At 39.2% G+C, this 144,179-nt stretch overlaps 3 protein-coding genes across 3 annotated transcripts; 2 read left to right on the top strand and 1 right to left on the bottom strand.

Moving 5' to 3' along the window:
• Positions 1–17,250: 17,250 nt before the first annotated feature.
• Positions 17,251–19,004, bottom strand: LOC128735412 (pickpocket protein 28-like). Its single transcript, XM_053829897.1, has 3 exons — positions 18,628–19,004; positions 17,582–18,571; positions 17,251–17,524 (listed from the first exon to the last, which is right to left on the bottom strand). Exons 1-3 carry the CDS (start codon positions 19,002–19,004, stop codon positions 17,251–17,253), a joined length of 1,641 nt encoding a protein of 546 aa, XP_053685872.1.
• Positions 19,005–33,408: 14,404 nt separating this feature from the next.
• Positions 33,409–38,844, top strand: LOC128735413 (uncharacterized). Its single transcript, XM_053829900.1, has one exon. The coding sequence runs from the start codon at positions 33,409–33,411 to the stop codon at positions 38,842–38,844; it is 5,436 nt and encodes a 1,811-aa protein (XP_053685875.1).
• Positions 38,845–40,361: 1,517 nt separating this feature from the next.
• Positions 40,362–101,227, top strand: LOC128734455 (tubulin beta-3 chain). The gene is made up of 4 exons (XM_053828664.1): positions 40,362–40,884; positions 92,504–92,612; positions 99,068–99,312; positions 99,374–101,227. The coding sequence occupies exons 1-4, from the start codon at positions 40,828–40,830 to the stop codon at positions 100,325–100,327; spliced, it is 1,365 nt and encodes a 454-aa protein (XP_053684639.1). The 5' UTR covers positions 40,362–40,827; the 3' UTR covers positions 100,328–101,227.
• Positions 101,228–144,179: the final 42,952 nt, after the last annotated feature.

A 144,179-nucleotide genomic window follows, 5' to 3' on the forward strand; every position in this document is an offset into this window, starting at 1 on the left:
TTTAGTTTCTAATATTCGTGTTGTAGAAGGTTAAATACGCCTATATATGTGTATACAGACATAAGTAGTTCTAAATCAATTCCACTTAAGGCCCGTTGTTTTAGTTCACGGTACTGTGGTTTCGAAAAAAAAAACGGTTGTAGGTACCTTTCCGCTCCGTCCTGCTCCCATATGGCAGGTCTCTTTCACAGCTTGATTGCCGCGGCCGGCGATGGAACCGGTAAAATGTGAGTGGCGCCTCCCTTTCTCCCATTCACATTTGCTGGACGGTATCTCGAGACACGGACGACTGAAGAGCTATTTCTTCTTACGTAGCTTAATGAGTGATAAATAATCGAATCGGTGCTGTGTCGTGATCAAGGGGTCACGCGGACAGATTTATACGTCGAGTTCGTTTTGGGCTTCGACAAGATGTTTAGATCGGTCGTCGAACCGAACCGAACGAAAGAGGGTTTTCGAAAGAAAACAAAACTTATTAAATGAGGTCACTGTCATACAATTTTTCGTACTCTGAATTGAAATAAATATCAACCATGACGATTCGAATAGGATAGACGAAAAATGAGACGAATACCTTATTCGTTTCCCTTCTTTCGTATTATGTATCGCAGAGCATTGAATTAATCGATATGTTGTTTACTTAAACGTTAACATAATAGGCCATGCTAGAGTAAAGAATATTAATGTATAACCACGTGCTAATCGTTTTTGTCAATTGGTTGCGTCATTAACCAGCAAGGCATGAAAATTGACAAGAATATAAATATTGGAAAAAAGCAGATTGTAACATCTTAATTTAGAGAACAGAGAAGACACATTTAGATAGGCGCGTATAAAAAGACTGTACCCGAAAAAAATGCAACATTTTCTTTTATATAAGGTACCCCGGGGCAAGTGGGAATACGGGGTAAGTGGGAACGGAGCTCATAACTCTCTTCAACCTCATTTTCTCCAACCGAACCTTTCTAGAAATGAAAGATACAACTCAAACGCATGTATAAAATTATAGATTATTTATAACAGGCAGTCCAAACATCAAAATTGGACTTTAAATTTGAGCGTTATTTTCAATTTGCGTTGTAAGTTTGACGTACCTTTCTATAAATGATATTTTGGCCACAGGCTTTACGTAAAAGTACATGTTTTTCTGACAGTAGGTAAACATAATAAGTGTATTAACAAATTACACCCGAAAACTAGTTGTTTAATTTGACAAACGGCATTAAAAAAATGGGTCGAAATAAGGTCGGCATTTCAAAGTACTCGGGGCAAGTGGGACCTATTAAAAATAAAGTGTTTCAGCCCAAAACTTCCTGTCTTAATACATTTTTTAGATGAACTACCGAACATTTTCAGTTTAATTACATAATATTTATACCAGTAAAGTAGGAATCCTTTATTGTGGCTGTGATGGTATTAATAAGAATAAGAATAAGAATAATATTTATACCAGTAAAGTTTTAAAATAAAACCGAAAAGGACTAAACCAAGGGGCACCAAAAAAAAAGCCCAGGTTCACAGCTTGTGAGGGAACAAACAGTTTGGTCACATTTTGGTTACACCTAAACGATGTTAATTGAATTTGGAAAGGCAAATTTGATATAATTAAGCAAATCTGCAACTGGAATTGAAACAATAAAGTGTTGTGGTTATTATAGCGTAACTATCACTTATGAGTAGCTCTACCGAATTGGGCATGGTAGAACAAACAGATCATAATCGTATTTTCGAGCTATTAAACAATGGTTAATCCTAAATTACGTCTTGCACGAATTAGATACAACGACATATTCAACTACATTTCATTACAATAATGCTTTACAGCGTAATTGCTCACGATCTGTGTTTTATATAAATTATAAAGTCGCCCGTTGTGATCTGATTTTGTTACGCTATATTGGAATAAACCCTTCGTACAAATATTGTTTTTGATTGCTTCTTGCAGTGCTTTAACATTGCTGTACAGTAGACTCTCGGAAAAGTTAACTCTCTGAAAAGTTAATTGTTCAGAAAAGTTAAGCGAATATCAGCTCTCATGCAACGCTCTAAAAAGTTAATTTTTGCCTTAACTTTTTTGAGAGTTTGAATTTATTGGTTGTCCAAGCGTTCGTCCACACACGTGAGTTTACCTTCTATCTTTATTTCTCATTTTTCAGTTTATTGTCGCATTTCCACAGTTTCATACAGAGTCGCATTATAACTGATATTAAATTAAACTTTTGTACCGGACAGTCGCAACAATAGTTCAATACGAGCACATAGTTACTTCAGAATTACTGATGACATACTCGCAAACTCACATACGGAAAACTCTGATGACATACTCGCAAACTCTGATGACATACGGAAAAGCGCAAACTCAGATGAATTTTAAATGCAAAAGAAGGAACAGCAAGGAACTAAAAATAAGCGCGAACATTATCAAAACGTATTCGCAGAAAAAACGAAAGTAAACTAGTGTAACCGATTATTTTAAACTTACTGAAAGGAACTAAGTATTATTTCATAAAGATCTTGTTACATTATTTTTTTCCATTACAACTTCCAAATACATAAAAATGTGTATCTTATATCCCGGAATGCATTTTTCACCCTTGTGTTTATCATTTTTAATGATTTTTAGGACTACTCGGAAAAGTTAATCGACCCATTCCCCAATCGATTAACTTTTCCGAGAGTCTACTGTATATTAACTTACACAATTTACTATTATTTTTTGCTTTTTAATCAAATTTGAATATAGGTCCCACTTGCCCTGGTAAATGGGGCAAGTGGGACCTATCGCCATAATTTTGAAAATTCTCCTCCAGATTCATTTCATGTAAATTGATAGGCCTTTTTCGTAATTAACCCTTCGAAGTGATACCACTGAAGAGTTTCTGTGCTGAAAGAATTTTGAAATAATCTTAGGTATAGAAAACACAGTGGAATAAACCCAAACTATGCATTTTTTGGGTCCCACTTGCCCCGGTGTACCTTACAACATTTTATTGGATGGTTAAAAATTGGAGAATTTTTTGTCAAGTATTTATTGAGATGGCTTCCAAGCAAGAAGTGATTTAAAAAAAAATTATGGGCGCGGGTCCTTTGTCGAAGAAAGCCCAGACATGTGGGCTCGTAAAACAGTTGGGAATTGACCATTCGACCGTGTCACGTGTGGTAAAAGCGTTCAAGGAGACCCAGACGACCCGGCAGCAAGTTGGCAACGGAAGAAAAGCGAAAAGATCGACCCCGTCAAGGCAAGGAAGGTGAGGGATTGCTTCAAGCACAATCTGAACTTTTTTATTCGTGACGTGGCCATCGTGCTTGCAACAGACAATGAAGCGGACCGGACTTCATGTCTTCAAGGTAAGGAAGGCACCTAATTGGACCGATAAACAGAATACGGTGGCTAAATCCCGCGCCAGAAAGTGGTTGGTGCAGCCGAAATGCATCGTAACGGACTACGAGACGTACATTAAAGCGGACGCCGAGCAGATCTCCGGCCTGGAGGTTTTCGTCAGCAAATCCCGCTTGGATGTTCCGGAGAATTTCCGGAAAAAGATCGACAAATCTGCCAAGAAGTACTTAGTGTGGCAGGCGATCTGTGGGTGCAGCAAATATATGCTGCCCTTCCTCCGACCCCACGAAGTTGACACTCTGTTTTGACCGGATCTGGCATCGTGTCATTGCACGAAACCGATGATGGAGTGGTACGAAGCCAACGGTGATGTTTTTGTGCCGAAGGAGGCAAATTCACCAAACTCACCAGAACTTCGCCCAATAGAAAAATTCTGATCGATTATGAAGGGCAAGCTCCGGAAAACAGGGAAGGTCTTAAAATCAACCAGAATTTCGAGAAAAGTGGATGAAGGTGTGTAAGGAAGACGGCGCAAGTGTTGCACAGGATATGATGGGTAGCATTAAGTCCAAGGTGCGGACAAAAATAATTAATTGGAGGAGCACCAGGTAAGAAGGAGTCTTTTTTTCGTTTTTCATGTCTAACGCTCTACACAGTATTTTTTTTTCAATTTTTATATATGTATTATAAAATTGAAATAAAGCATGTAAATTACTTATAGAAAATTTTGAGATTAATCATTTTGTTCCTAATGTTCATTACCACCAAAAGTAAAAAAGGGAACATTCGCGTCATCGTAATTTTCCTGAATTCTTGGTTTTGAAAGATGATAACTCTTGAATGCATGATATTGCTCCAAAGCCGAAGGCTGTCTACAGACTGACTTACTCGTTAGAGAATTAAGTCTCAACGCTACGCTAACCACGTAAAAATAGACTCTGCAATCGAAAAATAACGGTGACTTAGAATGCAAATTCGTAATTTAGTGTGAAAATTTAGATTTTTAAAATCATTAAAAACCGTTAAATGGTCCAAATTACCTCAGAGATCTGAAAGGAAGTAGGATTATTTCCTTGCAATCGCTTTTAAAAAAGGTTAAAAGTCTTTTCTTATATTCACATTATCGACATGCCGGTTGTTTGGCAACTATGCGAAGCTTCACTTTAATTCCAACAAAGCTCTTGCAGTTGTTCGCAAGCTTGCGGCTATTCGAGATATATTGAACACTTGAATGCCATTCTCTGCATTGCGTACAAGTTAGTATGCAATATTGGAAAAGGAAAATGCTCGTTGCTACCTAGCGGTAGGTAGATGAACTTATCCTGCTTTATGGGATGTGAATTATTTGTTCACCAATGCACAGAGCTGCCATAAATACAGATAGGGGCATTAGGGGCATAATGAGCACCCTAACTTGTTGGTTGATTTAAGCACCCAAAATGACTGAATTTTTAAAGTCTCGCCATTGCAAAACATACATTCACTATCGATAATCAAAGGTATACGGTTAACAAATTGAAAAATAATTGACATGATGACGAAAATTGCAATTTAAATTCATGCTTCCAAAACTAAAAATCGGGCAGTGTGTGGGGCATAATGAGCACCTTTATAAACACATGCTTGAAGGGTGTATGTGAGTACAACAACCACACACACATACACACACACTCACACACATGAATAATCACATACATACACACATACATGCACATATACACATACACATACACACCCATACATACACAAACATAAAACGTGTAAAAACGTCGAAAGTTTTATTGACCGCAAGCCGCGTAAAGCCAATTGAGCCGCGGAGGTTGCCTCTAGAGCACACAAGCAATGTTTCGGATGACGCTTAAGCTAGCTGTGTTTTAGTGTTGAAGACATGCTTTTTCGTTTCCCTCTGCCAGGTGGTATACGAGGGTTCTGATTTCACGGGTAGTAATACCGTACCATCGAATCTCCGTATACAAAATATGGACCACCAGCTCTTATTCTACAGCGGGAATGAAAACAGTTTTGAAGGTTTTGAATCAATTTGGTCCACCTCCTGCCCCGAAATTGCCCTTTCGTATGGCCCCACATACCGAGCTAACGTCTGTCTAAAGCTAAGAATGCCTTGGTACTTGGCGACTTGTTTTGTGGATATTGCGTCTCACCTTATAGTGGTCAAGGCCGCTTGCAAGGCCTTTTTTGACCAATTATGTCTTCCGGATTCCCTTGGCATATTCATACTATCACTGTAAACAAGCATTGAAGCGATAAACAAAGAAACTGTCAGGTTAGTTAATGCGACATAGTGCTCGTTTCACCCCACCTAAGGGTGCCCATTTCACCCCCAGTCAAGTAGTTAAAGTAAAAATGGGTTTTTACACTAATTATAGTATAAAATCAAAACTTCAATGAAGGTGAAATTTGAGATACAATGTATAAATCATGTTGCAGTGTGCACTTGATAGATTAAGATATTTATATGATCGTAAAAGCTTATATGGTAGTGCACCAAAATTATAATTTTTTCATCGTCTGAGAACCTAGTTAAGTTTTTTAATATAACTCCGTGTTTTAAAAGTAGAGATCACTCATTTTTTGATAAATTGACACTGTAGTACCTACAGCAGTGTTTCGCCTGCCATATGATGTTACAAAATGCGTGCTTTCGTAGAAAAGAGGGGTGCCCATTTCGCCCCGTGTGCCCATTATGCCCCTAATCCCCCTATTTGTGCATGCATAAATGTGGGATCCTACCGTTCTCTCCAGAGTGTTTTATTTTCTCTGTCTAATCTTTTACCTTTGTTATACTATAACAAAGGTTTAAAAATTGGTCGAAAAACACGAAATTGATCCGAGGCCCGGAGGGCCAAGTCACATATACCAATCGATAGGGTTCGACGATTTGAGCAATGTCTGTGTGTGTGTGTGTGTGTGTGTGTGTGTGTGTGTGTGTGTGTGTGTGTGTGTGTGTGTGTGTGTGTGTGTGTGTGTGTGTGTGTGTGTGTGTGTGTGTGTGTGTGTGTGTGTGTGTGTGTGTGTGTGTGTGTGTGTGTGTGTGTGTGTGTGTGTGTGTGTGTGTGTGTGTGTGTGTGTGTGTGTGTGTGTGTGTGTGTGTGTGTGTGTGTGTATGTATGTAATGATTTTTTCTATCGCCTGTTTCTCAGAGATGGCTGAACCGAATCGTTCGCTATTACTTTTGTTTGAAAGGTATTATTGTCTAGTAGATCACTATTGAGTTGTTTCGTGATACGACGTTTCGTTTAAAAGTTATAAGCAAAAATGTGAAAAATACGTGACACGGGTTTCTCCGGAACTACATGACCGATTTCAACGATCTTAGTATTAAATGAAAGCCCTTATTAAAGCTAAATTGTTCAGGATTTTTTTTATTGAAAACAAACAAGTAGTTTAGAAGTTAGCCTTAAAAAACCTGTTTTGACAAGGTAATAATTATCGCCTGTTTCTTAGAGATGGCCAAACCGATTTATGCGCTATTAGTCTCATTTGGAAGATAATATATCCTAATAGATCACCATTGAATGATTTTTTGATTGGACGTTTAATTTGAAAGTTATGAGCAACCGTATACACCACACCAAAATTAACAATAATTTAGAATGATTTTAACGAAGAAAATTTACCTAATTTCAATTATTTTAATATCAAACGAGAGGTTTTCACACTACGAATATATATGCAAAATTTCATAAGAATTGGTTTTACCGGTCAAAAGATATCAGCCCTCGAACACTCGCGCCAACTTTTGTAATACAGTTACTCGCGCGCAAAATAGTCCCAAACCAAAGAAAACGTGTGCAAGGGAGTTTTGACTGGGAAAACTTGGTTTTAAGTTTATTAAACCATTGTAAGAGTTTCTTGAAATTGAAAGCTCTATCGTCTGGTAGAATTTAAATTTTGATTAATCCCCCTAAAAGTGAAATAAAAAATTTATTTTTCTTCAGTGTCAATATAACACATTCATGTGTTCTGCAAAGTTATAGAACATATTATTACAAGAAATTTTGTTGAAGACTGTAACCTTCTATCTCTGCAGCGAAGATAGAAAAATCTTATTTATTGTATATGAATTTGTAAAATCAGTTTTTCTATTTTTGCTCTTTTTGTAATTGTTGTATAACTTTTATATGTACTACAAAATTGTACAAATAATAAAAATACACAACTTTGCTGAAAATAATATACCTGTATGTTTGCTTGTTTAGGAACTGTAGAACTTTGATTATAAAGAATGCCCCAATTTTGACTCCGAATTACTCGACTACCAGCAGACGGATACATTTTAAACATTTTACATTTGCTGATAGTTTTGCTGCATACATTTTCCCAACAGTTTAAATTATTAATGCATTGAATAATTATGACATTTTGCGCACAATAAGTTTGTTGAAGAATATACGTTAGTTAAACAACGTTTTGTAACTTTATAACAATATGGCGTTGGAAAACCTACACGTGTTGTATCAAATACAACAGCGTGAGTAACCGAAGGTTAATAAAAATTGATGAAAATTATACGAGAAAACTCTACTGATGTGATTCAAATAGAATAGCCACAGAGAACAGACATCCAAGAAAAAGGTCCCCACTTGGATAAAACTTTTGTCAAATTAGTTGGGAAACTATAGTGATGATGTCGCTGAAGGCGCATAAAATTCTACACTAAACTCACAACAGCTAGCTTCTGGCGCTAGCATAACGCTTATAGTCCATATAAACTAGCGCCAGAGGAGCCAAAGGTTGTCAGTGTGCAAATCAAAAGAATCATTTAGTTGGGAAACTATAGTGGTGGTGACGCTAGCATATTAGGTGATTTTAATTTGAAATTTTATCCAACAATTCCCAAAAAATTTGTTCGTGAATGGATGTCTGTTCTCTGTGGAATAGCATTACAGGAAACTATGCATAGTTCAAAAACCTATAAACTAGACCTTTACTAAACAATGTATATGTTAAAAAATAAGATTTCCTCTTACAACTTACTTTTATTTGCACTTACTCAGATTAATAATAACTTATTTATTCTTACTCAGCAATTTCATGAAAAAAGGATCTATCAAAATTTAAAAGTATTCTTATTTTGATCAAATTTTGTAAACTTATTCAATTTTCAAAAATTTTATGTAAACCAACGCACTGCGTAACGATAACCAATAGATGAATTATGTTCCGAAGCCGTGTCGATTTCTATCTCAAATAACAAGTAAGACCGTATAACAAAGGTTGCTTTCACCACTAGGTGGATTAAATCGGGTTTTTAATAAGATAAATAGTTCATGGAATACTTTAAAATTCAGAAACGTTAGAAGAGCCCGAAATCACGGCATCTAAAATAATTGATGGGTCCCAGATTTATGCATGTACAAATACAGTAAAGATTTGTATAACGCGGTGTAAAGATTTGTATAACGCGATGTAAAGATTTGTATAACGCAGTGGGTGCACTCAAAATATTCTGCACATAACTAATGGTAAATTTCCATATGAAATCCCAGATGATTATCATGTGCCGCATATAAGCACAATTTGCCTAGAAATACACATAAAAATTATACGGATATAAATAGTATGTGCAATTATTCACATAAAAAATATACGCATATGAATAGTATGTGCAAAAGTTTCGCGTACCCATAAATTATAACTGTTTGGCATATAAAATTCATTGACTGGGCACATTGCAAAAATCTATGTGTGGTACACATAGAAACTATACGAAAAGTTTTCTCAGTGTGGTGCTGTACGGCCATCGCGATATGTCAGCTGTCCATTAACCAATTTTTGGAACATTGTTAGCATGTGGTATAACCTAGTCAACTACCAAAAATCAACTTTACAGCACCACCCACCGCGTTGTACAAATCTTTACACCGCGTTATACAAATCTTTACTGTATCTGTATTTGTGGCAGCTCTGCCAATTAGTGATGCCAGGTTTTACTGAAGAAAAATCCGTAGTTATACCATCTGTGTTTTAATCACAGAAGAAAGGGCTATAAATTATAAAACTAAATCTAAACTTAAATCAAACTTTTGATTTAAATGGAAGTTTGACCGACATTTGTTCTTCATATAAAGTGTTTCTCAGTTTTGCTAAAAAGTGACATTTTTTATCGTATAGGTATTCTTGATTGTATTTGTAACAAATTAATACTTTTTTGAAATCAGTTTATGATACAATTACAATTTCCTCTATATTATTCAAGAACGCATAATCTTGACTTTCGTCATTCGCCTTTAGCCTTTATTTTTCCGAATTCCTTCATTTTTCGTCGTTTGGTTGTTTTGTATTTTGTCTTTAATTTTTCGTTTTTTTTTTGCTAAGTGTACTCCGTCAACATTTCCGCCTTTATTGTTATCTTCTTGTCGTTTTTGTTTGGTTTAATGTGATTATAATGACTTCAACAGCTTGGGTCATTCGTGGTTTTTGTGAGACTGGAATTTGAACCCGAGTCCTCGACGCCAGAGATGTGTATGCTAATCACTACACCGTGTTGGCCTCTCATTTTTTGTTGTCTTTTATCGTTTGTTGGTCGTTTTTCGTTATTTTTAACATCTGGTTGGTATTCTATCATCGTCATTTTTTATTGCTTTTTACGGTGTTTTTGGTTTAATGGCATCGTCAATAGTGACTTTTTTGGCATAGCCTGTCACCGTTTTTCTGACTTTTGATTGTTTCTCTAATACCTTTAGCCAAAGACTACATCTATTTACAGTCTTTTGGTCGTTTGGTATGGATTTTCTGGCAATTTTGTCGCTGTTTGTAACGTTTTTGGCGTCATTTAACCGTATTTTTGTCGTCTTTTAACTTTTCACCTACTTGTCTTTACGTCTCCGTCATATCTTTTCGCAGGGATTTCACTGCCTGTTCGTCGATTATTTGCTGTCGTTTCATGGTTCTTTCATCGTCTTTTCGCTACCTTGCATTGTCTGTTCGTCATATTATCGTTGCTTATTCGGAACCATTTATCCGTCTTTTTGTAATCTCCTTATTGCCTTTTCTCCGTATTCGTTATCTCATTGTCATTTTTCTGTAATATTTTTATCGTCTATTCATGTTTTTGCATTCTTTCCGTCGTATTTTCGTTTTATTACATTTTGCCGCCTTTTCTTCGTTTTCATTGTCATCTTTTTATCATCTCTCGTTCTGCTTGTTGCCAAGACAAAAATATTGTTGTATTTTTCTTGTCTTTTCGTTGTTCTTCCGGCGTCTTTTTGATGACGTACATTCGTCATCTTTTTGTAGTCTTTTTTGTATGTTTTATCGACTGTTTGACAGTTTTTAAATATCCTTTTCTCATTTTTTCCATTGTTCACAGTTCCATTGACTTCTATTCACATTTCCGTCAACATTCCGCTGTCTTTTGCCGACTCTTCGTTGTCTTTTCTATTTATTTTAGTCATCTTTTCATCGCTTTCTGAAGGTCCAAGAGTTTTTATTGATCGAAAAAGAGGACATTGAACATTAATGCATATTGAACAAGGATTCCATCTACTTGATTAAAAAAACAACCTTGTTCGTTTGAAGTTCTATCGCACTACAGAAATCAAATTACGGAGCTGCCAAAATGTGGGAAAAAATAAAATGAAAATATTTAGCCATTTTGCCGCACTTCAAGCAGGAAAATATCAGTATTATTATAAATATGTGAATGCACTGCACAGTGGACAAAATTGACCGAAAAAACGGAACTTTTTGTTGCCGCTGTTTTTAAGGGGTAAAAAGTGACTTTTCTTATGTAAAAAACACGAGCAGCCGATTGGTTATGGTTTCAACGCGCGGAAATGACGGGAAGTAGCATATATTGCCCCATTCACCCCTATTTTCTAACAGTCTTGAAAGAATCGTGTACAAACTCGCTCTAATTTGAGATTCTATTGTAAGAAAAGAAGAAGAATGTTAGGAAAAAGGTATATGAACAATTTTATTTTATTACAACATAATCTGTTTTGCCCCATTTTACTCAAGGTTTTTGTACTACAGGCAAAATGCCAATTCGATACTTTTACCAGAGATTTTCAAGAAGGCATGCTTGATGGAGAGGTTGAAAAAGTCAGAAGATCGAACAATGATCAAGCTTTTCACAAAAATGTCGTGTAAAGGACCCTACAAATTGTACTGAAATATTAGAAAGTATTGATAGGAAAACGAGCAACAATGAAACAATGAAGTAAAGAGTAAAGAGTAAAGAGTAAAGAGTAAAGAGTAAAGAGTAAAGAGTAAAGAGTAAAGAGTAAAGAGTAAAGAGTAAAGAGTAAAGAGTAAAGAGTAAAGAGTAAAGAGTAAAGAGTAAAGAGTAAAGAGTAAAGAGTAAAGAGTAAAGAGTAAAGAGTAAAGAGTAAAGAGTAAAGAGTAAAGAGTAAAGAGTAAAGAGTAAAGAGTAAAGAGTAAAGAGTAAAGAGTAAAGAGTAAAGAGTAAAGAGTAAAGAGTAAAGAGTAAAGAGTAAAGAGTAAAGAGTAAAGAGTAAAGAGTAAAGAGTAAAGAGTAAAGAGTAAAGAGTAAAGAGTAAAGAGTAAAGAGTAAAGAGTAAAGAGTAAAGAGTAAAGAGTAAAGAGTAAAGAGTAAAGAGTAAAGAGTAAAGAGTAAAGAGTAAAGAGTAAAGAGTAAAGAGTAAAGAGTAAAGAGTAAAGAGTAAAGAGTAAAGAGTAAAGAGTAAAGAGTAAAGAGTAAAGAGTAAAGAGTAAAGAGTAAAGAGTAAAGAGTAAAGAGTAAAGAGTAAAGAGTAAAGAGTAAAGAGTAAAGAGTAAAGAGTAAAGAGTAAAGAGTAAAGAGTAAAGAGTAAAGAGTAAAGAGTAAAGAGTAAAGAGTAAAGAGTAAAGAGTAAAGAGTAAAGAGTAAAGAGTAAAGAGTAAAGAGTAAAGAGTAAAGAGTAAAGAGTAAAGAGTAAAGAGTAAAGAATAAAGAGTAAAGAATAAAGAGTAAAGAGTAAAGAGTAAAGAGTAAAGAGTAATGAAAATAATAACAGAACACTGAATACAATAATGTTTCTTTCCATTATTGCATCATTTTCATCAAAAATTCGTTGAATATTTTCATTTGAACATTTATTTTGTTCAAGATTGTAGACAAGTGATTCAAATTGATTCACATTCATGTTTTTGCAATTAACGCACCAATAACATTGAATTGCAAGGTACAAGGTGCAGGTATGAAAAGAAAACTTTTTTTATAGTCTCAGTTTTGGGTTGTGGTTCATATCAAATTCTAACGGCTTTTTCATTAAGTCAGTAAACAATTTTATTAATTATAGCAGCATTCCAGGCAACATTATTTTCTGATTTTCCTCCCTCAATAACAATTCATAAATGAATAAAACAATAAAACGAAAAAGATTTTTGCAATGTGCCATAAAACCATGTACAATAAACAGACTGTAGAAATAGAAGATAAAGAAAGACTAGATAGTGATCGTCCACTTGCTGCAAAAAATAAAACACACAGATCTCATTTTATTGAATTGTTACAAAAAATTTAGACGCATCTTAAGTACGAACTTGGTTGCGAAGAACGGTAGCAATGGCACCCGGCCGGGTGACCACAAGGTATCCTCAGCAACAGCAGCTCATTGCGGAAGACAGGAAACGGTTCATCGCGTTGCTCCTCAACGGTTCGCTACTCGCTACCAAAAATCGTTTTAATTGGAAAGCACATGCACCTTTCATATCAGGCACCGGCTTGGCGTGCGCGCACCATATAGCAGGCAGCACGAGCAGCAGGAGCAGAATCGCCGTTATGACGGCCGGGCGGTGGTAGGCGTGCAGGTAGCCAACGCAGCCAACGCCAACGGCCGGTCCGGTCGAGGTGGTGATGGTGGTGGGCAGTAAATAAAAGGAGGAAAATAGTTTGCACTCATAGCTGGAATATTGTTTCGCTTCCAGCCAGTGTTTATTTATACGTTGGTGCTTTGTAATTAAATTAATTGATAATAGATATAGCAGTAACGCCGGTAAGCGGAAAGTGCAGGATTTGAAGATGAAGCAGAGCTAAGGAAAACTATTCCGGGGCAGTCAACCGAAAGAAATAAACTGTATGGAATGTGTTTAAGTGAAATACTTCATGGAAAAAATAGGTTACGAAGGATCGTAGATCAAAGATCAAGAGGCCAAAAAACCAAAAAAATTAACAATTTGAAAATTTATTTATTTATTTGCGTTTTAATGGTGCTTTCAATCGGCAGTTGGTTTACCCCATGAAAATTATGAAAATATGATAAAATTTAAAAATAGATTTAAAATGAAAAGTCTTCATAATCGCAACATGAAGCAAACTATGTACTAAATACTAAAAAACAACAAAACACAAAATATTGAATAAGTTAAAAATGGAAAAACTAAGATCTATTTGAATTTAAAGCCTAAATAAATTAAATTGAATAATTATTAAATAAAGAATAAAAAGTTAATTCAAATCACCCCCCCCCCCCTTAGAAATTGGCTTAAAAAATCGGGGGACAATAAAATAATTTGTAGGATATGAGTCAAATTTCTTTTTATAAAATCAATTGTCTGTGGGCTCTACAGTCTGAAAAACTCGAAAAATGAGACTCCGAGGTGAATTAACGCTTCTAGCATGAAAAAGAAAAATTCAAACAATGGAATTTCCGAAAATCAAAAAAAATTTCCTTCGTTTTTGTCTTTTTTCGTATATTTTTGCATAGAAAATAATAACGGATATATTATAAGCAATAATAGATTCGGTTTTCACGTTTAAACCTTAAATAAAAATTCTTAAAATCCATGTTTTTTTCGCTCGATTAAAAAATTCACTTTGTTTTTTTTTTCGCCTCCCCCCCCCTTCATCAGTGGCCGAACACCGGAAGGACAAAAACTATAAAATATTTATAATGTCCCAAATAAATAAATAAATAAATAAATAAATAAATAAATAAAAGATTGACAAATTAAAAGACCTGCACTATCAAAAGAATAAGAAAAGCAAAAAAATAAAGAAGATGTAAGGTGAAGATGTAGAGGTGCAAATAACGAAAAATAAAAAGGATGCATAAAACAAAAGAAATTTTAAATTGAAACAACAAGAGGTTTATAAATTAAAAAATGCAGAAGAGGTCAAAAGAGAGAAAAGATAGAAAGACAGAAAAAGTCGAAATACAAATAAGGTTGAACCAAAAATCAAAGAACAAAAAATCAAAAGTTCAAAAAATTCGAAGATAAAAGATCCAAAAATCCAAAAATTAAAAAAAAGATCATTAATAAAACATCAATTGATCCTCAAAAGATCAACAAAGCATTGTTGAAAGATCGTCATAAGACCAGCAAACGATGAACGAAAGATCATCAAGAGATGGTCAAATGCTCATCAGAGGATCATCAAAAGGTCATCAAGAGATCATCAAAAGATCATTAAAGGAGCAACAAAAGATCATAATAAGTCATCAATAGGCCATTAATTGCTCATCAGAAGATCGTTACAAGCTCATTAAAAGATCATCAAAAGATAATCAAAAGATCATAAAAAGATCATCAATAGATGATCAATATATTATCAAAAGATCTTCAAAAGATCAAAAGAGAATGATCGAAAGATCATCAAAAGATCATCATAAGATCATTAAAAAATCATCAAAACATCATCAAAACATCGTAAAAAGATCATCACAAGATCATCAAAAGATCATCCAATGGTCATCAAAAGAGCATCAAAATATCATCAAAAGATGATCAAAACATCATCAAAAGAACATTAAAAAATCATCAAAAGATCATTAAATGGTCATCACAAGATCATCAATTGATCCTCAAAAGATCACCGAAAGATTATCGAAAGATCACCGAAAGGTCATCAAATGATCATCAAAAGATCATGAATGATCATCAAAGATCATTTAAAAATAATCAAAAGATCATCAAAAGATCATCAAACATCTCCAAAGGTCATCAAAAAGTCATCAAAAGATCAACAAATGCTCGTCAGAAGATCGTTATAAGCTTATTAAAAGATCATCGAAAGACCATCAAAAGATGATCAAAACATCATCAAAACATTATAAAACGATCCTCAAAAGATTAACAGAAGCATCATAAAATTATCACAAGATCATCACAAGATCATCAAATACTCATCAGAGGATTATCAAAATCTCATTAAAAGACAATCGAAAGATCAGTAAATTATTATTAAGAGATAATCAATAGATCCTCAAAAGATCATCAAACGATCATCAAAAAACGATCAAAAGTTGATCAAAAGTTGATCAAATGATCATCAAAAGACCATCAAAAGATCACCAAGAGATCATCAAAAGATCAATAAAAGATCGTCAGTTGATTCCACCAGATCATCAAAGATCATTAAAAGAACACCACAAGATCACCAAAAGATTATTAATTGATCCTCAAAAGATCAACAACAGATCGTCGAAAGATAATCAAATGTTCATCAGAGGATCATCAAGAGATCATCAAATGATCATTAAAGGATCATCACCGGATCATCAAAAGATCAATATTGTTTGAAACGAAGGAAGGGACGGTAGGGAAAAAAATTAAAATTTTTTGGTGAAGGTGGGGAAGAGTGGAAAGGAAAGGAGGGGGGGGGGGATATTGGTAGCTACGCTTAACAAGTAGTTATTTTGACTCCTACCTTTTGTCCAATGCTGGAAGATGCATGCGTCGAACCAAGCTATAGATTATTACCCGATTCGAACCCACAACACCCGCCAAGGCAGGTGGTTCGCTGGTACTTGCACCTTTGAATCATAGAGGCGCTGGACAGAAGGAGACTGCAAAACCCACTAATTAAGATAGCAACGCGTCTGGTTGGGTTTTAGACACAAATTGTGCCTTTTCCTTCGTCTACTGTAGATAACCACCGACCGAGAAGTTTAAATCTAACTTGTTTTTACTTGCAGGACGACGACACTATACAGGCCCTTACGACTTGCAAGGTACTATACGTGACGTTGTTCGTCTGTCAGCGTGTTAGCCGCGATTCTCAGCGCGGGTTTTCGGGGAAAGGTCCCGTTCCTATGAAATAGACTAATCTCATGTTTTTGGTCTTGACCTTGAAATGCGGTCATACATATATATTAATATTTTTTGGAACGGTGGTTCTACCATTGATATTAATATAAAAAAATATTAATATATATGTATGACCGCATTTCAAGGTCAAGATCAAGACTAAAAGCATTAGTCTATCAAAAGACCATTAAATGATTATCAAAAATCATCGAAAGATCATCAAAATATCTTCACAATATCATCAAGAGATCATCAAAAGACCATCAAATGATCGAATTACCGTTTATGTTTTGCGTGTTTTTTTAGATTTTGGTTTGATTTGGTTTCTTACTTCTGTTTGTTTTCCAGTTGTGTCTCGGTTTCTCATCGGATTTTACTTTCAAATATAATTGAGCCGGATAATTTAAATTAGGAAACAAAGTATGGAATACCAGTACCTTTCAAACTTCAACTTTCTGTTCCAGCATTTATGAGTAACTTCTTACTACCTGCTTTCACACATCGTTATCTTTCTAGAAAATAAAAGCGAGATTAAATTCTTCTTCGATTTGTATCACACGTCTCTTACTTATCAGTGATATCACCGGAAGTATTAAAATGCACGCTTGCAGTACTACAAACGGTAAGGTGCGTCATGATTTGAATATTATTTAGAAAGAAAGAAACATATTGCATGTTATATCATAATATTACCATCAACAAACATGTTTGATATGTGCTTTTATTGTTTAATTTTGCGTGCGAAATTTTGACATACTTAATATTTTCAAAATAAACTAAAAATCATGGGTTGCACTTTTGCAAAAATTTCTTACAAGGTTTCCTAGCTAGTGTGAATAATTTATGTCATGATGCCATAAGCATCCTCATATTATATGTGAAAATCTTCAACATGTTGTGAAAATTTTGCTACCTTAGTCACGTTTAGCAGCCATCGACAGCAAATTTATCGTCGGAAGAGCATCAACATCTTGCTTTCTGCAGGGTTTAGCATTTCTCCACAACATAAAGGGTCGAAGTGAACAGAAATAGAACAGCTCGACCAGGCTTAGCAAACTGACGCCCATGCAAAGACCGAGCAGACCTCCACAGTTCGCCAGGAAGTCCGTCAAACCGTACAGTTCACTGCGCTTCGAGGTCATAAACTGAGCTTCCTTGAAGTAGATCGATAGTCGGGCAACCTGCATGCTGCAATAGGTTATGACATTTATGACAAAAATTAAATTATCAACCAAATCGAATTACCCTTCTGTCTCATTCGGTGGCAACTTGAAGGCTTTCAACCAGTTGACCCAATCGAAGTCGGTTTGAGTAATTTCTGCGTCGTACTGTGTTGAAGTACACGCCACTAGACAGTTGCAGTTTGCACGAAAGTTCATCGATTCATTACTGTTGTTCCTGACGACATCCATTTCGAGAAGTTCCGTTTCGGCACTGAGCATACAATAGGTATTACTGGATTCACAAACGGCAGTACGGCTAATCCGGGGCATGGAGAAACGAACACAACCACAACGCTGCAAAGTGTAATTGGCTAAGCATTCCAGCTCACAGTTGTCCTGAGTGTAAACACGAAAGAACTTCAGATGTCGCTCGCGATTGAAGAAACATTGCCGTCGCTCCGGAGTGTAGCTTCGCAGACCAGCGGTGGTAGTTGTCATCTGAGGTTTTACAGCAATAGTCACATCCTGGTTCATCGGTACGCGTACGAATTTTTTCGAGACCTGAGGATAGTCAGCTGGTGAATGTAGCACAACCTTAAAACCCTGCACTGGTCCACCACAAATATATTCTAAATCTGCCTCCTCAAGCAATAAGTTCAACGATATTCCGGCCGAGTATCCGGGTCCAACCGATCGTCGCGGGTAGGACAGAAGTTCAGCTTTCGCAGAGTATCCCTGTTCCAGAGTCCAGTAAGGTGATTCCCGATACTCGAAAAGGTATGGGTCGTCTTGCTGGATGACCTCCGCACGGAGTAGGTCATCGGCTGCTAAACCATTAAAGGTAGCACAAACACCTTCCTCCGTCATGGAGACGGAAAACAGCTGACTACATGGTTTGAGGGTGCTGCGAATAGTGCAGAATGTCATGTAGTCGATCATTTGCAATGACATATTGCTAATCAATTCTCCGTAACTGAACGGGCCACTCTTATTTGGTAAGCGAGTTGGTCCCAAGAAGGATTGGTAAAACGTCCGTTCGCATAACTGAACCATCGCTAGAAAATTATCCGTACTGGAAAATAGTGAAATGTAAAAATGACCAGTAGGATAGTTCTATTAATTACTTACGCGTTGATCTCAAACTGGCCTTGAATAAAGAGTTCAACGTGCTTCTCGAATTCTTTTGAAAAGTTCAGATCACGGACATGCACTTTGGTTTGCGGGCAAACGGTAACCGCCGGGAATGGAATTTGCCATACGGGCGTAGTTTTTTCGGCGAAGCTCACAATCACTGGTGTTTCGTCCCACTTCCGATATATTTTGTGGATCAAAAATGTGCAACTCACAATCGACAGTACAAACACGATGATCCACCAAATTTTCTCAGACCAGGTGCGTTCACGGCAACCAAAGTAGCGAACACCGTGAACGGAACTGTTCGAGCAATATTCCAGTAACAGTGCTTTGGTTCCACTCCGGATGGAGCTAGCTCGGCAGCGCTTCATCCTGCCCGGTGTGAAAGCCAACCACGATTGATGGTGACAGGGAAAGGATTGTACCTACTAGTGAACGTTTCAAGTTTTGCATTCATGTCCTAGCAGTAATGAATATTCAACAGGTGGGGCAAATTGCTGGAAAGGTATTATTAGCACTTACCTTCCTTGTTTCCTGTATTTTGCGTGCAATATGTTTCCTTAAGTAATTGCATGACATTGTAAATGCGTTTAATGCAAGAAAAATGCGTTTTTGTTAGATTCCTATAAAATATAAAGTAGCCTCGTCAAACTGTATTGAAAAATCATTCTAATTACGTTACATGACTTTAAAACATATGATAACTGAAACATGAAAATCAATTTTCAAGTTATAAACTGCTTCAGACTTGTTTAATTTTTTTTGGACAGGGCAACCTTTCTATTTTTGATACACAGATTTGACACAATCCTTGTAATTGAGTTATTTTGTCCGAAATGTTAATACCTAATTGATTTGACACTCCGTTTTGAAAGTCAACATCTTACTGGTGTAAGTCGTGTCGCAACTCGTAAATTTTCACAGGCCTCAATCATTGCCGAACAATTGCCGGTTATTCAATGCTCATGAATATTGACAATGAAATCATAATTCAACATATCACCATCAACGACCAAAATATGCAGTGTTGAGTTGCTATGTAGGTACCGCTCAGAAGTGCATCATTGCCGACTGCATGGCATACGGAGCGAAACCGAAAAAGCAACAAAACAGCATAAAGTGGATCGTTCGTGGCAAATTTATGGATGTTTGGAATTAAATCCGTATAACGTAAATAAACGCAACGCAATGTAAACAATTTATGTTTACGCAGACTAAGCCGTTTGCCGTTACCACTAGCATCCTGCCATGGTTAGAACTAATGTGATTAATGTGAATATTTAGTTTTGATACAATTGACGGTAAAGAAGCAATGTTTTGTTTGTAACAATCTATCTAAAACAACTCATCCGAGGTATAATGAAAACTTGCAGAAAACACTTTGCTTCGCTGCTTATCAGGTTTCCGATAATTCAAGTGTCAGTAATACAAATGGTCGGTGTTAAATCAGACCGGACCAAGTCGCAAAATTAAAAAAAAATGAGTTAATGACAACAAACGATCTACAGTTTTCTAAGCACACATTTTGCTCTAATCAGACTACATAAATGTTGCAAACAGCCAGAGTTATGTAAAGATTTCGAACGATTGATAGGTATAAACCATAGAGAAGTGAACTTTGATGTAATGATCAGAGTTTTGAACTGCGCCATTTCGTTTAGTTGTTCGTAATGTTCAGTTAGGAGCGAAAAATATTCTTTAAATTATTTATATTATGAGTATGAGTGACTCTATTGCATCAGGAAATGATTAGAAGAAAGTAAAGGGTATTTTTTATCGTACAATTTCGAGCCCATGGGTTTTAGAATTTTATAAAATTTTCTACGTGGACATAGTTTCTGGAGTTAAAACCCGATTTAATCCACCAATTGGTGAAAGGAACCTTTGTTATACCATTTTATTTGTCATTTGAGATAGAATTTGACATGTCTTCAAACATAATTTACCTGTTTAAAAGTGCTAGTCTTCATCAATATGCATGTGTCTTTAATACACTGAATAAATTTGCAGAACATTTCAAAGCAATTATAAAATGATGCTAAAATTATTGACTAAAGTTTTTGAAGCGTGTATCATACTAAAATTGTTGAAGTCGGTTGAGCGGTTCCGGAGAAAATCATGTCACGTAATTTTTAAGTTACGTAAGCGTAATAGCGAACGAATCAATGCAGCCATCTCCGAGAAACAGACTAAAGTCAAGCGTCACACACACACACACACACACACACACACACACACACACACACACACACACACACACAGACACACACAGACACACAGACACACAGACACACACAGACACACACACACACACACACACACACACACACACACACACACACACACACACACACACACACACACACACACACACACGCACACACACACACACACACACACACACACACACACACACACACACACACACAGACACGCACAGACACACACAGACACACACAGACACACACAGACACACACAGACACACACAGACACACACAGACACACACAGACACACACAGACACACACAGACACACACAGACACACACAGACACACACAGACACACACAGACACACACAGACACACACAGACACACACACACACACAGACACACACACACACACACACACACACACACACACACACACACACACACACACACACACACACACACACACACACACACACACACACACACACACACACACACACACACACACACACACACACATACATACATACATACATACAGAGACATTGCTCAATGAATGACCAAATTCAAAACCTTTGGTAAAAACGAAGACAATACCTATTTAAAAATTGATAAATCTGCTATTTCCCTAAAAAGCTCCAGAACTGAAAGTTTTCCGATTTTTATTGACGTCGTTTAATCCAAATTTACGACACTTAAACTAGTATCGTAGAATAGCAGAACAAATTCCTTTTTTCTGAATATACAAGCAATTTTGATGTCTTGCTTGTTTACCGTTTCACGACTGACTGACTCTCAGCCCATTTACGCGGGAAGCTGTCAACCGACTCCGACACTTTCTCTCTATGTCGTTTACACGCTACCGGCAACTACTTAAATCATGTGTCATTAACACACATTATACATTCCAGGCAAACCCTCTAATATCCAATAAATGCCAGGATACCACATCCTCCCCATGCGTAAAATGAACAATTTAATATCTATTTATTTCAGGTCAATTATAGATACTTTATATTGCTGCTGTAGTCGTTAAATTATTCTTGTTAGTTTATCTTGAAATTCGTTAACTCTCAACATAGGCCGTAAAGAATATTCGTTTTGTAATGTGAAGAACTTAAATAGAAAATGCTGCTTGTCTTAATTCTTTGTTAGGACACGCATAATAGTCCCAGATCTTGTCATTGATATTTTACGTTTATCAACCTGAAGTCAATGGTCATGATGTTCTACCTATCCAACCCGGTTTCAAACTATAGGCTCAACTCAATCTTCATAAGATGTTTGCTATGGTCTTCTCGCCGGCTCCACTTTAATACGAATTGCCCAATTCCACTCCATAAAAAAGAAAAATAAGAATAAAATTTGAATTTATGACACTTTTGCAATAAGTATACCAGAAATTTTAATGTCCATAATAAAAAAAACTATTGAAGAGGCATTGTTTATACTACAAAATTTAATGTAAATTTTTTTCCAGGTTGGCTATGGCCTTTCGCCAGCTTAACTTTATAATGAGTTTGCCAAACTGTTTTACCATTTATTTTGTTGTGCACCAAACATATTGAACACGTACAATTTGTACGATGATAAATATGACAAAAACTTACAAATGTGACCAAAAATCCGTTACCCAACATTCAAAAATATTGCTAAACTGCTCATAAATCTACATACTATCCGTCGATAATAAAAGATAAAGGACTCTTTTGTTGTAACAGTAAATCAATTTTTGTATTTGAATTTTTGTATCAATTTTTGTATTAAAATTGTATTTGAAAATGAAATTTGTTGTCATCTTTTTTGCTAACCCTGAAGTATTGTACCATGCGGCGGGAAGCTGTCAACTGACTCCGATACTTTCTCTCTATACCGGTTACACGCTACCGGCAACTACAAAATAATATGTCATTAACGCACATTACACATTTCAGGCAAACCTTCTAATATGGTATAAAAACCAGGATATCACAATTCAGTACTAGTTTTTCATGGTGATGGAAAGCTCCAAAGATAGATTGTAAAAACTGTGTTTAATTTCTAATCTCGAATGATTTTACGATAGGGATATTTTTCATAATTAAATTATGACCGAAAAATTAACCACCGTGCGCGGACGAAAATAACCACATTTGTTTTGTATTGGACTTTTTGAATTATGCAGTAAGGCCATTGCAAATTATTTTTAAATTTTTTGTCACCCCCACCCCCCTCCCCCCCTTGGAAATTTGCTTGAAAAATCGGGAGGCAAAAAAATAATGAGTTCTACAGCCTGAAAAACTGGAAAAATGAGTGTACAAGTTGGGTTAATGCTTCTATTCTTCTTTTTGCTCGATTAAATTCACTTTGTTTTTTACGTACCCCCTCCTCTTCAGTGGCCCAACACCGGGAGAACAAAAACTTTTTAAAATATTTGTAATGGCCTTACTAGGTAGATACTGCTTACCTTGAATATGCTGTCAAGAAAGCAACTTCAGCCATTTGGGCATGCAGTTCACTGTTTGGCAAAACCTAGAGACTGAAACCTCAACTAGCCCTTTGGTCATACACTACTATTGCACGTCCTAGGCTAGCATATACCGCTGGCCCAATGCAGATAATAGTATCAATTTTTAATTTTCAAATTGTGCGTGGTATGATTCATAATTAATCATCATCATCATCAAATTTATCATCATCCTCAACAAAATCATCATCATCACCAAAACCATCATCATCATGATCTTCATTTTAAACATCATCCTATTCATTTTGATCATTATAAAAAAACCATCGTCATCATCACGCTCAACATGATTATCATCAAAATAATAATCATCATCATCATCATCATCAGTAATGAGTCCACACATGAAAAAAATCATCAGTGAAAAAATTAAAGAAAGGAATTTTCTCACTTTAGGGTAAATTATTCAATAATAGAAAAAAATGATACCTAAAAGAAAAAAATATGGCATACAAAAAAAAATTTGTTCCAAAAATAAAATTCATCAGTGAAAAAAATCGTGAGAAAGGAATTTTATAACTTTAGGGGAGATTAATCAATACTAAAAATAGATTTATGACACCTACAAGTCAAAGAACATGACACTTAAAAAATTTTTTTGAACCAAAAATATGATTAGATTATCCGGGTGATTCGATTATCCGGGCTGAAAATAAAAGTGATCACCCGGATAATCGAGTCCGGGCTGTGTATGGAACAACTCGGGCACAACTTTAAGAGAACTCTGCCGTTAGAACTAAGTTTTATTATTCTGGGTGCCTGGACACTGCGGAATCGAGGGTAATAAGCTTATTGACAGCCAAGCGAGATCAAAGGCGAATTACAGACCTGGGAAAGCTAGAAATAGCATCCAGTTGATATCAAGCGCAGGGCTGTAGACAAGCTAAACAGTTGATCTATCCAGACCCTGCAGTAGTTACGAAACTACTTACCTCAATGCGTAGGGAACTGCGCACAATCACGGGACTCTGCGCCCTCTCTTTGCCATTTAAAGAAAATTGGCAACGTCTTCACCGCTTTTGCGACTTAAAACTAGAAAGTCCAGTGTACTTGCTCTGTCCCAGTGGAGCTCTCGCGTTTTCCAGATAACTCCATACTCTGTATAAAAACTCAATCTCAACAAGGTTATAGATTTTATTAACCATGTAATACCTGATTGGGGAGACAATTGACGATCTAGGCGTTCATATTCCATATGACGATCCTGTTGTCCCGTGGCGAGCAGATGTCGAACGTTGCCTCCAGCTGCGCATAGAACGCTTCCTCTCCGCTTCCGCATCGTCGAGTCTACCTTCGTGTGGACAATGCACGTCTATGATGGTGTAGTGCAAGAAACGGCCTTTTTTCCTCAGTTTGCATATCACTTTTCCCAGTTCTTCCTGTACGTTATCTTATTCTTATTTTTATTAATACCATCACAGGCACAATAAAGTTCTTCCTGTTCGTTTTTCACAAAAACTCATTTACTCCCTAGTAAGAAGTACAAATTAACTTAACCTGTATAAGTCAATATAAAAAAATGATAACAAAAAGTTGTGTCATCCCATTGAGTCTTCCATTTTCTCCCATTTTCGAACATACGACGACTGGTTTATTAGACCAGTTTCGTACCTCGAGACCAGCAGGGAGGCTTCCTGCACTATTAATGACAAAAACTTCATGACAGCATTTAGTATTGTTCCTGAGTTATGGCCGAATATATAACGAACGCCATTTTAATATTTTCAGTTTTCCTGGACATTTACCTGCTTTTTACGTAGCATCGTAGAGAAAACATACTTTATAAAAATGTTAGTAAGTTTACTCGGCAAATGGAAAATTTCCCATAAAGTTTTCTAAGGCGGTGAAAAACACAATAGAAATGGGCGGAGTGGAAAGCTGATTTTAAAGCTGCAAAAGTAACAGATTCTTTGACCCTGGAGATTATATACAGCTGGAAAAGAAGACACGTTTTTTACTTCCTGCTTATATTTGGTAAAAAGCTTCTTATCAATATTTAAGGAAAACAACTGATCTTTTTGGTTGGAGTTTAAGATTGCCAAAGAGGACTTTAAAAATTAACTTTGAACCAGTATCCGATTTCTGTCGTGGCAGTCCAACTTTTGGTAGGCCGGCACTTGTACAAAAATAAAACCACGTTGAACTGACAACTGTGAAGCGAACCATAAGCTGCCCACGCTGCGCTGTGATGCGTTGCAATGCAATGGTAGCAAAGGTGGAGAATGTCATCGGCCGTTTTCATTTTTGAAGTCACCTCGTATACGATGTTAGATTGCATTTCCCGCAGCAGAAGCGTATATCCAATCACACCTCCGTGCATGCCAGTTTTATGTTTGAAAAGTGCGAGAAAAAATTATTTCTTAATTCAAGCGACAGACGTAGTAGCAACAACGCCGAAAAGAGAACGGTAGCGAACGGTTTTCCTTCTGAATCATAAATTTAGATTAGATGCACCGCGGTGGAAAGTGTTTTTTGTTGCTTTTTCGTTTGGGTCTTATGTAGTAAGTGTGTAAGGGTACCATATAAGAGAACGGCATATGTATCAGCGCGTTCACATTCGCGGTACACCAGCCAGGGCTTGTATGCCGCTACCGCTATATGAGCTAGGCGGAGAAGAAAGCGCAGCGCATGCCGGCCGGCACTTTTTCTGACTCATCAGCCGGCTCGGCGTGCGGTACCTTCTTCATTTGGCGAAGCACGCACCGCGGGAAAGACTGCCGATGCACGTGGCGAAGCGCAAAAGGATGAACCGTCTTGTATGTGATGAATTTGGCAGGTGCAAAAGCAATACGTTCCGTTATTGACCGTTTGAAACATGGTAGCAGTCTATCGCGGTTGTCGATCATAGCGAAAGATGATCGGTATCTGTGCGAAAACAAACTCCACGTCGTTAGGTACAGCAGCTGCAGGAAAAGTCATTTCTTGGAATGTTAGTTAGTTAGTCGGAAAATGCATAGGTTTTAGTGAACTATGTGAATTCGTTCGGTAGTTGGTGAGAGAGAAAACTGTTGGATTCTACAGTTCGCCGAAGTATCGGAGAACTAGCGCTGAAAATAGCAAACGGTTGAAACCAGTCTGCGCTGATATCGGTGGAGCGTGACGAAAAGAAGCAGAAGGAACTGAAATCTATGTAAAAATATAATTACAACGCAACGTTTTCTCTACATGCCTTTTTCGAGTTTTTGTGATTTGTTTATTGCTTGTAGAATTCGTCCGTTCAAGTTATTTCTTTGAATCGGTTGCTGTTTTGAACGCTTATGATTTGATGAACACTGGATGAATTATAGATTTTCAAATCATCAAAAACTTGTTTCTATCAACCTTCCTAAGCTGGATTTTTTTTTCTTTTGAAATAATTTTTGATGCCATTTTTTTACTTTAGCACTTTTTTACCTTTAGCACTTTAGCAGTATTATAGAGCCGCGGTTGTTAATACAGTTTCAAGAATTTCTCTCCTCTATATTCGGTCTTACCCTATTCATCACCAGTTCATTGTGCGTGTTGACACAAAGCAAAACCATGGGTATAACCGTCTCAAGACATTACTCTTCTTTATCGACAGACTTCGCAACTGGTTATTAGAGTACAGGACAGTGCAGTGCAACGATCCTACTGACTCTAGTAGCACCGCTCAGCCGAGATTCGAACATACGACGTCTGGTTTACTAGACCAATACCGTACTTTAAAGCTAACCTGGAAGTTAACTATTGATAGGGTAATTTGCCAATGATCGCACAGCTAAGCCCCTGAGTTTTGAGTTTTAATGATATTTCCTAAGAAATTAATTACAAATAGACATAAGCATAAAAATCTGAATCAGATGAGCAATATGTTCACATTACATTGCCATTTTCACGAAATAAATAAGCTTTTCGTGGAAAAATATGCGATTTGTTGACAACGCTTAAATGCCCGTTGAGTCGTTGAACATTTCTGAAACCGTATTGTCCTATAGTTGGGCACTTCTTGTCCAATGGTTGGACATGTAATATATTGCACCCATCTCAAAGTTAACTTGATAGTTTACTACTAAGAATGAAAACATTTTAAGATATATTCATTAAAAATAATCAGCAATTAGTTAATTCTATTAGTCCCCTTCTAATTTTTGATGCTCTTCTCCTTCATTTCTGTTACTTTCTCGCAAATTTTTCTCTCTTTTCGGTCCTCTCGAAGCACACATTTCCCTATTCTTCTATTTCCTGCGGCCTAATTGCAAGGTCTGTTTTTTACAAGGCAAACCAACTCGTTTTATTGTTACTGATTTTTTCGCGGTCAAACGTCAACTCTATTTTGATTAAAGTAGAGGAGTGTTTGGTGCGAAAAATGTTAGACTGATAACTGGGAAAATTTCGATCTGCGGCTAAAAACATTGGGTAGTTTGTGGTAGTGGGACTCCAACCCACAATTTCTCGGTTGGTACCCGAGTGCTTTAGGCATTTAAACTATACCACATCCATGTATTAATTAGTCTCAGATCTAGTACTAATTAATCTGAGGCTAATTAATACATGGGTGTGGTATAGTTTAAATGCCTTAAGCACTCGGGTACCAACCGAGAAATTGTGAGTTGGAGTCCCACTACCACAAACTACCCATAATTTTTAGCCGCAGATCGAAATTTTCTCAGTATCCAGTCTAACATTTTTCGCACCAAACGCTTCTCTGCTCTGCTACACATAGTTTAAACCAATCTGGAGTAGCTTTAATTTGCAATAGGACTGTTTTTCGTGGAATTGTTGTACCTATTGAAACAAAAAAAAAAAGAAAAACCAAAAGCATGTATATAAAATAAAAAAATTATCACCATTACATAAATTTTCATCGGACAATTTTTGCATACAACTGCAAATGAAAACCAATTTTAAACAGTCCCATAAACATAAAAACTGTCAAATACACATGCAGAATGAGAAGTAGTGCGGTTTCTTGTACAAGCTTAGGACAATCGTTGCTTTATTGTCCAATGATTATACAGCCAAATTTTAATACTTTAAAAACTACAAATAAATTTTTATTTTGCTTGAAATTGTTAACATATACTTACTTACTTACTTACTTAGGTGGCTTGCTGTCCTAAGACAAAGCCTGTTGAACAAAGTTTCTCCATGTAACTCGGTTGAGGGCTATCGCTCTCCAATTCCTCGGACACCGAGTACTCTCCGCCAGATATCGCTCCACCTGGTCTAACCATCTTGCTCGCTGCGCTCCTGATCGTCTTGTTCCTACCGGATTTGAGGCGCACCATCTTTGCAGGGTAGTTGTCCGGAATTCTTGCAACATGCCCTGCCCATCGTATCCGTCCAGCTTTAGCCACCTTCTGGATACTGGGTTCGCCATAATGCTGTGCGAGTTCATAGTTCATCCTCTGCCTCCATACTCCGTTCTCCTGTACGCCGCCGAAGATCGTTCTTAGCACTCGTTGTTCGAAAACTCCGAGCACTCGCAGATCCTCCTCGAGCATTGTCCATGTTTCACGGCTAGTATCATTGTCCGCCGTTACCAGTGAGCCAAGGTAAACAAATTCGTCGACTACTTCAAACTCATCGCCGTCGATCAACATACTACTGCCCAAGCGGCATTGTTCGGCCTCGGTTCCGCTGGCCAGCATGTACTTTGTTTTAGACGTATTTACCTTCAACCCCATCTTTTCTGCTTCGCGCTTTAGTCTGGTGCACTGTTCAGCTACCGCCACAGATGTTCTGCCGATAATATCCATGTCATCGGCAAAGCAGACGAATTGACTAGATTTGTTGAATATCGTGCCCCATGTGTTGATATCCGCTCGATTCATAACACCTTGTAGCGCTATGTTGAACAGCAGGCATGAAAGATCATCACCTTGACGAAGCCCTCTGTGTGATTCGAATGAACTTGACAATCCACCCGAGATCCGAACACAGCACTGGAACCATCCATCGTAGATTTAATCAGTTTGATGAGCTTCCTGGGGAAGCTGTTCTCGTCCATGATTTTCCATAGCTCTTTCCGGTCGATGGTATCATATGCGGCTTTGAAGTCAACGAACAAATGATGCGTGGGAACTCTGTATTAACGGCCCTTTTGGAGGATTTCCCGCAGTGTAAATATTTGCTCCGTTGTAGACCGACCTTCGACGAAGCCGGCTTGATAAGTTCCCAGAAATCTATTCGCAATTGGTGATAGACGGCGGAAAATGATTTGGGACAGCACTTTATAGGCGGCATTGAGAGCGGTGATCGCTCGATAGTTCTCACAGTCCAACTTTTTGCCCTTTTTATAGATCGGGCAGATAACCCCATCTTTCCACTCCTCCGGTAGCTGTTCCGTATCCCAAATTCTAACAATTAGTCGGTGTAGACAAACGGTCAGCTTTTCTGGTCCCATTTTAATAAGCTCTGCTCCGATGCCGATGATCTTTTCCAGCTGACTTGTTGTTCTTTAGCTGCATGATGGCCTCCTTAACTTCGCCTATCGTTGGGGCTGGCACCTCTTCCCCGTTTGTTGCACCGTCGAAATCGCTTTCTCCGCCGCCATGGTTCTCCGCCTGGGCGTCATTCAGGTGTTCGTCGAAGTGCTGCTTCCACCTATCGGTCACCTCACGATCGTCCGTCAGAATACTGCCAGTCTTATCCCGACACATTTAGGCTCGCGGCCAAAGCCTTTGCGGGATCCGTTCAGTTTCTGACAGTTTCTGTTAACACATAGTGCATAGATGAATATCATTAGCTATGTACAGCATGATGTAGTAATATAATTATTTTAAACGTTAATTAGTGAGACATGTTTCTTATCTGGAATGCCAACAAAATTCAGGGTTATAGCCAATATTGTATATGACAATGTTTAACTTAAATTTTGGTTTTTAAAACTTACCTTATGTAACGATATTGTTACAAGAAATAATCCACAACTGATCAAAGTGAGTAATTCGTGCACTTTGATAGGGTTTGAGCGTCTATGTATTCTAGAATTAGCGTTTTAGTGGACGCTGTCCAATCATTAGAATCGTTCAAATACCCTACATGCAAGTCGGTTTCAATCTGGCCGAACTATCTAGCACATTAGGCTTCTCTTCTTCTTGGTGGGGGTCTTGAATAGAATTGATTTCATCGCACAGTCGTCCGGCATCTTTGCGATGTGGCCGACCCACGGTAGTATCCTGAATTTCGCCAGATGTATGATCGAAATCTCACCAAGAAGTGCGTACAGCTTGTGGTTCATACGCTTGCGCCACTCTCCGCTTTTTGGTCATGTCTCCGACCCCCATCCCAGGGACCATCCGCCTCTCATTTGGTAACCCTGCTGCATTGCATTCAAACGGATAAAACTGGAACTTTCTTCCTTGCGTCTTTCGCCTTCTTTTCAATAATACTGTTTGTATGAATGTTCATATTAATTTGTCAAAGGTTAGTCATGGCTTACTAGACTGAACATAAAAAAAATATTTTTATTGTGTTAGGTGGTAGAGAATCAATTTCTTCGGCAAAGGTTTACAAAATATAAAAATAAGGAATTTTGCAGATGAAATACAATTTCTATATCCATTGGGAACCGAGTTATAGAGCATCACTACATTTTATAGAATGGCTGAGTTTCTATTTAAGCGATCGAACACTTCGCGGACAGCTCAATTCATGCCTGTCCTCCCCATTCTGAAACAGATCGGGTGTACCACAAGGCAGCAATATGGGGCCATTGCTGTACTCGTTGTACTTTAACGACGTGGCATTACTCCTGGGTGATGGATGTAAGTTGGTGTACGCGGACGATCTGAAATTATTACTAGCTGTACGATCCATTGGAGACGTATTGTCAGTCCAATGCTGTTTGAATATAACATTGATGGCCTGGTTGTCAAAAGAGTCGAGCATGCCAACGATCTGGATGTTGTTCTTGATGCAAAGCCTAATTTCAACATGAATCGCTCGTGTATCATCTCGAAGGCAATCCGACAACTAGGTTTTATCTCCAAGATTGGATGGGATTTAGGGATCCATTCTGTCTAAAAGCACTGTACTTAGGCCACTGTTAGAAAATACATGTCTGATTTGGACTCCTTACCAACATGCCTAAACGAGTGCAGAAGAGATTTATTCGATTGGCATTACGTTATCTACCCTGGCGTGATCCAGCGAACTTACCACCTTATCCTGATCGGTGTAGGCTTATGGGCCTTAATACACTTGAACGTCGGAGGAAAACCAAAAAGTCATGTTTGTTGCCAAGACGCTGAATGGAGAAATCGATTCGCCGAGTATTCTTTCGTGCTCTACAACGTTCGCTTCGTTCTGCTGGATTACTTCGGTTTTAACGGACCTATCGCTGCCTGTATTCGTGCGTTCACTTCAATTGAGCACCTGTTAGAATGGGGTGAACATCATTACCAGAAAGCTTGGGATGGCGGAGGTAATCGCCAGACTAAAAACGGAGGCTAGAAGGATAGGGTTACAAATCAATTCGTCGAAAACCAAATATAAGGTTGGAAGAGCCACCAGAAAAAACAACGTTTGCCTCCCACAGACATTGACTATTGACGGCGATGAACTGGAAGTTGTTGATGAGTTTGTATATTTGGGATTTCTGGACATCCACCAAAATATGAGTAAGGACATTCAACGACTCACTCCAGCTGGAAATCGAGTCTACTTTTCCCTTCGCAAGACGCTTTGATCAAGGAGTTAATCAGACCGCTAGTCCTCTACGGACTTGAGACAGTAATTTTGCTTACGGAAGGCATTCGTAAATTTGTCGTATTTGAACAGAATGGTGTTGCGGACCATTTTTGGCGGAGCACAAACGGATAGCGGAGTGTGGCGTAGGCGTTTGAATCACGAATTGCAGACGCTACTTGGAGAGATTCCCATCGTGCACCTGGCGAAAGTTGGGAGACTACGGAGGGCCGGTTACGTCACACGGATGTCGGAAGACTGTGCAGTGAAATCTTATAACTTCAAGAACCCCACCGGCAACAGGAATAGAGGGGCCCAACGTGCTAGATAGCTCGACCAGGTTGAAGCCGACTTGCGTGTGTCGAGACACGCAACGAATTGGCGACTTGTAGTTTTTCATTTGTTTTATTTTTCGCTTATTTTTAGCATCAGTTTTGTATCATTATTGTATATTTTTGTATCATTTTTGCGTTATATTTGAGTGATTATTGTGTCCTTTTGTATGTTTATGTTTATAAAAGTATTATTTTATGTCAAATTTGATTTATTTTTTTGCCATTGGTGGTGTCATTTTTGTATCATCTTGGTGACATGCATTGCAGTTTAGTATCGCTTTTGTGTCATTTTGGTTATCAAATTACGATGTTTTATAGCATTTTTTAAGCCAAAGCCTGATTCAAAGTGGTTAACAAATTTTTGTGCTATTTTTGTGTCATTTCTGTATCAGTTTTAGAATTATTTTTATGCCTCAGTTTGTTTTGTTGATGATTAGAATAGACTTTGCTCAAAAAATGTGTGTTGGGTTATGTCGACCAACTCTGAATAGCGACACGTGTTTCTATTCAGAGTTGGTCGACATAACCCAACATTTCTTTAAGAAATTTGTTCGGGTATCGGAAGTATGGCGGATAAAAATGATTCCCCGCACAATTGCCAGTCGTGTAAACGGACGGACTCCGCGGAAAGTGAGATGGTCGAATGCGAAGTTTGTCAACGGTGGGAGCACTTCGGATGTGCCGGTGTCGGTGAGGAAATCCGGCAGCAGGATGCCAGGTATATCTGTCGACGATGCTCACAGCAAGATAAACCGAACAAAGACGATCGACTGAAGGTTCCCGCTGCTGAACCACAAACATCTAAAGGTTCTAAGGCGAATTCCCGGGTGAGTTCAAGAAGGACGAAAAAGAATCCCGACCCACCGGCTAGTGCGACATCGAGCACACGAGCTGCTTTGCTGGCGGAACAGCTGAAGCTCGTCGAAGAACAACAAAAGCTGGACGAGCAAACCCTGCTAGAAGAAGGGAAAATTAAAAAGCGATTGTTGGAGGAGGAATTAGATTTGAAGCGGAAGCAACAGTAGCTACGGAAGGAATCCCTAGAAAAGCGACAGAGCCTTCTTCGGCAAATGGCGGAAGCTAGCAATGCGAGTGGCTCGGTCGTCAACTCTAACGAGAAGGTGAACAATTGGCTAGACGGACAGGCCGCTGGAAGATCAGATGGAGGTCGATCAGTGCGAGCAAATGATCTTTGCGCGAATCAGATTTCCGGAGACCCAGCGGAGCAACCTACTTCCCCGCTTCCATTCGTACCGCAGAATTCCGAGCAGCAGAATTTCCCGGTTCATCCACTGCCACCGGTGGCGGTGCAGAATACCAACGGTTCCCGTTTACACGAATTTCCACCGCGATTTCCAAGCGGTACAGTACCAGTAATCGGATCACATTCTTCAAGGCCAGCTCAAGTACCACAACCTGCACCGACTGCCCCCATTTTCTCTGGTGCAACCCTGTCGCAAGCGCAAATTGCTGCGAGACAGGTTTTGGGCAAAGATTTACCTGTTTTCAGCGGGAGCCTCGAAGAGTGGCCCATCTTCATTAGTAACTTCGAGCAGTCTACGGCCACCTGCGGTTACTCAGATGCGGAAAACTTGGTACGCCTACAACGGTCGCTAAAGGGAAATGCCCTCGAATCGGTGAGAAGCCGATTGCTCTTACCAGCAAGTGTACCGCACGTCGTCCAGACCCTGCGTACTCTCTTCGGAAGACCGGAACTCCTGATCCGGTCCTTGCTGAGTAAAATTCATCAAATCCCACAGCCGAGGTTCGACCGGCTGGAAACGGTTATGCAATTTGGTCTAGCAGTGCAGAATCTAGTCGACCACCTGAAAGCGGCGCAGCAGTGTAACCATTTGGCGAATCCGGTTCTCTTACAAGAGCTGGTGGAGAAACTTCCGGGTTCAATGCGGTTGGACTGGGCAGTATTCAAGAACCGGCATCATCCGGTGACACTCGATACGTTCGGCGAGTTCATGTCCGGGTTGGTCACGGCGGCCAGTGAGGTTTCCTTCAACATTCCGGGACCGACCACCACAAAATTCTTCACGCAGACCGAAATCAGGAGCAACAAGCAGAAAGGTGGAAATACGGGTGTCGTTCAAACTCACTCCGCAGACGAAAATCCTCCCGTTCCCACAACTCCCACACCGAGCAGCACCCCTACAAGCACCAAACCAGGCAAGCAATGCCTGTCGTGTGGTCGAGTAGGACACCGAGTAGCCGAATGTCAGCAATTCAACGGTGCCAGCGTCGATGAGCGATGGAAGTTAGTGCAGCAGAAAAGTCTTTGCCGGACGTGCCTCAACAGTCACGGCAAATGGCCGTGCCGGTCCTGGAACGGTTGCGGTGTCAGCGGATGTCGTCAGAAACATCACACTCTTCTGCACTCTGCTACGATTTCCGAGCGAACGAATATTTCTTCCAGCCATGTAACTTCCGGGGACTTGCAGTGGCCACTTTTCCGTGTCCTTCCGGTCATCCTACATGGTATCAATGAATCCAAAACTATCTACGCCTTCATCGATGAAGGGTCATCCTACACCCTGCTTGATGAATCCATTGCGAAATCGGTTGGTGTTAGTGGCAAACCGGAAGCGCTGACCCTTAAGTGGACCGGAAATGTGACACGGGTTGAGCCGAATTCCCAATGCGTACGGCTCGATGTTTCCGGCAAATGTAGCAATTCCCGCTACACTCTGTCCAATGCGCGTACGGTTAGTCGTCTTGTATTGCCCATGCAAAGTTTGAATTACCGGGATCTTGCAAATTGTTTCCCTCATTTGCGCGGTCTCCCACTCGAAGACTACGAGTCAATCGAACCCAAGCTGCTCATAGGTTTAGATAATCTTCGTTTGTGCGTTCCTCTGAAGCTACGAGAAGGGCCGCCATCACATCCTATCGGTGCGAAATGTCGGTTGGGTTGGAGCATCTATGGGTATATTCCAAAACACTCGAATCAGTCCGCAATCGTCGGTTTCCATATCGGGACAGTTTCCGATCCTGATCGTGAACTAAATGAACAGCTTCGTGACTACTTCACCCTCGAAGATGCCGGAGTCGTCGAACCACGCCATGGGTCACCCGACGAGAAACGTGCAATCGAGCTGCTACAGGAAACTACTCGACGAACACCTACCGGTACGAACTTCGAAACCGGTCTTCTATGGAAAATGGACAACCCCAACTTCCCCGACAGCTATCCGATGGCGGTTCGACGTTTAGAGTCGCTAGAGCGTCGTCTTCAACGAGAGCCAGAATTGCAACGTCGTGTACATGAGCAGATTAGAGACTACGAACGGAAGGGTTATGCACACCGTGCGAGCTTGGCTGAATTGACCTCTGTAGAAGCCGGCCGCGTATGGTACCTTCCCCTTGGTGTGGTTACTAGCCCGAAAAAGCCCGGGAAAGTTCGGCTAATCTGGGATGCGGCGGCCAAGGTGGGTGACGTGTCATTTAACTCGAAAATCCTTAAGGGGCCAGATCTTCTCACTCCACTTCCGATGGTTCTATACCAATTCCGCCAATATCCGGTGGCGGTGACTGGCGACGTAATGGAAATGTTCCATCAGTTAAAAATACGTTCGCCTGATTGCCAATCGCAGCGCTTCGTGTTCCGTGATCGTCCAACAGACCTTCCTCGAATTTACGTCATGGACGTCGCCACCTTCGGGTCGTCCTGTTCCCCAGCGTCGGCGCAGCACATCAAAAACCTCAATGCGGATGAGTTTGCCAGCGAATATCCGAGAGCTGCAGCAGCCATCAAGAACAAACATTACGTTGATGACTACTTGGACAGCTTTCAGACGAACGAGGAGGCGATTCAAGTGGTGAACGAAGTCAAGCTGGTACACTCCAAAGGGGGCTTCACTCTCCGGCGATTCCTATCAAATGAGCCCGAAGTCCTGCATGGAATTGGCGAGAAAGCAGAGGGAGGATCGAAAAACCTACAGCTGGAGCGCGGTTGTAAGTCTGAGTCAGTGTTAGGAATGAAATGGATCCCGGATGAGGACGTATTTACCTATGCCTTCGGTATGCGGGACGATCTGCTGCTCATTTTGAAGAACGATTACATTCCCACCAAACGAGAAGTTGCCAGAGTGGTCATGAGTCTGTTCGACCCACTCGGTCTCATCGCCTTCTTCCTGGTGCACGGCAAAGTGTTGATCCAGGAGCTCTGGGCGTCGGGCGTAGAATGGGACCAAGAAATACCGCACGATATCAACGAACACTGGCGACTTTGGGCAGATTCTCTTCAGCAACTGGACCAACTTCGCATTCCAAGATGCTATTTCCGCTCCTCAAATGACCTCACTCGTCTACAAATTCACCTGTTCGTGGATGCCAGCGAGACCGCCTACGCTGCTGTAGTTTTCTTCCGCTTGGAAACCGATCGTGGTATCGAGGTGGCACTTGTCGGGGCGAAAACCAAGGTGGCGCCGCTGAAGACGCTCTCGATCCCTCGACTTGAACTGAAGGCAGCGGTTCTGGGCATCCGCCTGATGGAGACCGTCCAGAAGTATCACTCGTACACAGTCAATCAGCGCTACTGTTGGAGCGATGCAAGCACTGTACTCGCGTGGGTACGTTCAACCGATCATCGCCGCTACCACAAGTTTGTTGCCGTTCGGATCGGCGAGATCTTGTCATCAACACAGCAGTCGGAGTGGAGGTGGGTACCGTCTGCACTGAACGTGGCCGATCAGGCAACCAAATGGAACAACAACCCGCAAGTAACCTCAAGCGACCCCTGGCTCCGGGGACCGGACTTCCTCTACGAGTCTGAAGATCGGTGGCCTAAGCAGCGCACTGTCACACCGACTGAGGAAGAGCTTCGTCCTATTCATCTTCACGCCGCCCACTTTGCTCCCAACATGGTATTCGCAAGATTTGATCAGTGGACCAAAATGCACCGTGTGGCTGCGTATGTTCTTCGCGGCATCGATAATTTCCGCCGGCGTAGAACCAACGACAAGGTGGAACTGGGCCACCTCACTAGCGATGAACTCCGACGGGCAGAAGAAGCGTTGCTGAAGACCGCTCAAAGTGAGTGCTTCGCCGACGAAATCAACATCCTCGTCAAAACTCAAGGGCCGCCCGAGAATCGACATGCTACCGTGAACAAATCTAGCACCATCTACACAAAATGTCCGTTCCTGGATGAGAAGGGTATCCTGCGCAGTCGTGGCCGAATCGGTGCCGCTCCGTATGCACCGACCGAAGCTAAGTTTCCCATAATCCTTCCCAACCAACATCTAATTACATTCCTCCTTGTAGACTGGTACCATCGCCGTTTCCGTCATGCCAACCGCGAGACCATCTTCAACGAGATTCGCCAGCGCTTCGAAATCTCATCATTACGACGACTGCTGGAGAAAGTAGAGCGCGCCTGTGCCTTCTGCCGCCTAACGAAAGCGATCCCCAGACCACCAGTCATGGCTCCGCTACCTGAGATGCGCCTGACAGCTTTCATTCAACCCTTTACCTTCACCGGGTTGGACTACTTCGGGCCAGTACTCGTGAAGGTGGGCAGAGGCAACGTGAAACGGTGGGTTGCCCTCTTCACCTGCCTTACTATCAGAGCGGTGCACATGGAGCTAGTGCACTCACTGAGCACCGAATCTTGCATCATGGCAGTTCAACGTTTCGTGGCACGCAGAGGCATGCCAAGAGAGTTCTGGACAGACAACGCCACCTGTTTCCAAGGTACCAGTAACGAGTTGAAGACTCAAAGGGACGCCTCAAACAAAGCACTCTCGGAAAAGTTCACGTCGGCAGACACCGCCTGGAAATTCATCCCACCAGCGGCGCCGCACATGGGGGGCGCGTGGGAGAGGCTCGTGCGATCGGTGAAAGTGGCGATTGGAGCAATCCTGCACTGTCCACGCAAACCGGATGATGAAACCTTAGAGACCGTCCTTCTGGAAGCGGAGGGAATGATCAACTCTAGACCGCTTACCGTTGTCCCTCTCGAGTCCGCGGATCGGGAGGCTCTAACCCCCAACCACTTCTTGCTGGGTAGCTCCTCTGGGTCGAAGTTCCTACCGACCGAACAGCTGGACGTACGCTCTACCCTTCGAAGTAGCTGGAAGCTAGCCAGGTACATAGTCGACGATTTCTGGAACCGATGGCTCAAGGAGTATCTACCCGTAATTACGCGGAGATGCAAATGGTTTCAGGACGTGAAGGATCTGGCGGAAGGCGACTTGGTTCTCGTGGTTGACGGAACGGCGAGGAACCAGTGGATACGAGGACGAATCGAACAAGTGTTTCCTGGACGCGACGGCAGAGTACGGCAGGCGCTGGTTCGGACATCCTCAGGGATCCTGCGTAGACCAGCAGTAAAGATCGCTGTATTAGACGTCGAGGAGAAAGGTAAACCTGGTTCCGGTGTATCTGGAGAATCGGACTCTCACCAAGGTTTACGGGCGGGAGTATGTCACGACGGGACCCTTCGGTGCGGTAACGCTCCTAACGGCAGCATACCGTCGGCTGTCAGCGAAGAGTGACATCGAGACTGACGAACGTCAGATACAGTTGGAACGTCAAAACGGACAAAGCGAGAAGAAACATAGTTGTTCGGTACACGCATCGATTCACAGTTAAAATTCTTATTTCTAATTATTTCGCTAAATTTGTTATCCTATTCATGCAAATTAGTTACCCTATTGTTAAATCTAAATACTAAAACAAGTTTACATGCAGTTACAACTTACTCTAAACAAAAGTGTAAAACTAAAATATGTAAGTACTGATCGATAGAAAGGTGAACCTAGTTAAACTTAATACTAGTGATAAAATTTATATACAGATAAAAGTTGATGCAGTAGAAAGTGGGAATCAGGCCACACCACTTCCAGAAAGTGTACACCAAATTTGTAAGACTGAATTAATTGAAACCTTATAAAATTTACTTAAAATAAATACATTTTTAGCTTAAAGCTTCACACAATAAAAACACGTGTCGCTATTCAGAGTTGGTCGACATAACCCAACAATGTGTTCTATTGAAGTGATATGTCGTAGCGGAAGAAAGCTTTCTTGTAATTTCACTGCACACCGCATAAATTTTAAGTTGTAAAATATTAATTTGTTCTAGTGAAGGAAAGCCCATAATGAATTAATAATTCGCAAAAATAATAAAAAAAAATCGCGTGGTACTTAGGGGAAATGAGTCATCATTAACATTTTGACTAGGCACAAAATAAAAATTCTGTTTGTAAAACTATTCTTAACATTTTTCTTGCCAATCTGAGCACGGAGAATACATTTTCATGAACCGAAATTTTATTCCAATTAAAAAACCTGCTTTAGAATTGCACAGAATCAGTGCTGACTCATGTCTTCTGAATGATTTCTTTATTATTTTCTAGAATAAAATAGAACATGTCTTTGCGAGGTGTATAATAACGATTTTGAATAGATTGCAGGTGATCTTTCTAAATCGTTAAGCCGAAGTTTTCCTCAACTGTGAAGCAGCACATGCTCACACAATGCAGAGCCATTCGAAGCGGAGTAAAACGGACAGCGACTGTTAAACTTGCCACCATAAACGTTTCGATGAATCACGTGTATCACAATGCTGTCTGTCTGGCTGGTTGTCTGCTGTCGCCAGACTGGGCCTGGTACAAGAGTTGAGCCATGCTGGCATAAAAACACACCGCTGCTCTCTGCATGGGGTGGCTGTGAGTGAGAAGCGGGAGCGATTCCGCTGATGGGTGGTGTATGTTGATTGCGATAAGTATGTAGTACGTAGTAGTGTTGCCTTGCCTTGCCGGCCGGCTTAGCATTGGCAGTGGAAATGAACTTCATGAGCTGGACGAGAGTGCGAGAGAGCTCTGTTTGCTCTGCTTATTTCTGTTGGACTATTATTCGTGCAACATATACTTTCATTTCACCACTTCTTGCTGTTCATCTTGGCATTGCTCAATGTTCTAAGCCACGTTCATGGTTGCAGCATGATAAAATTTCATTTGAATTTGAATTTGGAATCAGTTGCTGCTTGCACGTTGCTGTGAACGGTTGTGCCTTGCGAAATATCGCTTTCGGATTTATACCACATTAGTTTGTGTGCTGCGGGAAAATCGCATCTATTTTCCACCGGTTATACGTGGTCATCTTTACACCATCTAGCTTCTCCGTTGGTTCGCGCAGCCAGCCATCAGTAGGACAGACCGACCGAAGCCTGGCCCAGGGGGAAAGAGAGAAAGCAAAACTAAGCTGCTAAGTAGTCAAGTTGGCCACACGAGTGCCGAACGCCGAATCGAACGGATTGCCTCCCGAGTTTTCTTCTGTGAAGAAAGTTGAACCGTTTGTGAGCTGTTGAGTTTTTTTTTGCGTGTCGGAGTTTAAGGGAAATTTCGAGTGCCTTACCGGGAACTGTAGCCAAAACTCCTCAGTCAGTAAAGTGCAGTGCGCGTGTTGACACGGAAAATCCGCGAAGAGAAATTTATCTGGTTTAGGAAGGTTTAGCCCGAGTTCTACCGTTCAAAATGAGAGAAATTGTTCACCTGCAGGCCGGTCAGTGCGGAAACCAGATTGGTGCTAAGGTAAGCAAATGTTTGATCTACCAGATTTGCACATACGATGATTAATCGGGCCAGTTGTCGGTGCCTGTAATCTTTGGTGGTGTAAAAAATTCTGCGTTATCAGTTGGCAAGCTGTGTGTTGTACGAGGATGATTGATATTTGCTAAAGTTTTAAATGACTAAACAGAATGGATTATAAAAACAATGAAGTGAATCACAACTAGCCATTGCAAATTTCACTGGAAATCCTCAGTGACCACGTTGCTCGAATATGTGCGACTGTCGGGTCGAGTGCAGCAGAAGAGAGTGAATGTTTTAGCTGTTTCTTGCGATAACAGCTAATAGAGCGAGACGAATGCCCGCAAAGGTCTGCAGCCAGCTGCAACGATTTCTGATAACACTCTACTGCTACAAGATGCCCGAGAAAACGGAAAAATGTTATAAACCCTGATAACGGAGCTCCGTTCGATACATGCTAGCGGAAGCGAATGAAATCGGTCCGACAACGTATTGCTTGATAGCTGATGATGTACGTATCTACAAGCGGAGCAACATTTATCAGTAGTTCACGCTGGATCATCAGGCATATAAAAATCTTTTGCTATACATACAGTAGTGCACTGATTGAACTTCCTTCAGTGGGGTAAATGACCCGCAATTGGACACGTCCACTGGTCTGTACTGGAAAGGAGATAGACAGTGGTCTGGAATGGAAATTTAGGACAGGAGCAATCTTCATTATTCGTTCAAACTAATTCTATAGCTTTCATCGCAGTAATTTTAAAATTAATTTCGGTAATTTTTTTCTCAATTGGGTTATGAATTGTTTTGACATTTGCTTAAATTTTTCAATGTTACTTTAATTTTGTTCGAATTCTAGCTTTAACATATTTATTTCCTATGTTTTATCCAGTTTTTGGAAAAATTTTCGAATTTTAACATTCAGTTAGTCCTTCAGCATGCTCGATAGCCTGGCAGACCCTTTTAGGTATACATCCAACCGAGTACTATAATGTCTGTTTCAATCATTAATCCTTGAACGCTTCCGAAATTTATACTTTCAGCCCATCTAATCTATTGCGTTACTGCTTGTTACCATAGATCCGTGGCACAGTGATTCCCCAGCTGTTCCCCACGGAACTTATACTGTGAGCTGTTCACCACATTAGTAAAATTTTCTGGGCTACCTGGCTATATGAACGCGCCCTTTCTGGCTCTAACAAGCGGCAATCAGCGACTCTGAAGCACGGATGATAAACAGATCGGTTGCTCAAAAGCGATACTGTAAAAGAATGAAGTGCGGAATACAGAAAAACACCACGCCGAATGGTACTATAATGAATTAAAATACTGGTTGCAGTGATAATGCCCATACAGAAACATGAAAAACGTATGTTGCACATGTTATGCCATGGCTAGGCCGTAATCTCAGTCATTTTTAATTTTCCATCACAGCATAGCACCGCCAATTACCTGTAGAAACGAAAATTCGGCAGATTGCTACATTTATGCTGTATGTTATAGCTGTAAAAATACTTTTATTTTCCAAAGAAGTTTAGACAACTACAAAGCATGCTACTGCATGCCATCTTTTATTGTGGGTATAATCGAATCAGATATTATACCGAACGAAAATGTGGTATTTCAACTCAATTGCAGGTAAAGCTATAATGAACCATCTGATTCTGAAATATTTTCTGAGTAATGCGTACTGCACTAGTTGAGGAGTCGTTAAAGAAATTCATTTCTTGGCCAATCTTTTGACCCATTTCTTTTCAAATGCGTGCCCCATTTAAAAGAAATTTTATGAGAAGAGTAAAAACGATACTTTCTGTACGTAATATGTTTCTATGCTAACAGTTGCTAATTACACCAATTCATTCTTACAAGCAAACTACCAGTTTGCCATTTCAAAATTTTCAGAATTTTCTATGGTCGTACAATATAATGGTAGCATAAACACTCAATGTAGATAATGGCAGGATCTGGCTTTCATGATTTCTGCCAATCGACTCTATTGATTTGGCGAGCCTTTGTAAGTTGTTTGCAAGTAGGTTTGCCGGTGAAATGTTTGCCATTGAACCAGTTCACATCAGTGCAGCTCAGTGAAAGGATCGACTCAGAGTCGCTGCTCGTTTAATGAACCACATTTTGCCCTTCTCTACGGTTAACCGTCTAACAGGCAATGCCACGTCGTAAAATCGATGCGGTCAAGCCAGTGCTTATTTTTTCACGAAAGCACACTTAAAAGATGTTCAAGTTCAAGCAAAAGGAATAGTTCAAAATTGGAACTCGAAAAACTGGACATGGGCACATTTGTACCCGGTTGATCAATTAAGGGTTTAATCTTTATTTTTCTTTGGGATTGTTCATTTTATTAAACGCATACTTTCAATGATACCACAATAGTTCCAAGTAATGGACGCAGTGGTAAGAGTACCCATAAGAAGAGGAATGATATTTTTATTATTTTCCAAGCAATTTGTACTGGTTTTGTTTTTGCAAAATGGAGGTTTATTCCTCTACAAAATGTATAAAATGAAAAACCTGACCAAGTTGATCTAAATTCTCGCATTTCTTTCATACGTCTGTTGATAGTTAGCGGCTAAACATTTCGTTCAAAAGCTGACTGTGCTCTCTACCTTCCTTGTGAAGATAGCTGGTGATTTTCGGAATACCTTTGTACTCAACTATGTTCTTTTGCCTTTAACCATATTTATCTTAGTATCAGCTATCATGACTGATTTGATTTTCGAGCATTCGTAGAATAGCTTCCTTCAGCGTTTATGCTTCATGACTTTGAAAATCCTCCAGGAGGATTAAAGTGCGATGCAACACTAGTTTAGTGAGAGATTAAAAATAACATGACTTCAGCTGCAATTCGTCGTTTGACTTCGTATCTCTCATCGTTGTAACTTGTCACCTGCTTATCAAGATATATGAATTCCTCCATCGCTTCAAATCGTTCCCTATTCAGCTCCTTCTAAGTACCATCACCACTTAGACCCTTATGTTTTTTTTGCCAGCTACCATTCACTTTATTTTGACAGAGTTGATGATGAGCCCCAATTTTTTAAAGCCAAAAACTTGTTATAATAATACTGAAGTTGACTCGACGGTTTTTTTGTAGATAGCGCAAATGAGACCTTCCAACCGGTGTATTAATCAGTAATTCAGAATTGTGTTCTCATTGGCTAAGCTGAAGAAAAATCCGTTGTCTGACGTTCTGTGCTTCTATCGCCGAAGAAAGGGTTATAATTTTGTTTGAAAATTAAGAAAGAACCAAAATGTAATCAAATTTTAGTGCTTTATGTGAAGGTTTGTTAGTATTAACAGTTTGTTAGTTTTGCTTCTTATTACACGAATGAGCTCTGCTGCATTCCACCTAGATGTGTGATCATTATTTATCGTATTATTCATAGGCACTTCATTGTATTTGAAGGGAATTAATACTTTTTTCAATGTTAATGATATATTTGAGACAAATTATTCAAGAACACTTACTCTCGACTTTCGTTCTTGATCTTTCATCATTCATTGCATTTCTGTCTGTTTTGCGTCGTTTCGTTTTTTCGTCTTTTTTGTAATATGTATTCTGTTGCCTTTGCCGTCATCTTCTTATCGTTTTTTGCTGTCTTTTAAACATCTGCTGATCGTTTTTCGTTCTTTTTTTCATGTGACTTTCTATCATCTTCGCTTTTTTCGGTTAATTTTTGTTATTTATTATCGCTTTTGAGAAAGTTTTAGCTGAATTGCGTGTTTTTGGAGTCATTAGTAATCATTTGTGGTATTTCTTCTAGCCAATTAATAAGAATAACGTTTATTCGCACGCTTCTCGAAAGTTAATGAATGATTTTACAACAAACGTCATCTTTTTACACACCTCTGTTCTACACTCTGCCTACTATATCTCCTACACTTCATACGTCTTAAGAATGTTTTTTCATCGTTTTCTATTGTCTGCTTTGGCTTCTTTGGCGTCTCTTCGTTTTATTTTGGTCATCCTTCGTCTTTTTTGTTTGATTTTCAGATTACTTCTGAGTAGTTTTTCGTTATCGTTATTTCGTACTTTTTTGATTGTTTTTTCACCGCTTCTTCGTCGTCGAAGCCTTTTTGCCGTCGTTTTTGTCATCTCTTTGTTGTTTTTCTATTTAATGTCCTTTTGTTTTATCAGTTGAATTTTGTCGTCTTTTCATGGTCTTTATGTTATGTTATTGTATTTTTGCAGTTTGCTCGTCGTTTTTGCATTCTATTTTATGTATTTTTTGCCGCTTTTTTCGGCGGCCTTTTGTCATCTTTATTAACTTTTTAGTTGCTGTTTTGGCTTCTTTTCGTCGGATCTAGTCCATTGTAGTTCAAAGGTTCACCAATATCTGCGATCCACAAAGCCTGGGGGAAAAGTTGGGCTTGCATCCGGTTATTATTGGCTGCGTAAGCTTCTTAGTTCTCTAACTTGATCCAATCCGCGGATTCCCCAGCATCGGTAAAGTAGAACGTTATACAAACTTAACAAGCGTTGCTGACCCACCGTTATCTGCGTTTCTTTGTCTTTGTCACTCCCCTTCACGTCTTATCTCGCTGTGAAGACACTATCAGCACCTTCGTTTCATTACTTTCTTCTACCGTTCCCTCCGTTTATTTTGAAGATTCCCATTATAAAAAGTTCTGTTTGTTGACGAAACAACAAAAACTAGTCAGCAGGCTTTTCGTCGTTCTTTTGTCATCTTTCTATCGTACATTTGCAATCCTTTTGCGCCGTTTTGCCGTCTTTTTATCGTCTCTTCGTCACCTTATCAGCATCGTTTTCAATGGCCATTTCGTGTTTTTTATTGTTTTAAGGTGTCTTTTGTCGCTTTTTTGATATTTTTCGGCATCCATGTTTGTCGTCGACGTATTGTTTTTCGTCCATCGTCTTTTTTTCATCGTCTTTTTGTTGTCTTTTCTTTAAATTCGTCGTTTTTTTGTAATATCTCTTTCGTATTTTGGTGGTTATAGTGTTTTTGTCCCCTCTTCATGATATTCTCGTTGTTGGTTCTTCGTTTTTGCCATCAGTTTTCGGTAGCTTTGTCGGCTTTTTTGTTCCAGTTTAGGTTCTTTTCGTTGTCTTTTCACTGTTTTCTTCAATTTTGGCCATTTCTCGTCGTCCTATTTGTTATGTTTTGATAACAAAAATACTGTCATTTCTTCGTTCTTTCATCGACTTTCTGGTGTACATTTGCAATCTATTTGGACTGTTTTACCGATTTTTTCATTCCATAGTGTTTATGTCATTTTGTCGTTCTTTGAATTTGTTTTTTGCATTTTTTGTCGTTTTTATCGGCGCTTTTTTGCCGTTTTGTTGTCTTTTTAGTTGTTGATTTGGCATCTTTTTGTTGTCTTCTCTGTTTTCTTTTGTCTTTTGTCCTCGTTTTATCGACTTTTGTCGTCCTTTTTGTTGTCAAAACAATATGTTGGTTTATTACTTTTTCGTTTTTACTTCGTTCTTTTGTCGTTGCTCTGTCGTATTTTGTTATGTATATGTTTGTCATCTTTTTTGCATATTTTACAGCAATTTCTAGCGCCTTTTCAACGTTTTTTTGCCATGTATGCACTGTTTTGGCGTGTTGTCATCATGTTTTCATATTATTTCCGTCGAACTTTTGTTAGAATTCGACACCTTCTTGCCAACTTATCATTGTACCCTGTCTTTTTTCCGGTCATTCGTTGTCTCTTCGTGATACATTTGCAATCTTTTTGGGCTGTCTTGTCTTCGCTACATAAACTTTTTGTGCATTTATTTTTGGTTTTTTGTCGCCTTTAACTGTCTTTTAGGCATTTCTTGTTACTTTTTTCTCATTTTCCTGCGTCTTTTCGTTGTATTTGTGTAGTTAATCTTCTTTTTTGATCATTTTTTCGCCTACTTGTCATCACTTTCAGGTTATCTTACCATCGTCTGTTCGCTCTTTTTTGCCGTCTCTTCATCGTTTTTTGTCGTCTATTCACTGTATGTTTCTTGTTTATTTGTTGCTTTTTTTGCCATTAGGCTATTGTAAATTATTTTTAAAGTTTTTGTCACCCCCCTTTGAAATTGGAATGAAAATTCGAGGGGCAAAAAAATAATTCGAAAAATGAGTATTACGCTTCTAGCAAATGGAAATTTCAAACAACGGAATTTCCGAAAATCGGCAAAAAAAAAATTTTATTCGATTTTGTCTTTCTTTTCGTATATTTTTGCATGGAAAATAATAACGGATCTGTAAAAAGCAAGAATACATTTAGTTTTCACGTTTAAAGTTTAAGTAAAAATGCTAAAACCGCAGTTATATTGCTCGATTAAAAAAAACTCTTTGTTTATTCGCCCCCCCCCCCCTTCAGTTGGCCAACACCGGAAGGACAAAAACTTTTTCAACTATTTGTAATGGCCTTATTGTTGTCTTTTCGGCGCCTTTTTGTTATCTTCCCTTCAAATTCACCATCTTGTGTATTTGAGTAGTTTTTTCACGGTCTTAATACCACCTTTTCATCATTTGTTCGTCGTTTTTTGACGTATGATTTTTGGTATTTGTCGCTTTTTTCGGTGGCTTTATGCTGCCAATTTTTTCCGGTTTGGGGCCATATCGTCGTTTTTTCATCATCTTTTGTCGTCATTGCGTCGTTTTTTGTTGTCTTTTCATCATTTTTTGCCATTTCTTTTTGTCCTGTTTTTTGTCAAGGCTATAAAAATATTGTCTTTCTACTGTTTTTGTCGAATATTCGTCATCTTTTTGGTACTACATGTCAATGTTTTTTGTGTATGTTTTGTCGCTTTTTTGAAGTTTTCAACCACTTCTTTTTGTCATTATTTTGTTGAAAAAAAAAACTTATCATTACTTTCCCCTACCGTCCTATCATCAATTGTAGAACCACCGTTTCAAAAAAAAAAAAGATTTTGTTTTTTTTGTTATAGTTTTGGAGTATTTTCGTCGATTTTCATTTTATTTCCGTTGTATTTTTCGTTTTTTCATCAACTTTTCATTGTATCTTCGTCATCTTTTCATCACTTTTCTATTTTCGTTTTGCTGCATCAACATCGTCTGTTTTTGCATTTTTTATCGCCTTTTTGAAGCTTTTTAACCGTATTTTTTATGTTACTTCTGTCTTATTTTTTCGTTTCTTCTCCAATTTTTCATCGCTTTTTCGTCATCTTTTTGTTGTCTTTTTGTTTTATCTCTCATCTATTTATCGCCTTTTTTGAGGTATTTTTTTGAATGCTTAACTTTTCAAAAGTTTGAATTTATCGCGTAAAAAAGTAAAGCTAATTAGGACAAGGGTTCCAGCTACTTGGGTATAAAGAACAAGCTTATTCGCTTGATAGTAGCAAAGTAGTTTGAAAGTTCTATCACACTACAGGAATGATTTTAGATGTGGGAACAAATAGAGATATTTAGTCTTTTTCCGTACACCAACCAGGAAAATATTAGTTTTACTGTCAATGGAAATAAATTACGATAAGAGAGCGAAAGCCTGAAACAAAAGAATATCGTGCTTTCAACACATATAATGGCGAAGAGTTCTATCTGCCATCAAAGTGAAAATAATATTATAAGTTATATAAGTTCGTAAGATATATTATAGTAATATATAAGTTCGCATTGAGAGCGTGGTAGCGAAAATCTTTCTTTTTAATGAACTTTATTATTCTGTTCATTTCGTTTCATCTCTTTCAGTGTTTTATTCAAAAATCGTATAATGTAGTTTATCATCGATTATAATAATATCATTTTAGAAATAGTCAGAGGCCCTTCTTGATTGTTTGTAAATAATAAGATTCATTTTAATATGGTATTATAATCAAAATGATGGTTGCTATTCTAACTTACTACTTGTAAGTGCACATAATGGTTTTGCCAATTATTAGTTTACAAAGCAATTGTAATCATAGAAGTCATATAATAAATTTTGCACTTTTGAGGCAAGAAACTCCTTTGTTAAATATGTAGAATGAACAATGTACACATTAGCGGTCATAATTCCGCTTTATAACTGTGATAACCGCTTGATTTTCGTTCCGATTGTTGAAGTTTAAAATTGACATTTTTTATGGGTTTAATTTTGTAAAGATAAAATACATTTGTAAACGAAATTACTTTCAAGCGCACACTGCATCGTCCGTATAGGAGTTTGTTGGTGGAATTTTATGGAACCAGCCAACGTCATTCGTCGCTATCAACAACCAACAAGAAGGTGCCAAACCTTAATTAACGTTCGCACGAACGTGAAAGGAGCCACCGTTTCCTGTCTGTGGCGTGGCGTGGCACACCCCGCTGAAGACGAACGAACATGCTATCATATCGCCATCCACTGTCGGCCGTTTTATGTCATCCAAAGGCGAATTAAGTTTCGAAAATCGTTGATGAATGTGGTTATTTGTTTGTTTGTTTGTCTTATTATTTTTTCGCGAAGGGAACTTTGCATGGCTTAGGTGGACCACACAGCGAATCTCGTCGACCCGAGATCATCTGTTCCCATTTCGCTTCGTATGCAGCTTTGTGCATTTTCCGACTGAGGGTCTCTCTGTGTACGAGGGGCGACCATGAGAAAAAAACTTCTATGTACTTTTCCTTAGTGTTGATGCCATGCATGCTATTATAAACAAAGAATGCAAATCGCAGACAAACCTGCTGACCGGGTAGGAACCCGGATGTTTCCTCCCGGCGAGGCCGGATGGTGGTGGCGAAAGAAATGCACTAAAGTGGACCAACGATCAAGTGCATTTGTGCGGAGTTTTTATATGGTAGAAGATAAAAATGCAAAAGCAGGGCAACGCTGAACGAGGAAGCTGTTCCTATTATCGCAACTGCGAAAGTGCAAAACTGCTTTTCTAAAGCATGCTTAAATTACTGTGGAGTGTTGATGCACCTATAGTCTGTGGCATACAATGGGTCATTAGCCATTAGATATATGTGGTCGTTTCATTGCTGATTGCTTCATTACTGGACGGACTTGACTTGGCAGCCTGGCAGGGAAACTTCCGACGACTGTGTGCGAACGATGAAAAGTCTGGTCGTAGTGTGACGCACAGATGGTCATTTTTTTCAACACACATTTGGTGATACATTTAATGAGCTGATGAACACCAATGAATGGTGTGCCCAAGCGTGGAAGCAATTTGCAAATTATTTTCTTCCAAATGGAACGCTATTTGCTAATTAAATTATCAAATCACGTGTGGTGTTATCGTGTTGATTAGGACGTTAACTGTTCGTGCTGTGTTTAGTGAAAAAATAGATGAAAAAGTGTAATTAATAACAGTGACGAGAGTGATTTACTCTGTGTTACTCTAATCCTATTTTGATGTGATGGTTCAACCTTATTTGCTACATTTCACAAGTACTCCTTTAGTTTGATGAATCAATAAAAAGTGGAAATAAACTAACATTTATTTATTTATTTATTCGCGTTGAAATGACGCATTATAAATTAAGCCAAGTGTGTGCTGCATTTTGATTCGAATCTTTTTCCACCTCCAGAAGTTTACCAGTTGCCCGATATCTATGAATCGCTCCGTCGTTACCACTTCTGTGCACGATATTCCTTTTGTGCGCTTTTCTATTAGCGAACCTTCCTGCTGGCTGAAGAACAATAATCCACGGTCGATTCGACTCGAAGGCAGACCAGCAAAGCGCGCTAGATTTAATTTCAGGCTTCATAAAATATCCGCTATTATATCCGCAGCAGCAACAGCAGCAGGAGAAATAGCAACAACAGCTGACTGATCATGATCTACTGGTTTATTACTGCACACTACCGAGCAAGTTTAATGACTTTTCCAACCGACAACAACAGATGCGTCCGACCATGCTTGTTGCTGCTGCTGCTGTTCGAAGAAAGAGGCTCAAATTGGTTTCTGTCTTGTTCATCAGCACGAAGAACCGACTGAATTGTGGCTAGGTTCAAGATTCGTTCCATCATGAATTAAAATCTAGAGAAATTTGTCACACCAATGAAAACTCCCATATTCCAGTCGGGAATCTCCAACAATCTAAATCTGTTTCGAATGGCAGATTATTTCCTGTATATAATGATAAGTAACAGACTACTGCTAAGCTTTTTGCCACACATCAAAAGTGGCCGACCATCGTTCAAACGAATTCAAGCACTTTCTTGCTTACCTTATTTTTCTTCCTGTAACGTAACCCGTAAAGTCGTGACCTGTCATCGGCTTGATCTATCATCTAAGAGGCTCCAACCGGCGAAAGAGATCATCCCTTCACTCGAGATGAGACGGACGGATGTGAGGACGAGAAAGGTTGCACAGATTTGCAACCGTATCTTTGCCGTAGTTTTATTTTGCGCATTTTTTATATCTAATGAAGAAACTACCATTAGACCAGCATTACAGAGCGCGGGCCATCCGGTTCGCGGAGCGCTCAGGAGTTCAGCACCTTTCGCGCTGAGCACGGTCGAACGGTAGTCGATTCGGTGGCTGCCGTGGTGAATGTCCGAATGCTGTGTGCTCAGGTGCATGTTTGATTTTTTTTGCTATGCAAAAGTGAATCGCAAATTTCGGGGCGTGAAGGGAGAAAGTGTGGAAAATACTGAGCTAAATGGAAAGCCCTTACAGTTTTTAGTATTCCGGTCTAGTGGCGAAGAGAATGCCAATTTTATTTTGCACATCCATTTGTTGGAGACTGTGTTTGAAATATGCATTCGTAAAATCACTCGCTAGGTTATGAGCATGATCTCGTTTTTTTAACTACTTTTCTTGTTTGTGTTCAATTGGTACGGGATGATTGATGCACGAGTCAATACAAGGTGCATTTTTATAGAGAAATACTGCGAAGTACAGTTATCAGTGATGCCTGAGACTGATTACGGTGGAATTCCATCACTAGGTGCACCGTTTACATGAAAATGCCGAGAACGATAAAACCATCGTTAGAAATAATCAAGATTGATTTGGGGCTTATGATAACCGAAACGTAATCAGTAAATACATAAATCATGCTTGGGTTTATTTTGATTTACAAACATGGAAACACTGGGTATAAGTTAAATAGTGTTATTGACTGATTACAGACTAGCTTAATCATTTGTGAACTCTCAGACATCATTCCAAGCCGATGGTAAAACAATAATTAAAAGCAGGGCAGGAGCCTCATAGGGTCTAGAGTGTAAGTATTGTTTGTTAGAAACCTAGTCAGTTTTGCCAGCAGAAATGTATTTCAATTGCTTACTGGGTAGACGCAAAAAGTTTTATATTACACTAGTTGAGGCTGAATCTTACGATGCAGAAAATATAAATGTCTGTCAAGAAAACTGCGGATCCATTTCATTTGCGAAGATCTTTAATCTTTGTATTAGTTCTTTGAGCTTTATATTAAACTAGTTGAGCCCGAATCTTACGATCTGGAAAATATAAATGTCTGTTCAGAATTCAGAAAACTGCGGATACATTCCATTGGCCAGTGTTTGCGAAGATGTTTTTTTTCTATGTGGACTCATCACTGCGACCAGAAGTTGATCTATTGTGATATCGTCTGGGTGTTTGCGAAGATGTTTACATAAAAGAGTCGGCCGGAAATTGAAACCAATAGTTTTAATGTTCGCATTGGATTTTATTTATATGAATAAAAACATTATCTCCATTGTGCTGATTCTATAGGAGGGCAAAATGGCTTTTTTGTGTGAGTGGCTCTGAACCGTCCATTGTATGCCGCGAACCGATTCATATGGTCGGTATCAAGTCACACAGAACCGAGTGACAAAAATTGTTCCAATTTACAAATCAGGTAATCGTAGCTATGTGTCCAACTAGCGTGGTTTCTCGCTACTTTGTTGCATTAGTAAGGTACCGTCATCCGGGGTGAGATTGTGCCAAAAAAGCATATGTTTTGTTCTTTAGCTCAGTATACACGCAATTTAGGAACTAAGTTGATTTCAAACCTGTCAAATTATACTAAATTGTTCAATTAACAACTACCGTAGAGATGGTTTAGTTACAATGAAACCTTATTTTACTGGAAGTGCATGAACTTTGGCACAATCTCACCCCTTCTAGGGGGTGACATTGTGCCAAAAAGATAAAGTTAGGCTAAAAATCTAAACAGTGAACATTAGCATGTTTATAAACAATACACATAAATATCAGTATAAAATAGTTCATATGGGGCTGTCCATGAACTAAGTGGACTATTAGGGGCAGGGGATCGGCCAAAAACAACGCATCATACAAAAAGTATGAACGAAAATAACCCGAAGAGGTCTGAAATAACTAAAAATGAGTTCGTAGTCAATGGACAGCCTTTATATAGCAAGTAGCGTTTCTAGGGTTAACAAGGGGGAGATATATGAAGGGGTGTATCCCAAGGGGGCATACCTATTTGATCATTTAACAATAGTAACCATTACTTCGTTCGAGAACCCGCAGCCGCAGACCATCCCACGCCCCTCCCCATCCTTAAAACTTGCAGTTTATACACGGTATAATATATTCGTCTTATATTACAGTGTTTATTCAAAGTATCTGAAATTTCCAGAGAAAAAGTAAAAATTAGTATAAATTATTCAGCAAACATATGATGCTGTTTGCTCTAAAATGGATGATGCAATCTAATCTGTCAAAATATTGTGCTCAATAGTAAGGAATGTGGGTGTACTGGTGTATGCAGACGTATTTTTGTTGTGTATGTGAAATCCACAAATAGGATCGATCATTATGGCTTGGCACAATCTCACCCCCATGAAACTCGAAAAGTACAAAGTTTCGAAAAATATTATTTTCGTAATCAAAACTTATCCAACGCATAATAACCTTTCAATACAATGTAAATGATTAGTTTATATACCTTCAAAATAGCAAGTTGATGCGATTTCTTGTTTGGGTTGGTTTATGGGTGACATTTTTTACAAGCGTTATTTCCGAGTATTTTTGATCGCGAACTTTGAAGCCCTGTTTGGGCTAAATAGTTTGCTAATATTATCTGTGTTCCACTCTAAGTTATGAATAAATATGTTATGTTCATCATCAGTTTGAATTTAGGTCACCAGTTCCTAAAGATATAATAAATTTTCACAAATAAACATTTTTGGTTTTTGGCCCAATCTCACCCCCGTGGCACAATGTCACCCCGGATGGCGGTATTAGAAAAGCTTGTCCACACCGCGTTATATAACGCAGTTGCACCGGTCATCACTGAAAATCAGCAAGGCTTCATGATTTGAGGAACCGGTCAACTACCACTAATCTGATGTGCTACATTACTACTTTATCCAAAGAAGTCGAAGCAAGACGACAAGTGGACTCGGTATACATCGACTTTGCAAAAGCTTTTGATACTGTTCCACACATTCTGGTTATCGCCAAGTTAAAGCACATGGGTCTTCCGGATTGGATTACAGAATGGCTCAGTTCATACCTGACGGACCGCATGGCATACGTTGTAATGAATTCTGCTCGCTCTCGAACGTTTCTTATTTCCTCCGGCGTACCCCAAGGAAACGTACTCGGACCATTGCCATTGTCGGTTTTGGACTGCATGGCACTGCAAGACGACTTAAACAAACTATTAATTTGGTACGACAACAAGGGCATGCGCATCAGCTACAAAAATGCAACAGACAGACGTAACACTGAAGCCTCATTCCATCGCCAATAAAAACGATCATTTCAAATGCTCACTTAAGCCAAGACTCAAACAACAGTCGCTGCGCCAGAACGCCGCTCGCTTGCACTGGCGCTGTTGTCAGATAATATACGAGTAAATTTAGCACCATTGCATTGCACCATCCATACTCATTGGGGTTAGACATTGTAGATCGCGTTTACTCAATATGCGACTTAGGCATCACAATTGACTCGAAAGTCAGATTCAACGAGCACTTCGGGACTATCACCGCGAAGGCATTCAGTACACTAGGATTCAGTCGTCGTCATGCTTCCAACTTTAGCGACGTTTATGCACTCAAAACGCTGTTTTGCCCGTTGGTGCGTAGCATCTTGGAGTACGCTTCTATCGTTTGGGGCCCGCATCAGGTTACGATCTGGAACGATCCGAACAATCTTCCACATTATCAAGCTCGGTGTCAGCTGATCAAACTCGATCTACTGTCGGGTAGGCGAACCAATCAACAAAGAATGTTCGTGTTTGACCTAATGCAGGGAAACATTGACTGCCCAGCATTATTAGAACAGGTGCCAATCAACGTACCTGCTCGCCCCCAACAAACATTTTTTTGAATAGTAGTTTATTCAACCATTATACAGCTAATTATCGAGTAACAAGCGCTTGATAAGCTGTTATTCAACAAAAATGTTTGTTGAGGCCGGTTTCGCGATACGCAGTTACTTGCAATACCTTTCCACCGGACGCACTTTAGCCAGAACAACGCATTAAACTCATGTCTTCAGGCCTTCAACGCTGGTGACATTTTTGACTTCGACATACCAAAGACTGTTTTAAAAAAACGAATCAGCGAAATCACGCAGTGAAACATAGTTTATAAGCATATTCAGTCTGTACGATTTTTTGTCGAAGGCGGTGTTAAATAAACAAAAAAAAATTCTGACTTCGAGAAAAACGCATTCAAAGTTTGCTGCATTCGAAATCATCTTTTAACTCCGGTTGTTTGCAACATTTATGTAGTCTAATTAGAGTAAAATAATGCTTAGAAAATTCTTGATCGTTCGCTGTCATTAACTCATTTTTTAAAATTTTACGACTTGGTGCGGTCTGATTTAACACCGACCATATGATATCGCGACAAGCAATCTAGTTGAGCAGGTGAGTCGAGCAGTCGAATCAAGCAATCGTGTCAAGCAGTTATGTCGAGCAGTCGAGTCGAAAAGTTGAGTCGAGCAGTCAAATCGAGCAGTTAAATCAAGCAATCTAGTCGAGCGGTTCAGTCGAGCAGTTGAGTCGAGCAGTTGAGTCGAGCAGTTGAGTCGAGCAGTTGAGTCGAGTAGTTGAGTCGAGCAGTTGAATCCAGCAGTCGAGCCAAGTAGTTGAAACGAGCAGTCCAGTCAAGCAGTCGAGTGGAGCAGTCGAGTCGAGCAGTCGAGTCGAGCAGTTGAATCGAGAAGTCCAGTCGAACTGTTTAATCGAGCAGTTGAGTCGAGCGGTTCAGTCGAGCAGTTGAGTCGAGCAGTCGAGTCGAGTAGTCCAGTCGAGCAATTGAGCAGTTGAATCGAGCAGTTAAGTCGAGCTGTCGAATCAAATAGAAGTCAAGTAGTTGAGTCGAGCAATCTAGTTGAGCAGTTGAATCAAGTTGTTTAGTAAAGCGGTCCAGTCGAGCAGTTGAGTCGAGCAGTTAAATCATGCTATTCAGTCGTCAGTTGAGTCGTGCTGTCAGGTCGAGCAGTTAAATCGAGTAGTTTAGTCGAGTAGTTGAATCGAGCAATCGGGTTGAGCAGTTGAGTCGAGCAGCCGATTCGAATAGTCCAATCGAGTAGTTGAGTCAAGCAATCGAGTCGAGTAGTCAAGTCGAGTCGAGCAGTTGAGTCGAGTAGTCCAGTCGAGCAGTGGAATCAAGCAGTTTAATCGAGCAGTTGAGTCGAGCGTCGAATCGAACAGTTAAGTCAAGTAGTTGAGTCAAGCAGTCCAGTTGAGCAGTCGAATCGAACAGTCCAGTGACTGGACTCCAGTCTAGTAGTTCAATCGCGCAATTAAGTCGAGCAGTTGGGTTGAGTAGTAAGTCGAGCAAATGTGTCAAGTAGTCAAATCAAGTAGTTATGTCGAGCAGTTCAGTTGAGCAGTTCAGTCGACCAATCAAATCGAGCAGTCTAACTGACCGAATTCAAATTTTGGGTAAAAATTCAACCAATTTTGGCTACTTGCTACCGATAATTGAATTATTCTCTGTGACAAATAACGCATTTTCAAGTTCCGACTACCAATTTTTTGGTTGAAAAATTACTCAAAATCTGAGTTTGTACACTTTAAGGGCATTTTGAGTAGTTTTAACCAAGTTTTAGCTAAATTCAACCAATTTACGGGTAAACTCATTTAAGAGTGTAGATTTAACCGTCGCGTCGTAAAGCATTTTCGACTTGCTGGGATTTGTCACTGTTTCTGGCACTCTTCTCTAGCACAGACATAAAATTGGTCTAGATTTAATCGCGGTTGTAAGAAATCTTGTTGGGACAATGATACTTCGTCACTTTTTCTGCCGTACTTCCCAAGCAGAGACATCAGATTGGTCTAGGTTAAATCATTGTCTATTAGCAGCCTTAAGCAGGGATGCCACATATAATTCTGTGTTTTTTGTTGGAAAAATCTGACAATCTGTACGGCGAGGAAAAAAATCTGTGCAAAAATCTGTCCAATGCAAAACAATGAGAGTGAAAGAGATAGAGAGTCAGCTTGCTGACTATTTCCGTCTTTTTCACTCTCATGTAAAAGCTCAAATATCTGTTTAATCTGTGTAATTTGGCGAAAATCTGTATTCTATGCATACAGATTCTGTACAGGCGATTTCTTTCAAATATCTGTTAAACACAGAATAATCTGTGCATGTGGCAACCCTGGCCTTAAGGGCCTACGAAAGCAGAGAGGATTTCCAGAGAAATTAATCTGTACCATTAGAAAATAGTATGACAAGTTTTTATGCAGAATATCAGATGTACAGGTTAAAATGCGACCCTCTTTTGGATGAACATAATGCATAATTTTAATAAGTTGGTGAAATAATATGTTATCTAGGGTATTGTTATTGGAAATTAATGGCTACAAATGCATTCAACCTTGTTTGGCTCAGAAATGAAGTGTATTCCAGTAAGGGCAATCGAAGAAAATAAATGGTAGTTGGATAGTGCAATTATTCTCTACCCGCTTCCACTCCGGTTGTTCCATTTTTTAGACTAAACGGCCGGTTTTCCATTGGCATGCAAGCGGTTCGTTACGGGCTGAAAATAAGGTGACAATTGAGACGTCCCACTATATAGTCGAAAAAGTAAAAATTCAAGACAAAAATCAATATCTCGAAAATTATTTGCTCTACAGATTTCAAGTGTTCACAAAATTTCGTTTATAAAATGGTGGTGGTATAATTAGTCACTAGGGGCGTTCACTTTTGCTCGTTATAAAAATTTTAACTTTTTATTCTTCTGATATAGAGCAATATTTCCTATAACAAACTTGTAGACAATCTATTTTGCAGAAACTTTGCTGAAGAAATGAAAATTGTGTCTCGTCTATGTATCGATGTATAATGATTTTTCTAGATTGTGTCAGGACGGGTCTTAAAAAATTAGTTTTTTTGCGCTAACATTTTTATTTGTAAACCAATTTGGAAATTATGTTCGGATGACTTTTTGGGCATAAAATGATGCATTTTTTGAAGCCACTAGGTAGCTGCTATCTATTGTCTGAAGAAAGTTATAGAAGTTTTTGTTCCTAAACATTATAGTTTTCAACACGACATCTCACACTTCCGTTAGCACATGCTTTCGAAATCAGAATGCATGGTCTAAAAGTACGTACCGGAGTCTACAAAACCCATGTAATGTTAATGACATTTTTTCATACTTCTCCTGTTCTGTAGAAAAACGCATTGAAAAGTAAGTATTTTTACATTTATATGGGGAATTTCACGCCAACTCGTCTATGGGGTTGGCTGCACCCTCTCAGAATTCAATGACATTTTGTGTGTGTAAAGAAGAGCTCATGTAAGTAAGCAACTTTGCATACTTAGTTTTTCCAAAATTAAAAATGATCTAGACTAACTGATTTTGGTTAAAAAAACACTTCAAAATTCGGAGCTACACCATTAAGACGTTTTCTCATGAATTTTTAAAGAGAAAACGGAAAGTGTGTTCCAGTCTGGATTCACCCGGCAAATTTGAGCTGGACCAGTATTGGAAGTCACTTAAACATGTAATTGGACTGTGAGTGGAACATAAATTGCAGTTAAATTAGATTATAAATTGGACTTGTTGTTGAACTCAAGTTGAACTTGATTTGATTGAACTTGATAGGATTTCAAATCAGACTTAAGATTAGAAATAGATTTGACTTAAAATTAGATTTAATATCGGACGTAAAAATAGATTTCAAATTAGACTTTAAATCAGAGTTGTAAATGGAAACAAATTTGGTTTGGAATTTGCTTTAAATTGGGATATAAAATTGAACATGAAAATGCACCTCAATTGAACGTCGTATTGAATTTAACCCTTTAGCTGGCAACATCGTAAAAGCGATGTGATCGAGCCAATGACTATTTTTGATTTGAGTACACTCAGAAAAGCACCAGTTTTGATTTCTATGCAAAGATAATCATCTGGAGGAATGCCAGTCAGAAATAGTCCAATTACTCTTTTTCGTTTTTCATGTTTAAAGCTCTACGTAGATATTTTTTCATTTCAAATGTATTACAAAATTGCAATAAAGCAGGTAATCATTTGGTTCTAGCTGTTTTTTTCTTCAAAAGTATTAATATCAAATTGTCAAGAAATCTGCCCTGAACACACTTTTTATATTGTCAATTCTAAATAAACATCGTATGTAGCTCTGAAGCCCTAAGGCTGTCTACAGACGGCCTTAGCCGTTAGAGGGTTAAAATTGCGCCTGAAATTCCACTACGAAATTAGACACGACATTAAAAATAAATCAGACATTAATGGGCCACTAAAATTAGATTTTAATTGAACTTGAGATCGGAGATGAAATTGGAATTAAAATAGATGAATGGAATTGGACCCAAAATTGGGTTTATATTGGACTTGAAGCTTGATCTCAATGGGACTCGAATTTGCACTTGAAGTCGGTGGGGAAATTGAAATTAAATCAGACTAGAAGTTGGCTTTAAAATAGGATATTGAAATTGTACCTCAATTGGATTTCAAATTGTATTTGGAATTTTTTGTCGGAAGATTTGACCACTGCGACCATTATTTTGATCTATTGTGGTAGTATTTGGAATTAGAATTGTAGGTAATTGACCGTGAAATCAGACATTAAGTTGCATTTGAAATTTGATTTGAAATCGGAGGTAAAATTCAAATTGAAACTAAATTAGATTCAGAATTTAACTTTAAATGGGACATTAAATTGGATTGACTTTGAAATTAGACATGGAATTTGACATAAAATCGGACTTTAAATTAGATCTCAACAAAACTTCAAATTACATTTGAAATTGAACTTGGAATCGGTGGTGAAGTTAATATTAAATTAGACTAGAAATTGGTTTCAACATGGGACACTTAAATTGGTCCTCAATTGTTGAAGTGTTGCGGTTAAAACTTGACTTGAAATTTGTCTTAAAATCTGACAATTGGGCCTTAAATCGGGGGTGAAATTGGAACTAAATGAGATTTTAAATTGAACCTAAAATGGGACATTAAGTTGAATTTGAATTCGGAGGCGAAATTGGAATTAAACTGAACTTGAAAATGGCTTTGAAATGGGATGTTGAAATTGAACCTCAATTGGACTTGAGATTGCATTTGAGCTTAGTTGAAGTCTAAGCCCTAAAATCGGACATTAAATTGCACTTGAAATGCGACCTAAAACCGAAGGTGAAATTAGAATTTATTTTAATTTGAGGTTGGACTTGAAATGGGATATTAAATTGAACTTATTAGAAACCAATTAGAAACTGAATTTTTTGAAGTTGCCTTGAAGGTTTATTCGAATGAACCAGGGATTTAAAATAGCTTTATAGAGTCTGTCCTAATGAGGTCAATTAGAAAAATTTCGATGGTCAATGGTGCGGTCCATTTTGGGAAATTATCGAGTCATCATATGGATCACGCATCCTTTTCTGTGGCATGTTGAGTCTTCTTGATGAAAGAAAAAACTACCAACGTAAATGGCATCAATATTTGGAAACAGCAGATTTTTCATTAAAAAAGCAAGGTCCAGAATATCTGCTAAATAGCTGAAAAATCTTATAAAATTCATCGACCAGATTTGGTGACAAGACCGTAAATACTGTATAAAAAATATCAATTCAGCAGTCACTTCATGCAGCTTTGTATACTTTATTACCCACTGTTTCGTGGAAAATCGTCAATATCCATTGACTCATTTTTTTACAGTTTTCTCTAACATTCTGTGTGTTCTCTGTGGTATGCATACAAAATCTTTTTTTTTTGTTCATATTTCATGAAGTCGCCTGATTTGTTTGTGTCTCGTTAGTAGGGGACCGTTCAGTAGCGTTAGCAATATGGAACATAAATTAGAAATGTCGTCTGTCGGGCTACTGCTGACTGACTAATAGTACTTTTCACGCTCAGGAAACGATAATGATTAACACCATGGCCGGCTTTCTGGCGCCGGGTTGAATTCAGCCGCTACTCATCGCCCAGCTACAGGGAATACTTTTAGTGTATCTACCTATATGTATATCAGAAAAAATAGCATAAGCATTACAAGTTCGGCCAGATAGGTTGCAATAAAGATAGGATTGTTACGACGCGTTCGATCAACGGAGCAGTGAATAGTGATTCTTAATTTCATGCTTGAATTGTATGCTCTCGAGGATTCTGTTTAAATGCTCTGTTCTAATGTATTCTTGATTGTTCTATTCTTTTCTTTTATAGGTACGTACGAATTCGACGCATTTAGTCAGCCAGCAACGATTTCGGATCAAATTGCTATTTTTGGCCACTTTTGTCGCTTGACACAGTTCAAGCAGGTTCTGTGTGCCTTCTCGTTCTGGTCTGGATGGCCAACTTTAAGTGAGTAATTAATTAAGGAGTTTAATTCAATGAATTCATCTGTACGGTTTAAGAAATTTCCTTATCATACCGGCAGTCATAAACGTTTAAATGTTGCTTGGCCGTCTGATTCAGAGTTATTGACCAATTCGCTCAGTTCGAAACAATTAAGTTCACTTTAATCATTCTGTGAGGCGGTCGGCATCACGGATAAGCGGTGCATGAGTCAGTGGCCAATGAACGTTTTCGCTCGGTTCCAGCTCTCGCTGGTTCTTGCTGGCCTGCTACTAAAGTAATGATTCCAATGAGCCAATCTTTCACACTTTCGAGTGTCATATAGGGTTTGTTACACTCGAAAAACGCGAAGCAACTCCCGTTGGAAGTGTCACTGGTTGCAGCGCGCCAGTGTCTATAATTAGCATTGCGAACCGTTGCAGAGCGTTCGAGTCTCGGGAGCAGACGGGCACAAAAGGAAAACTTCAACGAGTGCATCGGGATCTGACTAAATCGAGATGCGTTTCGGCTGATAAGTTGTCAGTTCGTTTGAAATGAAAGTTCTGGCACTTACCGAAAGAAACGCTTAGGTAGGCCCTTGTTTGGCGGCGTGAAGAGAAAACATTGACGGCAAACGTGAAAATTGACATGGTATGCGTTTACTACTGCAGTTCGGAGATATTTTTAGATCTCCTGAAATTGCCGTTGTTGGATGAGTTAACATGGGTTCTTGAAATTTTCCTAGAACGTTGACAAAGTTTCGTGTGCACACGAGTTGCCGTATTTAGACCTTGATAAATTTGTTGGATATCTTGTTTCTTAATTTATTTTTTGGTTGAATATAATTATTACAGATTTCCCTAGTACCTTAAATCGAAATATCGTATCGGAAAAATAAGTCAATCAGTGACCCAATCTCTAGCCTTCGGCCGTTCCCTGAATGGACAAAGCAAACAACTTGTTAGCCGGGCGTTTTCACGTCAGTTCCCCGCATAATGATGTACCTATCACCGTATGGAATGGAACTGCTGGCCGGTTTTTTTTGTTGCTTTTTGTTCTCCGGTTTGTGCTCGCGGCGGCTGTGAGACAATCATCGTCAATTAGAATGTCGCCGTGCTTCAGAACCAATATCGCGTCGCGAGAACGCCAAAGTTTAATGCTTGCGTGTGTAGCAATGTTCCGTTTTTGACATTACTAAGAATCGGTAATTATTTTGAATTCTGACGCTTTTTCTTTTCACATCGTTCGGAATGATAAATCATGCTCTATCAGGTCACAGTTTATACACAGTTTAATAGTAGGTGACATCACGACAAATAGACACAAACGGTAGCCAGCAGTTTCGCCTATTAAATACGGCAGCTCTACGGGAAGTTCACAGAACTTATCGCTGTCGATTCGAATGACAAAAATGAGCAAGCAAGAGTAGCACAATGAAGAGGAAAGCGAAATGCCACCAAACGAACATTGGAAAACGAACGTCTACAAGTTGCCCTTGAGTTGACATTAGTTTAATTATTATTTTTACTCATACTATCTTGAGTTTTCTTATTTAAGCTTGCATGCAGTTACTCGTAAACTTTCCAACCACGTGATAAGTTACGATGGAAGTGGAGCTCGCTACTAAAATAGGAATACCAGTTCTATAATTATATGGTGTTCTCACTGACTCTCTCTAGAGCTACCAGTAGGTTCGGAGCCTACAGGCACTAAATTATATGTTGAAACAAGGGTTAGGTAGATGGAATGCTTCAGAGTCACTAGTCTGTGCTCTGTTTATAATAGTCTCGAACAGCTTGAAAATGCTGAAATGCGTTGATTCCGAAAATTATAGATCCATATTGGATAGTAAACCGTATTATTTCATTAATCAAATAAAGGTTGAAAACGAAAAACAATTTACAGTCCGGGGCAATTTGCCGACTGCTTGATAATCATAGTGACGCCATTGTCATTGTACCATTAACTGGTCGAGTTAGTTGAATAGTAACCGCTTGACAGGTTGAGCTAAAAAAGCAAACAACGTCATGCTATGTTAGAAAAGGCAGCAACTCTTTCTGTAGGCACAACTTTTGATGAATTTTCCAATTTTGTAATTCCAAAAGCTACGAAATCATCTCTTTTCATTCCTTAGCTGCAGATTGCTTGTCAAATGAGGAACTTTTTCTAACATTTCGATCTCTTTTTTTGTTTTGCATTCCTCCCGGGCAATTTGCGGATTAAACGGGGTATAAAATTCGCGTCTAGAAACTCGCCTTGCAGTACATTTTCTCACCAAATCGAATTTCGTCGGAAAATTATCGTGCTTGAGTGTTTCTCAAATTAATCACATTCACTGCAAAGCATCCGGGCGCACGTGTCCCACCTTTTGCTTATGCCTGGTGATTAGCTTCTTTTTTTTAAGGCTACGAACTGGACACTATTTTTCAAAATTATATTACTGTTTGGATCGAAGGATTTAACAATTTTATGATATTTTGTACGCGGCCATAGTTTTTGGAGTTATACTAAGAAGAAATATTTAACAAATTCACGGTTAATTAAATTTTCCAGAAAACTATAGTTTCCTCAGACGTTGTTTATTTGCAAAATTTATAATTCTTGAGCAAATCTTGTTGAACAGACATTTTTAGGAAATGCAAAAAAGATTTCACTGCTACAAATAAAATAGATTGAAATAGTTTTTCAGGTGTTATTTTTTCAAATACAGAAAAACGAAAATTTTCATAAAGAGATGTGTCTGTTTCACGCTTAATGAACCAAGTTGGAGAAATACATATCTGTTAAAATAAGGCCATTGCAAATTATTTTTAAAGTTTTTGTTAACCCCCCTCCTCCCCCCTGGAAATTAGCTTGAAAAATCGGGGGGCAAAAAAATAATTTATTGGATATGAGTTAATTTTTTTTTATAAAATCAATTGTCTGTGAGCTCTATAGTCTCTATAGTCAGAAAAACTCGAAAAGTGACTGTATGAGTTGAGTTAACGCTTCTAGTACGAAATAAAAGTGAAAATTTAAACAGTGGAAAATATTTTCTTGCGTTTTTTTTTTTGTTTTCGTAGATTTGTGAATGGAAAATAATAACGTATATTAAAAGTAAGAACAGATTTGGGTTTCAAGTTTAAACTTTAAATAAAAATGCCTAAAATCCATTTTTTGCTCGATTAAAAAGTTCTCTTTGTTTTTTTCGCGCACCCTTCATTGGCCCAACACCGGAGGGACAAAAACTTATTTAATAAATAGTTGTAATGGCCTCACGTATAAATAGTACATATATTGAAAATGAAACGTGTCATATTTCTCAACCTATGCATTCTAAAACGCTCATAGAAGAAGCATTTGGAAAAATAACATAGAATAACTTTCATCAAATAGCACAAAAATATCATAACACTGACACAAAAAATACATAAAAATAATAAAATACGCAAATGACATACAAATCATAAATGCAATAATGAAATAAAAAGTGACATGTATAGAGTAAAAAATAGCAGAAAAATGTTAAATAAAGAATTCTAAAATGGTAAAAAAATGACATGATACGGTAGTTCTTTCGCCATTTTTCAGCGTCGTCTTTTTTCATCTTCTGTCGTATTTTTTGCTGTCTTTTCATGATCGTTTTGCCATCTTTTTATCGTATGTTCGTCGTCTTTTGACGTCTGGCTTTGGCATTTTTTTCTCGTTTTTATGGGGACTTTTTGTCAATTTTGTCACCATTTTTGTTGCCGTCTTGTTTTTCATTTTCTCTTCGTATTTTTGTCATCTTTTCATAGTCTTTTGTTGTCATTTCGCCGTTTTTGTTGACTGAAGTTTTTGGAGCGTCTTAGTAGAATACGAAACCTGGAATTAAATAAAAAGAAACTTATCCAATCCAATTCCACTATGTATATTTATTCTTGACAGATACGTATTTCGCCTACGGCTTGTAGGCTTCCTCAGTGTCTATTTTGGAACTTCGGTTCGGTTCGAAAACAGACACTGAAGAAGCCTGCAAGTCATAGGCGAAATACGTATCTGTCAAGATTAAATATACGTAGTAGAATTATTGGATAAGTTTCGTTTTATTTAATTCCACGTTTTTGTTGTCTTTTCAGATTTTTAATTTTTTTTAAACCGTAGTTAGGCCATTACAAATATTTTAAAAAGTTTTTGTCCCTCCGGTGTTGGGCCACTGAAGGGGGGGGTCCGAAAAAAAACAAAGAGAATTTTCAAATCTACGAAAAAAAAACGAAAAAAAAAATTTTTTTGATCGATTTTCGGAAATTCCGCTGTTTGAATTTCTATTTCATGCTAGAAGCGTTAACTCAACTCGTACACACATTTTTCAAGTTTTTCAGGCTGTACAGCCCACAGACAATGGATTTAAAAAAAATTTAACTCATATCCTACAAATTATTTTTTTGCCCCCCCCCCCCGATTTTTCAAGCCAATTTTCAAGGGGGGGGGGTGACAAGAACTATTAATATGATTTGCAATGGCCTTATTACAGTCGACGGAGCTCAAGCAGCAGCTTAAGTTTTATAACAGTCATCCACTAGTTTTATTATGAGCTCCACTAGAATTTTCTGATGATCGCTGGAAGAATTTCTTCCAACCAAAACGCGCACTCTTCACAAGGTTTTTATGACCTCTTGATGAGTCAGGTCATAAGCTCAAATAAGTATATTACGCTCTGCTGAAAGCAGCAATTAAACCGATTATGCTGCTGCTTGTGCTGCTGTGTGAACTGCTTGGCGGCAGCTGCCATAATCTAATGAAGCTTGCTGCATTAGAAGCTAAATCACCCAGGCAGGCATGAAAATGTACAACCGTGAGCAGAAAAGGTAAAGTTTTACTGACAGTTCACCCTGATCGATTTAATTAACGGCGGTCGTAACAAAATAGCCAAAGAATATATAATAAATTTTCAGCAGTTGCCGTAGTTGTCCAGCATATGCGCCTTAAATTTTATCGTGCATATTGGAATAATAAGTGTCTAAAATTAACGCGCCATCAAAATTTTGCAATTTTTGTAACCCAGTTATGTAGACAAAATAAATAGATTCAATTAGTCAATTTTAGTTTCTAGCAAAATTATACTACAATAATGTTCCGATTTTGTCAGCCCCATGTTGAATTTTGGGCTGACAAAATGGGGAAACTGACGAAATCGGGAAATTTTTTTTCGAATTTTTTTTTCAAAATTCAAGACTCAAGACCTTGCAATATCGAAAACTTTTACTAAAAATTAAATTTTAACCCTCAATTGGTCAACCGAAAGCTCAATGAACCGGGCACAGCACACTGATTCAGAACCTTTTTTGGTGCGCATTAGCTTTAAGCGGGAAAACGTTGTTTTAGGTAGATGAAAACTTTGGAAAACTATCTTAAAATTAAAAGTTCTATCGTCCAGCGGAATTCAAATTTTTGATTAATCCCCCTAAAAGCGAAATTAAAAATTATTTTTCTTCAGTTTCAATATAACACATTGATGTGTTCTGCAAAGTTTTTCGGCATATTATTACAAGAAATTTTGCTGAACACAGTTACCTTCTATCTCTTCACCAAAGATAAAAATCCTATTTCTCATGAATGAAAAATCGTTAAAATCAGTTTTTCTATGTTAGCTGCTTTTATAGTAGTTGTATGACTTTTTCATGTTTCACAAAGTTATACAAATAGTAAAAATACACAACTTTGTTGAATATAGTACACCTCTATCTTTGCTTGTTTAGGAACTGTAGTACTTTTACTATAAAAATACCCTAATTTTAACCCCGAATTACTCGCAAAAAGTCATTATTTTATTCAAAAATTCTCACCAGAGAATCAAAATAGTTTCAAGCAGGCTGAAATTTTTTATAAATTATGTTTAAAAGCACAAAAGTTAAACAAAATTTATAGGCTGACAAAATCGGAACATTACTGTAGTTGCAGTCTGACATGAGAACCGATTAATACCTAACAACTTTCTTTCTGCAACTCACAGTTCGCTTTGATGAATTGTTGGTCGACCAAAAAAAATACTAGAAAATGGCAATATGGTATCGCAAAAAAAAAATGATTTCGGTGTTCAACTCTAATATTATTTACTAGTTGAGACAGAATCTGACGATCCGGAAAATATAAATTTCTGTTCCGAAAACTGTGGATACATTTCATTGGCCAGTATTTGCAAAGATGTTTAATCTTTGCATTTGTTCTTTAAGCTTTATTTTAAATTTATTTGCATCCATGCATAAGGACGTAACGTAAGAACGTTTACAAGAATACAGCTCTACGATGTTGTATAACTACAAAAGAATCATACTCATTTAACTAAATAAAAACATTATCTCCACTGTACCGATTCTATAGGTATGCAAAATGGTTCTTTTGTGTGAGTAGCTCTGAGCCGTCCATTTCCTGCCGCGAATTGATTCAAATGAGCAGCACGATATCGATATTGACATCGCGACGAGCAATCGAGTCGAGCAGGCGAGTCGAGCAGTCAAATCAAGCAGTCCAGTCGAGTTGTCCAGTCAAGCAGTTGAGTCGAGTTGTCAGGTCGAGCAGTCGGGTCGTGTAGTAAGTCGGGCAAATTAGTTAAGTAGTTGAATCGAGCAGTTAAGTCAAGTAGTTCAGTCGAGCAGTCAAATCGAGTTGTTCAGCAGTGGATCTGTCCAATCGAGCAGTTGAGTCGGACAGTTGAATCGAACAATCCAGTCGAGCAGTTCAGTTGAGCAGTCCAGTCGAGCAATCAAATCGAGCAGCAGTCAAGCGTGTGAACGTGTTGCTACGAAGGCTTTGTAGCCGCAAGGTTACCGAGTCTGCTTTGACAAGCGAGTGGTCGTGGGTTCGAATCTTAGTAGAATCAAGCCATTCGATGTCAAGTGACTTTAGCATGGGTTTATTCTCAGGCCCCCACTTCATTTACTTTTCCTTCATGCTGAATTCTAAATTTACCCACTCTTGACAGTGCAAAAGTCCCCTCCTATAGTTAAGTGTACTGGTGAGAGGAACGAATGAGTCCTCGGATGGCTATAATATGGGATAGTACTGGCAGTGAGGAATAAGTGGATAAAGTAAATCAAGCTTTGAAGGAAGGGTAAACCCCAATACACACAAGCACGCCTAAAATTTAATAAGCATATCACTCATTCAAAAGCGATTATAGCAAAAAGAAATGCAGTGCAGGTCATACAGCAAACACCCGGGTGATATCAACTGTACTGGTCGCAGTGATGAGTTCACAAAGGAAAAAAATTACGTCTTGTAAGGGGCCTGTTTTTAGTAAGCCTCTTATGATACCCTGTCAGAACTCTGGTTTTGGCTACAGACAAGACTCTTATATATATATATATATATATATATATATATATATATATATATATATATATATATAGAAGAAAAAGATAATAGATGAAGATGATAAAAAACAGGAGCAAAGAACCTGTTTGGTCAGGGTGTGACCATATCAACCGTAAAACTAACAGATTTATTGCGGTTGTCAAACTAATGAGCATTTCGTCATATTTTGTGTTTTCTGTTGTTTCCATCGTATTATTGACGTTTTTCGTTGTCTTTTCGTCAACTTTTCATTACATTTTTATGTTTACAACTTAAACAAAACTGATTCAGAATTATACAAGAAATCGAAAATTGCACAAAATTATACAAGAAACAGAACCGCGAAAACCAACAAAAGCGACATAAAATATTATACATAAAATGGTGCTAAAAATACAGCAAAAATGACACAAAACGAAACCTCAGATGGCACAGAATGACAAGAAAACGTACACAGAAATGAAGAATGGTACGGAAATAATGCAAAACAAGCACAACAATTCACAATTTCATACTAATGCTGTTACAGAAGGGCCAAAAGGGATTGGGCGGACCTACAAGCAGAGGCACTTGTGCGCATTCCGGGTTTATAAGAGTCGCCTTCCATTGGGAAGTCGCATTAGGATCCTTCCATGTAATAATCAATTTCGCTGCACCAACTTTAACCCACGCGATGATTTGTTTGTTTTGAATTGAGAAGTGCCATATTTTCTTCAGACCTTAAGGATTCAGGTTGGCAATCCACTTCGTCATTCAGCCTTCCACATTTATGATATCAATAGTAATACTATCAATAATATGATATTAAGATGAAATGTGGTATATATAGACAAAAATAGAACAATCTCACCTGCAGTCCTTCGTATGGAATAGAATAGCGTCCTTTGAGGTTCCATAAGTGCTTCTGATAATTAATTTAATTTAATTTTTTCATTCTGGTATCCATGTGCAGTATTAAAACTCGTTTTGGCCAAAGTTTTTACTATATAGCAGGAGATGCTTCATAAGCTAAAACGAAAAGAAATAATTAAAATAACTATTAGCAAGGCCGTGTGGCTCCGCCGTCTGTCCAAAACCGCGGTTTTGAGATTAGGCAGCGAGGAACCACCCAGCATCGCACCTCCTAGCTTGGCTACTCAATAGAGCATTACCAGGTATGACCACGTGGAGGCGCTAGGTAGGGGCTTGGGATGGCTAGAGCTATATTGGACGCTCCTGATTTGCCTTCCCCTTTTCATACCCTCCTGCTTTGCGTTCTTATTGAAGAATGTAAACTACAAACTGACTGGAAGTATAAGGTACGGGACCAACCGTAATGAAATGCTTCTAATTTTATCATTTATTGGTTTATTGACCGGAAATTTGTCTAGTTTTAGGCGTCACGAATCTGAAGAGCCATGGGTCTCCATGTGGTTCCCGTAAATCCGGATCTCCGGAACCATGTTCTAGACCCACGATAATTTTTTTTTCTAGTCAATAAAATCAAACAATATTGGTATTGGCAGAGACATGGACATTATTTATATCAAATGTTCGATTTATTTTCATAGAATTTAATAATAGAATTTAAACATCCGAAATTTGAATTAATGTCCTCTCGTTTTACATCTAAAATTTAAATTAACGTCGTCGTCAAAAATCAATCATAAGGCAGTTTTAGAAAATTCGAAATAACTTCTTTTCTTTTTGCGTCCAAAATTAGAATTAACCTCCTCTTTCTTTATGACCGAGTTTTTTACGTCCCCCCAATAGTGGAGGTAAAACGAGATTTGAGTGTATCAAAATTTTAAATTTTAAGATATTCGTATTTCTGCGGAAATATTTCTTTTGCAATCACACAAATTAAACATTTTGTCGATTGGAATTGGAACTTGTAATTATCGGATTTACTGTCTGCTTTTAATGGGAAAAGTTTGGAAAAATGCGGATAACTGAACAATATTTTCGTAAATTTTTTAGGTTTTAAAGTCAATTTTTAACTACATGCGTAGTTGTTTTTGACGTCGGTTGACTGTACGCATTAAAGTGCAATGTACAATACGGAAATATGATAGCATCAGTTCATACGACCGCTTCTGGATAATAATCTACGGCAGCCGCTAGTAAAAACTGACCGCCACTATTGCCACTAGCTGGTACGGCAATTTTTGTCGGTTTGCCTGCTGCATCTGTGGTGTCTTCACTGCCAGCCAGGCCATAGAGGCCATAGACAAGAGAAAATTTCCAAAAATACCCGCACCCTGCAACATTCGGTGCAATGTAGGAAATTGTTTCGCTTACTAGTTGCTGCTGGTGTATCTCGTGCTATACTGCCGGTGCCGGTAAGCTGTCAAACAAACGAGGATGGGTGCCCGGGAAAGTGCGTAGACCGGGCTGGATGTTGCAATCGGTGCTGCCTGCAGCTAGTGATTGGTTGTTCGGTGTTTTACTAAAAGAGTGTGCAAGCTGTTGCTGTAATTAACCTAATTACCATCCATTTACTGTTCTCGTGTAACAGAAATACTAATGTACTGGATTTTATGGCTAAGGAGTTAAAACAGGCAACGTATTGTACCGGGAAAGTAGAGGCAACACTTGGACATTAATTATCAACGAAAAATATTTTTCATGTGCACTTGTATAAACAGACTTGAGAAACATTAATTTCATTCTAAGTAGGTAGTGTTCTACAGAGGATTTCAAGCGCATTGAACCAACAAGCTAGTTGAGTGTTTAAACCACAGATTCATAACTGGATACAATCTTTTCCCATCAATTACTCTCCTAAAAAGAAACAATTTAATTACAATAACAATAGTAATCACCCCTAACCGGGCTGCTTCACGTGGAGAGTCAATTGACCGTTTGAATTGAAAAACGCACCGCAAATCGACCGGAAAGAGGAGATGAAAGTGCAACCAACGTGTATGATCATAGAGAAAATCTTTTACCTCGGAACCACACGTAAATAACAATAATAATAGTAGTTGCCGTCGCCGCTCGGCTGAGGGAATGGCAAATCCATTGCAATTGCGAATTTCCCAAAACGAAAGCGCTTTAACGATCGGAAACCCGGGCCGGCCTTTACCGGCGCGCCGCACTGGCATGGCGGCCTAGCGGTCTTCAACAGACCGCTGGGTATTTGATTTTCACAATTGGCGAATATGGTGACGTGCATCACATGCTGTTGATCTAATTGCAGTCGTTGGTCAATTGCTGAGCTGCATTCCGGTTGAAAATTGATCGATCTTCAATTAAACTGCATCGCCGAACCGAATTACATGGGAAAGCGATCGGAGCGATCAATTAGGCTGGAAATCGGTATTGTTTGGGAATTAATGCACGCGGTTTTGCTTTCGAGGTTATTCCTTTGTGTGCGGGATAACTTTGGAATCACCGGGTGAAAGAGCTTTGTTCAGCAGTTCGTACACCTGAGAGGCCCTCGTTTGACGCTGCGAAGCACGAAGGATTGAGTGTTTTGACCTCCACCCAGTACGGTACGGTACCGGTTTCCGCTAGAGGCCACTTGGTTGTGTTACCAAATTCCATGCCGTGATTTCCGAAGACAACGAACAGCTCAGCTAGTGCTGTGTCAAGTTAAGACACTACAGGGTCTAGCTTATAGCTAATTTAACAAGTCTTTCGATATCTAGTCCAGGTATCATTTACATATCCTATTCGAGGCCGACAAAAAGCATAGCAGTTTCACGGCCGAACCCTGTGTATGATAAACAATTTGCGAACAAAGCCAACCGGTTCAGCTTGACTGATTTGGATTACGATGCCATACCGGTTGGTTTGGTGCGCGAAGTTTGCTTGCTTACTAGCTGTAGTTATTGCCAACCGAGCGGGCAGAGCTGTGAAAATCATCATCATTCTTTCGGAGCATATCGTGCGTACCACCACACCACCACCAGCAGCAGCAACGGTTCGCGGTTCCAAATTTTGAATCGGGAAGAAAAGGTAGCGGGAAGCGACTCCGATTCGCTTCGATTGGTGACATAGGCCGTGATTAACTGTCTTTGAACTTGGCACTGTGAGTATCCGAAGCTAAAAATGTGGAGCTACCGTTTGCCTTTAACGGTAGTTAAGAAGTTGTCTAAAAAGGAAATCGATAGGCTCTAAATTCTCGTCTACGTTTAATTCCATGTCACAGTGTGATGTATAAAATTGAAACATCAAAATAAATTTAGCGAAAGCCATTAGTTTAAGTCAATAGGGTTTATTCCTAATTCCTGTCGTAGTAAGTAAAGCCATTCTAATTTTCATCATTTGTTAGATGGATTTAATGAATACTCCAAAAGTTCTTGTGCTGATTTGACTAAAACACACTTACCTTCCGATCCGTGAACTTTGAAATCACTGAAAAGCGATTATTAAAGCATATTATTGAAATTACGCAACTGACTTTATTTCTTAAATTCGTCGTACCGCTTTAAAATCCGTCCATCAAATTTTTTCATCGTCCGAACTAAAAATCACAACAATGTTTACGAAGCTAACGCGCATGTATTTGTGTAGGACGACATGGCAAATGTTATTCTGCAAAATTTCTGCAGGTCAGGCAAGTTTTCCTGGCTGTAGAATAACGACAATGCCTTGCGTGAGTTATTTTCATTTATGAATGACGGAAATTGAAACGATTAGTCGACATTTTCTACTTCGTCGCACGAAAAAACGTAGGAAATTTGGCTGGTAGGACTTCTTTAAAGGGAAACCGAAAATGGCTCAAAGATGGCTGGATAAAGGGCTACCGTTCGATGCATGTATTGTTTTGTGCCTTGAAAATGCATATGTATTGGCAGAGCACGTAATCAGTGCTCCCAGTGCTGTTAGGATTTCCTAAAGCTTGTCATTCCATTTATCACCCCGGTATATATCAACAAACGCTCAGCAAAACATAATTGCTAATGGAAAATAAATTCAACGGATCATATAGATCATTACGTGTACATAAAACGTATAATCTGGAATTGGTTAATAGATATTTGGTTAATAGATATTTGGTTGCGCACATATTTTTTTGCACTAGCACTTTCCGAAAAAAACAGCACCACGGTCTCAATGTTTCGCCACATCAATGAGCTTGTAAAGTGCTTTACACTTTTGCCGCATCGATAAGCTTAGAGAATGTAAACAAACTAACAGCTGACCAGCAATCAAAAACTCGCCTTCAATGCAAACGGATTAATTAGCCATCCTATTGAATGCATAGGATCAATAGGATTGCGGCTGCAATTATTAGATGAATCGGAATGTCTTGATAAAGAAAACAAACCATATTTCGGGATGTTCGTTGTCGGTGCGGTTGGCTGCGGATCAGCTGTGTTTATGTTTGCGAGCTCTGTGATTTGACATATATTACCAATACTAATGCATCATTCAAATAAACGTTTAGGTTTTTAACGAACACATGAGATGTACAGTACAATACAACACAAAGTTAGATTAAACTTCTCGGTCGGTGGTCTGTACAGTAGGTGGGGGAAGATGCACAATTTGTGTCTAAAAATAGCCCAACCCACGTCGCTACATTAATAAGGGGGGTTGTGCAGACTCCTTTTGTCCAGCGCCTCTGTGAATGTGTGTACGTGTGTATGTATGTGTTCCTTACTACTTATGCATTACCAATCTCGTTCCTAGAACCAGGAAGCGGAATAAGCTATAATTTGCCCTTGAACAAGAGGCTTCATTCGCACTTCAAGCAAGTACCAATCTTATAACTTATATCCACGACCACTCGCTTGTCAAGGCAGACTCGGTAACCTTGCGGCTATAGGGCCCCCCGTAATGTATGTTATGTAGTTTTAAGTTTCCAATATTATTCATTTAAATCGGAATAGTAAAGGACCTATGATACTTCCTTGCGGAGCTTCTAGATCGATCGGACACAATTAATTGATACATCTTATTCTCGATTTGATTTGCAAAATGTAATCCTCCTATATTTATTTATTTATTTATTTATTTACTTATTTATATTTATTGTACATCATTTGACACAAAGTCCTAATAAAGCGATTAAAATAAACTGCTTCTAGCTAATCGATTTTTAAATATATTACTGAGTACGCCAAATTTAAAGAGATGTTCAAAACTGTTAAAAGTTCTCACATAAAACGCTGTTGGTTCAAAATAGCCGAAATTCGTCCGGTGAAATTGGTTCACAAGCATCGAGAATGGTAGCAGCACACGTTATGATGCACGGAAGTGCATCATAAACAGCACTTTTGGGGAGTCTGTTTCACCGTTGAGTACTTTCGCTACAAGTAAGGCCTGTTGTAGTACGCGGTATCGTTCGAGAGTGTCTAGTACAATTAAGCGGCAGCGATCCGGATAAGAGGGAAGGTGGGCAAGATCTCGCCAGGGTAAATCCTTCAAAGGCTAATCGAATCTTCTCTGCACACACTCAATCCGCAAGTTCCAACCGAGCTGGTGCGGGGTCAAAATCCCACATATATTTTCCAGTATCGGACGTACAAGAGAGCAGTATAGGGCTTTCAGGCAATGAGGATCCCTATTCTAGCGATGAACCTTAATTGTCTACTCGCTTTAGGCACGATCGCCGTGCGGTACCTGTCGAATGTCAGCTTTCTGTCAAGAATAACGCCAAGGGGGCTGCCCCCCGCAGCGGCCGGCGCTTCCGACGGCAGGTCGCCGGCAACACTCGCGGCCTATGGCCGACTCGCGCTAAATTATCTAATGTTACTATTGATAGTTTTTGGTGGTCTTGTTATTGATTAATGTTTTATGAGTCTAAAATTTCTCGAGTTTGATTAGTTTTTGAGTTACGTTTTATTTGTATGAGAGCCCTTATCCCCCTACCACAGGGTTGAAGGGTCTCAAACCATCATTAAAAAAATTCATGCCTCCAATACCCCCTACATGCCAAATTTGGTTCCATTTGCTTGATTACTTCTCGAGTTATGAGGAAATTTGTATTTCATTTGTATGGGAGCCCCCCCTCCTAAAAAGGTAAGGGGTCCTAATTCATCTTAGAAAAAAATCATGCCTCCAAAAACACTCACATGCCAAATATGGTTCCATTTGATTAATTAGTTCTCGAATTATGAGGAAATTTGTATTTCATTTGTATGGGAGCCCCGCTCTCCTAAAGTGGGGAGGGGTCTTAATTCACCATAGAAAAAATTCTTGTCTCCAAAAACACCCATCTGTAAAATTTTGTTCCATTTGCTTGATTAGTTATCGCGTTATGCAGAAATTTATGTTTCATTTGTATGGGAGCCGCCCCTCTTAGTGGGGGAAGAGGTCTCTAACCATCATAAGAACCTTCCCTGGCACCAAAAACCCCTATATACAAATTTTCACGCCGATCGGTTCAGTAGTTTTAGATTCTATAATGAACATTCGGGCAGACAGACAGAAATCACTTTTTAATGGGCATAGATTTGTATGGGAGCCCCCCCTCTTAGTGGGGGGAGGGATCTCTAACCATCATAAGAACCTTCCCTAGCATCAAAAACCCGTATATGCAAATTTTCACTCAGTAGTTTTCGATTCTATAAGGAACATAGAGCAGACAGAAATACATTCTTATAGGCATAGATTTGTATGGGAGTCCCCCTCTTAGTGGGGGGAGGGATCTTTTGCCATCGAGAGAACCTTTCCTAGCCCCAAAAACCTCTACATGCAAATTTTCAAGCCGATCGGTTCAGTAGTTTTCGATTCTATAAGGAACATACGGACAGACAGACAGGCAGACAGAAATCCTTTTTTATAGGTATAGATTTTTCATAAAATATCGTTCTTTTCCAAAAGAAAGTGTAAGTGATTTTGAAGAATAAACAGCACAGAAAAAATCTTAATCCCCATCCAGTTACATTCGATTCTCAGTGGATAATGCCAAATACTGCTCAAGTCGCTGTGAAATCCATTTGCAGCTGGTGGGGATAAATATTTTGTTGTAAAACTACACTCTTACAACTCCGGCTCCGTAGCGGCAAGTTTACCGAGTCTGCTTTGACAAGCGAGTGGTCGTGGGTTCGAATCTTAGTAGAATCGAGCCATTCGATGTCAAGTGACTTTAGCATGGGTTTACTCTCATGCCCCTCATTTACCCTTCCTGCAGTGCAGGTCACACAGCAAACACCCGGGCGATATCACAATAGATCAAGTATACTGGTCGCAGTGATGAGTCCACACAGTCCACTACATTCTTCATTTTTCACATTAGAATCATTAAAAATATTATGATGTATTTGATTGCTCTAGCTCCCCAGATTGTTTGTATATACCTCAAATATTTTAGATTATTTGCTGGAGCTGATGTAACTAAACGTTTGATTCTGGGTCTAATTTGTTATGATACATTTACATCTGAATTTCCAAGTTATCGCCAGGTTGTCAGTTTTTCTATACTTTTTCGTTCTGTATCACTCTACAGGAAAAATACCTACGTGTGAAAAATGGGGCTTCTCTATATTTGCGTGACAAGGTCTGCCACCAACATTAGAGCATTCATTCACTGACTGTAGGTATTGAATTTTAACTTCAATTTTCCGCTAAAGGGTCTAGAATCAGTCTTTCCGTGTACAACAACTTAATCTACTGCGCATTGCTATGGAACAATAGCCCAGCTCTGTCTCGTTCTCTCTCGTTCGTGTCGGTCGCGTCAATCTTTTTTGCTGGCTGGCTGAAAACGCACTCATCTATTGTTATCAAATTTCGCGCACCACCTCGGAGCCGTTGCCGTTCCGATTAGTTGTTGATCTCGCTGAATTAATTCAATCAAAGCGTAAAGGGCGACGTCGCGGTATCGCCTTGTTGGACAAGGCGAGTGCTCACGAACCCTGACGAATGACGAGAAATGTGAACCGACGGTCCAAGTTCGCGGAATCGCGGTCAATGTTCCAGTTCCAGCCATCGATTTTGCTATGTTCGCTAGCTCGTCTTTCTCCTCTTGTAGCAGCAGTACATATACACATAGGCAAGCTGATCACGCCTTATCACGGTCGGTCGGTCAGTCGGTACGGCCTGGGAATGTCGGTGGTGGTGGTGTCTCAACTTCAATACCTTTTCCTCAGCTAGCCACCTTCTCTTTATATAAAAAAATATATATTGAAGTGTACTGTCCGAAGCTAATGATCAATCCAACCACACCGAACAATATTGAGCTATTGGGATCGACCAAAAAATTCGCACGTTTCGCGAGGCCCGAATAGTCCGTGGCTAGAGCTGGCGTAGTTTCCGTTACCCGGTTTTTAAGAAGCTGATTTCGCTTTTTCTTGCTTCGCTCCTCCATCTGATCGAGTTCATGATTGACTTTGCCGGAGATTAACTCCTGACAGATGTTTGATGCTAATGGATAGAGGTGAAAAATAATATAAAATCTGCACCTATCACTCAGTGGGGCCTTCAAGTTTTGGGCAGATAAAATTATTGGCTTTTTTTTCTATCAAAATTTTCAATTTCAGTAAATTGCGTAAAACGTGAAGATCATCGGCTTTTCTGATGATTCGAATGCAGTAATAGTTCTCAGTTTCAACGTATTATTAATTAGTAATTTAATCGAAACGTTTTGGGCCCGAAGGAAACTGACCAGTCGCATCTTTCTTCAATTCTGAATTCGACTTTTTGAAACTATTGGTAAACCATTTCCGCACAACCAGTCGAACTCAATCATTTTCGCAAATTAAAATCGAAAAATTACTTCCTTGAAAAGTGGACCACCAACACTCGCTCGTGGAACCTGCGGTTCGTCTAATTGTGATAGTTATGTGAAAAATTGCTTCACTCTTTCGATTTGGCTGCTGGTAGGCAACGATCAAAATCGTTATATTTTGTAACTAGATATCTCGTCTTCTTCCACTTTCGAGTGCTTGAGCAGCAGCAGCAGCATCATCATCCTCATCATCACACATGTACCCGAGGGTCGACGGACGGACTTTTCACTTTGTTTCAGTTTTTTTCCTCCCTGTGCCAATCACTTTTCATTTCGGAAGTTTTCGTAACAAGCCAACATTCATTCATCCGAGAGCGCACAGTCTAAAATTGGCTCGCACTACGAAATGCATTCGTGCTGTTTCCTGCCCTGGTATAATAGGGGAATTGTGAAACAGATGACGATTTCTTACGTCGGAAAAATCACTTTCAATCGTGTGTATGGGCGTTGATAGATTTCTAATGAGGGATTGTTTTTTTCTTTCCATTTTTTTTGTAGGTATGGCTTCATTTCACCTCCAAGACCCTAGGTAATTGCGCATCCGCAGCGTATCAATTTAATTGCAAACACCGCTAGCATGGAAATCCGAAACCGAGGGGACAGGTTATTAAAGGTAAAGTGTGTCTGTGGTCCAAATGTTAACATGCCAGAAGCCGTAGCATGAAACCGGTAAAGCCAAAACAGGCATGTGTTAACCCGAAATTCGATGCAACGGAGGCAGTCGCACGATGACGGGCGGAAGTCGTACCGAAGCGCCATGCTCCAGAAGTAACAGCAGTGGCAGTAGCACTCTTTTCTAACTACATTTTTAATTATGACCCCTTCGTTCCGTTCGTCCCTCGCAACCACCGGATGACCTAGCTGTGAACCGAGAAGCCGTGGTTTGTCTCGTCGTCCATCGATCGGAACGGCACGCATGGGGAAAGCTGGAATTAGGGAATGGGTTTAAATTATGTTTGATGGCCTCATACAGACGGTTGTTTTTTAATGGCTAGTAATATCACACACGGTTACGCCGATTCATATTTCCAGTTGTAGTTGATGAGTGCGTTTACCGAGTCATTTGGGGCTGTGTGTTTAACGGCGTTTTCTACAATCGTTCCGATTCGATTTTGGAAAGGCATTCACGTATTTGCTACTTTGATTTTTGGACAGACCTCCGATATCAAAAAACAATGATTTGCTTTATTCATTTGCGGGTCGGCAATTATTATCGAAGCAGTATAACTGTTCATTATAGCAGGTTGTAATTATCATTTTCATTCGAACGAAACGGTATCATTCGGATGGTGTGTCATTCGAAATGACATCGAACGAAAATTGTGTTCGAGTTTCGTTCGACCGTATGTTTGAATATTAAAATGCTAAGAGTAATAATTGATTTTTAAGAGCTATTTCCGACGCAAACTGCCGGATTAAAAAGGTTTCCCTTCGGATCAACACTTTTTGATGCAGACGGTAAGCTGTAATTTGGTATTTGGTATTTGTGAGACAAAGTTTTCAAAGAACGTTTAGAAGCCTTTAAATAGGGGGCCAATTTTCTTCCTAATGTCCACTTGATAGTGAAGGGTTGTTGATTATATATCCCCTGTTTTAGGTTAGTGGACGAAGGGCTTTGTAGTCCCAAAATTGCTGAGCTTGCTCAACGCCACCGTTTCATGGGTTCGAACTACATTACATTAAAGTTTATTGTGAAAACACATTCATAATATTCATGGTCACTTCAGTGTAACTAACAGAGCTTTTTGCTGTTTCTATGAGGTTTTTCGATGTTTTGTAACAGTGAAATTCAATGTTTTTTCGCTGTTTTGTCCAACAGAAAATAATACACTAGAATCTCATTTTACGTCCATTCATTTTACGGAATTTTTTTTTACGTCCACAAAATTTGAATAAACGTCCTCTTTTTTTACGACCGATTTTGTTACGTGATGCTCTTCGCGGGGCATTCGTGAAAACTAACAAAATATATTATTTGCTTGCCAGCTAACTCGCTAACGCGAATATTTTTCCATACCTATGCTATTTCTAAATCAATTTCCAATTCTGTGATTTGTATGTATGTATGTATGTATGTATGTATGTATGTATGTATGTATGTATGTATGTATGTATGTATGTATGTATGTATGTATGTATGTATGTATGTATGTATGTATGTATGTATGTATGTATGTATGTATGTATGTATGTATGTATGTATGTATGTATGTATGTATGTATGTATGGGGGGAATCCACGATCAGTTCAAGGTCCTGCCAGTGTACGTGGGTAGACTTACAGTAGATCCAAATTTGATTGTCAAATGAATTTCATACTAAAGCTGTTGTAGAGGACCTGTTCGGACTGTTTTTGAACGAAGCGAAACTGTTTCTGAATCAGTTTTATGATACTAGCAGATCAAACTATATTTTTATTTATAAAATAAATGCTATTAGATTAACCTTTTTCGTTTTATATGTGGACTTACAATTTTAGTTTCGTTATTCCCTCTCGCAGATAGAATCCTTTTAACCAGCTAATCGTTCCAAACTTTTAAACTGTTCCGTGTTATTTCGTCACTAGTTTTAATTCGTCTGCTTGCTTCTAATTTGTTTTAGCTGTAAGTTCTAACTTTATTTATTTATAAGTCAAAAATCAGTACTTCTTCTGCGTGTACTCACTAGTAAATATTGCTATAAATGGTAGTTAACTTTCATTAAATTTACCGATAACTAGGCACAATTTAACTTTTCTATTTAACTCACTTTTTAGCGCTTTTAACTTCAAAATGTCCGTTCAATTTTAACGTTTCTTCCTATTCACATTTTCTTCACATCCCTTTTAATCTTCCTTCTTTTAATCAATATTTTTTGTTTACATTATATCGAGCCTACCAAACTGTCAACGTCCGCTTGAGAACACATCCCGCAATCCATCCTCTGTCAGTTGTGCTCAGTGCAGTGTTCCGAACAGGACCAAAAGGGGCCCACAAGCAGAGACACTTGTGAGGATTCTGGGATTAGAAGAAATTCCTTGCAGCATTAGGATCTTTCCACGTAACAATCAATTTCGCTGCACCAGCTTCAACTCACGTAATTGTTTGTTTGTTCGAAAAGTTCAACATAAATATTGTTTCAGACCTTCAGGAGTTTCCTCCTAGTGATTCCGGTCGACTCCATCCTCCAGTCTTCCACTCATATGATGCCTCTGTATTCTGACCCTCCCATCAATTCATCATATAATGCATATGGGTCATTCCACGGGAAATTTACAGTCAAAATTTTTTTTCTCTCCGGAATATTTTTTTTACGTTCTTTGTTCAAAAAAAATCGACACGTATTTTTGTATTTCGATGTTATTGTTGGAATTCGTAAGATATGATTTTTTAAAGTATTGTAATCCGAACAAATCACTATTTTTTAAATACTGATTGCAAACATAGTTTGTAATATCAAAAAATTACTTTCTACCAGATGTGTTCACTATTCCACAAGCTTTCAAAATTGGTATACCATACCTCCTCTCGATTGTTTTTCAATAGTTAAAAAGTGCATTTTTATAAACAATTGCAACTTTTTCAAAGTTGGAACTTTTTTTTCTCGATTTTTTTTACTTCAAAATATTTGTTCATCTTTCTCGAAGAAGCATGAAAAATTTGGAAATGGAGAAATGAAAACTCTAGAAGTTATGAATTTTTATATCGAAGCGCGCACGGTAATGCAAACGAGCGGACGAACATGCGTGCTTCAACGACACGTTACACTTAATAGCATCATAGGCGGCCTCGTTATGAAGCTGCCCGTGGGTTAGAACATCGATTGAGCATTACCGCTCGCTTCACATTAACACACGCGCTGAGACATAAAAACTCATAACTTCCAGAGTTTTCATTTCTCCATTTCCAAATTTTGCATGCTTCTTCGAGAAAGATGAACAAATATTTTGAAGTAAAAAAAATCGAGAAAAAAAGTTCCAACTTTGAAAAAATTGCAATTGTTTATAAAAATGCACTTTTTAACTATTGAAAAACAATCGAGAGGAGGTATGGTATACCAATTTTGAAAGCTTGTGGAATAGTGAACACATCTGGTAGAAAGTCATTTTTTGATATTATAAACTATGTTTACAATCAGTATTTAAAAAATAGTGATTTTTTCGGATTACAATACTTTAAAAAATCATATCTTACGAATTCCAACAATAACATCGAAATACAAAAATACGTGTCGATTTTTTTTGAACAAAGAACGTAAAAAAAATATTCCGAAGAGAAAAAAAATTTTGACTGTAAATTTCCCGTGGAATGACCCATATAATGAATTTATCACATGATCTATACTGCCGCTACTCGCATAACAGTCCCATTTATATAGGAAACTCCATAGAAAATGGGACTGTTATGCGAGTAGCGGCAGTATAATGCAATGAAATGGATGAATTAGAACGAGCTCACAAGCAGTCCTTTGAATCAGATATAGCCGCATCATTTGAATTTCGAATTAAATTATTAGAAAGTTTTACGGTCAATGTTTGCATGGTATAGTAGGTGTGCTGAGGTGAGCTAGAACGAAACAAATAATTAAAATATATGTTGGGGCCTATCTATCAACAGGGCCGAGTGGATCAGTTGTCTTCCCAAAACCACAATTTTGATATCAGTCAACCGAGATCCACGCAGCAGCGCACCTTCTAGCTTAGCTACTCAATCTTAAGGAAAGAGCATTACCGGGAATGACCACGTGGAGGCGCTAGGTAGCAACTTGGGATGGCTAGAACTATGTTGGACGCATCTTCATTGCCTTCCCCCTTTCATACCCAACTTCCAATTATGCAATTTGTGGAAACAAATCGGAATTTTTATCGCATGGAGAATTTCTAGATTCACACGGCGATTTGAATTTTTTCCGAGCCCGATTAAAAAGAAAAAGATCATCTGCTCGATGTAGTCAATTCAATAACATGACACGCGATTTTTTATCTTTACAACTATTTTTTGTCGTACAGCTTACGCACTCTTGTTTTGGCTTATCAAAGCTTATAGTTTGGCTCAATGAAGTGTGACTATAATAAAAATTGTCACAGTCGATTTGGCCACTTTTAGCTATTTTTTTAAGTCGACATGGTAATAATTTAAGAGGGTTCCTGTAGCTACAAGGTAACAATTGATTGGTCGTGTGTTCAAATCTTAGTAGAGTCAAACCATTCGACGTTAAGTGACTTTAGCATTTTGGTTTATTCTCAAGCCCCTTTACATATTTCCTTTCTACTGAATTCTGGATTTACCAACAATGAAGTCTCTAGCCGGGGCTAGTTCTAAGAATGGTACTTAATCGGGGTGTCAATGAAGCCTCTTGTTCAAGGGCAAATTTTAAGGTAAGGACCATTTCTGGCTCTAGAGAAAGAGATTAGTTGAAAGGTAATAAAAAGCATAAAAGAAAAAAGGCGAAAAAACAACGACAGTTAAGGTGAAATGGGGCTGAATCCCAACATGGCCGGATCGATGGCACCCATGGGAGGATATGGGTGCCATCGATTCGGCCATGTTAGGATTCAGTACCGTTTCATCTTAAGCACGTATAATAAACAGCAGTTCTTTCACTCTAAGCGATACTGGAAAAAGAATATAGTGCGGAATACAAGTTGGACGGTATCACAACAGATAAAAAATACTGGTCGCAGTGACAATATTAGACAACATTCCGTACGTACACAGGTATAATATGAGGAGTGAATGAATGAATAGGTTCTTAATTTCTAAATGCACGTCAGCAGAGTTGTTACACCAACCCTAACCCAAGTCCGAAATGTAACAAACCGAGTGACAGTTCATTTTCCTATGCCAGTCCAGCAAGAAATAACTCTTACTCGTTTTTTTTTCTACATATTGGACTTCAGCCCTTCTCATTTCTTTTTTGCCTACGAGCTATTCCAGCTCAAAACGCTGAAAATAGGCCATTTTTGATTCGACTAGTTTTGATTGGACTGAAATTTTCCTGATGTGCTGGATACTACGCAAGAACTCATTTTCCACTAAACTAGATTTTTTTCGCCAAGAGTAACTTTTCAAAAGGGCGTATTTAGAAATGAGATTACTTTTTTTTTCAAAACATCATATCTTGAAGAGTATTTCTTTGATCAAAATGGCGACAAAGGAAAAGTTGTAAGAAATTAGGAAGAAAATCTACAAGGTATACAGCCCTAAGGGTTGTATGAAAGGGTGACGTAGGACTATATCAGCTCATTAGATCAAAGACTAATGTAACCTGCATTTCTGGCATATAAGTATGTTTATACGAATCTGTGAGTGCCATTGTTTAAATTACTGTTTAAAAGAAAGGAGTGAAATATTCAGACTCAAGTCTTCGTTGAATGCAATGATGGCATTGAAAATACGTGAACGGGGACCATTGCCACTATTGAGCCATAGAGATTGCTTTAAAAATCATTTGTGCAGTAGGCACGTAAGCTAGCGGCGTCGATTCACTCTCGCTTACTCCGAGAAGGTTTTACTAGTCTACTTTCACAGCTTACCACTTGTTACATAGCAGAAAATATGGGACACACGTAAACACTTTTGTTTTATTGGTAGGAGAGCCCTTATCCTCCAATCTCACGGGTGAGGGGTCTGAAACCATCATAAAATAAAGTCATACCTCCAAAAACCCTCACATGCAAAATTTGGTTCCATTTGGTTGATTAGTTTTCGAGTTATGAGGAAATTGGTATTTCATTTGATGGGAACCCCGCCCCCCCTCTTAGACGGGGAAGGGGTCTCAGTACACCATAGAAAAAATTCATACCTCCAGAAGCCCGCACATGCCAAATTTAGTTCCTTTTGCTTGCTTAGTTCTCGAGTTATGAGGAAATTTGTGTTTCGTTTGTATAGGAGCCCCCCCGCTCACGCCCTTCATGCTCTTACCCCCTCAAAAAAAATTGCTGGTCATTTTATCTATTCAACGACATATAAATTGTTCAGTTACGTTGAGTAGTTTAGTAGTTATTACCATTTGAAATCTTTCATTCAAACGTTACACTTCTATTTTCGTTTTCACAAAGTGCTACCCAGTCCCAGTATAATAAACAAAGAGGTAGTCCTACGTCAAAAAACTTTTCAAAACCACGATAAAAATCATAAAATGTCATGTATCTCCAAACCATCCCCTCCGAGCCTGGCTTCGGCTCTGTGAACATTTGGTACGTTCTCGCTTTTCAAGTTGCTTTTTACACAAAATTTTATACAAATTCTTTGATGCATTTTTTGGAATAGACAAAAATCGGATACAAGCTAAAACACGTCCACGCACAATAGCTGTCAAAAACTGACTGAATATTCAAAATGGCCGAAATTGTCAACATCAGTGAGGGTAATGAATATCAACATAACGCCACAAAAAGATCGGAAATCCAACATACGTAACCCACGAAAATTCAAAAATCATGATACTTTTTGAACAAACCTCGTGTTGGACGTCGGTTATGACGTAAAGTCTTTCTTTTGGAAAAGGAGGAAGTGTCTGTTGTGAAGAATGACTTCACACACGCATCACACACTCACCTCGGCGACGATATGGGGTGGCGTAATCACTAGACTTGCCGGTGCGACGTCGGCAACAAGACTGCCTGTTTCTACCACACTGACCGAGTAGATAATAGTCTATCTTCTAAACGGCTGAGCCAAAGAGCTATCATACAAAAGATAATATCTTCGCCAAGGCTAGTGTATGGGATGATCGAATTGGGAGAATACAACAAAATTAGACATTAGACTACCTAATATAAGGGTTCGGCACTAGTTTAGTCAGTAAAACATTCGGCCGGTAAACGTGGGTGCGCGTTCTATGTGCCATTGCTCAACCCGATATATTTTTGGTCCTATATACTTACTTATCCTGGTTCGCCGCCTCGAATTTCTCGACTGTCCTGCTCCACTTGCACCTAAGCATCGAATATGCTGCGCACTTCTGCTTTTGATACCAACCGGATTCGAGGCGTAAACCATTTTTGCGGGGTTGTCGTCCGGCTTTAACAACTTTCTGGATACTGGAATCACCGAAGAACTGCACCAGCTCGTGGTTCATCCTTCTCCTCCATGCACCGTTCTCACATATTCCGCCAAAGACGCCACCGACTAAGCACACAAGGTTCAAAAACGACTAGTGCTTTCAATTTTCCGTCGAGCATTGTCCACGTTTCGTGCCTGTAGAGAACTACCGGTCTTATTCGTGGTTTGTAATATTTTTGGTCTTTATATCGAAATTTTCAAGTTCACCCAATTAATTATTCTTCGCATCAGGCACTACCTCTCTTTAAGTCTTTGAGTGAAGTCTTAAAGATGTTTAACATATAACCACGATCTGTAGGAATTATAAAAATAGAAAAGTTTTCGGTAAAATTCCCAAATTTGGTGAAAAAATATTGCAAGGTACAAAAAGTTACATCCATTTTAGTGAATTTTTCGGTGCTAAAAATGATGTAGACCTTAGAGGGGTTAAATTGCAATTGAAATTGATTTAAAATCGTAGGTGGGATAATGAATTTCAAACGGACTAAAAGTTGAATATCTATTGGGACATTAAAATGTGAAATACGATTTGAAATTAAACATGAAACTTGATTTGAAATCAGGCTTAGAACAGGGCATGGAATTAGACCTGAAATTGCACCTTATGTTGAGCTTGAAATTGAACCTAAAATGGGACATTAAATTCGACTTGAAGGTGGACCTCAATTAGGCTTGAAAATGAACTTGAAATTGGACTTGAAAACGGTAGGTGAAATAGGAATTAAATTAGCCTTTAAATTGAACTTCGATTGGGACATTAAATCAGCTTTGAAACAGGACATAAAATATGACATTCAATTGGGTTTTAATTGGACTAAAAAATTGTACTAGAAATAAAACGAGGAGTTTGATTTGACATTGAGCTTGGAATTGGACATGAAATTATACTTGAAATAGGACCTCAATTGGACTTGAAATTGAGATCAGAGGCGATTTTGGATTAAAATTTTATTTGAAATTACTCTTAAAATGGGACATTAAAATGGGACTTGAGATTAAGCTAGTAACTGGACATGAAATTCGATCTAAATTTCAATTTGAAACCCTACTGAAAGTGGGACGTAAATTAGACTTGAAATTAAATTTGAAATTGGTTTTGAGAGTGGATCTATTTTTGCGCAATTACTGTACGGCCGCTACTCGCAGAACAGTCCCATTTATACAAGAAACTCCTAAAAATGGGACAGTTAAGCGAATAGCGGTAGTTTACTTATCGCAAAAAATGCCGGTCTATTGAATTGACTACTAGTGACTTCTTAGTTATCCTTCCCCAGAGGATTTTGTTATACAATTAACTTTTTTGGGAAGGTGGGTCACGTGCCCCAGTGTGTTCCAGCCTGGGCTCGCCAATGGGCACATAACATAACATACAATAATATGGTGCCAGAAATTATTTATCAATAAAATAGTGATCCTGGGCAAACCTAAACGCAACAAACACCGAGTTGTATGTAGAACATGCGGATTAGCAAATTGTTTTAGTACTGCACTAAACTTTAAAAGCAGTTTGTAACCAACTGTATCAAGCAGTGATCCCGTAGATTTAAATATAAGAGTCATCAAATCTTTTGATCTAAAAATAAAAATAAGAAAACTTATCCAATTTAATTCTACTATGTGTATTTTATTCAATGACAGATACGTATTTCACCTACGACTTGCAGGCTTCCTCAGTGTCTGTTTTCGAACACTGAGGAAGCCTGCAAGTCGTAGGCGAAATACGTATCTGTCATTGAATAAAATACACATAGTAGAATTAAATTGGATAAGTTTTCTTATTTTTATTTTTAGGTTTCGTATTCTACTAAGACGCTCCAAAAACTTCAGTAAATCTTTTGATGCCAATTAAGACCTTATTATATATTTCAACGATGGGTTTTGTTACTAAAGAAAACTTTAGTATTGATTTTTTTCAAAAAGGGTTGAAACTGTAAAACAATTCACTTATCAAAATTTTCTAGAGTTTCACATACTGGATGGTGTGCAAAGCAATATTGTACAGCAAAAAAAATAAACAAAAAAAGCATTCTTAGGTCTCTACGGCAAGCAAGCCGTAGGTAATCAGAAAACCTGATTTTGAGCCAATAACAATGCTTCCGAATAGTCGGCAGCAATAATACGCTATCAATTACCATTAGGCTTCCGAGTATTAGGTAGTGATGGAACGAGATAATGACGTGCCGACTTTTTTGGAAGCGTTTGAGAGGGGCAGTCATTGACGTGTTGACCGGTGGCCGGGCCGGGAACGGGGACTGGTTAGTCCGGGATCCGAGCTTTCACGTTATAGGCAAATTAGTTCAAAGTGGATTTGAATCTAAAAAGGCTCAGGCTCGGGTTGAGCTCGGAAAGGAACAGACAACCAGGCAAAAACTGCAATTTGTTTGGCTCTCCACCACCGAGCGTCGCTGCCGCTGGCACTGCGGGGGTTGATTTCCGATAGCCCAGCAGCTGTTTCGGTTGCCACCGCGCGCCGCACCGACTGCCGTGATGATGGTTACTTGAGATTGGAACAATTTACGATGGGAAAATTAACGCCAATGAATCGGAATCGATTGACGTGAGTGTGCGGTAACTCCATGCTGTAATGGTGAGTTCCTTGGCTTCCGTGGGCAGACAGCGATGATTAGGCGCGGATCATGCGGGCGGGTGACCGCACTTTGAATAAGAGATTACAATTTTATGGGTGTGAAAATTGATACCTTCATAGTGGTTGGCTTGAATTGCTGATTCAATTTAAATTGTGATGCACTTGTCATAAAACCATTCGATTGACATTGACGTTTTTATTATTATTACGTAGAGTGCATTCACTCAAAATTTTTCGTTTAGATTCAATATTTTCATTCGATTCATTTTATTCGTAAATCGTGCAGATTAATAATGATCACTGTTTTTCCCATTAGAATAAGTTAGACTAAGTTAACTAGCTGGAAAATGCATGATTGTTTCATGTTATAGTTAATCAAGCCTGAGTATTCAATTAGTTTCATATAATTAGGTACGAAAAAATGGTACATGCCCTCGCTTTGTTTATTTTGCATTTATGGGTTACCCCGCTACCGAGTTGAGCAATCCACTTCAAACGACACATCTCTTGTGTGTTTCCCGACAACATCCAGCAGGAAATCAGATCTTTCCGGGAGAGATTCCACTCCTCCATTCTCCATTTCATTATACATATTGTTGTTGAAAAATGCTTCCGTAACGGAAAAAGAAAAACACTTTTCGCCTTGGTATAGTGTGTTTTTGTTTTCTCACTCGAGCCGTAAAGGTCGATCGATTTGCTTTAGCGAAAGACAAATATCTCGGAACAAAGATGAAATCTCTTCACTTAGGCCTAATTTATACAGTTGAGTGGAAGCGGGAAGGAATCCAACTGCGAGTCAACTGGCGAGTAAAGGAAGTTGTTGGCCCCTCGAGATGGCTGCTGAATCAGTTGCTGAAAAAAAGCCTATTATTAACACTTCCACTTCAACTGGGACCAGCCTTCAACAGAAAAGAATATTAGTTTTCCGAGCGTGAGGTCACGTGACGTTAAGATTCTGATAAATATTTATATTTTCAATTACGGCTCCAATTCGATGTGGCGTCTGGAGAATTCGATTGCACGATTTCTGTTTAGAACAAGTGCACAGAGCGCTCGACGGGATGGATTAAAATCAGAACGTTGAAGCGGTCCTGAAATCCACGATCATGTGCGTATCGTCGTAAACATCATCCAGAGCAAGGTAGCAGAACATTAATAAACAAGGCTCATAAAATAACTAATTTTCACTCTTCTGCATTCGTTAACAAGAAACCTAGACTCTCAATCTAAGACAGAGGCCTAGTCCCCGTGACGAGCGCTCACGAAGCCGGTGTCATTCCACTGCGGATCATTTTTAACGGTTATGGGGGCCGGCCGCGATTATGGATTGTGTGGCTGTCGTGTTCTACAGAACGATGATCTTTTCGGAAGCGCATCCATTCCATAGTGCACCAGACGTAATTTAATTTACGGCTGTCGATATGAATGTAGTCGGTTCGCGGCCCGGCAATAAAAGGGGGGAAAGCTGTTTGGATAATCAAAATTCATGGGAAACTTGAACGTCCGCTCGAGGTTTTAAGGTCTGCCATTTGGGCTTTCACAATTATTATTGTCACGTCTTCTGTCCGGTGGCGACCGACGGCCGAGAAAGGTTTTGTGAATGATTATGCAAGAATGTTATCATCGGTGCATTGTCCAGTAATCAGCCTTTGAGAAGCCCTTTCTATACGTGGAATTGTGTGCTATGACTCAACGGTTTTAATTGCAGTTAATCTGCCATGGGTATTTGATATTTTAAACTTTTACTGATATTGTTGTTTTTACTTACCTACTCGCTTGATTAGAATTGGTTTTGAAAGCTTTTGATCGGATAGTGGTTGACTCTGAACAAATTTCAAAACGATTTAGCAGTCTTTAGCATTTTAGTGGTCCGGTTGATTTCCTTTTATGCATTTTTTTCTGCATAAAAATCTAAAAGAAATATAATGGGTAGGTATATCATTTAATTTAGTTGCTAAACAGGCAGACTTCACTGCTTCACTTACCACTTTAGTTTACGAGTATCGTGTTTATTCGCAACTTGCAAGAGACAACAAATCAATCTTACCACGACTTAAAATTGTAATCCTCTTTTACTTAGTTCTAAGCACCCGGTTTTACTGGAGTAAGTAATGACGCTGGCGCTGTCTCAATCGTTTAATAGGTGCAGGCAGAGCGGACGTGACGCCGTCTCTAGAAGCAGGAAGAATCCACTTCTTGGTGTCTGCTCGAATGGTTCATAATGGGGCTCAGTAAAAAGTACCTTTCACAGTAGTGGTTTTTGGACTTACAAGTACTTACAAACAAACAAATTAAAACTATAGGTTTGGCAGAAAAATTTTCGATTTTCAATCTAGCTTACTTCGATTTTCGAGTTGCTATGGCGGCGCATCTCTGAACGACTTTCGTGATCTCCTCACTTTCGCATGCTTACCTATGTCATGTGGTTAACTTGTTTCTCTCCGAATCGAAATGTAAGGGTTTTCTTACACCACACTTGATGGCACCGAAAGGGAGATGTATTACCAGCGGTTCTAAATGTAGAACATGTAGAACTTCCTTTGCACCGCCCGTACATTCATCATCGTCGGTCGGTCGTCGGATCGTTCGAAATCGTTCCGTAACGACGAGATGCTGTCAACGTGAAACCGTCTCCATCTCCGATCTCGAACCGGGCCGAACACAACCCGGCCGGCAGGGCCGGGAAACATTCTCAAAACAAGGATAAATCACACCAAACCTGGCGCGTCTTGTAAAATGGTCACATAAATTATAATGTTCTATTAATAAAGTGCGTTTCGTGTCGTTTGATAGTGTGACTTGCTGGTGAACTGCACTTTCGTTGCTTGCGTGCATCGATGCAAGTTGAACATTACGCGGACTAGTACTTTAAACTGCATGCATGCAATAATGAAGTGCACATCAATAATTCGTGTATCTTTTTTTCGATGTCTGTCGGATCGGACATTGATTTAGGGCTTGCAACCAATTTCGGAACTAAGACTGGTTTCGCAAAGGGCAACGCCCGGACGGACTGACCGCGGCCGTGTGTCGCTAGTCCTATAATGGAATGGTCGGATGGTGGGCAGTATTTCAATTTCAATTCCGTTAGGTATCGAACAAAACATAATAATAATAAAACAAAGAGGCAATCACGACGCGACGGCAGATTGGATTAGTTATTAGCTCATTTTCGTGACCGTTCGCGAAAGCAAATGTTGCCATTTTGATTAGAGCGCCTTTGCGCTTCGTTGTTGTCCACGATCATAATGTTAATTGGCACAGTTTTTTGGTTACCGTTAGTCGTGCAGTGAGTTTCATCGACTAGTTCGAAAAGTTAGGACGATTGGAACCGTGTAACAATATTATTTAATTTCAACATAAGAGTAGAGAACCAGATTTCATTAAAAATAACCTGTCTTCTCTTCATTTTTCATATTTCAGTTCTGGGAAATCATCTCGGAGGAACATGGTATCGATGCAACCGGTATTTACCACGGAGAATCAGATCTGCAGCTGGAACGAGTCAGCGTATATTACAATGAAGCTTCCGGTAAGTTAATAAAATTAATAAAAATAGACAATTTCTAAGTAACAAGAAAGTACCTATATATTTTGTGTCACCTTCAAAAATCTCCCAATGCAATAAGCTGAAATCTTTCCTATAAAACCAACATCATGAGCTAAGACTGAGATAGATATAAATGACACAATCAACCCTCAGTTTGCAGAGACTGGAATGTTTCTACCGTGAACGCAGGTAATTCCGATCAGTTCCTAATTCCGATCACTCAACTAAAGTAACCGATTTTTAAAAGATTTAATTAAAATTTATAGCTCATTGGCAAACTTTGATCATGAGGATTCCCACAAACTATGGTTTGTGATTCCATCTTCTAAAAATCCCAGTCGTCTAAGAAGTTGTAACTCACTTTTAACCTGGTCGAGCAATCTTTTACGTTGAGGAACCCCCTGTTCCTGGTGCCAATGCAGTTGTAGAGGAGAATTGTTTCCGTCACACTGTCGTCCGGCATCCTTACGACTTGTCCGGCCCACCGTAGCCTACTAACTTTCGCTAAATGACGATGGGAATCTCTCCAAACAGTGCCTGTAGCTCGTGATTCATACGTCTCGGCCACTCTCCGGTTTCAGTTTGTACTCCGCCAAATATCATAAGTAGTACTTTCCACTTGAACAGGGCAAGGGCGCGTATGTCCTCCGTGAGCAGTGACACGGCTTCAAGTCAATAAAGAATTACTGTTCTTCGTACGGCAGCGTATGCTTCTTGATAATAACGTTTTGCGACGGGCAAAGTAGGCCCGATTTCTCGCTTAAATGCGCCGGAGGATCTCCTTATTAGTGCTGTTGTCTGCGGTTGCCAGCAGCGATCCTAAATACACGAACTCATCTGCCACTTCTAATTCGTCGCCGTCAACAATTACCGTTCATGGGCGGCACGCGTTTGTTTCCTTTGAGCCTCTTTCTTTCATGTATTTAGTCTTCAACGCATTTATATTTAGTCCAATTCTCCTAGACTCCGCTTTTGTCGGATCACCCCCTCAAGAGCGGTATTGAATAGCATGTAAGATAAACCGTCACCTTGGGGGGCTCCGTAGCCGCAAGGTTATCGAGTCTGCGTTGACAAGCGAGTGGTCGTGGGTTCGAATCTTAGTAGAATCAAGCCATTCGATGTCGTGACTTTAGCATGGGTTTATTCTCAGGCCCCTCCATTTTCCCTGCCTTCATGCTGAATTCTATATTTACCCTCTGACGCCTCTTGACAGTGCAAATGTCCCTCCTATAGTTAAGTGTACTGGTCAGAGGTACGAATGAGTCCTCGCCAGGGACGGCTATAATATGGGATAGTACTGGCAGCGAGTAATATGCGGGTAAAGTAGATAAAGCTTTGAAGGAAGGGTAAACCCCAATACACACAAGCACGCATAAAACTTAATAAGCATATCGCTCATTCAATAGCGATTATAGCTAAAAGAAATGCAGTGCAGGTCATACAGCAAACACCCGGGCGATATTACAATAGATCAACTATACTGGTCGCAGTAATGAGTCCACACATGGAAAAAAAACCGTCACCTTGTCTCAACCCTTTTCGTGTCTCAAAAGGATTCGAAAGTATCCCCGAGATGCACACGAAACACATCACTCGATCCAATGCAATATAGCATTATCTCGATCGACTGTATCGTATGCTGCCTTGAAATCAATAAAGATGTGATGCGAGGGCAAGTAGTACTCACGATATTTCTGTAAGATCTGTCGGATGGTAAACATCTGGTCTGCAGTTACGTGGGCCCCCATGAAGCCCGCCTGATAAATCCCTTAAAACCTTGTGCAATCGGTGCCAACAGGATCATAATGAATTTTTTTAAGTGCACCCCCTCGGCCCCCTCCAAGGAATTTTCCTGGCTACGCCAATGCACGTGACAGATTAAATCGTCAACGTAGATGACGGAGCGCAAAGCTTAAGAAGCAGTGTTTAATCGACTCAATCCCGGCCATCCCGTTTTGGAAATACGGATGCCAGACAATGGAATCGTATTCGTGAATCGAACGGATGACTTACTTAAAAGGCCTGCGTAGCATAATTTTTCCATCTATTTCGGTCCATGGCAGCTGGTGTCCAACTCCGCGGGCACCCAATGCTCGCCAGATCTCGCTTCACCTGGTCTTACTACCTCGCTCGATGTGCCCCTCTTCGCTTGGTTCCTACCGGATTCGATGCGAATACCATTTTTGCCAAACGTATTCGTCCAGCTTTAATTACTTTCTGAATACTGGGTTCGCCGTGGAGACGCGCGATTTCGTGGTTCATTCTTCGCCTCCAGATACCGTTCCCTTGCACAGCGCCAAAGATGGTTCTAAGTACTCGCCGTTCGAAAATTCCGAGTGTACAAAGGTCCAGGTTTCATACCCATAAAGGACAACCGGTCTAATTAGCGTTTTGTACAATGTAAACTTTATACGGTGGTTCGAAGTGTTCATCCGCAAATTTTTGTGGAGTCCGATGTATGACCGACCTTCGCTGATAATATGCTTTTTATTCTCACGGCTAGTATTGTCCTCAGTTGCCAGTGCGCCAAGGTATACGAACTCGTCGACTATCTCAAACTTATTCTCATCGATTACCCCGGTGATCGGGTGCTTGGTCCCACCCGCTAGCATATACTTTGCGCTTTAGTCTGGTGTACCGATCTTCCACCGCCTCAAATGTTTTGTCGACAGCATCCACGTAGTCAGCAAAGCAGATAAATTGACTGGATTTATTGAAAATCGTACCCCGCATTTCGATCGCCGCTCGTCTTATAATACCTTCAAGCGCAATGTTGAATAGCAGGTAGGAAAGACCATCTCCTTGTCGAAGTTCCCTGCGAGATTCGAATGGGTCCACCCATTCGACAATCCACCCGAGATTCTCACACAGTACTTAATCTCATTCATCGTATCCATGATAAGCTTACTCGGAAAGCCGTCTTTGTCCAAAATTTTCAATAGCCCTTGTCGGTTTACACTATCATAGGCGGCTTTGAAATCGATGAACAGGTGATGCGTGGGGACCCAGAATTCGCGGCTCTTCTGGAGGATCTGCCGCAGGATGAAGATTTGGTCCGTTGTAGATCGACTCTCCATGAACCCGGCCCATGAACTTCCCACAAATCAAATGGCTATTGGCGATAGTCGATCAGGGTTGCCACAAGCACAGATTATTCTGTGGCGAGAGGCTCGATTTTTACCAAGGGTAGCCAATGCAGATGACTTCGATATCATAGCCAGGAACTTTGCGACGACGGAGGCAATCTACGCCTGACTGAAAGCGGAGTCTAGGAGAATTGGGCTAAAAATAAATGCGTCGAAGATCAAATACACGAAAGGAAGAGGCACAAGGGAAACAAACCGTTGACGGCGATGAACTAGAAGTGGTAGAGGAGTTCGTGTATTTGGGATCGCTGGTGACCGCGGACAACAACACGAGTAAGGAGATCCAGCGGCGCATCCAAGCGGGAAATCGGGCCTACTTTGCCCTTCGTAAAACGCTACGATCAGGAAGCATACGCCGCCGCACGAAGCTAACAATGTACAAAACCCTTATTAGACCGGTAGTTCTTTATGGACTTGAAGTCGTGACACTGTTCACGGAGGACATACGCGCCCTTGCCGTGTTCGAGCGGAAAGTGCTGCGGACGATATTTGGCGGAGTACACACTGAAAGCGGAGAGTGGCGGAGGCGTATGAATCACGAGCTACAGGCACTGCTTGGGGAGACTCCCATCGTACATCTAGCGGAAGTTAGCAGGCTACGGTGGGCCGGACACGTCGTAAGGATGCCGGACGACAGTGCGACGAAAATAGTCCTCTTCAATAACCCCGCCGGCACCAGGAACAGGGGGGCCAAACGTGCACGATGGCTCGACCAGGTCGAAAGGGATTTGCGACTTCTGAGACGACTAGGAAATTGGCGACGAGTGGCCCAAGACCGAGTTGAATGGAGACGAGTGCTTGAAACAGCACGAGCCACCCCTCTATGCTGCTGAAAAAGAAGAAGAAGAACATTTTTAGCTATTATTTTAGTTATTTTACCTTATGTCAAGCTCCTCAATACCAAATTCAGATATGCAGTTATTCGCCAAAAATATCTGGATCAGGCTTTCTTCAGTAATTTTCTCCTGCTCGGGTTTCGGCGACATCCGTTTGCTTCAGCTAGATTATATCGTGGCGGGCGACGGTATAGTATGTTGTTCACAACAAATAGTTTTTGACGTATCCTTAGGATTTAGGTTCTGACGGTGATAATTTCTGAAAAGTGCCGATTATCCGTCTGGTTGGGTGATCTCCGAAATTGTCGTATTCCGAAAGTCATACGAAACAGGTGGGATCATTTTTGTTTGATAAGAATGATGGTCGTGGAGGATGGTACCTTATTAGCTTATCCAGAGGTGACGGGACGAGCGAAATCACTGGGCCAACATCCTGTACGCTGACGAAGCAGAGATCCAGACTGCGATTGGTCTCGTTGGTCACGAGGTTGAACTGTTGCAATATGGCAGAACTACACCAATTAGGAAGCCGTAATACTCCGAGGTGTACAGTGGAGTCATCGGGATCCGAATGGAGATAGCCATTGCTGGAAGGTTGCCACAGAAGTCCTGCTAGGTTGAGATTCCCGTTAACAATAAGCTCGTCGGTTGCGGTAGCCAAATCGAACACAGACCGACCGGACGTGAACATCGATCAGAGCATCGTCGCGTACTCGCGTAAGTTCGAGATCGAACTTCTGACAAGAGAGAGATTGCGAGTCAAGCCGGGTTATTAACACGATGATTCCGTGGCAGTTATCGGATGCCGTTCTCATTGCAGTTCGTCTCTCCTACGTTTTGATAGTAGATGAGCACATCGTCGAGTTCGTTTTATGAGTTGCAAAGGTACTCGCCTAAGGTTACGGATTGGAAGGCTCCCGCACCACAACCAACCACAGGACTGGAACGCACGCTGGACCGGGAGGAGTGCTGGCCTAGTTCGCCTGGGTCAGGAGGACCGGGAGCTTCCATATTACTATCCACACTGTGACCCGATTGTAAAGTAGAATGAGACCTTCAAGATTCGCTCAGGATAGAACAGGGCTGAAAGGAGGGAAATTCATCAATGAGGGAAAGTCCTGTTTTACAAGCATACTTGCCTGAGAGTACAGGCCAGGGGACTCCTTCCAAACCATCGTGAACAGGGCCAGGACGGCTGAGATGACAGCGTACAGATAAACAGGCATTGTTCTTAAAGTTGACAGAGGAACATGGCTCGGTTGCTACGGGTTCAAAATAAGCTCCCATCATGCCTCGTTGCGTGCCTCCTGGTAATCCAGTAGTTGTTGTAATTCTAGGAGGTTCCGTTGGACCTGGGATGACGACACTCGGATTTTTCGAGCGATTGTTCGGACCATGAGTAGCAAGACAGTGCTTTTTCTTTGAATCGTCTGTATAAGTCGGATTGAAAAGAGATACAATTGAGCGTATGTATATCCTTTCTCCTAGGGACCAGCTTGACCAGTTTAGGTTTTACGTTAGCTTCCAGTTCCAGACACTCCGAAATAAATGAAGCAAATCCCAACAAACATTTTTATTCAATTTTGATTAAAGCAGAGGAGCGTGCGAAAAATGTTAGACTGATTACTGGGAAAATTTGGATCTGCGGCTAAAAATATTGGATAGTTTGTGGTAGTGGGACTTTATTCAAGAGAGCCTTATTCAAATACTGTGTTGCTAATACTAAGGGAACAAGCGCTTGTTGCTTGGGTATGTCTCTCTGATATGGTTGGATAAAAGGCAGACCTAAATAGCTCCCTATTAAGTCATCTTCATAGCGACGATCGAAGCGAATGGAAATTATTGTACTAGCCGCTTTTGTTTTGTTGTTTTGATAGGGTTTACCTTTTCTGAGAAATTTTTGATTTTTCAACTACTGAACTGATTTAAATGATTTTAATAGGTATTAACTATCAAATAGGAGATTGTCCCCGGTTGTGAAACGGCTCTGTTTGTGAGACACACGCCATTTTTGATGTGTTTATTAACTTTCTGGTGTCCAGTGCTACATTTTGGCGGTCTGGGAGTAAATCTCACTCACACTTCATTCCGATTTCGAAACTTGACCTTTTGTTTTTATACAACAGACTTCACAGTCAGCTGTTAGGGTACAGGACAATGGCGGGGTAGTGCTTCGATCCTATTGACTATTGACTCCTATTGTCTTGGTATGTTAGTGGTTGACACAACTTGTGTCTACAATGCGAGTGACGAAATATGAAGGGTGAATAAGAAGGATTTTTCGAATTGGTATCGTAGCTACAAGACGTTCTATAAGACCCTCGAACAACTTGGAAACATATCAAACGTATATTTTATAAGTAAAATTTTTCCTCAAGATACCTAAATCATGCATTGAATTACAATTTTTTCTACACAATTAACGATTACAATTTTTGTTTTGTCCCATTTGCAGCCGTTTCTCGCTCGTCGGGTGGCAAGTATGTGCCGCGTGCAATTTTGCTCGATCTGGAACCGGGCACGATGGAGGCAGTCCGCTCCGGACCCTACGGAAAGCTGTTCCGTCCGGATAACTTCGTGTTCGGTCAGTCCGGCGCGGGAAACAATTGGGCCAAGGGACACTACACCGAAGGTGCCGAACTGGTCGATGCCGTTCTGGATGTCGTCCGTAAGGAGTGCGAAAACTGCGATTGTCTACAGGTAATATTAAACATACTTACAAGATGTTAGTCTTTTATTACGTTTCCTGAACATATTTTAGGGTTTCCAACTGACTCATTCGTTGGGAGGCGGTACGGGCTCCGGTATGGGAACCCTATTGATCTCCAAGATTCGAGAAGAATACCCCGACAGAATCATGAACACATACTCGGTAGTACCATCCCCGAAAGTATCCGACACCGTGGTTGAGCCGTACAATGCGACCCTTTCGATTCACCAGCTGGTTGAAAATACCGATGAAACTTACTGCATCGACAACGAAGCGTTGTACGATATCTGCTTCCGTACGTTGAAGGTGCCGAACCCGAGTTACGGCGATTTGAATCATCTGGTCTCGTTGACCATGTCCGGTGTCACTACCTGTCTGCGATTCCCCGGTCAATTGAATGCCGATCTGCGAAAACTGGCCGTCAATATGGTTCCTTTCCCACGTTTGCACTTCTTCATGCCTGGATTTGCTCCGCTGACTTCGCGTGGTTCGCAGCAGTACCGCGCTTTGACGGTTCCGGAGCTCACTCAGCAGATGTTTGATGCCAAGAACATGATGGCAGCCTGCGATCCGAGACATGGTCGATACCTAACCGTGGCTGCAGTCTTCCGTGGTCGAATGTCGATGAAGGAAGTCGACGAACAGATGCTGGCCGTGCAGAACAAGAACAGCAGCTACTTCGTCGAATGGATTCCGAACAACGTGAAGACCGCAGTCTGTGATATCCCGCCGAAGGGTCTGAAGATGTCGTCGACCTTCATTGGAAACACCACCGCCATCCAGGAACTGTTCAAGCGCATCTCCGAGCAATTCTCCGCTATGTTCCGTCGTAAGGCTTTCTTGCATTGGTACACCGGCGAAGGAATGGACGAGATGGAATTCACCGAAGCGGAAAGCAACATGAACGATCTGGTATCCGAGTATCAACAATATCAGGAAGCGACGGCTGACGACGAGTTCGAGCAGGAAGAATGCGCCGATGAGATGGAGGGCGAATGTGTCTAAATCTACCATTTTGGATGGCAGTGAAGCATTTTTACTATTTATTATTATTATTATCATTAGATAGATAAAACGTAATGAGGTTTTATGAGTACACAAGCCGAAGAAATAGTGTTTAAAAATCTAACCCTCCATCTTCTCTCGGATCTCAGAATACCTACTAATCGACCAGAATAAACGCTATGATTGGCGATTGCACCAAATTTCACTTTATCCGCAATTTAGACTACTTTTCACCATAATAGATCACGCATTAAAAACGCATCAATCAATTAGATCAATAAGTTAGTAAACGTGAGAGTGCGCGAATAGATAGAGTTTAGGAGAGGTGTTCGAACCGGACCCCAACTTCTGCGAGATGTGACACTAACGAGCCATAAAAGCCTACATTCAGGCAATATTTCTAGAGGAATGAAATAGCTGACGTCACCGAGAGTCGATGGCTTTTGTGGTAACAGATGGTCGTCCGTTTGTTGGGGTCCCGGTGAAGCGCACCGTTTGATATAGATAGAGATATAAAGTTATACTGACAAAAGTGCTGCCAATCAAACCAATTAAGCAATCGGAATAGTTGTTCAATAATTATTTGCTTCCTTAAAGTATATCTCCAGATGATCTGGCTATTTATCCAAAGATTATTTTTGAAACTCATCTAAACTTTCAGAAAAATTAGTCCGTTTGTTCCTGGCAGGGTTCGATTTGTGCTGCCAGCATGTGAATGAAATCTATTTTATTACTAACCATCAATACACCACTGTACGATAGTTATCACTATGGAGATTTACCTGAATTACAGGAATTGTTCGATTCGATGTCGAATGGAATGGCGAAGTGCAGGCAAAATTTGAACTTTTATAAAATCGCACGCACATACGATTGTAATGTTGATATTTGGAACGGAACAATAAAACCATAATTGTATTTATTTGTAAAATGCTGTGTATTTTTATCTTATGGGCTGGGCTCCGTGTCAAATGTTGATGATTTGAAAATGTGTCGATAATATTCGGTTGCATATCCGAATGTTTATGTTTTATGATGAATTATAGGAAAGTACTTTACGATAATATTATGAGAAATGCATGCATGCTTTGTCACGATCTGTATAGATTATGACAAACCTCATAACAGATCATGTTCATCGCTTGATTGCGATGAGAAATATAAGTAACAGGAATTGTTCGATCACTTTGACTCAATTTTGATTCATTTGACAGCAGGCTTCATTTTCGGTTTTTTGCTCAGTAGATGCTCATTAGACTACAGCGCCCCAATGAAACAGAATTCGAAAAAAGGTAAAAAGTATAAAGGGAAATTGTAGAGTTAATAACTATTTACAATATTGTTGAAGAAAATATAATCTACTGAACAAAAAAACCGAAAATAAAGCCTGTTGGACAGTACCGTCTAAGCCGAGCAAAATTTGACAAATGCAAGTAGCTACTAGTATTGTAGCATCTTAACTACAAAAGATACAGAAAAACTTTATTCAGCACAATTGTAGATAATACCTAATTCTACAAATAATGTCCCATATATAACTTTACAAAACAAAAATTGAGTCAAAGTGATCGAACCATCCCTGATAACCCTGATAACAGACACGATCGGTTGTGTGCAGCGCGTGAATCTCAATATAAACAACATGATTAACTTGACCATTGATAAGACAACAAAATCTTGTGATTAAAGCTAAAAATTCACTGTTTATCATGAACTGTACAGATCTGGGTGTGTGGCAATAACTCACAGATTTGATCAAAATTTCCATCCCTGATTTTCCATGCCTGGTCTGGATATGAAATAAACGGATTAGACTACAAATAACTCTCCAATATCTTTAGTAACTCTTGATGGTTCATAACATCTAGAAGCATGAGTGCATATCCTAATACGCATCCCTACCGATCAAATACTAAATCGGGCCTTTATGTAGCAAAAATGCTTATCTCATATTTCACTCAGGATTCCGTTAGCGTTTCAGGCCATTTTAATGTACAGTCAGTCCACAATCATGGGTCACACACAATTGTGGGTCATTTAAGCTGCTAATTTCCATTTAATTATCACCTAATGTTTGATCAAATTATTAGTGCCACTTATGAGTAACAATTTTATAAATCAATTAGTATAATATTCACGCAATAATCAGCAGACAAAGCTAAAATGACCCATAATTGTGTGTGACCCATGATTGTGGACTGACTGTATCCTGTATGCACTATCAAAAAAAGTAACTGAAAATTGTTGAATAAAAACCACATATTTTAACTTCGTGAGAAAATGCTTTTTAAATTAATTTTTTAGTCTGAGGTTAGCATATATAACTACGCCTAAAGCTATACAACGTGCAGCACTCCTAGCTGCCAGCATTTTAAAACAGTAATGCACAACTGTATGCTGTATTCGAGCTCAAGCCGTCTTATAGAAGAAAAAACTTCATTGCAATTCTTCATTCATTTAGAAAAACCCGATTTAATCCACCTAGTGGTGAAAGGAACCTTTACGGTCTTACTTGCTATTTGAGATAGAAATCGACACGTTTTCGGAACATAATTCATCTATTAATCAACCTTGCGTAATACGTTGGTTTACATAAAATTTTTGAAAATTGAATAAGTTTACAAATTTTGAACAAAATCGGAACACTTTTAAATTTTGATAGATCCTTTTTTCATGAAATTGCTGAGTAAGGATAAGTAAGTTGTTATTAATTTGAGTAAGTGCAAATAAAAGTAAGTTGTAAGAGGAAATTTTATTCTTTAACATATACATTGCCTAGTAAAGGTCTAGTTTATAGGTTTTTGAACTATGCATAATTTCCTGTAATGCCATTCTATTTGATTCACATCAATAGAGTTTTCTAGAATAATTTTCATCAATTTTTATTAACCTTCGGTTACTCACGCTGTTGTATTTTGTACAACACGTGTAGGTTTTTCAACGCCATATTGTTGTAAAGTTACAAACCGTTGTTTAACTAACGTATATTCTTCAATAAACTTATTCTGAGCAAAATGTCATAATTGTTCAATGCATTAATAATTTAAATTGTTGGGAAAATAGATCAGCATAAACCGCCATCACAGAAACGAAGCAATCAGCAAGCGAGGTGTACCGCAATTGACCCCAAGTGGAATTTTCTCTCGTTCCTCCATATGGAAAAAGGGTGTCTGTATGCAGCAAAACTACCCAATGTAAAATGTTTAAAATGTATCCGTCTGCTGGTAGTCGAGTAATTCGTAGTCAAAATTAGGGTATTTTTTATAATCAAAGTTCTACAGTTCCTAAACAAGCAAATATAGAGGTATACTACATTCAACAAAATTGTGTATTTTTATCATTTGTACAACTTTGTAATACATGAAAAAGTCATACTACAATTACAAAAAGAGCAAAAATATAAAACCTGATTTTACAAATTCATATACAATAAATAAGATTTTTCTATCTTAGCTGCAGAGATGGAAGGTTACTGTCTTTAGCAAAATTTCTTGTAATAATATGCTCTATAACTTTGCAGAACACATCAATGTGTTATATTGACACTGAAGAAAAATAATTTTTTTTATTCACTTTTAGGGGGATTAATCAAAATTTAGATTCCACCAGACGATAGAGCTTTTAATTTCAAGAAACTATTCTAAAGGTTCGATAAACCTAAAACCAAGTTTTCCCAGTCAAAACTCTAGTACGCACGTTTTCTTTGGTTTGAGGCTATTGGGCGCGCGAGTAACTGTGTTACAAAAGTTGGCGCGAGTGTTCGAGGGTTAATATCTTTTGACCGCTACAACCAATTCTTATGAAATTTTGCATATATATTCGTAGTGTCAAAACCTCTCGTTTGATATTAAAATAATTGAAATTAGGTAAATTATCTTGGTTAAAATCATTATAAATTATTGTTAATTTTGGTGTGGTGTATTCGATTGCTCATAACTTTCAAATTAAACGTCCAATCAAAAAACCATTCAATATTGATCTATTAGGATATATTATCTTTCAAATGAGACTAATAGCGCATAAATCGGTTTGGCCATCTCTAAGAAACAGGCGATAATTATTACCTTGTCAAAACAGGTTTTTTTAAGCATAACTTTTAAACTACTTGTTTGTTTTCAATTAAAAATTGCTGAATAATTTAGCTTTAATAAGAGCTTTTAGTTGATACTAAGAACGCTGAAATCGGTTGTGTAGTTCTAGAGAAACCCGTGTCACGTATTTTTCACATCTTTGCTTATAACTTTTAAACGAAATGTCGTGTCACGAAGCAACTCAATAGTGATCTACTAGACAATAATACCTCTCAAACAAAAGTAATAGCGAACGATTCGGTTTAACCATCTCTGAGAAACAGGCGATAGAAAAAATCATTACACACACACACACACACACACACACACACACACACACACACACACACACACACACACACACACACACACACACACACACACACACACACACACACACACACACACACACACACACACACACACACACACACACACACACACACACACACACACGCACACACGCACACACACACACACACACACACACACACACACACACACACACACACACACACACACACACACACACACACACACACACACACACACTCACACACACACACACTCACACACACACACACACACACACACACACACACACACACACACACACACACACACACACACACACACACACACACACACACACACACACACACACACACACACACACACACACACACACACACACACACACACACACACACACACACACACACACACACACACACACACACACACACACACACACACACACACACACACACACACACACACACACACACACACACACACACACACACACACACACACACACACACACACACACACACACACACACACACACACACACACACACACACACACACACACACACACACACACACACACACACACACACACACACACACACACAGACATTGCTCAAATCGACGAACCCTACCGATTGGTATATGTGACTTGGCCCTCCGGGCCTCGGATCAATTTCGTGTTTTTCGACCAATTTTTAAACCTTTGTTATAGTATAACAAAGGTAAAACGCAGTAATACAAATTGGCAGTCATTGCACAATAGGGATTTTCTCGAAAAAAGTCCTTTATCTCAATATCTTAAAATGCCGCTGAGCTAGGTTTAATTTTTTGATATCAAAAGAACGATATTTCTATGAGGAGTTCAATGATGAGGTGCTTATTCATGACATGCCTCTATTTCTGGCATTTTTTGCCAAAAGAAGGACATTTCTCGGGTACTTTTTCATTTCGACGTATCTGACAGAGATGAGAGTTTCTCTTCGTGTCTTCTCTCTTCCGCCTTTTACGGCCGGCAATACTAATGCATTGAAAGGAAAATTTTCAAAACATTTAGCTAGCTCCTAGCTTAAGTGACTCCAGCAACCGATTCATGCAAAGCTGAAGTGTTAAATTGCATTAGTATCGCCATAAAAAGCGGAAGAGAGCGATTTAGCGGTTAGCGATTTCATATGTTTATTTTGAGCGAAGCTAACGGTTTCGCTAACGTTTTCCACATTTAGCGAAAACGCTAACTCGCTAATCAGAATTTAGCGTCGCTAATTTGGAATACGTGAGCGAAACCGTTCGCTTCGCTAAAAATAAACTTATGAAATCGCTACACGCTAAATTGCAAAAGTTACATGAAAATTGGAAAATCCTTTACCTTGCCGTTTTTATATCGCATTGGTCATAAAAAATGTCACGAATTAGCAAGTTTGTATGCGGTTAAATGTCCAAAAATATACACCTTTATTCTTGTTTACGGCCGTATCCTGCATTCGTACGAATAGTTTGCTTCGAATGAATCGGGAAGCACTATTCTCATATTCGAATGAACAAAAGGAAGGGTTGCTCGAACGTTCGAATTGAATCGAATGAAAACAAGAATACGAATCGGCTTCACTTTCGAACTAATATCATTCGAATGAGTACAAGAATAAGGGTGATAGTTTTACTGTCTGGGGAATGACGGAGTACCATGATAAACCGAGAGTTCCACTCATCTTTTCCGGACAAGTCGAATTCAAACAAGTACTAATCTACATATATAAAAGTGAGCGTGAGTATGTTTGTTTGTTTGTTTGTATATTCCACCATAACTCCAGAATGCATGGCACACATGTTCCTTGATATAAGAGAATTAGCACTGGGGGGTTGAAAAAAGAGAGGGAGGGGGGTCATAACAGGAGAAGGAGCCCTTAACTCCGAAACGCCTTGACCGTTTTTCATCAAACTTGGCACACATGTTCCTTGACATAAGAGAAGCAGCACTGGGGGTCAACAAAAAGGGGGGCAGGTTTCCTAATTGGTGAAGGAGGGTCCCTAATAGGGGGAGGCCACAACTCCGAAACGGCTTGACCGTTCTTCATCAAACTTGGCACACATATTCCTTGACATAAGAGAATCAGTACTGAAGGGGTTGACAACAGGGGGACCGAAATGTTCAGACGGTTCTCCCATAAGGACAGGACAAAAGAAGGAGCTGGTGACCGGAGGTTGCTGACGAGAAGGGGGGAGTAACGCCCACATGACTGTAACAATTTATCCGTACAACAGAAAAAATCAAAATACGAAACACTAAACTGCAATGTTCGCAGATGTAGATTTGTCAAGTGTAGTTATGCACCGAATCAAAGTGACCTGTATAAAAAGTGTTCAATCATTAGTGCTAATTGTTGTTGGCCGACTCTGTTTCAGCCCCAGGGGCAATCGCAATCATTCAAACAACGTGGAGTTCATCTGAGAACACCATGTTTTTCCCTTGGTAAACTTTATGTGGCATGCTGCAGAGTGGGCTCAGTCAATAATTTGTGCATACTTGCTCCTGGTGGTAACACTAAAAACATTGTTTACAAACAAGCTTGTCTTGAAGTGAGATGAAAGGAATGACAGGTTTGTTGTATCCATGGAAGAAACACTGTTGCACCTTCTACTTTTTTTTATTGGGATAACATGTAATACTAAACTAATAAATAAATAAAAAGCTGTGTTTAGAAAAGTACAATAACAAAACTATTTATTTCCTATGGGCCATTGTTAAAAGCGGAAGGTGCAAATAGGAAAATGGCATTGTTTTTCTTTCTTTATAGGGCTTTATAGGGATTTCTGTAAAGAAAACAGGTGTGCAGGTGGCCGGGTAGACAAAAGAGGGGGAGCTGACAAATGGGGAGGAACATCCAAAAGAGAAACAAGCGTTGTATTTTTGCATTATAAGCATTTCGGTTACACTAACCGATGTACAAGTGGCTGTAAGACAAAGGCTTCCTGAGTAAGATCGGGCACTCAGCTAGTTAAATCCAAATTTGATTTCCGGCTAATAACATAAGAAACAGACACTGATGAAGCATGCAATATGGAGCTAAAATACGTATATTTCTGAATAATACCCAACATTTTTGTTGATTAGTAGCCTATTCAACCGTTACCGGGTTATTAGCGCTTGATGTTGATTGTTGTTGAGAAGCACTCGACTGGGCTCCTTAAGGACAGCGTAGAAGAGGTCGACCCAGACGCCCATGGCGACGCAGCCTAGCCAACGACATCCGGGTTGTAGACGAGAACCTGTCCTGGCGACAGGTAAAAGCCATGGCGGGTAACCGTCAGCAGTGGAGATCTCTGATTTCATCCCTTTGATCTGCCGGACCGGCGGACATGGACACATAAGTAAGTAAGTTGATTGTTGGGTAGATACTAAGCTTCTAAGTTCTAAGTTTCTTTAAGGATAGCAATACAAGTTGTGGTGAAAACGTATGCATTGCACAAATGAACAAAATACGGACGGCGATGAAAAGAACTGCTACTTCTATTAAGCCTTCTTCAACAAATGCTTCCCCGCTCTGCCGGTCGGCCTTAGTCATAGCCGATGAAACGATGCAAATGTTCTATTGTTTGCAGCTGGGGGAGGTTGAAAGGGTTGGCGGTATTCAGTATAATGATTGTCTTTAGCTGGTCCATCTTCTCTAGTGATCTTTTAACATATTGGGCCGAAGCCAGGCCAACCAAAAGACCACGTCCTCCAGGCGGTAACTTCCAGCAAGCATCTCATAGGGTAAGGTGGTGCAGAATGCACCGCTTAAGCAAAACATCATTTTGCAGAGCAACGGCGTGTTTGTTCCACATTTTTCAACTTCTAGAAGACTTTGGGATATTTTTTACACTTACTCCTGGTGAAATTTCCTAACAAAAACCAGTATTTTTTGTTATTTTTGACGATTTTTGGCAAGAGTCAAAATCATTATGTGAGGCAGAACGCCAAAGCCCGTGGACAAAACGCACCTAGTTTGCCCAGCTAGGCGTTAAACGCTGCCAAAAAATTTACCATTCAATCACGTGTTGTATAAACTCCTAAAACTAGGCTGCCGAAATGGCGGAAGCGTTCGTTATTGCGTTTGTTACATACGTTTGTTTGCTGGGATACAATGGGTTCATATCTCAGCATAATTGGCAATAAAATTTAATCATCTACTTTTCTCCAACTGATGTGTGATGAAATATTGTAAGTTAAACAATGTACAATTAGGTTTAAGGCCAATTCTAAGTCCTATACAATACATAATATTGCTACATTTTTAATAAATAATCCGAAACAAAAAATGTACTGCAAATTAAAATTATTTTATAACTGTTCGATCCCGCTGTGATGCATTCCACCCCTGTTTTGTATTTTGAAGTTTTTTGCAATATATGTGAAAAACATGCTTAGTTAATGCCGTTTTTGTGATGAATCATCGAGTATGACAGTGTGTCAATTAGATAGACTGTATTTATTATGAAATTTGCATACCGACTAGTGGTAAAAGCTTAAGAGAAAACCGTGATTTCTTACATGTGGAATGAGATCGCGGATAATCGCTTGATTTTATTGGATGTGGCTATGTTTGATGCTTTTACATTCTACACAATTATGAATTAGCTTGTTTTGACGTAGGACTACGTCTTACGGCAAGTGTTAAGATAGGGTGTCATTCCAATAAATCGAAAAATGCGAGCGTCACGAAAAATGAAAGGTTTTGAGCGCTAATAGCTCAGCGGTTTTCCAATCGATTTTCAATACTGTTACACCAATCGATCGGAAAATCTTCTAAGAATTGACCCAAATGAAGAAAAGTATGGATTCTTGATGTTGAACTATTGAAAAATTGAAAATAATGAACCTATGTTTTACCAGAATTCTCGCTTCGTGATTGGTTGGAAGATACTTTACGATGATCTAAACCTATACCAATTTGATATCTGTGCTTGGGAAGTAAGCCAAAACAAGTGACAAAGTTTCCTCATTTCAATAAGATTTCTTAACACCGCGGTTCAACCTAGACCATTTTGATGTCCTTGCTTGGGAAGTACGCCAGAGAGAGTGACAAAGCCCCCTCGTGCCAACAGATTACGAACGCGATTAAACCTTGTCCAATCTGATGTCTGTGTTAGGGAAGTGTGCCAGAAAAAATGACACAAGTTCGTTGTTCCAACAGATCGCAAATTCGTGACGATTAAACCACAGAGAACAGACATTCAAGCGAAAGGTCCCTACTTGGATAAAACTTATGTCAAATTAGTTGGGAAACTATAGTGATGATGTCGCTGAAGGCGCATAAAATTCTACACTAAACTCACAACAGCTAGCTTCTGGCGCTAGCATAACGCTTATTGTCCATATATACTAGCGCCAGAGGAGCCAAAGGTTGTCAGTGTGCAAATCAAAAGAATCATTTAGTTGGGAAACTATAGTGGTGGTGACGGTGGTTTAGGTGATTTTAATTTGTAATTTTATCCAAGACTTCCCAAAAAATGTGTTCCTGAATGGATGTCTGTTCTCTATGATTAAACCTCGGCGAACTTGATGTCTGTGTTGAAAAAATGTGCTACAGCTGCAGTGTTTGGTTATAATACGGCTCTGTATGAATACGGCTCTGTAGTGAAAAGAAGTGCTGTTGATAAAATAGCATTGAATTGGTAAAATCCCTTCAACGTGGGAAGCCATGGATAATAAAAACAATCTTTAATTTCAGTAAGATAGCAGGAAAGTAATAGTTTCTGTTCTTGATTTTGTTAAATTGTTTTCAAATGCACGATCTTTTGAGCATTGAACGTATGCAATGTTACTACTTTGATAAATGATACATACAACGCATGTAGCATGTATATATGTTGCATATAGCATGTATACATGAAGAATCGAATGATTACAAGCATGAATACATGCCACTATCACTACAAAGAGACTTACGTAGTCCTGCGCCACCTATATATGCGGTCGTGTCTTGTACACAACCCCTCTGATTTTTTTACCAAAATAAAATGCGCATTCATAATTTTACCAAATAGTTTCCGCGTTTTTAAGTAATTAATAGCATGAGCCATTCTACCCCCCGGTGCGTTCTGGACAGTCTTACCCTATTTAGTGTAATTAATGACCGAAAAAGTAATAGAACTTATAGAATGCAATGTTTAGTGCTTTGAGTTGCAAGATCTTATTACGGCTAGCAGGTTATTTGAACTAATTTTATATTTTTGTGACGGTTTCCCGAATCTATGGGAGCATGTTGGTACACTGAAGAAGGGAAGGGAAGGGTGATATTTGGTGCGCTGCCATAAATTTACTCTGACGAGCTTGTAAAGAATGAGCTCAGGATAGTGCAAACCACGAGCAATCACCCTATCTAGTTTGTTGTACACATCGTCCCGTGTGCGCTGTAAGCGGAATGCGTTTCATCCATTGCATACATATCAGGCGATTTCCGTTCCTGGCAGTTTAGCGCTAGGAGATGGTCAATAATTTACGTAACAAAATTGGAAGCACGAGGCAACAAGGCGTCCAGCATTGTGTTACATTACAACTTTGTATCCTAAATACAAAAAAAAAAAATATGCAGCAAGCTTGCGCAAGTCAGTTTTTCAGATGATTCCTGCTGAGAATGCATAAACGCACTGCCATGCGCGACTATGAGACCTCAATTATGAAGAAGAGCTAAAATCTGTACAACACTATAACAGACGCAATTAAGAGACAGATCTTCTACATTATATGTACTAACTTTTGGTTTCTGCTAAGGCCACAATTTTCGAAATGTTTTTGACATAGGCAATACCAACAATTTTCAGAATGTCGTTTCGTACAAATAGCTAGAGTGTATACTAAATTAATTATTTTAGGTCATAGCATGGGGTTTATAGGTACCTATCTGGTAGCCGTGTCTGTGGAACGCTTAAGTGTGCAGATGTGAACTAAGCGTTAAGTTGAATAATTGGATAACAACTTTATGAAAATTATCAAATTAGGTATTTGTCACCAAAGGCTCTTTTTGCACGAAATATTGTGCTATTACGTGCAAGCTAATAACTGAAACTATGGTTATTTAACTAACTTTGTAACTATAGGTAAATGAATTAGTTCTCTTTTATTTTTAATTTGTTCAATTTACTGAAACGTTTATGATATAAGTAAGACTTAATGTTTTTCTATTCCATGAAAAATCTTCAATTGAGGTAACCTACACCAATTACTAGCAAATCATTATTAAGGATTTTTCTAGTAGAGTATGAAATATGGTTCAGTATGTATCTGCTGATATGAGTATTTAACGATGAAATCAGCAAATAGACGCAGATAATGATTGTTTTAAATTAAATGCTATTAATGAAGGACATTAGCACGAGTCTGTTATATCTGACATTTACATATTTTAGAATGATGGTAAATTATTAATAAACTATATATGATCGTCTTAGCATTCCGCCCAGTTAGCTTCGAGGTACGAAGGAGGCCCAACAAGCCAGTCGTCATATGTTCGAATCTCGGCTAGGCGGTGCTTGCTAGATAGAGTCAGTAGGATCGTTACACTGGCCCCGGGTATTTTTCCTGTACTCTAACAGCCGGCTGTGAAGTCTATCGATAAACAAGGGTAATGTCTAATGACGATATTAAGCCCAAGGCTTTTTGCTTTTAGCATTCCCTAATCAACGAGAAAGTCACAGCGGTCCGTTACTAGATTTTGTGAATTTTTTTGTGAGTTATTTGAAAAAAGCAGGATGTAGCAGGATGAAATTTACTACCCAATCTAACTAACCAATATCTAATCCAATCCAGTAAGAACCCAACTAAGACAGCTCATCTGCCGCACTCAGTCAGTGGGAAAACTTCCACGCGCTTCTAGAACACGAGCAAGCTTTTGGGCAATCCACTAGCCCGAGGGCCCGGGGTTCGTCAGACCACAGCACAGCTAAGGCGATGCGCGGTGGGAGGGAAAACACTTTTGTTTTCATTACATTTCCACTGGAGCGAAAAGTGGGCAAATTGCGACATTGCCTTTGGGGCGGACGATTCAGTTCGGTCGGTCGGTGGGGCCGCATCGTGTGCACTAAATCACAGCTTATGGGGTTTTACAGCTGATGCAAGCGAAAAGTTGTTTTCCATGCTTCTGCTTTTTCTTCTTCTTCTTCTTCTTCTATTTCTAGCCAGCTATAGGTTGGATTAAAAGGGTATCTTGGCTTTTGTTGTGCTTTGTTGGTTGCCTTTGTGGGTGGAAATAAATCTCGACGGTGAAAGAAAATTGTCTGCGCTGAAAGATCCGCAGCCGCATCGAAAGTAAACTTTAAACCGTCAGGCGTGTTTTGCGATAATGGTTCTGCTTTTTGTTTGGCAAAACAGAATTAGAGAATCCTTCGCAATTCGCTGGAAGTTTGCCATTAACCGTAAGAAGCACTGAGCAAAATTAAACATCGTAAAAGTCCGCCAGCCGGTTGTATTTAGGTAAAATTTGTCAACGCCAATTGGCTGGCTGGCTGGCTGGCTGACTGGCGTGAGCTGAAATCTCCGCATCAACATGCCATGTATTAGCAAGAAAGCTTACGACACAAGCGTTAATTTGGAGAAAAGCAACATTTTACTGCATTTGCCCACAAACGTTCGTTTCATGGTTTTTGATCAGATTAGCTTAATTCGTGCAGCGTATAGGAGGAATTGTCATTTGTTGCGGTTCATAGCTATTTCGGTTTCGTTTCATTTGCTACATTCATTCATTTCTGCAATGTTTTTCGTATCTGAGCGGTGGAACAAATCAACAAACATGCGTAGTTGCGTGTTACAATTAAAAAAAAACCTGCGCTTAACGAAAAGATAAATATTTAATTGATCGTATCGTTGTTAATTGATTCTGAATATCCCTGCGGCTGATTGCTTTTGAGGGATTTTTTTCATAGGTGTTTACGACTTCATTTCGCTTACCACAAGTCAATTACAAAAGTGACAAATTTATCGAACAACTTTTTGACATTAGAAATGACATGTGAAAATGGTAGAAAAACGTGTTTTTTAAACTAGTACTACCAAGTTACTACCAACGTCTCGTCTGATTGTATTCTATCTTATGTTAAAACAACAACCAAAATACAGCTTACAGGTAGTTTCGTAGTGTTCGAAACAAAAATACCGAAAAAGTTTTTTTAAATGTTTTAGGATTGATTTGTTGTATATCAAATAGAATAGAAAAAGGCAGTAAAATGCATAAAACCTTATTTTTGGACCTCTATTTCATTACACAGACAGATTTGAAGTGAAATAATGGACCCAAAAATATTACACAAAATTTTACAAACTGACACCCACCTCGGTTATAAAACAGTTAAGTTCTCAGGTTATGAAACATCCAGAAAATCAATTATTCAATAGTTCAATGATCACAAACAATTTTAAAACACTTTACAGGCACATGAAAGCGAACTCTGAATATTTAAAATCTCTAATTTCTTGTTTTTACATGCATTTATTGCAATTCAGATTTGAGTGATTAACTGAAGAAACTGATAAATTACTTTGCATTTACGGTATTTTCCGTTCATAAATCAGTGTAGTATTTTATTTTCATTTTTTTTCTTTTTTTTCTGCATTTTCCGAAGTGTTTCACAACCGGGGACTCTTTTTTTTTGGTCAAAAATACTCTGTCTCTCAAATTCGTTATAACTCGTTTGTTTCAAGCGAAAAATATTTGCTGCCTTTAGCAGAAAGATACGTATGACTTCGGTCTTTCAAATGCTTTAAAAAATTGAAATTGGATAATCTGATCAAAAGCTTTGACCAAAAAACAAAATCTGTTCCACAACCGGGGACATTCCCCTACTTATTTAGTTTTACGAGGTTCTGACCTTTGGCCGGAAAAACTGCGATACCAGAAGATTTGGAAACCTAATTATCCTCAAAATAGTCGTCTTTCAGTTACTAATACCGTTATTGCATGGTTAGGTGCATTTTGAAAATGTTTCTCTCGAGTGCTCGAGACCGAGTTTAGTTTAGCTTGACTGTCGTTGCCGCCGTAATAAAGTTAAGATCAATTTTCGGTCAAATCGGCGTTGGACATAAATTTTGTCCCCGTTTTCGATGAGGTAGAGCCTGGGAAAGTGATCGAAAAATTAACCGGTTTCGTTGGATATTGAATAATCAGAATAAATATGTTCAATCATTAACACTGATATGGACATTTGATTTTTGATCTTCTAAATGCTGTAGAGGAATTAAAATCAATGTTGAAATTGATGAACTAGAATCGAAACTTGGAAATGGACTTAAATTAGAGTTGAAATTGGACATACGATTTGACTTAAAATTGAACTTGACGTTGGGCATTAAATTATATGTACTTCAATTTGCACATGGACACGAATTTAAACACGAAATTTTACTCGAAATTAGGAATGACAGATTTCGTCTTACTTTTTCACATGTTTCACCTCTTGTTTATTCCTTTGTTTTTTCTTTAATAGTGCCGCTTTTCACTTTTCCGTGTTCTCTTCTTTTCTGTACCGTTTTCTTGAATTTTTCTCTCACTTTTTTCTTTTTTTCTTCCATTTTTCAACTTTATCTTTCGTTTTCTTTGTTTGCTGTCCCATGTACTCTGTTTGATTTGCGGTTTTCTTTTTTTTCTGTTCTATTTTCCTTTTTACCTATTCCCTCATATCCTCTTTCGGATCTCTTTTCTCTCTCCCGCTATTTTTCTTTTCCATTTTGATACTTTTGTTTGTTAGTCTGTTTCCCTTTTTTGTCTCGTTTTTACTCTTTTTCTCCCCTATTTTGACATCTTTTCTGTCTCAATTTTATCTTTTCTGTCCTGTCTTCGCTCTATTTGTGTCGTTTTTTCATGGTTTCCTCTCTAGGTTTTTCTCTTTCTGCCCTCTGTTTCCTATTTCTCTTCATTGACTGTCTCGTTATTTTTCCTGATTTCAGTCCTGATTTACCTTTTATCGTTTTTCTCTTCCATTTTCACGCCTCCTTTTCTGTCATGTTCTGTTTTTCATTTTATCCTGATTGTCTACTTTTTTAGTAGACCTTTTTTAGTACCTCTTTTACAGTATATTCTTTTATTCTTTTTAATCCTGTTTTAATTTCCTTTTTTGTTCCGTTTTTTCCTCTTTCTCGGTCTACATTTTCTTTATTTTCTTTGTCGTTTTCCTAGTTTTGTTTATTGTTTTTATTTTTTATCTTTTCTGTTCACTCTCCTTTTCTGTCGACTTTTTTGCCTCGTTTTTCCTTTCAGTCTCCTGTTTTTTCTTTTCCACTTTTTTCTCTCTTTATGTCCCGTTTCCCTTGCATTGTGTCATGTGTCATGTAGCAATATGTGGTTGCTTGTCTCTTAATCACTTGTACATCTGTTATTACGAAAACATTACGAAAACTCTCATAATGCAAGAAACAAAACCCTTTTTTTCATTTGAATGTGTCTATTCCCTTTGGCAGTTCTCCTCCTGTTGTCCCCCAGCCACTTGTAATCTGTCTTCTTCTCGGAAATCTCTATAAATCGACACAATGCGTTTTTTACGTTTCTGAACCTTCCTTTTATTAAATGCCACCCAATTACCCCTTTCAGAAATCCAGTAACTTGTACAACTGCTATCGTTCCGAATGCAAGAAAAACGCACCCCTTTGCCCATTTGAAACTTCCACCTCCCTCTGTAAGAGACCGTCAAGCACCCTGCGCTGATTATTTTATGTCAAAAATCATGTGCTTTTGACAAACGACGTTTGATGAAGAACCGTCCAGACGTTTCGGAGTCATGGCGGAACATATATTCATACTACCATTCGCGGTATGCCCCCCCCCCCCTTACTGGCTTCTTCCCACTCAGCTCCCTCTTCTGTCACCTAGCTAATTATGGATCGATTTGTTCTATGAAAATGCCTGTAACGGAAACGAAACAAAGGTTTATTTCGTACATCCCTCCTCGGCGGAACCCCCTCGTTTCTCAGTCACTTGCACAACTGCAATCGGTCTAAATGCAGGACAAACGCAACTGCTTTTACTTATTTGAAACCCTTTTGAAACCCCTCAAAGCTGACTTACGTCAAGGAACATGTGTTATGTGTGCCACGGACGGCAAGCCGCCTAAGTAAGCAAAATAAATTTCAACCACTAATTAGTGAAAATTAACAAAAAGTTTCAAGGTTAAATATCCCCATACATATTTTTCGTGATCGCAAGCAGGGACGACTGCCAGTCTTGGCATATCACTGAGGTGCAACACCAATATGTAAGTGTATTTCTTACACTGCGGAGATCGATACAGTCGCACCGGCGCGCATAAAACGAACGCTTGCTTAAAGGTATTAGCAAACAAAGTGTATAGCTGTGTATGCGTGAAACAACAGCGGTGCAATTTAGAATCACACACCCAACAAATACGCCACTCAAGAGCCCGTATGTTCTCTCACCACAAATCGCACTGGTGTGCACTACTCTGCAGAGCTTTCACTGGCGCTTCGTTTTCGATGCAGCAGAGCATTCACATTCTGTCTCTGCAGAAAAAATTCAGGTTGTCTGTATGGTGTGCGGTCAATTTGACCGCAAAATTCAAATTGCCATATCTCAGTCAAAACTTAGAAAGGTATTTTAATAGACTGTTTGCATATTTTTTGTACCCAGGTGCCACGACCGCGATAACCATTTCTTTATAAACAATTAATTAAGGACGATAAAAAACTTTGCTATTTTGCTAGATTTTTTTCTAATTCAGGGTGTCAATCAAATTGTATCGCCGATAGAAGTATGACGTTATGCTGATTTTTGTAAGTTTAAAGTTTTCTCGCGCGCCTATAAAATACAGTGGAATTGCGATTTTGGCACGGACCGATTTTGGCAACAAAAGTATTCGTTTTTGGCAACAAGACGTATTTCGCTTCCAAAGATATGCTTAAATACCAATCAATTTCCGCATGCATGTTCAAAATGACCCAAAATGATGACATCAGTAAGTGCATGAAAAAACAATTGTAGTTGTGGAATGTTTTGAAAGGTAATATTCTTATGGACGTAGGACTACGTCTTACCGCAGGGTGTCAAAAACTTGCTTGCGTCGGCTTGATAGCTTTCGTCGGATTTTTTTAGTATAAAATGGTTGCAATCGTAAAAAATCATTTATGTATTAACTAGTTTTGACCCACTTTTATTAAATTTTTCAATAGGTTTGCACTTCCAAAAAGATGCTGAAATATTTATCAGTTTCCGCATACATGTTCGAAAGGACGAAAAAATGATGCCCTCAGTATATTCTTGAAAACATTTTGTGGTTATAGAGTGTTTCAAATAATATTTTTATTGCCGTAGGACTACGTCTTACTCGAATAGCTCTCGAATAGTTACAATCGTAGAAAAATCGTTGATTATTCATATTTAGTCAATTTCTAATGCATTTATATTCAATTTTTTCATATCAAAAATGGATGTCAACTTTGGCATAGGCATAGGTGACACGCATTTGTTGTCAAATTCTGAATCCCACTGTATTGTCGTACAAAGTTATTGAATATGTACGGAGCCCACCAAAAGGCGGTGGGGAGCACCAGATAGAGAGTTAAAGAAACACGAAGGCTCTGATTTAATCCATCTAATGTAAGAATTTTTATTATGCCACGAATTTCATAAATAAAAATGTAGGATATTGAACTATTATTTTATTTTTATCAAAATCAATATATACAAATAATTGCAATTGCTAATGTGCTCCTATTTTATTGAGTTACCAAAAAATTTCTTAGAAAGTGAGATCTTTGAAATACTTTCAATTTAAATCTTATAATTAAATAAGAATAACTCACAAATCGTTCAATCTTCTACGCATACTTGGTATGATGATATATAGGTACAAGTCGTACAAGAATGACAACAAGCCAGTCGTCGTTTTTTCGAACCATAGCTAGAGGAGACTGTTAGAAAGTAATTTTTGGAGCATTGAGATCTCTTAGTCTCAACACTAAGCCCAATGGAATCGGTATGGTATCTCGATCAATTGAATTATTGTTTGTAGGGTGCTAAAATGATTCAAGTTTGAATAAAAATTTCTGTACTTCTGAACGAACTTCTGAACGAAACTTGTCGTCCGAAAGGCATGTAATAACCTATAATAACCAGAAAGCTAAGCCATCTGTAAAAAAAGATTTGGCACTCCTAAAATAATCAATTTTTTTTTAATTTAAAAAACTATACTTTTAGATAACTATTAATAATAAAAACTTGAGTCATTTTTATTCACAAAATTTTTATAAGATCCCATGCACTAATATGCATTTGATTTAATTTTACAGTACTTTCAGTTGCAGTTGGCAGTACTTTCTTTCCAAAATGTCATAAAAGTCTTTTTCAAATTTAAGGAATAACTTGCACCGATACTTACATAACTGATATTTTTAACAGTTATAACAGTGTGTAATGAAATAAATTACAAATTGCATAAACTGTTAGTTAGGACTCGGTTATTCGGGTGAAAAAAAAAATTTAAGCGGGTTTTTTGAAATGTGTTTACGTTCAGAACGTGACTAACATTATAAAAAAAAACTTCATCCGAATAATCGAGTCCGTCCTGTAATAATCAAATTAAAGTAATGAAATAAATGGTGCAACAATTATTTCTGATTTTGAGAACTATAAATGAGACATTCGTTTGTATATTTTTCTCAGCTGAAACATTGGAATGATTTGCTTGTACAGTGGACTCTCGGAAAAGTTAACTCTCTAAAAAGTTAATTGTTCAGAAAAGTTAAGCGAATATTAACTCGCATGCAACACTCTAAACCAGGAGCGCAGCGAGCAAGATGGTTAGACCAGGTGGAGCGAGATCTGGCGGAGAGTACTCGGTGTCCGAGGAATTGGAGAGCGGTAGCCCTCAACCGAGTTACATGGAGAAATTTTGTTCAACAGGCTTTGTCTTAGGACGGCAAGCCACCTAAGTAAGTAAGTAAGTAAGCAGCACTCTAAAAAGTTAATTTTTGGCTTAACTTTTCTGAGAGTTTGAATTTATTGGTTGTCTAAAGCGTTTATTCATACAGGAATGTTACGGGCACATAGTTGCTTCGGGATTTTTGATAACATATTGGAAAAGCGCTCAAATTGAATTTTAAATGCAAAATAAATGAACAGCAGGGAACAAAAAATAAGCGCGAACATTGTCAAAACGTTGTCGTAGACTACAAAAAATCAAAAGTAAACTAGTATAATCGACTATTTTAAATTTACTGAAAGGAACTAAGTATTATTTCATAATATCTTGCTCTCTTTAGATTACAACTTTCAGATACTTAAAAATGTGTATCCGAGAATATATTTTTCGCTTTTGTATTTATCATTTTCAAAGACTCTTAGAACTACTCAGAACAGTTAATATTTCGGAAAAGTTAACCGACCCATTCCCCAATCGATTGAGTTTTCTGAGAGTCCACTGTATAACCTTTATGCATGCATTGTTAAATTTGATGTGTAGGCTATTCATTTTATAAATCCATAGTTTGTTTCAAATTTGGCTTTCTGCGTATTTAAAATTGTCAAATGTTGCTACAAAACACGACTGATTTATTAAATGCATCAATAAGGTATGCCATTCAACAACGCTTAGAGGACTATCAAATTGCAGTTTTTGCTTGCGTGCTTATTTCGCAGAAGTGCTCACTGCGGTGCGATCACAGCAGAGTTATTCTCCCTCGTTATTCCGCACACTGGTGATTCAAAGCAAGGGTGTGTGTTGAATGTAGGCAATCCAAACTTCAGTGCACATGCGGGACGTTAGACAGTGGTGTATACGCCATCGCACGCTCTGCTGTCGCTAGGAATGGAAGTGTGTGGTGATTTTTGCGCGCGCCTCTTGCATACACTGAGGGGAATGCCAAGACTGACGACTGGTAAATACACCATCTGTTTATTGTGATTTCGATTACTTTCCTTTGAAAAAGTGAAGGTTGCATCAGAGACACTACCGCCTATTGACGTAGGACCACGGCACCACGGAGAACTATAATTTATACATAATCTTTTACTACGCTCTTGGGGTGTAGTTTATGGCGAAAAATAAATGATTACATAACGGAAAGTGGATACGTTTTATACGCTCATAACTCAGCCATTTTCTAAAAGACTTTAGAGATCAATTTAACTATTCCATTGGTTATATGAGAGTCTTGGTAATAAGTTTTCCCTTTAGTTAACTTACATCAACTGATCAAAAAAAATCTTTGCTTTGAAAAAAATACCGAAAATAATAGATATTTTGGGTTATTAACGAGGACTTCAGCTCCTTCAAAATTGGTTTAGTCGATTCAACTAATTCTCATTAAATGAAATATTTCTTTATATTAAAAGGGTTTACTGAATTTGTTTTACAAAACACTACAATTGTATTTAAAATTTTACGGAACGGATCGAGTTTCAAAAAATATCTAGCAAATTCAAAACAAAATTCGAATTGAACAACTGAAAACTGGCTCTTAAATTAAGCTTGGAACACAAACATAAATGAACTTTTTTAATTGGTTTCGGTGATACCATTAGAACTTGATTAGTTAATTTCAGTGAAAAGAAAATTAATTCAAAGACTTCTTCAACCATTATTTGGTGGCTCTTAAAGGGGCTTATTAGTGGATGATTTGTAAAACTGTTGCAACATCTACTTAGAATTACTAAGTACACAAGTAACACCAAGTAGTACCAAACACACGATTAGAAGTGATAAACTTGTCCAAGTCTCCTGCTTCTTCTTCTTCTTCTTCAGCATAGAGCCGGGGTTGCTCGTGCTGTTTCAAGCACTCGTCTTCTTTCAACTTGGTCTTGAGCCACTCGTCGCAAATTTTCTAGTCGTCTCAGAAATCGCAAATCGCTTTCGACCTGGTCGAGCCATCGTGCACGTTGAGCCCCCCTGTTCCCGGTGCCGGTGGGGTTGTTGAAGAGGACTATTTTCGTCGCACTGTCATCCGGCATCCCTACGACGTGTACGGCCCACCGTAGCCTGCTAACTTTCGCTAGATGTACGATGGGAGTCTCCTCAAGCAGTGCCTGTAGCTCGTGATACGCCTCCGCCACTCTCCGCTTTCAGTTTGTACTCCACCAAATATCGTCCGCAGTACTTTCCGCCCGAACACGGCAAGGGCGCGTATGTCCTCCGTGAGCAGCGTCACGGCTTCAAGTCCATAAAGAACTACCGGTCTAATAAGGGTTTTTTCTAATAAGGGTCCGCGGTCACCAGCGATCCCAAATACACGAACTCCTCTACCACTTCTAGTTCGTCGCCGTCAACGGTTACCGTCCGTGGGAGACGCACGTTTGTTTCTTTTGAGCCTCTTCCTTTCATGTATTTGGTCTTCGACGCATTTATTTTCAGCACAATTCTCCTAGACTCCGTTTTCAGTCTGGCGTAGATTGCCTCCGCCGTCGCAAAGTTCCTGGCTATGATATCGAAGTCATCTGCAAAGCTTAGAAGTTGACTACCCTTGGTAAAAATCGTGCCCCTCGTTTCGACACGCGCTGGTCGGATCACCCCCTCAAGAGCGATGTTGAACAGCATGCAGGATAAACCGTCACCTTGTCTCAACCCTCGCCGCGTCTCGAAGGGACTCGAGAGTGTCCCAGAGATGCGTACGAAACACATCACTCGATCCAATGTAGCTCTGATCAGTCGCAACAGTTTGTCCGGAAAATCGTGTCCGTGCATTATCTGCCATAGCTTGTCTCGATCGACTGTATCGTATGCTGCTTTGAAATCAATAAAGATGTTATGCGTGGGCACGTTGTACTCCAGACATTTCTGCAAGATCTGTCGGATAGTAAAAATTTGGTCCGTAGTTGCGCGAGCCTCCATGAAACCCGCCTGATAATTCCCTACGAAACCTTGTGCCATCGGTGACAACCGGCGTAGCAGGATCTGGGAGAGTACCTTATAGGCGGCGTTTACCAGCGAGCGTAATACCGCGATAGTTACAGCAGTCTAGCCGATCACCCTTTTTGTAGATGGGACAAACCACTCCTTCCATTCATTCCTCCGGTAGCTTTCCCTTCTCCCAAATCCTCGAAATAACCCAGTGTAGAGCCTTTGCTAGCGTTTCTCTGCCATGTTTATAAAGCTCTGCCAGTAGGCAGTCCTTCCCAGCGTCTTTATTGGTCTTCAGCAGCCCGATTTCTCGTTTGACTTCTTGGAGATCAGGTGCTAGAACATTACTATCTTCCATGGGCGCTCCTAGGTTAATTTCCGTTCCGCCTCCTTCTGCAAGTCTCCTGCATACAGCAGATTTCTAGAAGTTTGACTCTCGGGATGGGTAATCGTAAAGCGCTTACTGTAGTGAATCAGAGTAGAAGTCTCGGCAGGAATGCGTCCGAAGATACTCATTTCGTTTGAAGAATTACGGGTGTAAGAGTGGACCTGCTTCAGAATCTTCTATATGGTGTATATCGCGAAGTGTCCGTTCCCCGTGTAATCGACCTTCACGAATTTGAACCAAATTTTGCCAGATTGTTCGTTTTCGGTCAGAAAGCAAATATCGAAAATTTGGTGCCGATCGGTCATTCCCTCGATGAATGAGAGCAACTTCAACGTATTTCGCAGTTTTTTTTACATAAGAATCATTCATCGCCCCGAGGTGTTCGTTGCCGATTCCGAGATACAGCGTTTTAAATCAAGCAATACCCCATTTTTATGTAAAACTATAAGCAAAATAACTTTTTTTAAGCCCATATATACATTGTGTTTTTTTATCACCCTTGGTGATATTTTCCCAGCTTGCGCGACTTTTGTCAGTAATTTTCGGAGTTAACTTGCAAACTTTACGTACTAGATATACATTTGAACGTTTCGCGGAAACTGACTATGTGATCAAGTAGTCTCTGTTTCATTAGAACGGGGATTCAAAGTCAGTCTTTTCCAAGTCTTTCATTCCATCATCTGCGTAACTAAAGGCGGTAGCTTGTTGATGCACTAGTAGCAGGCTGCGAAACTGTTACTGTTTTTGCAACACGTAGCAACGAAAATTGATAGTGTTTGGTGCCGCATTTTAGGCTGTCTGGAGGGACCCATCATGAAAGGAATTGAAATTTAAAATATCCAATTTTTAATTAAATAGCAATAATTAGACTAAAAGAAAAGGCTATAAAAACGAAGGATTTCACTCTCACATATGCCTGATAAATGCAATGGAAGTATCAATTCCACACCCGAAAATGCTCAAACTGGCTAGAAGCTTATGCAAATTCACCAAAATTGTTCAACTTTATGTAAAACTACCAACAGTTAGCTGTAAAAATCCATCTTTTTGTAAAAACCAAAGAATAGGCCCACGTTTTGTGAATCGATTAGTATGCAAACCAGCAAAATCCGTACAGAACTGACTGCGTTATTGTCGTTCGAAATCTATCACTTTTTCGTGTCACACGATCAACCAACCAACAGATAGAAGATTCTTTACGACAAGTGAACCTAGACCAATTTGATGTCTTTGCCTGGGAAGTACACCAGAATGAGTCACAAAACCTCCTCGTCGCAATGAAATTTCTTACGACCGCAAAATAAACCTACACCAACTTGATGTCTGTGTTAGGGACCAGCCAGAAAAAAATGACAAAAGTTCCTTATCCCAACAGATCGCAAATTCTTGGGATGATTAAGACTAGGGGAATTTGAAATCTTTGTTGGAAAAGTGCATTGCAGCTGTAGTATTGTAATATGATATGGTTGTAATATAATTCTATATGTATGCGCACGTTTTCCATTTCATTGAAAGAGTAGTGAAAAGAAAATGTATTGTGTTGTGGCAAGGATGTCCTACTGATAAAAAAAGACCGAAATAGTAAAATGTCTTCAACGTGGGGGAAGGGTTGGTAATAAAAACAATCTATGATTTCTGTAAGGTAAGAGGACAGCAGTAGCTTTGTTTTTGATTTTGTTAAATTGTTTCCAAATGCACATTTTTGCCAGGTCAACTATAATGTTTTCTGGTGACTTCGTTTGCATATCTCTATCAAGGTTCAAAACGGTGTGACTTAAATCTACAAATTCAATGCATGTTTCAAAAAACAACAACTAAAGGCGGTTTTCCTGCTGGGAACTTGATATCTTTCCTTTCCGCTGGGTTTACGATAAAACGTTTATTGATTGCTTGGTTGAAAGGCAGAAGGAGTAGTCCTTTATGTGCTCTAAATACTCTCAAATTTCTTCTAGGTTACAGGATCACAACATTAGTTGGGTACATTTACGTATTATTTATTGAATGTTTACTATGCAGAGTGCTAGTAGCTAAGCAGAGCTATACCGCTATACCGCTAAGACTAGTCACTGAAAATGCATAATAGCTACAGCTTGATTTACAACTTGCCAGACAATATATCAAAACAGAGCTTGCATCAAATATATCAAAAGAAGGTAATAATTGGAAAACCACGATTAGAACTTCTTGAGCCACGAACGCAGATTTGACACAATGCAAATTGTGTTCCATCATTTAAAATATTTAAAGAGTGGAATTCATAGATCGCTGTAGAAACATCGAATTGTAGACCAAATAATTGCAAAACTCGTAAAATTCCGTTTATTTTTTAATGCATGCGTTGTGATGAAAACAAAGACTTGAATGTCTAGTTCCTTTACTAATCTGCCAGGATGCTGCCAGGTGGAAGGAATCAGACAACTTGTAGGCATCATCTGCTTCTGCACATCAAGGAGGCGTACGATTCAGTTAAGCGAAATGGTTGAAGATGGTTTTCCAGCAAAATCGATTAAGCTGATTTGAACGATTTTTGATGGGTCCAAATCCAAAAATGTAAGACTGGAGGTGAGGTTTCACTTACGTTTAAATCAGTCAATAGTTTGGAAGATGTTGTACTAGAATTGTGTTTCAAATGCATAAACATAATAACTTTCTAAACGCATCTTATTGACATGCCCTTTGGTAAAATTCCAAATGTTTCGAATTCTCTCGAAGCTGTCAGCTATGGATTAAACCAACTAGCGCGGCAGAAGTGATTGACTCGTAAATTCTACTCAATCAGCTGATTCAAACTGCAATTTAACGGTATCGTGCGCTGCAGCCGGACTGGCAAGATTTTTCTGCGTTGCACTTCCCCACTGCTGCGTTCGAGTGAGCCTCTCGTGTTTCATGGTGTTTTTCCATTCGCCGCCTGTTGAAATCGGAAAGCCATGCAACCATGCGCTGCTGCGGGTATATTTATAGTACAGTGAACCGAGAAACGTCGGCGCCGTTGGCACGGACACAGCCGTATAGCACTAGTGACACAGTGATCTGCTGGCCGAATGGCCTTGCCAATGCAGGCAGGAACAGAAAAAAAAAAACGAAACGAAAAATGCAACCGACCGACCGACCGACCGACCAACCGACGACAACGATCAACCACACTTGCAATGCAGTGATATCTTAGAGAATAGTGTTTAGCTTGATAAATTTATGAGTTTGAAGGATTAAAGGAAATTTTAAGCTGAAAATTTTACCATATTGTTTTGATTTTGGCGGCCAATACTGACAACAGATTCGTCATGGTGTCTAATTCTTTGATGTAACAGATCCCTTGGAATTCGTAACATTAGATAACGTCTCACGTGTGGAACCTGAAAAAACAAACTTCGTCGGTAATTAATCACCATTGCTCAATATGGTCACTATTTTCTCACTCTCCGTATCACCTGTTCACCTATCTGCTCACTCAGGTTTCTGTAGATTCAAATACGGCAGCAGAACTGGAATGAAAAACCGCCCCAATGCAAACAACCCACGCCAAAGACCTGCCACCACCAGCTGCCAAACAATTAATAAGCAAAATAAAATTGCCGCTACACAAGTTTGTCGGGAAAGTGTAGACTTGATATCTAATTACATGCACGACTCTGGGAGTGCAAGAAGTTCACCACCACTGTTTACCGGCGTCTGCTACATAACACTATCTGTGAAAAAATCAATCGATAAATAAACGTGCAGCTGTACTGTAGCAAGAATTAACAAAATACCAGATTTCATAGGCTTAAAACTTACCGAAAAGGTACTGTGCATTAAATCCGACGCTGTTTGATTTACCCGCAGGGTAATCAGATGATCCCCGTGCCCTTTCCTACAATACTGCATGATCTGCACACAAAACTACCTTCACCGTTGTTGATAAATGGTACAACCTATTTGCCACCTACATTAGCGTCCGTTTGTCTCCGTTACGAGTTCGAATTCCGCTGCTGGCCCTAGCTAGTTCTACACAGGACCAATGGAGACCATGTTGCATTGGAACTTAAGTTGCCGCAGGGTGCGCGGCCACATCGTTATGTTCGTTCGTTCGTTCGTTAGTCAACAAAAACTATCCAACTGTGGAGACACGCACAAAAGGATTGAACTTCGCCACTCGGTGAAGTTTCCCGTTTGTACCGCCATCGAAATCGCGGACATTTTTTGCCATGTTTTTGCAAACACTTCATGGCACTGCGGCAGGTGGATTACCAATAAAGTGAGATGCCAGTCTGGCGACGAGCCTGAGGAGTTCAGAATCGGTTTTCATATTTTCACATTATATTGTAACTGTAATCTATATGAAAAAATATAGGACGACAAAATTTCTGCGTTAAAGTTATATGGACTTTAGGAAGGTGTTTGATCGCATTGACATACCAATGCTGCTTTTCAAATTGCAAAAATTGCAATTGGACCAGAGCTCCTGAAATGGTTCCTGAATCGTATTCAACTAATCGCCAACAAATAGTTAAACTTAATGGAAAGAAACCGAATCCAATTAAAGTCACTTATGGGGACCCTCAAGGCTCTCATTTGGGACCTATTCTTATTAGTTTGTATTTGAACGACAATTAATCGGCTTACAAATACTGAATGAACGAATCATCAATCTTGGGGGGATGATTCTAATTGCGATTACGTCTTATAAGTGTATAAGTGTAATTTCGATCACGTCATTAAGTGCTAGTGAACCATTAATTTATTATCCAACCACTAGTGCCAAATGGACCTAAAATGTTTTGTGTTTATGTATTCTGATATCAATCCCTCCAACTCTGTTCACCAGCTTGCGTTAAAGACTATTATTTTCACTAGATTAATAATAACAAAATTATTTGAGGGCTCGAAAAACGAATTGTGTACCTTTTTTTTTGAACGAGGAGACATGTGTTCTTCTTCTATGTCCGTTCTACCTTTACAATTAAAATAAAATGGAACCACATTTGTTGTTTTTCGGAAAGTTTCAATCAAAAATAACGGCAAGGCCCGAATTATTTTGATTGATAATTTCCACAAACGATTTTCATGCAATATTTAAACACCAACAACAGAATAACACTATAACGGCAAGGTCGCCAAAGTACATTTATGACCGCCAGTATGGCACCTAATATCTCCATTCCCTTCCCGTACCAGCATACTTCCATAGCCTCAGGAAACCTTCATTAAAAAATAAAAATGAGTTCAACTAACCTGCTAGCAGTAGGAAAATTTTGCAACTCAAAGCATTAAACATTGCATTCTATAGGTTGCATTACTGCTTGGGTCATAAATTCCACTAAATACTGAGATTTGTTCACAATTAAGTTCACCACCATATTTTCACTTTTTCGTCGAAGATTTTCATTTTTTTTCGACCCCACCACTAGTCGAAGCTCTCGGGAGAGTTAAATTGATGCTCATAAAACTTTGACTCACCGTGCGAGTAGCTAGTTAGAAAGATAAAGTCAATGATGGATAAGTTTTATTTACATTGTTCCTTTTCACTATCAAACTCTGATTTGGAAAAAATACAGTAAAAACTTTTATGTTCTGGACAATAAAAGCAGGTGAATGGATCAAAATATGAATGCCTAGGTCAGTGATGGCCAAACTGCGGCCCGTGGGCCGCATGCGGGTCTTAAATATGGTCCTTGCGGCCCACGGACTGGTTTGATGGATGGTGGACGGGAACTACAGGTTGAATTTATTAATGTCAGAAGCTATTCCGGGCATTATGCTTATACCGTGGGCACCACTGGCCTAGGTAAATGAAACAACTAGACTCAAGTCGTATTTGTAGCATGTTGCTTGTATCAGTTTCTATACTAATTAATATACTGAACCTTTTTATGAAAAAGGTTATGTACAATACTGCATTAAAACAGTATTGTCCAACCAAATAAATCTATCGTTACTATAAACCCCTTAAAAAGCTTCGCAAAATAGGAATCAGTATATGCGATACAATGTTTTGCGAACAATTTTTATATGTTAATGGGAGTATTTACCTTATTTATTGTTGTAAACACTTGATTTGAAGCATTTGCACAGTGGTCCAAACAGCGAATTACGTGATCGTGTGATATTGTGCCAAAATGTGACGTTTTTCGCATATAGTGTCTTTAGGAGCATTTCTTGGTATAACAAGCCCCTTCTTGTGTGAAAAATCTTTGGGTGATTAATTCCCTTAAAAGTGAGATACAAAATTTATTTTCTCGTACATTCGAGATAAAGGTTTGGTACTTTCGGCAAAGTTGTAGTAAACATCAATGAAAATAACTTTGTCAAAGACACCATACTTGTATCTCTTAATGGAAATTATCTATGAAGCGCTATTCGAGGACAAACCCTTTAAAACAGTTTTTAAACCCTGACTTATTCTGGTCAACTTTTACGTGTTCACAGTGTTCTAGAAAGTTGTACATTATTATACGTGATTATTATACGTGATTTTGTACATTATTATACGTGATTTTCTGAAGTTTCGGAGATTTTCAGCTTTTTTGATGAAAAATAGTATTTCTTTGAATTTAAATATTTCCCAAGGTGGCAAATGGTGGCAGATCAAACAACTCGTACTTAAAAGTTCAACAAAAAGATGTGTTGCTTATTTTATTTTTGGTTTGTGTAAAGTTAATTGTTAACTGCTTGTCAATTCGTGTTTTCTAATTAAATAGTTATTTAGTCATTCCGAGAAAATTCGGCCTTCTGTGACTGTTACTGAAATTCGGACTTTTGGATTTCGGCCATTCGTGATTCGACCATTTGTGGTTCGGCCATTCGGTACCAGCCCATTATGAGTGTCATCTTTTGAAAAGACACCAATCCAAGGTATTGAACAAAATAGACTTAAGTTAGTTATTTGGAAGCTTCTCTCTTATTAATTGCGTCAAATAATTTTAAGTCTACATTGATTTTGGACTCGAAACCAGGCGAAAAAAATTGCTGGTAACTCAACTTGTTAGAAAGAGATTGTCAACGTAAACATAATGGCGTTTATTTTATCCGAAGTACATTTTAATTGTTCTATAAACATGACTGTGATGAATTTTTCAAACAACTATAACTTTTGAGGATACAAACAGATACAGACAATTGACACTTGCTTTTAAAGGTTTTTGTTGTACTTAAGTACTTTAAGTAGGAGTTGTTTGATCTGCCACCATTTGCCACCTTGGGAAATATTTAAGCTCAAAGTAGTACTATTATTCATCAAAAATGCTCAAAATCTCCGAAACTGCAGAAAATCGCGTATAATAATGTTCTACAAAAACGTTGATTTTAGCAAGATAAACAACTTTCTAGAACACTATGAACACGTAAAAGTTGACCAGAATAAGTCAGGGTTTAAAAACTGTTTTAAAGGGTTTGTCCTCGAATAGCGCTTCATAGATAATTTCCATTAAGAGATACAAGTATGGTGTCTTTGACAAAGTTATTTTCATTGATGTTTACTACAACTTTGCCGAAAATACAAAACCTTTATCTCGAATGTACGAGAAAATAAATTTCGTATCTCACTTTTAAGGGAATTAATCACCCAAAGATTTTTCACACAAGAAGGGGCTTGTTATACCAAGATATGCTCCTAAAGACACTATATGCGAAAAACGTCACGTTTTGGCACAATATCACATGATCACGTATTTCGCTGTTTGGACCACTGTGCATTGTTGCCAATTGCTTTTCTTTTCATTTATCTTTTGATACTTTCGACGTTGGCGTTGGCTAGCAATGTTATGAAAACTTAAGAACAAATTGTTCTTGACAGCGCTGCTGAGTGTCCATTTTATGTTTTTTGTTGCATGCAGAGCAGTCCAATTCGGCCATTCAGCGACTAGTCTAAAATGGTCTAAAAATCTGCTACGAGTTATCACGTCTCGTTTCAGGATTGAATGCGAACAAAAACACTAGAATCTGAGCACAGTGAGAATTAATTTGAAAAAAGGTCCTATATCTCAATATCTCAATAAAAAGCCCTGCCATCGTAACTGAAATAAAAATAGTGTTGTTGGGATAAAAAAGAATCGGTTTTATACCGGTGGGTTCCAATATTATTGATCAGTTCATCTTTGTACTTCGAGAAAATTAGGGCAATATACTTTTTATTTAGCCAAATCCACTAGAAACAGTGCGTGTCGTGAGCAACAACTAAACCGCTGGAATCCCTATAAAAATCCAAATTGACATCAAATGATTAGATGTGGCGTTTTGGGATATAGAGATAAACGACTTTTTTTTGCGAAAAAATATCCGCTGTCCAATATGGAATGGAAACAAAACACGGAAAATAATGCGTTGCGTTGCGAAAGAAGAAACACTCGTGTCCTACAAGCGGCTTTATTGTTGGGTCGTTTGCTGTCCTTGCTAGCTGTCTTACTTTCTTACTTACTTATGTGACCATGTCCGCTGATCCGGCAGAACAAAGGGATGGAATCAGAGATCTCCACTGCTGACGGTTACCCGTCATGGCTTTTACCTATCGCCAGGACAGGCTCTCGTCTACAGCCCGGATGCCGTTGGCTAAGCTGCGACGCCATGAGCCTCTGAGTCTGCCTTTTCTACACTGTCCTTGTGGATTCCAGTCGAGTGCTTCTCTGCAGACCTCGTTCGCTCCTTTACTAGCTGTCGCTAGCTCGGATTTAAACGTAAGCGACAGCTCCTAGGTTCCTAAGAAATTAGTCTCAATCTCTTTCCGCTTCACTATCTTTTCCTCTCTTTCTTTCTACTTCTTTTTCTGCGTCCCACTATTTCAACGCTATACCTCCCCCTCTCTCACACACATACACATACATTCCTTTTCGCTATGTACTCCACTTTCCCTAGCACACTCACTATCACCTATCTCTTCTTTTCCTACTGCATCCCGTTTTCGCTCACCCATTATCTCATCCTTCCCATTCCTTCCTTTCTTCCTTTCTTCCTTTCTTCCTTCCTTCCTTTGTTCCTTCTTTCCTTCGTTCTTTCCTTCCTTCCTTCATTCCTTCCTTACTTTCTTTCTTCCCTCCTTTCTTTTTCTTTCCTTTCTTATTTCCTTCCTTCCTCTCTTCTTTCCTATCTTCCTTCCTTCTTTCCTACCTTGCTTGGGCTGCCATTCTCCAATCACCCCTAACACCCGCTCTACTAGAATCCTCGTCAATAGCCCACATCCAACGACTACGGGATAAACCCTATCTTTGCAGCTTCCTCCTTAAGAAGCGTGTACGCCTATTTTACAGTTCTAACTCCGATGATATCGATGCCTACCGATGCTTCAAACCACATAGCACGTGTCAGCTGAATCAGTTTTATTGGAAACGCATGTTCAAGCATATTCAACCTCAGCTTATTCTATTTTACTAAATCATACGCCGCCTTGAAGTCTTTAAACAAATAGTGAGCTTGCACTTTGAATTCCCGGAATTTATTGAGGATCTGTCGCAAGGCGAACATTTGCCCCGTTGTAAACCGGCGCTCTCAAAAACTTGTTAAAGATTGGGGTTGAACTGGACTCTAGAATGATCTTTCAAAACCACTACTCCAACAACATTTCTAGAGCGAATCGCAATTTAGGTTTTATAATGCGCATAGCCAACGATTTCCGTGATACATATTGCTTGCGAGTTTTATACTTCTCGTTGGTGAGATCGATCCTTGACTTGACATGGCTTCAGTGGTGTGGTGTCCGTTTACATACATTTGGTCAGCCAGAATCGAAGCTGTGCAACGTAGATTCGTCAGATATTCGCTGAAATATCCCGAAATCTCTCACCATATGAGGATAGATGCAAGTTACTTAATATCGAAACGCTGAATAGCAGGAGAATTGTATCAAGAGCTGTCTTCGTTGCTCAACTCCTAGCGTGCGAAATCGGTGCTTCTGAACTCTTGGATTAACGTTAACATAACGTCTCGACCGCTGAGATCCCGAGGCTTTCTTCGTCCTACTTACAGTACGCTTTTCTGCCGCGGCCTCAGACTATGAAACTGGAAAAATTTTTGCATGCAGAGTTGAGGAATTGCATAGGAAGCAGCATAGAGCCAGGGTGGATCGTTTCAAGCAGTTGTCTCAATTCAACTCTATGTTGGGCCACCCGTTGGCAATTTCCCAGTCATCTAAGAAGTTGTAACGCACTTTCAACTATAGTTACTATATATATAGTTCGGCGGATAGAAAATCGGGAGCCAAATTAAACGTCAAAAGCGGAGCCAAAAGTTTTTCAAAATCAGAAATGTATGAGTAATGTTAAGAAACACAATTTATTTTCATAGAACTAGTCATTTTCAACACCCACCAGCGATTATTTTCCGTAAAACCTGCACATTTCTCCATAATTTCAAAAATCAGGGATGCCAATTTGCCTGGTTTTCTATCCGCCGAACTATACATATAGTAACTATACTTTCAACCTGGTCGAGCTATGTTGTACGTTGAGCTCCCTGTTCCTGGTGCCGGTGCAGTAGTTGAAGAGTTGTTTTCGTCGCACTGTCGTCCGGCATCCATACGACTTGTCCGGCCAACCGTATCCTACTGACTTTTGCCAGATGGCGATGAGAATCTCTCCAAATAGTGCTCATGTACCTCATGATTCAAACGTCTCCACCGCACTAAGTCTCTAAAGTCTAAATTCTAAAGTCTCTCATGCATGTCTCCAACACTCTCCGCTTTCAGTTTGTACTCCACCAAATAGCATCCGCAGTACCTTCCGCTCGAACACGGCAAGGGCGCGTAGGTCCTCCGAGGGCAATGTCACTGCTTCAAGTTCATAAGGAGCTACTACTATTCGTACGGCGACGTATGCTTCGTAGCGTTTTGCGAGGGCAAAGTAGGCCCGATTACTCACTTAAATACGCCGCAGGATCTCCTTACTAGTGTTGTGGTCTGCGGTTACCAGCGATCCTAAATACACGAACTCATCTGCCACTTCTAGTTCTTCGCCATCAACAATTACCGTCCGTGGGAGGCGCGTGTTTGTTTCCTTTGAGTCTCTTTCTTTCAAGTACTTACTCTTTTGCATCCAATCCTCCTAGACACCGCTTTCCTCGGATCACCCTCTCAACAGCGATGTTGAATAGCATGCAAGATAAGCCGTCACGTTGTCCCCGACTCTTGCTGTATTTCAAAGGGATTCGAAAGTATTCCCGAAATGCGCACGAAACACATCACTTGATCCAATGTAGCTCTGATAAGTTGCGGCAGTTTATCCGAAAAAATATGTTCGTGCATTATCTGCCATAGCCGGTCTCGATCGACTGTATCGTATGCTGCTTTGAAATCAATAAAGATGTGATGCGAGGGCAAGTAGTATTCCTGATATTTCTGCAAGATCTGTCGGTAAACATCTGGTCGGTAGTTGCGCGGGCCCCCGTGAAGCCCGCCTGATAATCATTTTAAAACCCCGTGCTATCGGTGACAGCCGATGTAACAGGATTATAACGCATTTTTGCACCCCATAGGCCCCCTCCAGGGAAATTTCCTGGCTACGCCAATGAGAGCTGTTCTAACTTTTCACGATTGTCGAGCTGCCTGATGTTCAGCCGAGGAGGAAGACTTTGATGTAAAAGGTGTTCATGTTAAAAGTGCAACACGTAAATTAATTCGCATCATTCGAGTTTTAATCCGATTGCCATTAAACTTTCAGGGCATGAAATGAAACAATTAAGCTTAGTTTTTGCATCTCTATTTTAGTAAATTTCGCCTCCGTATTCGAATGCCCGTACTTTGGTCTTTACCCCACCCATGAAATTTTGCACAACCTCAAAGTCGACATGTTTTTGCATATTTACCCATGCTGTCTGTCTTTCTTCAACTGTTTTGACTACTTTGGACTTCAGAAGAGGAAGAAGAAGGAAGAACACTCTTTCCATTTCACCGGTCCAATCAAATTATGGTATCTGTGGTCACGAAAGGTGTTCTCTGTTGTCCACATGAACAAATTGCTTGCCAAATCAGGAATTTCTTGGCAAAGCTCGACATCTGTTTTCGGAGGTTCTCTAAAATATCAAACTTATCCTTTGCAGTGAATTACTGGGTGGAGTCCGCATTCATGTAGGTGTCGTCGTCCATAATGCAGCAATGAGGTTTCGTCAGCTTTTGATCGTATAACTTCTGGGCAGGGCAGTCCTGAACTGAGTGCACCTATTTTGCTTTTTCAATTGTAACACCTCAACCACGCAAAATTCGAAAATGTTATGTATGGGGCATTTATAGAGTCTATTATTATACATAAGATTGCTGAACTAAGCATTGCTCTATCTTAAGTAATTCCGGCGCACTCCCAGTTCACACTGTGCGGTGCACCAAGAGAGCTTTCTGCGCACCACCCAGTGTGAAGTGAGAGTGTGTCGTAAATACTTAAGATAGAGCAACACTTAGTTTAACAATCTTATGTATAATAATTGACTCTATAAATGCCCCATACGTAACATTTTAGAATTTTGCTTAGCAGAGGTGTTACAGTTAAATAATCAAAATAGGTGCACTGAGTGCAGAACAGCCTTGCTTCTGGGCACGGTTTTTCGCAACCGTATTATTTTGGAACCTTCTGAACCTTGAATGTGCGTAGTTCAGCTCGAGTTTTGGCCTTCTGCATGAAACTTTTGCAAAGATTCACTTGTTTTGCTACCTCTAGAATGGAAAAGTTTGGATTCCAGACGAAGGTCCCAACTTCGCGGGTGTGATCCTTAACAGTATACCGACGCCTTGTTTCTTCACATTTTGACTCATTATCGACAGTCAAATGTTCTTCAAACCGTTTTATGACACGAGAAACCATAGAATTCGGGATACTTGCGCAGGTTTTTTTCGCAAACAAGTTGTTCTTTCGACGGCATTTTTCACACCTTCGCGCACCTGATTAAAAGACTCACACAGTATAAACAATGCACTTTAAGCTTTCTCCATGCAAATTTTCAATTAATTTTACCCAACGGTTCAAAAGTTAGTACAATTTGAGTGTGTTGCAATTTTGTCGTGGACGCCCTTTATCTAGTAGACGGTTGACAGTTTTGAGCGCACATACTCCGTAGAGAAGAACCCGTCGTCTATGAGAACGTGGTTAATCTGATTTACTTAACGGTAAGGCCAAGTGAAAACCAGGTGGTTTTGTGGATGTCTTTGTGTGCGAAAAAGTGGTTCGCAACACCAGGCCTCGGAAAGCTGCAAAGTTTATATATCGTTGGTCGTTATATCGTTCGTGTCGGTGTGCAAGCTATGGAATCCTATCACTGGTCTGTACATTTCTTCCCTACCGACCTAGGCTTTTATATCCCCGATGACGATCTTAATGTCCTGTGACGAGCAGTTATCGTACGTACAACGTACGTGTAGAACGTTTCCTTCTCATCAGCGGGTCTAACATCGTGCGGGCAGTGCACGTTGATGATGCTGTAATTGTAGAAACGGCCCTTTATCCCCAATAGAAGTAGGTTGTCAAGATGCTAAACCATTATTTGTTAATTAAGGTATTAAAATTTCAGCCCAAACTTTAGATTCCTCATTTTAGTTTTTAAAATGCTTTTGTTCAAACACATTCCTACTATTTAAAAGGGCTTGTACCTATACAAAGAAGTCATTCATATTTAATCTGAATAAATATTCGTTTACATTAACAACAGGGACTGGATCATACCATCGTATAGCACTGTTTTCTTAGCTTAAAGTCTACGATTAAATTCCTGCTACTCAAAATCTTTTCTGGCATTTGTGATCAAACTCGGCGGTCAATTGATGAAGTCATAAAGAAGACAAAATTTCTCAACGCTAGTTAACTTACCCTAAAAATGACAAAGGTAATTTTCCTGCTCATTCAATCTAGCAGCGGGTATTATTGTTCTACATTTGAGAACACGAATCCGAAGTTTGAAACCCCTTAAAATGGCAATAAAATGCTGACGACAGGCAAATGGGTCACGATTTTCAAATTCCGACCATCCATCGCCGTCGTCGTTGGCCGGGGCTTTCAACTCCCACCAGATCACGAAAATCGGGCGCTTATCCCACTCTCGCTTTCTATTGTTATGTCGATTATGTATTAGATTTCAGCTTCCCGCGCCTGCGGTCCCAAGCCAGATTAGTGCAATAATAAAAAGCGAAAACTTCTGTATCATTCTGCATTCGGCGATTGCAGCAAAGAAACTATCTGGGAACCGGCCCAAGCGCGCGTTTCGCGTTCATTCACAGCCGGGCCGTGCTGCCCAGCGCGACTTGACAGAATTCGGCCAGACCTGCGAGGAACTGCCACTACTATGCTGCAAAGGCGAGAAAAGTCAACCCCCGAAAACCCTGCGGCCAGTCAGGCAGTCGGCCAGCGTGGGATGGTTACTGATATTTATGGTTTTATTGAGCCAAAATAGAAAGAAGTGAATTAAAATGGAAATGCTCAGCCCGGCCGCGGTATAATGAAACGACGACGCTCGGTTCGTTTGGCTGGCTGATGCTAGTTTAGTTTCCCTGAATAGATTTTTTAGCATAGAATGGGACTGCGAAAAAAGTGCGATGAATGCTCGGTGCTGTGCTTTGGCTATGCTTGTCCGTTCGTTCCGCCGTGCAGCGCCGCCGCTCTCCGGTGCTCGGCTGATTGCCCGATCAACCAGCCAGCCGGTTGGCTAGGGAAGTTGCACAATTCGAACGGTGCTCTGGTCTGGTCTAGTCTGGTCTGGTATGCTGTCGGTTTCAGAGTAGTTCGGTTTCGTGGTTGCACAATCCGATGGCTTTCTGCGTTCGCCGGAGGGAATCTTCTGGCCCCTTTTGATACCGTGCTGTTGATATTTGAAGAACAATCGAATCGACAGAATCTTGATCTGCTGCTGCTATCGAGCTGCCCGATCGTACTGGTAGTAATCACTTTTCTGCATTGAATGCAATTATTAAGCTTTCGATAAAACTAATAGCAAATTAGTTCCTTTCAAGCATTTGAAATTTAATGCTTGAAAAATTCGATTGGAAAAAGCAAGTTCTTGTAAGCGGAAAAATTTTCAATAGTTCAACAATACACGGAACTCCTGACGAAATAAATGTTGAACCTGTTGAACGATTACCGAAAAATAACTCATAATTGCTGGTTTTAAACATTGCCGGTAGAGATTCGAGTTAAGTCTTCAATTTTCTCAACAACGAAAAAAAACTAATCTTTGAACCATTTTCTAGATTAACAGCTTCTATTATTCATAGACAGCGGGCAATGTTAATTAAATTTACCAGATCGGCTGCCGGCGAGAAGCACGAAGCACGAAAGATGCGGCAAGTGAAGAAAAAACTAAAAAAAACGAGGCAGTCAGAATTAAGCATTATTATGCTGAGTATGATTGTTGTACGATTTGTCGGAGCATAGCAGTGGGGCGAGGCGGTGGTTATAGATGTTACATAACACGCACGTAGCAGCGTGTCGGTATCGCTTTTGCATGCCACCATCACGGCAGGTACCAACAGCCCAACAGCCCAGCCCAAACACGTGAGACTGAAGAAAAATTGAAATGAAAACCGAAACAAAAGCGCACTTTGCTCGCCAAACTCGCTCGTTCGTCGGGGAAAACGGAGCAGACGCGCGGTGTTCGATCTAGCCAGCCGCTTGTTTTTGTGCTGCGCAAAGTGCATAAGGGAACCCCCATGGGCCCACGAGAGCCACCCAGCCTAATCGCGTTGCGCCTCCCAGATGGTTTGCTAGCGCCACGTTGCGGTGTGTGACGGCGATGAAGATTACGAGCAAAACAAAAAACCATTAATTGTTACTGCTCTGCACGGAATGTGCTTAGGTGCGAATGGGACTTAAAGAAAAGCAACCGAAACTAATTAGCATTTTGACCTAATTTTGCCGTTTTTTGCTCTGCTTCTTCTCTATGCTATGTTTTGACGCTCGTCGGGCTGCGCGCAGAGTCGCGACCGGTCCGCCGGCACTCGCCGCTCGTCTGACGGTCGTCTGCTTCTCCGGCTCGCTGTTATTATTCAATTTTTTCTCATAATGTAACTAATTTTGCCACTGACTGATTTTTAATCACTCTCGGTCTCGGAGCTCGAGCCGTGTTACGTATTGCTTGTTAATGAACTGAATTCGAACCGAGTTCAAACCGAGATGCTTGAACGAGAAACCGATTGACACAGATACGACGACGACGACGAAGAAACGACGTGATAATTCGGGCTAATGCTTCAAGTTTGAGCGCATTTATCTTCGATTGGAGGCATCAGCGGCTGGCGCCTTAATCTGAACGAGACGTCGAGATAATTCAATCAGTAGGGTACTCAAATTCTTGAATTTATAATTAGGCTTTTACATATCGACTTTTGTTTACAGAAAGTTATATATCGAACAAGTCAGAAGAATGGTCTTTTAAAGCTAAAGTTTATAATTATATTAATACATGAATCTATTTCTTTTCGTTATATTAAGGACCCTTTAAGTTTTTTTGAATTTACAAAAATCATTTGATTCAGAAATTCATGAATCATTTAATGAGGCACGAGCAGTTTGCTTGCAATCATAAAAAAAAAATTTGATTGTTATGTTTTTGTTTTCTCTGTATTTTATATTTTCTCTATTCTCTGCTTTCCCATTTTTATGTGCTCTCTGTTTTTCTTTTGTTTTCTCTGTTTTTTTATTTATTCTACTTTCACTAATTTTCTGTTTTCACCTTTTTCTGGCTTTTATGGTTTCTCAGTTTTGTCTGTTTTGTCTTTGTTTTCCTTCGTTTTTCTCTGTTATTAGGTCTTCTTTGTTTTCTGGCTTTCATATTTGCTTTGCTTGTTTTGTTTCCTCTACTTTCCCTGTTTTCTCTGTTTCCTTGCTTTTTTCTGTTTCTTCTGTTTCCCTGCTTCTTTTGTTTTCTAGCTTTTCTTTCTGTTTTGCTTAGTTTCTTTTAGTTGGTTTTTCTAACTAACTAAGACTCTAATTAACTAAGACAAGTAGTAGTTTTCCTGGGCTTCTTGGTTTTATATTTTCGGTTTCCAATCTTATATGTACTCAAAGTGGATAAAAATCAACTCTTGGAGTGATTTCATGAAGTTTGACATACATATTGCTGGGGTTTCTATCCAAACATGTTAATGGTTTCATAAGGCTCCACAGGAACCTGCCACGGAATGGCCATTCCAAGGACATGTCATCAACTGAACTCAAAAAAGGATAAATTTCAATTCCTGGAGTGATTTCACGAATTTTGATATACATATTGCTAGGGTTTCATTCAAACATGTTACTGGTCTCATAGAGCCCCACAGGAACCTGCTTCGGAGTGGCCATTCCAGGGACAGCTTATCAAATGAACTTAAAATGGATAAAACTCAACACCTGGAGTGATTTCGTGAATTTTGATATACATATTGCTAGGGTTTTCTATCCAAATATGTTAGCGGTCTCGTAAGGCCCCACAGGAACCTGCTCCGGAGTGGCCATTCCGAAGACTATAAGTTGAATGGACTCAAAATGGATAAACATCAACTCCTGGAGTGATTTCATGAATTTTGATACCAATGTTGAGTGGTTTTATTGACAATTGTACACATTTGTTTTGGATCCGGAACATGGTCCCGGATATCCGGATTTACGGGAACCAGACGTGGTCCCAGGCTTGGTAAGTCTCATGCTCTAAAAATAGACAAATTTTCCAATCTTTTGACGGTTCAAGATCCAAAATCGGTCAAGAATTGATAAAGTTAGAAGCATTTCATTTCGGTGGGTACCCAGGTACCCATCCGAACACTTGTTGTGGTACGGATGATCGTTATCGTCTCGACTTTGTTTATTTAGGATCTTGCTTTAGGAAACAGATCCGCAAGCATGACGAGACGTGTTTTATGATCGATCCGTCTCACAACATCTTATCGCGTAGGGTATAGTTAACAAATGGAAAAATAAAGTTAGTTCTAGTCTTACGGTGAAGTCGGAGTGTTCTTTAAAAGAAAGGTCCTACATTATTTTGGTGTCAGAAGAAAACCGGTAAGTACCTTCTAATAATATAAATATAAACTAGAGGACCCGGCGCGTGTTGCTGCGCCATTCTAAAAAGGGGGTAGATGCATAATGCTGAAGATAATTGTAATCTTGCAACCAACAGCTTTCTTTTTGACAAACCGAGATATTTCCAAATCATACTGCAAATTTCTAAGACCACGTAGCAATTTTAGTTTTATTACTAACCCTTAAAATAGCAAGGTTGTCAAAATCGCAATAAATATCAGTTCGTTTGCTGAAATGAAGTTCGTTTGAAAACAGTTGAAAACTGGTCAGAAACCATGGACTTAGAGTAATTTCAACATTTTTTTTCTTTATATTTTCATTTCAATAATGTATTTTTTCTTCAATTTTGTTTTTCAAAAAATTATTACCTTTTCTCACATTTATTTAATTTGACTCATTATCTAGGCTTCACGGATTTATTATTAACAATTTTGTTCCAAATATATTCTATCTTTTCGTATGGACGGAATCATCTAGTTTTTGGTGGTATTGTTACTGACTAATGTTTTATGGAAGAATCCAAAATTTCTCGAGCTCGATTACTTTTTGAATTATGCAAAAATTTCTGGTTTAATTTGTATGAGAGCCACCCCCACCCTTCCAGAGGGGGAAGGGGTCACAAACTACCGTAGAAAAAAACTTGCGTCCAAAAACCCCCATATGCCACATGCGGTTTCATTTGCTTGATTATCAGTCGAGTTATGCAGAAATTTGTGTTTCTTTTGTATGGTATCCCCCCCTTGCAGAGGGGAGAAGGTTTTTTCCGTCTTAGAAAAAAATCCTGTCTCTAGAAACCCCCACATGTTAAATTTGGTTCCATTTGCTTGATTAACAGTCGAATTATGAGGAAATTTTTGTTTCATTTGTATGGGAGCCCCCCCCCCCCTTCTAAAAGGGGAGGGGTCTCAAACCACCATAGAAAAAATCCTGTCTCTAGAAAGCCCCACTTGTCAAATTTGGTGCCATTTTGTTGTTTAACAGTCGAGTTATGCAGAAATTTGTGTTTCATTTGTATGGGAGCTCCCCCTCTTAAAAGACAGAGGGGTCTCAATCTACCATAGACAAAGTTTCTGCCTCCAAAAACCTTCACATGTCAAATTTGGTGCCATTTGCTTGATTAGTTCCCGAGTTATGCAGAAATTTTTGTTTCATTTGTATGGGAGCCCTCCCTTCTAGAGGGGGAGGGGTCTCAAACCCTGCTAACAACATTCCTCACATCAGGCGTAATGCGTATGCCAAGTTTCATCAAAATCCGTCGAGCGGTTTGCGAGTCTATACCGTTGCCTTCGTTTCTCTCCGCTCGCTGCTCAACACTTTCAGCTCTTCTCTTAATCCCTCTACGTTCTGTTTCCCTTGTTTGTCTACCAAGATTAGTCCTTTTTGGTGGCATAGTGTTAAAATGTTATGTTAAGTTTTGTAAAATACAGACAATGCTGCAAAAGCTTTGATTTTAGGTTTGTAAAATTCAACAAATTATTTGGTGTTGACATGAGATTGCTTTGATGTTTTTGCTTTTTCGACAGTAGTGAATGTATGCGATTGAAATGAAGTTTGTTCCATATGCAGTATTTTCGAAATTTTGAAAACTTTCACATACAGAAATTGAACAAAACCATGCTAACAACATTCCTCACACCATACGCAATGTATATGCCAAGTTTCATCAAAATCCGTCGAGCGGTTTGCGAGTCTATACCGGACACACGAACAGCATTTCATTTTTATATATATAGATTAGTGATTTTTAAAAGTAAAGTTTATGAATTTGAATATTACTCCCATTAGGAGAATTAAGAAAATAGTTTCTCCAAAAGTTTTATACTTTGAAAAATTTAATACGAAGAAATCTAGTGAGTGTAACAAAAATTCGGAGTCAAAAATGTCGGAAATTTTGAAATTGGTTTATGTGCAAGTTTTTAATGGCACACCCGCGACTTTAAATTCATTTATTGCGATTTTAGATGCATTGCACACGAGTGAGCAAATAGCAACTCCTGCCGATGAACTTATTTTTGCTGCTACAATTATTCATTGCAAATTATCAGACTCAGTTAAAGAGAATTTAACGGGCACTGAGATAAAGTCATGGGCCCAGTTGAAGCCAATACTTCAAGAAAAGTATAAAACAGATCCGACGCGAGTGCATATTTTACTGTCGGAACTGTCAAATTTTGCCATTAACCATGATGAGTGTCTATCAAATTTTGCTGATAGATTATCATCAAAACTCAAAGAAATTAAAATAGTGTGCGGAGCGGAGTCAGCGACACTTTTAAAGTTTGCTGAAACAAACGCTATTGAAAAATTACGAAACTATTGTTCCCCACATGGACAAATAGCATTAGGTGCCCCACAAACATTAGAAGAAGCTAAGAATATCCTTGTTTATAAAGGACTAGGATCATTCAAAGCAAATAATTCATTCGAGTCTATTGATTCAATAGCTCGAAGGGAAATGAGTGGTCAACCTCAAAGATATTCCTTTCAGCAACAAAATTACGGACAGCGAAATTTTAATAATCGGTACCAAAATTTTTCTCCACAATTCAGATATAACTACCGCCCAAATTTTCAATATAGAAGTAATGAAAATCATCAAAATTTTAATGGAGGTTTTCGACAAAATTATCAGAATTTGCAAAATGGTAATCAACAAAGGAATCAAAATTTTAACGGAAATCAAAGACAAAACTTTAATAATCAATTTTTCAATAATGCACCAAGGAATCAAAATTTAAATTATCAAAATAATAGATTTAACACAAATTTTTCAAATCAAAATCCAAATTACCAAAATCGTGGTAATAATATGAATTATATCAGACATATAAACGCGTCATCGAACAATAGTGTTGACACTTCCTCTATTCAAAATCAAAGAACAGTTAGCGAAGAGGAGTACAACGAATTTTTGCAATTTAGACAACAAAAAAACGAACATTAATCAATGTTCCCTTCTGCGCCATTGATAGTAATAATATGTATAGTCAGAAGAAATGTATGAATTTGTACACCATTAATATGATTAAAAGTGCTCCAAAATATATTGATTTTAAAAGTTCTTTAAATGAAAAGCATTTGAAATTAATGGTCGATACAGGAGCAAATATAAGTTTATTAAAAGTTGATGCAGTAAAAGATAGTAAAAAAATTAACACTTTTGAAAAATTACTCTTACGTGGAATTACCAATGAGTTCGTTACAACATTAGGAACAGTGACAGATTTTATACATTGGTCTTCTAGTAAGTCTATTGAATTAAAATTCCATATTGTTGATAATGATATTAGTTTACCAGGTGTAGATGGAATCATTGGTATTGATTTGTTGAACGCTCTA

The sequence above is a fragment of the Sabethes cyaneus genome, chromosome 2 (genome assembly GCF_943734655.1).
Source record: "Sabethes cyaneus chromosome 2, idSabCyanKW18_F2, whole genome shotgun sequence".
NCBI lineage: Eukaryota > Metazoa > Arthropoda > Insecta > Diptera > Culicidae > Sabethes > Sabethes cyaneus.

Bases quoted from the DNA above. Each gene is read 5' to 3' on its own strand.
- LOC128735412 (XM_053829897.1), bottom strand. From the start codon at position 19,004: ATGAAGCGCTGCCGAGCTAGCTCCATCCGGAGTGGAACCAAAGCACTG. The intron at 18,572-18,627 runs GTAAGTAATTAA...ACTATTTTCCAG, and splicing joins GGCCAGTTTGAGATCAACGC to TACGGATAATTTTCTAGCGA. The intron at 17,525-17,581 runs GTAATTCGATTT...AACCTATTGCAG, and splicing joins CCACCGAATGAGACAGAAGG to CATGCAGGTTGCCCGACTAT.
- LOC128735413 (XM_053829900.1), top strand. From the start codon at position 33,409: ATGGCGGAAGCTAGCAATGCGAGTGGCTCGGTCGTCAACTCTAACGAG.
- LOC128734455 (XM_053828664.1), top strand. From the start codon at position 40,828: ATGAGAGAAATTGTTCACCTGCAGGCCGGTCAGTGCGGAAACCAGATT. The intron at 92,613-99,067 runs GTAAGTTAATAA...TCCCATTTGCAG, and splicing joins ATATTACAATGAAGCTTCCG to CCGTTTCTCGCTCGTCGGGT. The intron at 99,313-99,373 runs GTAATATTAAAC...AACATATTTTAG, and splicing joins AAAACTGCGATTGTCTACAG to GGTTTCCAACTGACTCATTC.